Source organism: Taurulus bubalis (assembly GCF_910589615.1).
Source record: "Taurulus bubalis genome assembly, chromosome: 21".
In the NCBI taxonomy this organism is placed as follows: Eukaryota; Metazoa; Chordata; class Actinopteri; order Perciformes; family Cottidae; genus Taurulus; species Taurulus bubalis.
The window spans coordinates 191,519-310,000 of NC_136609.1; the positions used below are offsets into that span (position 1 = coordinate 191,519).

A 118,482-nucleotide genomic window follows, 5' to 3' on the forward strand; every position below is an offset into this window, starting at 1 on the left:
ACCCCTCACCCACTGGGTGTGGTTCTTGGCCCACATTCCTCTGCTTTAGCCATGTGCGAAGCACTGCCTCTGGCGGTCAGGAAGGATTCATAGAACGAAAGTTACGAATGTAACTACGGATCTATGAATCCTGGATGACCGCCAGAGTTCTTGGTCACTCGGAATCTCATGATCTCGCGAGAAGATTCCGCAGGACTGATCTCAATTTATACCCGGCTGGGGGTCATCCGAGGTCACACGTGACTTTGTTGTTATAAATACTCAACCTGCGCATGCGTGAGACGGAAGATATCCAGTGTTAAGCACTGCCTCTGGCGGTCAGGAAGGATTCATAGAACCGTAGTTACCTTCGTAACTTTTGTTTGTTGTTGTTTGTTGTTGGACTACGTTTGTAAACATAGAGCTGGTTATAGTTCTCGTCTGTTAGAGTACCTCATTAGTCTTTAAACATGTTTCCGTTTGTTTATGTAGCTCAACGTCTCATTACTGAACACAATAAAAGCAGATGGTGACATCATGAGGGATGTGTTTCCTGTGCGGGGTGCAAGCGGGGCGGGTGGAGACAGTGTGGAGTCTGGAGCAGATTACACCTCAGAGCTGACTGGAAGCAGATGGTAGGGGGTTTCCTCCCTGTGTGTGTGCGTGTGTGTGTGTGAAAGAGTGTGTGTGTGTGTGTGTGTGTGTGTGTGTGCGTGTATGTGTGTATGTGTGTGTGTATGTGTGTGAGAGTGTGTGTGTGTGTGTGTTTGTGTGTGTGGTGTGTGTGTGAGGGTGTGTGTACAGGTTTCACTGGTGAACAAAGTGTGTTTGTTGGTTTGTGGAAATCTTCTCCACGTTTCTTTTAACCCGACTCTGAACCGGCAGTCGATTATCTCTGAGAGCTGCCAGGACCAATCAGCTGCAGCTCTGAGCTGCCAGGACCAATCAGGAGCAGCGTTTGCCAGGCCGCCCGCGGTGGTGGTTTATATATATATTCAGATCCTTTACTGTAGAAGTACTTGCTACATTCCTCATGTCCTCGTTACATAACCAGAACCCTTCAAGGGGTTTTGCTGATAACTGGAACCAGACCAGAACCTGCAGCAGCTCTTATTAAAACACACAGCGAGCTCACAGGGGCCCCGTCCAGCTGCAGGCCCCCGGGGGCCCTTGTCCGGATGCAGGCCCCCGGGGGTTCCAGGGACGAACCATTATATTTAAAGACTCTTTTTGAACTAATTCCTCTGCTGTTGCAGGAGGAGCTGAGATGTTTACTGCGGCATGTCTTCAGATCTTTACCGGCCAGAGGCCACAACAGTCCATGAGTCCACACGAGTCCACACAAGTCCACATGGAGAGACAGTGAGACCTGCAGAGCCAAACCCTCACATTCAGATCCTCCTCCTGGGGCCTCCAGTCTCTGCTCAAACCATCAGGTTCGCTTTGGGACCTGGTGCTGGTCTGCTTTAGTAATCAGGGTCCTGGACCCGGCGTGCCCGGTTTGGACAGCGCTGATTAAGTGATGTCTTTTGGAAGAGACGTTCAGGTTCAAACTTGTGTTTCAAACTCTGAAGAAAGAATCTACGAGAGGACGAACACACGACTTTGAGGGAAAACAAACAAACAAACAACTGACTTCACTGTGAGGAAAACAAACAAACAAACAACTTACTTCACTGTGAGGAAAACAAACAAACAACTGACTTCACTGTGAGGAAAACAAACAAACAACTTACTTCACTGTGAGGAAAACAAACAAACAACTGACTTCACTGTGAGGAAAACAAACAAACAACTGACTTCACTGTGAGGAAAACAAACAAACAACTGACTTCACTGTGAGGAAAACAAACAAACAATTTACTTCACTGTGAGGAAAACAAACAAACAACTGACTTCACTGTGAGGAAAACAAACAAACAACTTACTTCACTGTGAGGAAAACAAACAAACAACTGACTTCACTGTGAGGAAAACAAACAACTGACTTCACTGTGAGGAAAACAAACAAACAACTGACTTCACTGTGAGGAAAACAAACAACTGACTTCACTGTGAGAAAAACAAACAAACAAGCAAACAAACAACTGACTTCACTGTGAGAAAAACAAACAAACAAGCAAACAAACAACTGACTTCACTGTGAGGAAAACAAACAAACAAACAAACAAACAACTTACTTCACTGTGAGGAAAACAAACAAGCAAGCAAACAAACAACTGACTTCACTGTGAGGAAAACAAACAAACACACAACCTACTTCACTGTGAGGAAAACAAACAAACAACTGACTTCACTATGAGGAAAACAAACAAACAAACACACAACTTACTTCACTGTGAGGAAAACAAACAAACACACAACCTACTTCACTGTGAAACAAACGGAAGCCATGTACAAATACACAGATGATGTACTTGTATGTTGTATCCTAACATGTTGTGTGTCCATGAAGCATCAAGTGAAGCTCTTCTGGTTTTATTCTGAAGGACCGGTACGTGAGCTGTGATTTGTCGACACATCTCTTGTCTTTAATGATGGAGGTCATCAGCGTCCACAAAAGACCACTCGTCTGGTTTCTCTCCGGGCAGATTGACATTAAAACCACCAACAACAGCCGGACGAGATTACTGTTATTATCCCGATTATTATGTTATTATTACTACTGTTGTTGTTTTTATGATGTTATTATTACTGTTATCATGATTATCAAGTTATTATTAGTACTGTTGTTATTGTTATTATTACTGTTATATCACGACTAGTAGGTTATATTACTACTGTTGTTATTATTATGTTATTATTACTGTTATCACGATTATTACGTTATTATTACTACTGTTGTTGTTATTATTATGTTATTATTACTGTTATTATCACGATTAATATGTTATTATTACTACTGTTGTTGTGATTATTATGTTATTATTACTGCGCCCTAATGCCCCACGCTTGTTTTAGCTCCTGAACGCCCCACACTTGTTTTTTGCTCCTGAACGCCCCACGCTTGTTTTAGCTCCTGAACGCCCCACGCTTGTTTTAGCTCCTGAATGCCCCACGCTTGTTTTAGCTCCTGAACGTTCCACGCTTGTTTTAGCTCCTGAACACCCCACGCTTGTGTTAGCTCCTGAACGCTCCACGCTTGTGTTAGCTCCTGAACGCTCCACACTTGTGTTAGCTCGTGAACGCTCCACACTTGTTTTAGCTCCTGAACACCCCACGCTTGTTTTAGCTCCTGAACGCTCCATGCTTGTTTTAGCTCCTGAACACCCCACGCTTGTGTTTGCTCCTGAACGCTCTACGCTTGTGTTAGCTCCTGAACGCCCCATGCTTGTTTTAGCTCCTGAACGCCCCACACTTGTTTTAGCTCTTGAACTCCCCTCACTTGTTTTAGCTCCCGAACGCTCCACACTTGTTTTAGCTCCTGAACGCTCCACACTTGTGTTAGCTCCTGAACGCCCCACACTTGTTTTAGCTACTGAACTCCCCACGCTTGTTTTAAGTCTTGAACGCTCTTCATTTTAGTTGGGCTGTTGTTACGGGGTAATCATTATTGGATGCCTGGTGTAGCCTCCGGAAGAACTTAGTCAACTAGCAAAGCAGCTGCAGTCTTGATAGCAATGAGTCGTCAGTCAACACGCAGGTTGACCGTCCAAAAACACCCCGAACAGCTGTCCTCATTTTTTCTCACAAGGCTGGAACGTGCAACGACCAGTCTGCTTCTCTAATGTCAATACACTGATAAACAGGTGTGAGTGTTGTAGTGCAGAGCGTGGAACCTTGAGGAACCGTGAGGAACGTTTCTCACAGACCGTATCTGAATTCTAATAGACAGAAGAATAATGAAATGAAGAATATCTACAGAATATAACAATTTATATTATCACTGTGACCTTTGAGGTCACAGAGGGTTTGGCATTTCAGGTCTTATCTTACTTCTCCTATTTGCGACACCAAGTGTTTGCTTACCCTCTAAGAGTCTTACACACAACAAAGGGGACATGAATAGGGGTCTTGCAGAGAAGCAACACAAGGGGGTTGCTCTCGCAGAACTTGGGGGTGAAGAAGAGGACACATTATTCCAAGGCTGGGGGAGAGAGGAGCCCCAACACAGAGGGACAATCAGGATCAAGGTGGACATAAGGTGAGGGTCTTGGTCAAGACCTGCCTCCTGTCATGGTGTTGTCACTGGGTATGGGGGACAAGCAGAGACAGGGCCTCCTGGATGGTGTTGTCACCGGGTATGAAGGACAGAAGCAGAGACAAGACATCCTGTCATGGTGGTGTCACCGGGTATAAAGGACAAGCAGAGACAAGGCCTTCGAGTAGCAACTTGGAAATATGACTTATGCATGATTTCAACTCTGCTCCTTCTTGCAAGAATAAATTACCTGATGAATGATTTTACACTTGGTGTTGAGTAGAATTTGTTTTAGGTGCGTTTGTTCTTCTACAATCATTTAAGCTGTGAAACCAGAAAACTGAACCAAGATCGTCTCTGTGAAAAACATCAAGACAACAAACGGAAGTTATCAATCTGTGAGTGAGGGTTCCCCGAACTCACGCAGTCCTTCATCCTGTTCTCTCCCTGTCCTCCCTGTTCTCTCCACTAAGCCGGCTAAATCCGGATTTTCCTATAACAAGGGAATCCCAGTCCAGATGAGTCCAGATGGGTTCGGAGGGGGAAGCGGGGATTTTCCTCTGCATCGTAAGTCCAACAACAAGGAAAACATTTGGGTCTCTGGAGGACCCGAGGAGGACTACGAGCTCCACGATGATCAAACATTACAACAACAAACAGAGAAAACCAGAGAAACAACACAAGTAAACAGGACGTTTAGTGTTCACAGGTCAAGCTTTATGGACTAAAGACCAGTGGTGGCCGTCAGGGCCTGTAAGCCTTCTCTGCTGGCTTAAACAGATTTATATTATAAATTATATATATATTTATATTCGACAGATATTTTAAAATGTAATTGTTTTTCTTAAATACACTACATGTATTATAATTATTTTTCCCTATCAGCTTATTTTCTCATTGCACAGCTCCTGTCTCCCTCTGTTGCTCTGCCTGCAGCGCTGCTTTCAGTGCAGCTGGTTTTAAGGAGAGTTTTCATCCAATCAGATTTCACCTCTGTGGATCTATGGAAGAAGAGTGGCCCCAGGCCTTCAAGCAGGCCTTTGTAGATTAAAGAACACAGGGACGTTGTCGTGATGTCATAGTCTTCAACCAATCAGATCTTTAGTTTGACATGCTGGGCGGCCTGGACGTACGTGAGCATTAACATGCGTTGTGATTGGTCAGCGGGCCAGCGTCAGTATTAACATGCGCTGTGATTGGTCAGTGGACCAGCGAGACTTTAGTCAACAGAAAGCTAGCTAGCTGCAAGCAGAACTCAGTAGGAGTAAGAAGAGTTCAGGCTGAAACATAAGAGAAGTGACATGTTTAGTGTTTAGCTTGTTGTAGTTTTGTAACACTCAATGGCTGAAGGAGGAGAAGAAATGGACTTGCTGGTGGATTTACTGACAACGCCTTTCTCACAGAGGGTTATGGGCATGTTTGGTGGTGACGATGCTAATGTCGACTGCCACTGTCGAGCGGACATCTTCAGCCTAAAACGGGCGGCTAGACTGTCCTCACCGGCGTGCATGGCCATTGAGAAGGAGCTGGTACTGGAACTGAAGCGCACGATAAACTGTACAACCGCGTCACTGAACTGTTTAACAAAGAGAGGAGGATGGACTTTGTCTTTAAAGGGTTAAGTGAACAGCATGTGGTGAGTGAATCTCTGTTTGTGCAGTCGTATTTAATCATAAACAAGCCACGGCGCTGTTGCTGCTGCCTGCGCCGGGCGTCGAGCCGGGGCTGGTCCAGCTACCGTGGTTGTCGGGGAGCTAGCTGCTGCAGCTAGCGCTGACAACACTTTTTTATTTTTGTGCTGAATTTTCAGTGTTGTTTACAAACAGTGCCGGAGACGCTATCGCCAGAGAGGCTAGCGTCAGAGCAGCTAGCGAGTGGAGGTGGGGAAGCAGGGTTCCCTCGCCGTCAGCCTGTTCTCATCACGCCTCCTCAGGTGACCGTGGTGGCGAATTTTACGGGAGTTAATATTGTTCCTTCTGATCGTGGCTCGTGCTCTTGACTGTGTGGTGTTTTAGTGCCGCAGTTTTGTTGGATTGTTTTGTCATGTTTTCAGGGCTCTCAAGTGTCACGCATTGAGCGTGACTGTCACGCATTTCGGTCTTAAGTCACGCCCTCCCGCCACACATCGTATTTCTCACGCTGAAAAAAAACTCTCGGCTATTTAATGTGCCGCAGTGCACAAACATGACCTGGTCGCGCTGCTCTCACCATGGAGGAATCAAGCACGTCTCCCCCGAATCCCCAGCCAATCAATAAAAAGAGATGGGCGACACAAATAGCCAATCAGAAAAACGTATCTGTTGTATCTGGGTGAAATGTAATCTTCCTCCTGGTCTATAATAGACCACCAGGTCTATTATAGACCAACAGGTCTCTCTTATAGAGCAACAGGTCTCTCTAATATACCAACATATCTCTCTTATAGACCAACATATCTCGCTTATAGACCAACAGGTCTCTCTTATAGACCAACAGGTCTCTCTAATAAACCAACAGTTCTCTCTTATAGACCAACATATCTCTCTTATAGACCAACAGGTCTCTCTAATAGACCAACAGTTCTCTCTTATAGACCAACAGGTCTCTCTTATAGACCAACAGGTTTCTCTTATAGATCAATATATCTCTCTAATAGACCAACATATCTCTCTTATAGACCAACAGGTCTCTCTAATAGAACAACATATCTCTCGTATAGACCAACAGGTCTCTCTTATAGACCAACAGGTCTCTCTAATAGACCAAAATATCTCTCGTATAGACCAACAGGTCTCTCTAATATACCAACATATCTCTCTTATAGACCAACAGGTCTCTCTAATAGACCAACAGTTCTCTCTTATAGACCAACAGGTCTCTCTTATAGACCAACAGGTTTTTTTCTTATAGATCAACATATCTCTCTAATAGACCAACATATCTCTCTTATAGACCAACAGGTCTCTCTAATAGACCAACAGGTCTCTCTTATAGAGCAACAGGTCTCTCTAATATACCAACATATCTCTCTTATAGACCAACATATCTCGCTTATAGACCAACAGGTCTCTCTTATAGACCAACAGGTCTCTCTAATAAACCAACAGTTCTCTCTTATAGACCAACATATCTCTCTTATAGACCAACAGGTCTCTCTAATAGACCAACAGTTCTCTCTTATAGACCAACAGGTCTCTCTTATAGACCAACAGGTTTCTCTTATAGATCAATATATCTCTCTAATAGACCAACATATCTCTCTTATAGACCAACAGGTCTCTCTAATAGAACAACATATCTCTCGTATAGACCAACAGGTCTCTCTTATAGACCAACAGGTCTCTCTAATAGACCAAAATATCTCTCGTATAGACCAACAGGTCTCTCTAATATACCAACATATCTCTCTTATAGACCAACAGGTCTCTCTAATAGACCAACAGTTCTCTCTTATAGACCAACAGGTCTCTCTTATAGACCAACAGGTTTTTTTCTTATAGATCAACATATCTCTCTAATAGACCAACATATCTCTCTTATAGACCAACAGGTCTCTCTAATAGACCAACAGGTCTCTCTTATAGACCACAGGTCTCTCTTATAGACCAACATATCTCTCTAATAGACCAACATATCTCTCGTATAGACCAACAGGTATCTCTTATAGACCAACAGGTCTCTCTTATAGACCAAAAGGTCTCTCTAATAGAACAACAGGTCTCTCTTATAGACCAACATATCTCTCTAATAGACCAACATATCTCTCTAATAGACCAACATATCTCTCTTATACACCAACAGGTCTCTCTAATAGACCAACATATCTCTCGAATAGACCAACAGGTCTCTCTTATAGACCAACAGGTCTCTCTTATAGACCAACATATCTTTCTTATAGACCAACAGGTCTCTCTAATAGACCAACATATCTCTCGTATAGACCAACATATCTCTCTTATAGACCAACAGGTCTCTCTTATAGACCACAGGTCTCTCTTATAGACCAACATATCTCTCTAATAGACCAACATATCTCTCGTATAGACCAACATATCTCTCTTATAGACCAACAGGTCTCTCTTATAGACCACAGGTCTCTCTTATAGACCAACATATCTCTCTAATAGACCAACATATCTCTCTTATAGACCAATAGGTCTCTCTTATAGACCAACATATCTCTCTAATAGACCAACAGGTCTCTCTAATTGAACAACAGGTCTCTCTTATAGAGCAACAGGTCTCGTATAGACCAACAGGTCTATCTTATAGACCAACATGTCTCTAATAGACCAACAGGTCTCTCTTATAGACCAACAGGTTTCTCTTATAGATCAACATATCTCTCTAATAGACCAACATATCTCTCTTATAGACCAACAGGTCTCTCTAATAGAACGACATATCTCTCGTATAGACCAACAGGTCTCTCTAATAGACCAACAGTTCTCTCTTATAGACCAACAGGTCTCTCTTACAGACCAACAGGTTTTTTTCTTATAGATCAACATATCTCTCTAATAGACCAACATATCTCTCTTATAGACCAACATATCTCTCTTATAGACCAACAGGTCTCTCTAATAGACCAACAGGTCTCTCGTATAGACCACAGGTCTCTCTTATAGACCAACATATCTCTCTAATAGACCAACATATCTCTCGTATAGACCAACAGGTATCTCTTATAGACCAACAGGTCTCTCTTATAGACCAAAAGGTCTCTCTAATAGACCAACAGGTCTCTCTTATAGACCAACATATCTCTCTAATAGACCAACATATCTCTCTAATAGACCAACATATCTCTCTTATACACCAACAGGTCTCTCTAATAGACCAACATATCTCTCGAATAGACCAACAGGTCTCTCTTATAGACCAACAGGTCTCTCTTATAGACCAACAGGTCTCTCTAATAGACCAACATATCTCTCGTATAGACCAATAAGTATCTCTTATAGACCAACATATCTCTCTAATAGACCAACAGGTCTCTCTAATAGACCAACAGGTCTCTCTTATAGAGCAACAGGTCTCGTATAGACCAACAGGTCTATCTTATAGACCAACATGTCTCTAATAGACCAACAGGTCTCTCTTATAGACCAACAGGTTTCTCTTATAGATCAACATATCTCTCTAATAGACCAACAGGTCTCTCTAATAGAACGACATATCTCTCGTATAGACCAACAGGTCTCTCTTATAGACCAACAGGTCTCTCTAATAGACCAACATATCTCTCGTATAGACCAACAGGTCTCTCTAATAGACCAACAGTTCTCTCTTATAGACCAACAGGTCTCTCTTACAGACCAACAGGTTTTTTTCTTATAGATCAACATATCTCTCTAATAGACCAACATATCTCTCTTATAGACCAACAGGTCTCTCTAATAGACCAACAGGTCTCTCTTATAGACCACAGGTCTCTCTTATAGACCAACATATCTCTCTAATAGACCAACATATCTCTCGTATAGACCAACAGGTCTCTCTTATAGACCAACAGGTCTCTCTTATAGACCAAAAGGTCTCTCTAATAGACCAACAGGTCTCTCTTATAGACCAACATATCTCTCTAATAGACCAACATATCTCTCTAATAGACCAACATATCTCTCTTATACACCAACAGGTCTCTCTAATAGACCAACATATCTCTCGAATAGACCAACAGGTCTCTCTTATAGACCAACAGGTCTCTCTTATAGACCAACATATCTCTCTTATAGACCAACAGGTCTCTCTAATAGACCAACATATCTCTCGTATAGACCAACATATCTCTCTTATAGACCAACAGGTCTCTCTTATAGACCACAGGTCTCTCTTATAGACCAACATATCTCTCTAATAGACCAACATATCTCTCGTATAGACCAACAGGTCTCTCTAATAGACCAACAGGTCTCTCTTATAGACCAACATATCTCTCTTTTAGACCAATAGGTCTCTCTTATAGACCAACATATCTCTCTAATAGACCAACAGGTCTCTCTAATAGACCAACAGGTCTCTCTTATAGAGCAACAGGTCTCGTATAGACCAACAGGTCTATCTTATAGACCAACATGTCTCTAATAGACCAACAGGTCTCTCTTATAGACCAACAGGTTTCTCTTATAGATCAACATATCTCTCTAATAGACCAACAGGTCTCTCTAATAGAACGACATATCTCTCGTATAGACCAACAGGTCTCTCTTATAGACCAACAGGTCTCTCTAATAGACCAACATATCTCTCGTATAGACCAACAGGTCTCTCTAATAGACCAACAGTTCTCTCTTATAGACCAACAGGTCTCTCTTACAGACCAACAGGTTTTTTTCTTATAGATCAACATATCTCTCTAATAGACCAACATATCTCTCTTATAGACCAACATATCTCTCTTATAGACCAACAGGTCTCTCTTATAGACCACAGGTCTCTCTTATAGACCAACATATCTCTCTAATAGACCAACATATCTCTCGTATAGACCAACAGGTCTCTCTTATAGACCAACAGGTCTCTCTTATAGACCAAAAGGTCTCTCTAATAGACCAACAGGTCTCTCTTATAGACCAACATATCTCTCTAATAGACCAACATATCTCTCTAATAGACCAACATATCTCTCTTATACACCAACAGGTCTCTCTAATAGACCAACATATCTCTCGAATAGACCAACAGGTCTCTCTTTTAGACCAACAGGTCTCTCTTATAGACCAACATATCTCTCTTATAGACCAACAGGTCTCTCTAATAGACCAACATATCTCTCGTATAGACCAACATATCTCTCTTATAGACCAACAGGTCTCTCTTATAGACCACAGGTCTCTCTTATAGACCAACATATCTCTCTTTTAGACCAACAGGTCTCTCTAATAGACCAACATATCTCTCGTATAGACCAACAGGTCTATCTTATAGACCAACATATCTCTCTAATAGACCAACACATCTCTCGTATAGACCAACAGGTCTCTCTAATAGACCAACAGGTCTCTCTTATAGACCAACATATCTCTCTTTTAGACCAACAGGTCTCTCTAATAGACCAACATATCTCTCGTATAGACCAACAGGTCTATCTTATCAAGCAACAGGTCTCTTATAGACCAACAGGTCTCTCTAATAGACCAACATATCTCTCTTATAGACCAATAGGTCTCTCTTATAGACCAACATATCTCTGTAATAGACTAACAGGTCTCTCTAATAGACCAACAGGTCTCTCTTATAGAGCAACAGGTCTCGTATAGACCAACAGGTCTATCTTATAGACCAACATGTCTCTAATAGACCAACAGGTCTCTCTAATAGACCAACATATCTCTCGTATAGACCAACAGGTCTCTCTAATAGACCAACAGGTCTCTCTTATAGACCAACATATCTCTCTTATAGACCAACAGGTCTCTCTTATAGACCAACATATCTCTCTTATAGACCAACAGGTCTCTCTTATAGACCAACAGGTCTCTCTAATAGACCAACAGGTCTCTCTTATAGACCAACAGGTCTCTCTAATAGACCAACAGGTCTCTCTTATAGACCAACATATCTCTCTTGTAGACCAACAGGTCTCGCTTATATGTATTTCACCCTAAATATAAAATACATTTGATTTATTATTAATAATTATGTTGAGTTGAAACCAGTTCACCAGTCAGCAGCATGACCTCACCACCAGTGCTCCCAGTTATTTCCCTTTTGTTCTTCTTTGGTGAATAAAATGTCACTGAACTGGAATTATTCACTGGTTACTGCGGCGATGGGACTATAAAACCCACTGCAGTTGGAAAAGTGATGACATCATCAGAGAGAAGGGGGTTGTGGGTAATATGGTAATATATGAGGTTCCTTAATCTCTTTTACACTTCTGTGTATTAGTACATGAAGTACATGTTTGGATTCAAGGGACGCAGTACAAGGACTGTTTGTAAATGTGTATATATATATACATATATATATATATATATATATATATATATATATATATATATATGTATATATATATATATGTATACATACATATATATATATATATATATATATATATATATATATATATATATATATATATGTATACATATATATACACACAAATATATATATATTATGTAATATATATATATACACATATATATATTATAATATATATATATATATATATATATATATATATATATATATATATATATATATATATATTTAAATATCACTTTTATTGACAGAATTCATCTTTTACAGCGTTGTCTGAAAGTAGTATTTCTACTAGTACAACCCATAAATACTTTATTGAATTTCTACTAGTTCATCCCATAAATACTTTATAGTTGTTCTACTAGTTCATCCCATAAATACTTTATAGTATTTCTACTAGTAGAAATAGTAGTAACAAACATCACCTTGTTTGTTACAACTATATATATACATATATATATATATATGTGTGTGTGTGTGTGTGTGTGTGTGTGTGTGTGTGTGTGTGTGTTGTGTATATATATGTGAGCTCCTCTCGAAGCTCCAAACACCTTAAATACATGAAAAAACTTTCCATTCTGAATTTTATTAAAAAGAAAATTCTGGCTGGTTTTAAATTTCTTTAAAAAATCTCAAAAATCACAGCTGAGTGAAATGTGAATTATTAGTATATTAGTACATATACTATAGCCCAGTATAACCCAGTATTATTATATATTTTATTTTATAATAAAAACTTCTAAACAAAACTTAAAACAAAAGTAGAAAAACATCAACAGCATCATAACAAACATTTATGATGATTTTCTTTACAAAGCACTTTGTTTCATAACATGAACGTTAAAGGATCAGGTCACTGTTTTAGGTTCAGCTGTCTCATTGTGGACAGGAAAGAGGGAATACCCCTCCAAAATAAAGCGTTACCGCTGTGGTCTGGAGAGGAAAGAGGAAATACCCCTCCAAAATAAAGCGTTATCAGTTTTAAATCAAGATTAATCTTTTCAAAAAAACATGTTAGTACCGTAGAAGAGGAAGAGACCTAAACCCTAAACCGAACCCACGTGGAGGAAAATGCATCTGCAAGGACGTATTGAAAACATACAAACATATAGCTGAAGACTCTGGACGGCTGAGGACGCTTGGTTTGTCACCAGACATCAATAAGCTGATCGTTTTGTTACATCCACACGATAAACTGCCGAGAGCAGCTCCGGCTAAAGCTAGCGTTAGCCGGGGTTTAGCGTTTGTTCTCTGAATCTGCAGATTAGATTTTGTCTTCTTGTCTTCAGAAAAAAAGTGTTTAATTTTAGGTCGTAATCTGATGCACTACTTTATCACATGTTCTACTGGTCGCCAGTAGAGAACTGGTTGAACTTGTCAGCTGCCAGTTAAGAACGTCAAGCAGGACGGTTTTAAACTGTAAATGAAGAGAAATGAGGAACAGAAGATCACTTCCTCATGAAGAAATGTAATCAAAGACCTTTTGATAAATAAGTTATGAAAATAGTTTTCCAGGGAGCCAGCTTCCCATAATTTTACACAAAATAAAATATATCTAGCAGAGAGTAAACAAACCTCAGCTTTCCCTCTTCTATTTGGTTGCTTGTTTAAAAGTAAAGACGAGACTCGTCAGCTATATTTAACAATGCTCTCTCCTTACTAATTCCCTGACGAGTATGTCCTGTACATGTTTTTACAGCTCTGGGTGACGTGGTGGACCACAAAGTCCCGAAGGTCTTGAAGGAACCCGGCTGCCGTCCCGGTCTGGGCGACGGTTCCTCTTCAGGGGTTCTCCGAAAACCACTCAGTCTGTTCACCATTTACCGGGGATAGGCGTCCCACACTCGTACCATGAGACGTAGTTGACGTGGGAGTGTCCTCCTATCTGTCCAAAGTGGACGGGCTCTTGGCGCACGGCTCTGTAGAAACCTGGACCAGGACCAACAAGACGTAAGCTGGGAGAAAGACTTTCTATGGGACTGGTTTTTACTTTTGTGAGTCTGGATGGTGTCAGTACTCTCTGAAATAAAGGTTTGACTTGGTCTGGAGACTATCGGGACTCTAAAGGTTTTACCAGGCCTGGAGGGTATCAGGACTCTATGAAATAAAGGTTTTCCTGACCTGGAGGGTATAAGGACTCTGTGAAATAAAGGTGTTACCAGGTCTGGGTGGGAGCTGGTCTGCTCGGAGCTGCCGGCCTGTTCTTCCATCCAGGAACGAATCAACGAACTGACAGTGATCCTCACCAAAACCAGTCTGATCTCCGATGTTGTGGAATTTACCTGGTGGGTAAAACAACCAGAGGCAGGTCAGAACCGGTTCCAGATAAACCCATTCCTGAGGCGAGACAGGCGGAGGCTACTCACCATTGAGGGAGTCGCTCAGGTAGATCTTGTATCGGAGAGAGTTGCACAGCTGGACGCCGACAAACTTCCGGTACCAGGTTCTTTTCACATACTGCTTCCCGTGACAGTCCGAGTAGGAGTCCGTCTTAAAGGGGAACTGGGTCCAGATGGCATCTTTGCCTGCAGAGATAAAGAATTGATCACCAGGATGGATTGATCACCAGGATGTACTGATGACACTTTGGTTATTTAATTATACCTGAGACGTTCTCGCTCACTCGAGGATCCGCTGATGAAGGAAACAAAGAAAAAGAAACTTTCAAGATCTTGAAATGTGATTTAATTTCTTTGCTTGAGTGTTTTATTTTGAAATGTAAAGCAGGTAGTCTGAGTATTGACTTTGATTTAGAAATGTAAGTGTTACCGTACCCGACTCTGTGTTGAAGGACACCGGTTCACTGGGAGGACCTGCACCCAGGTCGTTCTTTGGCTTCACCTTGAACGAATAACTATCAAGAGAGAAAACATATATTTGAAGTTATTGAAGCTGAACGTTTTGATGTGAAATATGGTCTTTAATGACTTTACAGCAGCTTTCAAGTAATAAGCGTCCATATGCCGACACTTATACTATGTCTACTAATCATTCTCTCACAGTTTCCTGTCAACAACGGGTTTAGCAGCAGAAGAAGAAACACAGTCTGCTGCTTCGATTCGTCCTTCACACCAAATACTTTCCTCATATTCCGGCTCATTAAAACTTCAGGAAGCGTAACGAGCTCATTGGCCGGGACTCTGAAATATGTTTGGACAGCTGGAGGCCTGAATCATTCGGGAGCTGATCATGACTCTAAAAACGGCTTATAGAGATCAAACTAATCTGAGTTGGTTATGGTTTAGTTTACACTTGTTTAGCTCTGGTCCTGGTCTGGTCTTGGTTTTGATTGCCTTGAGACTTCATCCAAACTCTGGAGCACCTGGTCTCGGCTTAACTAAAGCTCTGGACAAGCTTAGAGTCTCAATCGGGCATACCTGCTCTCAGGCTTCAGGTTCTCCACAGTGGTGTGGGTCTGGTTAGTGGTCAGGATGGACACCTGCTCGCCGTCGGGTCCTTTAGCGATGGAGATGACTTCATACTCTGAGGAGAGTCCAGATCCACAGAACCATCAGATACTTTTCTTACACCTCAGACTACAAACGAAAACAACTTTATTTTAGCTTCTACGTACCTGTGGTGTCGTTGTCAGTTTTCTCCCAGTCCAGGATGATGAAGGACGGGCATCCCTCTACCGTCACCACGGTGAGATTGGATGGCGGAGACTTGGGCGGTGCCGTCACGTTGGCCTCGCCGGCTTCGTCTACAGGGAAGTAGTTGAGGGAGGAGGTAATGGAGCAAGGCTCGTTCGGTTTCTTCCCCGTCTGGTAGACGACGTGAGGCGCTTTGGGAAGAGGAGGAAGAGGAGGAAGAGGAGGAAGAGGAGGAGGGTCATCGTGGTAAGATCAACCCAGTACCGGCGGGATTCAGGGCTTAGTTTCCTGTTACTTACCCACGTAGCGCTTTTTGCCTAAGGCGTCGACATCGGAGGCCGGCTGTGGTTTGAACAGGTCCGAGTCCTCCCAGCTTTCCTGTCGACTGGCTGAGGAAAGAAATGTAAACTGATTTTAGAAGCCTAACTGACAGATAAAGTAACAACAGCATGAAGGAGTCTGAGTCAACCAGACCTTGACATCTTTATCCATCTGTTGTTAACATGTTGGCACAAACAAACAGAAACACCGTCTCCAGTATTCTAACTTCAATGTGAACATCTTGCTACCGGTTGTTGTCGGCGCTCCGGTTGTCATCTGTTTCCGGGCTGGTTTGGTCGGCTTGGCGGTTGCCGACGGGGGTTTGGCTTTCAGGATCGGCAGCTTGTCTGTCTGCTTAAAGTTGTTCACCTTGTCTGATGGAGAACACAGAAATAAAAACCAATGAAGAAGGGAAATCTCCAGATACCGTTGGTTGTGCCTCAACTCAGTTTTAGCTCTCACCAGTTTCTCCTGGTTTCCCTACCAGATTTGGTTTCTTGTTAATCGGTATTGATGGGCGAGCAGGTGACCCTGGAACAAACAATATATATATATATATATATATATATATATATATATATATATATATATATATATATATATCAGATATTATTATGGTGTGATATTTGTGATCTGTTTCTCCCAAACTGTGACCTAAGAATAATAACAATGGAAAACATGAAGAGCCTTTTGGGTGGTGCATGAAATGTCTTCTGATTCATGTTTCAACACTTTCTGTCAAAATAAAACTTTTACAATGATTGTAGATTTATTTTCTCTTTCCTCCGGGCGAACAACTTGTAGAACCACATTTCTGATGAACATGAAAACATGAACCATGAGGTTGGATGTATTTTTTTCCAGAGACTGAAGTCCAGAACCTGCAGCCAATTACACCCCCTTCGTCCTCTCATTCTTCACAATCAACGAGTTGATCCGACTCCAAAACTAAATGGAATAAATGTGAAGCCAGCAACATGACAGATGATGGAGTCCTGAATGTTTGGAGCTCGTAACATGAAACAACGCATTTCTTTCAATCAGTTCATCATTTCTCTCCAACACTTAAACCAAGCGTTCCCTGTCAACAAGCATGGGGTCGGTAGACATCAACCAGTCTGGTGATTTACAGTACCAGACTAAATTAAATAAATATCAAACACAAACAGCATGAAGCAAACATTCAGATGTAACCGGCTCGATGCACGCCATGCTGTCCTGATAGCGTGAAGCAAAGCCTAAAGCAGCAGAACCCTGGACCTTCAACCAGGACCAGAAGAACTGAAGAGGTCCAGTCCAGACGGCGGGACCATCAGCGACTAATTACAAACAGCTCCTTTCTATTTCTGTGGCAAGAAAAAGTGCAAAGCTCTGCAAAAGTCCGATCAGAGAGAACACATACTTTCCGAAAAAGGAAAGGATTTTCCACAGGCTCTGCCGAAGCTTCTGGCCAAAGCTCTCAAGCTGACGGACAGCTTTTTTTTATGCTTCTGAACACTTCACACGACCGAACCATGCAGTCTTGGCGGCACGGAGCAGCTGAAGCGCCAGTCAGCACACTGCATGCCCAGAGGCCAAATTCATTAATTTACCAACCAATAAACTGCTCCGCCACGGAGGAACCCGTACGGAAGAAGACGTCAGGCAGCTCAGACTTCTTGTTCTCCAGAAACGAGTTGTTCACTGCAGCAGGAGAAGTGCTGCAATTAAAACTGGACTGTAAAACTCTTCAGCTCTATCTGAACCACCAATGGCCATTTTATCACCAAGTCCCTGAAGTTCCTGTCAGAATGTTCTGGACTCTTTGGACACGTTTACGTACTAAAGAGCCAAGCGATGCAAAATTAACGGCACCAAAAGTTCCCCGTGACATGCACAATGTGAATCATCGTCATAATCAGGATCCCGTGAATCTGAATACTTTGAGCTGGTGATCTGGATCTGAGTGGATTTTCCAGACCACATCTGAAGATGCAACATGTTTCCCAGGTTTCTGAATCCAAACACGTTAAAATTCTAGTTTTTGTGTCAGTCAACACTTCATTTGAATATGGATGTTTCAAAGACTTCTGTAAAAACGTTTATATTTTAATATAATTTATTAAACTTCTTCACGCTGCAGACCCTTTCATTTAAAAATGTCATGGATGTATGAAAGTGACATTTGTGGGGAGATCTTACGGAGTGAAAGGAAAAAAAGAAAAAAAACTGCTGCAGACAGTAAACACAAAGAATCGGTTTGATTCCCAGATTTCAGGATTATTGTCTGATGTAAAAAGAACTTGGAAATGGAACCTGAGTCAATGTGCAGTTTTATACAGTTCTATGGTAAACAAACATAAAACGTATACATGTTTATATTGTAATGTATTAAACAACAATATTTGCCCCTACCCACCACCACATGAAACACAGAGACACAACCAACTCAAATAATCAAAACCCAACATTCGTCTTGATTATTTGGACGTTTCTTTGCCAGAAGCTTAACAAACCTGCAAAGCTGAATGTCGAGACAAAAGACAACATGGATGGGCAGACCAATGGACGGACCAATGGACAGACCAATAAACGGACCAATGGACAGACCAATGGACGGACCAATGAACGGACCAATGGACGGACCAATGGACAGACCAAGGGACGGACCAATGGATGGACAGACCAATGGACAGACCAATGAATGGACCAATGGATGGACAGACTAGGGGACAGAGCAATGGACAGATGGACACTAAAGTATTAGTAATCACAATGGATGGAGCAAGAAACACCAAGATGAGCTGCAGCGTAGGTGAAGATGCTTCGAAAGCAAGTGAAGGGTTAATGAAGACGACACAAAGACAGACAAGGTCTTTTTTTACCCAGTCGAGGTCTGGACCATAAGGCCGGTCTGGGGGGGGCAAAGCCCCGATGAGGCTGTCCGTTAACTGTGGGGAGAAAACTGATGGTTACGAGGAGAAAGAGACTCTGAGACCTGAACCGACAGCAGCAGAGTCCGAGTTCTACAGTCAAGGAACATTTCAGGATGTTTTTAAGAAAGAAATACATCAGATCTGGACAGCATGGTGGTTGGCGGGTTGAAGGGCTGTGAAGGCAGTGGAGGAGAGAGAGTTCTTTGACCTAAAAGATCAAAAACAGTTGGACTCTAGAGTGAAGCTCGCAGCCCTGAGCCAGGAAGTTAGTAATGGAGGTTTGACTGTCGTGTGACGTTCAACACCACAATGATGGGATCATGACGACGGTCACAATCTAAAGAAACAAAAGGCATTGAAGCTGCTGATGATGAGGTTTGGTAAAGTTTGGTGAGGTTTGGTGAGGTTTGATGAGGTTTGGAGAGGTTTGGTGAGGCCACCGTGACTGTGAGATCGAGAGTTGCATGCAGATGTTTAAATGGTCCTGTGGACAAAAACTGGATCTGCAAACAAGACGGACAGCAGACAGGAAGAGCAAGACTGCCTCTGGTTGCAAGACACAAGTAGTGTTTGATGAGGTCATTATTACCCTAGCTGTTAGTTTTGACTCTCTCATTGGCCACAGCTGATTTCAGGAGAGAAAAGTTGTCCTGTGATTGGCCGAAAGCTGTGAGGGAAAGAGAAGCTTTAACACAGAGATGGTCCAAAACCTGCAGAGTTCACATTTAAAAAAGAGATATTACTCATTTTTATAACTGCCTGGAAGTTCCTCACGAAAAAGGTTAAAAACACAAACAGAAGATTCGTAAAGGTTTTAACTGTTTGCAGATGACGCCCATATTTTAATGCAAGCTCATTGTTTCATTGCGGTTGAACAAATGGCCACCACTATTTCACTCTGGGGTACAAACAGAAGGGATGATGGGAAATTGAGACATTCAAATTTGGAATTTTTCAAATTAAAGTTTTTTTAACTACTTACAAGTGACACATTTTGACTTGTAATGACACACAAAGACATGGATCTGAAACATTCTGCCCACAAACAAAAACAAGCCCTCATTTTTAAAAGACGGCTTTGTTTTTTAAGCATCAAATGACACCAGCAGTCTATACATCTTCTCATGTAGCTTGCTAGACTCACAGATACAAAGATTCATTCATTTTGTGTCTCAAAGCAACAACTAAATAGAAAACACTTCAGAGACAATGAGACGTTTCTCAGAGGGATAATACATGTAAAAGCAGAGTTAACTGACCTTTAACGTGACACTGTTTGCAGACGACACTCTTATTTCCAACACTCTTATTTCCACTAAGGTCATAAAGAGATAAAGCAGCATTCATTCAGACAGTATTGTGCCTCATCAGCACAATGAAAACAGCTCTTTAGGACCGTAAACTGGTCCTCAGCTGGATTCAACTCCACTTTGTGAAAATGTGGCGTTCATTGATCAATAACTTGTATATAAAATGTATTATTATTATTATTATTATTATTAATAATAAAAAGGGAAGTTGGTTGGTGTGATTACCGGCAGGGTTCTGGGGCTTCCCCGGGGCACGAGAGGCCTCAGTAGTCTTAGGTGAGGCATCACTGGAGGGTAACTTAAGGAGGGTGGTGGTGTTGGCCGGAAGGGCTTTGGTGGGCCGGAGTCGGGGGAGGACAGGAAGTGGATCCGCTCGTCGTTTGGGGTTCTCTTGGTCTGGGGCCAGAGAGGAGAGAGATACTGGGATCATGGAGGTCTCACCCTCTTTTGGGGGGGGAAGAGGAAACATAATCTGATTCTTTGATTATGGAGTACCATAATCTACATAAAGTACTTACTTATATACATCAAAAGGTAAATAATCTAAAAAAAGTACCATAATGATATAAATCTGGGGATCAACTCAATCTTTACTTTCAAAAGAACGTCCAGTCAAATGTCAGGAGGATTTGGTTTTAGTTCCATAATCTCGTACCTTATGGAAGTACAGAAAGGCCCAGAAGACATTGTGACAGAGCGACAGATGGAGAGACAGACAGAAGACAGTTTGAAGAGTTTTAAAGAACGACTCGGGTTGTTTTTCCTTGGCGGGAAAATCCAACCACGTCTGTGTCTGAACTGGTCAACATGCAGAATGAACACAGGGGACAGGAGACTAATAGCATACTGAAGTTTGAGAAAAGATAGAAAACATAAAACAACAGATGGTTTGAGGTGAAAGAAGACTACGATTGTTTCAGATGCACAAATAAAGGAACTTACTCGTACCACCTGACCTCCAGCGACATCATCGGTACGCCTCGTATCGACTTTCTAAACCGGGCTCAAGGCATGCTATCATGCATCCAATCACAACAGCTGCATGTCCCACAGACCCCGCCCACTCCCAGGTGCATCACAGGTGCAGCCGATGCGGGTAGAGACAGGATGAAGCTGGGTGGTTACCAAAATAAAAGCCTTTATTGTTACCGAATGACACAAGGGGCCGCTTTGTTTCCGTGGAGCGGAAAGGAGGGAACAGTTCCTGTTGGCTCTCAGGTGGCGCTGCAGGAAGTCAAACGTTTGGAGGAAAGGAATGTCAGAATAAAAGTGGTGAAAGTAGATAAATATATATTAGACTTCAAAGAAGCAGATTCAGAGGTTTGACTGATCTCAATGTTGAACAAACTTTATTGAAATGTCTGTTCTGAACAAACTGATAGTGAGTGAAGTATTCTGTGTTTCCTTATATATTATTATTATTATTATTATTATTATTATTATTATTATTATTATTAATATTATTATTATTATTATTATTATTATGATTAGTTAAATTACTTGAAGTATAGTTTAATCATTGCGGAAAATAATGACAAAATTAGCAACATTTTATTTTCTTTAACTTCAGATAGTTAAACTGCAGGAAAGAAAGACAACATTAGTGTTGAAATCAGATTAACCAATCAGCTTCTTCCTTTGGGACATTTCTCTTGAACCTTTCTGCGTTGATCCTGGTTTAACTAACTCGTAACATGTTTTATTGTTTGACTCGTAACATGTTTTATTGTTTGACTCGTAACATGTTGTATTGTTTGACTCGTAACATGTTGTATTGTTTGACTCGTAACATGTTTTATTTGGCTCGTTCGTTAGAGCTGCGCCTCTCCTGGAATCCAGAGAGAGCAGCGGCAGAAGCAGGAGGCGTTGTTAATAAACTGTGATCATGTCGGACAGTTTTCAGCTGCCTTCAAAGTTCCGAACTTTTGTCTACTTGTAGTTTACAGATCACATTTAGATTTAATCATATGTGTTTATAAATATATATTTATGTAGAAATGTGTGTGTAGCTGCATCCTTTATTCTTTTGGTGTCTGCCAATGAAATACATTACTACTGGTTTTGATATGTGTTATGTAAATAAGATTTTGTATTAACAATCACACAAGATATGTTTTCAGATTAAACCTGAGACTAATAGTCAACAATCCAGCATTAAGTATTACAACTACACATAAAATAAGGATTTTCTACAACACGTGGTGTTTGATGTCAGATCTAAGAGCCAATCAGCTCTCTGATGTGGTGACAGCCAGGCGTTTCCCATCATGCACTGGGTCACGCAGTCCGTGGAGAGCTACTGCGGCGCCTGACTCTGAAATCGACGGCTAGCTTGATCTCGTGGGATTATCGTTGACCACGTGTGCTTGACGTCAGAGCAAGTCGGGACCAAGTCGGACACAAATCTACCCAGCATGCATTGCGCGCCAATTGCCGCCGATCGATTCTGCGCAGAACTGACTCATCTCGAACGAGCCTAATGTTTTACTAGTAACATGTTTTATTGTTTGACTAGTCAAAGAAACAAAGTTGTTTCATTGATCGCTCACTTTCACTTGTTCATGAACAAACGTTTCATATTGAACAGCTGACCGTCCTGAGTGGGAATAAAAGGTGGAGTTTGTGTGTGAGGTGGAAACAGGAAGTGATATTCATGTTTATGAGGAGAGAACAGGAAGTGATATTCATGTTTGTGTGGAAGAAACAGGAAGTGATCATCATGTTTATGAGGAGGAAACAGGAAGTCATATTCATGTTTGTGAGGAGGAAACAGGAAGTCATATTCATGTTCATGAGGAGGAAACAGGAAGTCATATTCATGTTTGTGTGGAGGAAACAGGAAGTGATCAGCGTGTTTATGAGGAGGAAACAAGAAGTCATATTCATGTTTGTGTGGAGGAAACAGGAAGTGATATTCATGTTCATGAGGAGGAAACAGGAAGTCATATTCATGTTTGTGTGGAGAAAACAGGAAGTGATCAGCGTGTTTATGAGGAGGAAACAGGAAGTCATATTCATGTTTGTGTGGAGGAAACAGGAAGTCATATTCATGTTCATGAGGAGGAAACAGGAAGTCATATTCATGTTTGTGTGGAGGAAACAGGAAGTCATATTCATGTTCATGAGGAGGAAACAGGAAGTGATATTCATGTTCATGAGGAGGAAACAGGAAGTGATATTCATGTTTGTGTGGAGCAAACAGGAAGTGATAATCACCAAAGGAAGTGCGAGGAGCTCCGGGGAAAGCCGAGCTTTTGAGCAGCGGAGAAAGTCGAGTCCTGTTGTGAAGAGCTGCGACAGAAAGTCATCACAGGAAGTCAAACATCTTCTGTTTTTATTGTTTTCATAAAGTCTCTGGGACTTTAATATATAGTAAATTAAATATGTATTTGTCTACAGGCTGACGGCACACTGAACTTCAACTCCGAGGAAAATTTGTAATTTGTGATTTTTGGCTATATAAAATAAACTGAATTGAATTGAAAACTCCAACCAGCCTGAGCATGAAACATGTTTTCATGAATTCAACAGAGTCTTTAATAAAGTGAAGCAGAAATAATGTGTGCTCCGCCTCGTCAGGTTCAATGTTATTCATATTAATAATAATAATTCATCTTACCGGGACGAGGAGGGAAGAAAGCCTGAGGTTTCTAAAAAACACACAAACATTCACAAACTGAGATGGTTGGTGAAGATACAGAATGTCCCCACTGCTGTAAAAAACATTCAATCACAAGGCTTTGGTGCAGGACAAGTATATATATATATATATATATATATATATATATATATATATATATATATATATATATATATATATATATATGTATAGTAAAAGAGGACATACCAGCGGCTTTGCCAGAGGGTTACGCAGTTTGTACGGTTTCTGTGTCTTTTTATCTGTGGAATACAGGAAATATGGATGAAGATCAGAGAAACGGCAGAAAGCTCAGGGTGTTATCTTTTTAACCTTTTAAACACCAACAGGCCCATATATGGGTCGTTTTTCTTTCTGTACTTTTGTTCCCCGTGTTCAAGTATTCATATGAACCCCATTGAGTTTTATTACATTTGTTAAAGAAAATCACAGGAAAACGAAGCTTAGGGATGTATCTTCACATTTGCATAAGTTGTAACGGGTAGTTATGAAGAATCTTGTGAAACTGTTTTGGCCGCCGCAGAAAGCTGACGGAGGGTCGTCGGAGATTACATAAGTACTCAAATTTAACGATTACTTTAATAATTGTGTACAACAGATGTCTCACAAGGGTTGCGGTATTGTAGAACTTTAAATGAAGGTAAACAACGCTGTGGTTCAAGAGATAATTAAGGAAACATTAATACAAAATGTTGTAGATTTTCACATCTGATAAGAGGCACAGGGCGGCTTGGTTGACGTGGCTCTATGGACCAGGCTGAAATACAGGTATTAATATTTTCAACATATTTAGAAAAATACACAGAAATCATGAATCTCCTTCAGTGTCTGACTTCTATGTCATAATAAAGACTTGAGATCTCTACCTTTGTAATTACTAATAAAACTGTAAACTCTGTCAGATTAAATAACAATAACAACAACAATAATAACAATAAGATTACAAATACTAACAATATACTAATATAAGAACAATAAAGGAAGAAGACATAATAATGGCGTCCTCACTGCCGATGTTGGTATTGTGGATCATGGGCTTGCTCCAGGTCCCGGTCCGGTCCCCCTTGTTGGACCGGACCCCGAACTCGTATGGCGTGTTGGGCTTCAGGTGGTCGACCACCGTGTCGCTGGTCGGGCATGTCTGGTAGATCCACTTCCTGTTCCTCTCCCTGTAGCGGATGGTGTAGAACCTGAAGGGAACGTCACTGTGAGTTTTTACTGGAGCGGTTCCTCAGGGTTCAACGCTGGGTCCTCTACAGTTCTAATTTACATGCTTTATGTGTTGTAGTACTACTACTTGTAGGTGTAGTAGTACTAGTAGTAGTAGTAATCTCATGACCTTGATCCTGTCGTTATTATAAATGTAATTATAAAAACAAATCCCATCATTACATTTCTAGTGTTATAACAAGCTGATTAATGTAATAAAAAAATGATCTGATAAACACAGAGCTCATTATATTATTATTAATATTATATAATTAGTATGTGTATATATATGTATTAATATGATATTATTATTATACACTTATTAATATTATTATTATTATGGTATACATATTTGTCCTCTAACCCGTCCTTCAGACACTCGTTCATGACGTTCCCCTCGTACGGCGTCTTCAGGGAGTTTCCCCACGACAGAAGGACGGCCGAGGGACTGACGGAGCCGATCACCAGGTGGAGCGGCTTCTCCAGGTTCACCTTGCCTAAGGACACAGGTGAGGACAGGTGAGGACACAGGTGATGACACAGGTGAGGACAGGTGAGGACACAGGTGAGGGCAGGTGAGGACACAGGTGAGGACAGGTGAGGACACAGGTGAGGACAGGGTGAGGACAAGTGAGGACAGGGTGAGACAGGTGAGGACAGGGTGAGGACAGAGGACAGGTGAGGACAAGTGAGACAGGGTGAGGACAAGTGAGACAGGGTGAGGACAGGTGAGGACAGGGTGAGACAGGCGAGGACAGGGTGAGGACACAGGACAGGGTGGTGAGGACCCAGGTGAGACAGGTGAGGGCAGATAACAGGTGAGGACAGGATGAGGACAAGTGAGACAGGGTGAGGACAGGCGAGGACAGGGTGAGGACAGGTGAGGACAGGGTGAGGACAAGTGAGGCAGGGTGAGGACAGGATGAGGACAAGTAAGACAGGGTGAGGGCAGGCGAGGACAGGGTGAGGACAGGTGAGGACAGGGTGAGGACAAGTGAGACAGGGTGAGGACAGGCGAGGACAGGGTAAGGACACAGGTGAGGACACAGGTGATGACACAGGTGAGGACACAGGGGATGACACAGGTGAGGACACAGGTGAGGACACAGGTGACGACAGGTGAGGACACAGGTGAGGACACAGGTGATGACACAGATGAGGACACAAGTGAGACAGGGTGAGGACAGAGGACAGATGAGGACAGAGGACAGGGTGAGGACAAGGTGAGACAGGCGAGAACAGGGTGAGGACACAGGTGAGGACATGTGAGACAGGCAAGGACAGGGTGAGGACAGGTGAGGACACAGGACAGGGTGGTGAGGATCCAGGGGAGGACAGAGGACAGGTGAGACAGGTGAGGACAAGTGAGACAGGGTGAGGACACAGGACAGGGTGGTGAGGACCCAGGTGAGACAGGTGAGGACAGAGGAAGGGTGACAGGGACAGGTGAGACAGGTGAGACAGGTGAGGACACGTGAGACAGGGTGGGGACACAGGACAGGGTGGTGAGGACCCAGGTGAGACAGGTGAGGACAGAGGACAGGTGAGGAAAGAGGACAGGTGAGGACAGAGGACAGGTGAGGAAAGAGGACAGGTGGGGACAGACAACAGGTGAGGACAGGTGAGACAGGTGAGGACAGATGAGGACACAGGTGAGGACAGAGGACAGGTGAGGAAAGAGGACAGGTGAAGACAGAGGACAGGTGAGGACAGGTGAGGACAGGTGAGAACAGAGGACAGGTGAGACAGGTGAGGACAGGTGAGGTCAGGGTGAGACAGGCGAGGACAGGGTGAGGACAGGTGAGGACACAGGAAAGGGAGGTGAGGACCCAGGTGAGACAGGTGAGGACAGGTGAGACAGGTGAGACAGGTGAGGACAAGTGAGACAGGTGAGACAGGTGAGGACAGGTGAGACAGGTGAGGACAAGTGAGACAGGGTGAGGATAGAGGACAGGTGAGGACAGAGGACAGGTGAGGACAGAGGACAGGTGAGGACAGGTAAGACAGGTGATGATAGGTGAGACAGGTGAGGACAAGTGAGACAGGGTGAGGATAGAGGACAGGTGAGGAAAGAGGACAGGTGAGGACAGAGGACAGGTGGGGAAAGAGGACAGGTGAGGACAGGTGAGGACAGGTGAGGACAGAGGACAGATGAGGACACAGGTGAGGACAGAGGACAGGTGAGGACAGAGGACAGGTGAGACAGGGTGAGGACAGGTGAGGGGGGGTGAGGACAGGGTGAGACAGGCGAGGACAGGGTGAGGACAGGTGAGGACACAGGAAAGGGAGGTGAGGACCCAGGTGAGACAGGTGAGGACAGGTGAGACAGGTGAGACAGGTGAGGACAAGTGAGACAGGTGAGACAGGTGAGGACAGGTGAGACAGGTGAGGACAAGTGAGACAGGGTGAGGATAGAGGACAGGTGAGGAAAGAGGACAGGTGAGGACAGAGGACAGGTGGGGACAGAGGACAGGTGAGACAGGGTGAGGACAGGTGAGGACAGGTGAGGACAGGGTGAGACAGGCGAGGACAGGGTGAGGACAGGTGAGGACACAGGACAGGGTGGTGGTGAGACAGGTGAGGACAGGTGAGGACACAGGATAGGGTGGTGGTGAGACAGGTGAGGACAGAGGACAGGCGAGGACAGGGTGAGGACAGGTGAGGACACAGGACAGGGTGGTGGTGAGACAGGTGAGGACAGGTGAGACAGGTGAGGACAAGTGAGACAGGTGAGGACAAGTGAGACAGGTGAGACAGATGAGGACAGGTGAGACAGGTGAGGACAGGTGAGACAGGTGAGACAGGTGAGGACAAATGAGACAGGTGAGACAGGTGAGGACAGGTGAGACAGGTGAGTACAAGTGAGACAGGGTGAGGATAGAGGACAGGTGAGGACAGAGGACAGGTGAGGACAGGTAAGACAGGTGAGGACAGGTGAGACAGGTGAGGACAAGTGAGACAGGGTGAGGATAGAGGACAGGTGAGGAAAGAGGACAGGTGAGGACAGAGGACAGGTGGGGAAAGAGGACGGGTGAGGACAGAGAACAGATGAGGACACAGGTGAGGACAGAGGACAGGTGAGGACAGAGGACAGGTGAGACAGGGTGAGGACAGGTGAGGACAGGGTGAGACAGGCGAGGACAGGGTGAGGACAGGTGAGGACAGGTGAGGACACAGGACAGGGTGGTGGTGAGACAGGTGAGGACAGGTGAGACAGGTGATACAGGTGAGGACAGAGGACAGGTGAGGAAAGAGGACAGGTGAGGACAGGTGAGACAGGTGAGGACAGAGGACAGGTGAGGACACAGGTGAGGACAGGTGAGGACAGAGGACAGGTGAGGAAAGAGGACAGGTGAGGACAGAGGTGAAGACAGGTGAGGAAAGAGGACAGGTGAGGACAGAGGACAGGTGAGAACACAGGTGAGGACAGGTGAGGACAGAGGACAGGTAAGACAGGTGAGGACAGGTGAGTCAGGTGAGGACACAGGTGAGGACAGGTGAGGAAAGAGGACAGGTGAGGACAGAGGACAGGTGAGGACACAGGTGAGGACACAGGTGAGGACAGGTGAGGACACAGGACAGGTGAGACAGGTGAGGACAGGTGAGACAGGTGATACAGGTGAGGACAGAGGACAGGTGAGGAAAGAGGACAGGTGAGGACAGGTGAGGACAGGTGAGACAGGTGAGGACAGAGGACAGGTGAGGACACAGGTGAGGACAGGTGAGGACAGGTGAGGACAGGTGAGACAGGGTGAGGACACAGGTGAAGACAGGTGAGTAAAGAGGACAGGTGAGGAAAGAGGACAGGTGAGACAGGTGAGGACAGGTGAGGACAGGTGAGGACAGGTGAGACAGGTGAGAAAAGAGGACAGGTGAGGACAGCGTACCTGTGCAGTGCTTCTTGACATCGTTGGCTGGAATCGGTTGGACGGCCACCAGATATTTAGGTTTAGCATCTGGAACAAGATTCAGTGTATTAGTGTATCAGTGTATTATTTTATTATTATTATTATTACTCATATCATTATTACTATGATGATGATGATTATTATCAGCCCACACCAGACTTCAGGATTTTTAGACCAACCTGAACTGTTTTCCATGAAGACAACAAGGTTTTATTCACTTGAAATGGAAATATGCCCCGCCCCCACCTGACCCATAACGCACCTGGGCTCACCTGGACTAGCGGGTGAGTCTCTGTTTGTCTAAACTAATCCTGTTTTCTTTTTCCTTTTTTGTCCGAAGGTCAGAAAGTTCAACACGACTGGTTTCTTACTTTAAGGTTTGACTCTTTCTGGAGTTTTTAATATCTTTATGAAAACATTCTGAAACATTCAGAAGTCTTAGCAAGAGAAGGATTGAGTCTCTGAGCTGCTGACGGACGGATTCCTGCTGGGGGCTTTTAACCAGGAAGGTAAACACCAGAGCCCCGGCCACACTTACTTTGATTGACAGGTGCCCTCGGGGCAGAAAGAGCAGCGACGAGAGACGAAAATGATAATTCAAACTCTTCCAGTGAAGCTCATTTACACGCAGACAGTGATCACAGCACAGACCTCTGCTTGTCCCAGCAGGGTTAAGCTTTCCTACGTTGACGCGCTCCATTGAACGCACCACGCGTCCTCTCTTGTGGGACGGAGACTGCTGGCCGAGCTCCAGAACCGGATCAGAACCACCTGCTGCTTATCAAAGGTTCTCACGTTCTGTTTTAGAAGCTGCAGCAGAAACTGATCTGAAATCAGTCTCTCTCTCTAAAAGAGCGTTGAATACAGAAAACATCTGTTCCAACATCTGCTGTTATTATTCAACAAAACCAACTAGATTCGAAATTAAACCTTTCTTTCTGTTAGAGTCTAACAAAGACACAACCTGTAACGTACGGTTAGACTCTAACAGTACAGGTTGTGTCTTTAGATTCTAACAGTACAGGATGTTTTTAGACTCTAACAGTACGTTACAGGTTGTGTCTTTAGATTCTAACAGTACAGGATGTTTTTAGACTCTAACAGTACGTTACAGGTTGTGTCTTTAGACTCTAACAGTACAGGATGTTTTTAGACTCTAACAGTACGTTACAGGTTGTGTCTTTAGATTCTAACAGTACAGGATGTCTTTAGACTCTAACAGTACGTTACAGGATGTGTCTTTAGACTCTAACAGTACAGGATGTTTTTAGACTCTAACAGTACGTTACAGGTTGTGTCTTTAGATTCTAACAGTACAGGATGTTTTTAGACTCTAACAGTACGTTACAGGTTGTGTCTTTAGATTCTAACAGTACAGGATGTTTTTAGACTCTAACAGTACGTTACAGGATGTGTCTTTAGACTCAAACAGTACAGGGTGTGTCCTTAGACTCTAACGGTACAGGATGTGTCTTTAGACTCTAACAGTACGTTACAGGATGTGTCTTTAGACTCTAACAGTACGTTACAGGATGTGTCTTTAGACTCTAACAGTACAGGATGTCTTTAGACTTTAACAGTACGTTACAGGATGTCTTTAGATTCTAACAGTACAGGATGTTTTTAGACTCTAACAGTACGTTACAGGGTGTGTCTTTAGACTCAAACAGTACAGGGTGTGTCCTTAGACTCTAACGGTACAGGATGTGTCTTTAGACTCTAACAGTACGTTACAGGATGTGTCTTTAGACTCTAACAGTACGTTACAGGATGTCTTTAGACTCTAACAGTACGTTACAGGGTGTGTCTTTAGACTCTAACAGTACGTTACAGGATGTCTTTAGACTCTAACAGTACAGGGTGTGTCTTTAGACTCTAACAGTACAGGGTGTGTCTTTAGACTCTAACAGTACGTTACAGGATGTCTTTAGACTCTAACAGTACGTTACAGGGTGTGTCTTTAGACTCTAACAGTACGTTACAGGATGTCTTTAGATTCTAACAGTACAGGATGTGTCTTTAGACTCTAACAGTACGTTACAGGATGTGTCTTTAGATTCTAACAGTACAGGATGTGTCTTTAGACTCTAACAGTACGTTACAGGATGTGTCTTTGACTGAAATCCCGCGTTGTAAGGGTTACTTAAAAAGGTTTTAGTGAAACGTTAAAATCGCCACAGCAAGTTAGGGAGTTTACGTAAATAATTAAACCTCACAATTATAAAAAAAAACATATATAAAAAAAGATATAATTAAAACAATTATGAACAAATATTTTAGCAATTTAATTGCATTTAATGGACTTTGTGGTTGCAAGGTGCCATTTTTAAAACACACTTCTTTTGGGGCGCGTTTTCCAACGACCCCCCTCACCACCTCACCCAGCTCCGTCTCGTAGGGCGTCCCGTCCCCTGGCAGCTGGATCAGCTGTCTGGAGAACAAGCTGCTTCCGTATCCCAGGATGAAACCTTCCAGCTTCACGTCGGGACTCGGACGCACAAACCTCATCACGATGGTGTCGCCGGTGGCGTTGATCTGGACCTTCATGCTCTGACGGCGCGCTGCGGAGGAGGATGAGGAAGAGGAGGAGGAGATGATGAGGAGACGCCGTTCAGAGGAGTAGAAGAACTGTATAGTGTGTGTGTCACTTTAAATAAATTAGTTCAGTGGCTTTGATTCTGTTTATTTTCAATAAAAGTGAACATGAACTTGAAGAAGAAGATGATGAAGATAATGAAGTAGATGATGACACTGATGATGACAGTGAAGCAGTGAAACAGTGAAGTAGTGAAACATTGAAGCAGTGAAACAGTGAAAAGGTGAAGCAGTGAAACATCAAAGCAGTGAAGCAGTGAAACATTGATGCAGTGAAGCATTGACACATTGGAGCAGTGAAACAGTGAAAAAGTGAAGCAGTGAAACATTGAAGCAGTGAAACATTGAAGCAGTCAAACAGTAAAGTAGTGAAACATTGAAGCTTTGAAAAAGTGAAGTAGTGAAACATTGAAGCAGTGAAACAGTGAAGCAGTGAAACATTGAAGCAGTGAAGCAGTGAAACAGTGAAGCAGTGAAACAGTGAAGCAGTGAAGCAGTGAAATAGTGAAGCAGTGAAACAGTGAAGCAGTGAAACATTGAAGCAGTGAAGCAGTGAAACAGTGAAGCAGTGAAACATTGAAGCAGTGAAGCAGTGAAACAGTGAAGCAGTGAAACATTGAAGCAGTGAAGCAGTGAAACAGTGAAGCAGTGAAACATTGAAGCAGTGAAGCAGTGAAACATTGAAGCAGTGAAGCAGTGAAACAGTGAAGCAGTGAAACAGTGAAATAGTGAAGCAGTGAAACATTGAAACAGTGAAACAGTGAAACAGTGAAGCAGTGAAACATTGAAGCAGTGAAGCAGTGAAACAGTGAAACAGTGAAGCAGTGAAACAGTGAAGCAGTGAAACATTGAAGCAGTGAAGCAGTGAAACAGTGAAGCAGTGAAGCAGTGAAACAGTGAAGCAGTGAAACATTGAAGCAGTGAAACAGTGAAGCAGTGAAACAGTGAAACAGTGAAGCAGTGAAGCAGTGAAACAGTGAAGCAGTGAAGCAGTGAAACAGTGAAGCAGTGAAACATTGAAGCAGTGAAACAGTGAAGCAGTGAAGCAGTGAAACATTGAAGCAGTGAAACAGTGAAGCAGTGAAACATTGAAGCAGTGAAGCAGTGAAACAGTGAAACAGTGAAGCAGTGAAGCAGTGAAACAGTGAAACAGTGAAGCAGTGAAACATTGAAGCAGTGAAGCAGTGAAACAGTGAAGCAGTGAAACATTGAAGCAGTGAAGCAGTGAAACAGTGAAGCAGTGAAACATTGAAGCAGTGAAGCAGTGAAACAGTGAAGCAGTGAAGCAGTGAAACAGTGAAGCAGTGAAACAGTGAAGCAGTGAAACATTGAAGCAGTGAAACAGTGAAGCAGTGAAGCAGTGAAACATTGAAGCAGTGAAACAGTGAAGCAGTGAAACATTGAAGCAGTGAAACAGTGAAGCAGTGAAACAGTGAAGCAGTGAAGCAGTGAAACAGTGAAACAGTGAAGCAGTGAAGCAGTGAAACAGTGAAGCAGTGAAACAGTGAAGCAGTGAAACATTGAAGCAGTGAAACAGTGAAGCAGTGAAGCAGTGAAACATTGAAGCAGTGAAACAGTGAAGCAGTGAAACATTGAAGCAGTGAAGCAGTGAAACATTGAAGCAGTGAAGCAGTGAAACAGTGAAGCAGTGAAACATTGAAGCAGTGAAGCAGTGAAACAGTGAAGCAGTGAAGCAGTGAAACAGTGAAGCAGTGAAGCAGTGAAACAGTGAAGCAGTAAAGCAGTGAAACAGTGAAGCAATGAAGCTCTGAATGGACTTTGTTTGAAGGAGACTTCAGGATTTTGTACTTCTTCTTTTCCAACATTCACTAAACCCCCCCCACCCCCCACCTCCTCCCCCTGTTATTGTTGGCCGTCTCTCGCCCGCTGAGGTAATCTCCTCCCCTCAGACTCTCGGACCACCATGTCCCTCTGAAGCAGGTTTATCGTCTTACATAAGTTTTTAACTCAACGAGGCACAAAGATCACAGGTTGTATCATGAATTAGCCCCGCCCCCTCTAGGTGAGAGACACACCTGTCAATCATCACACCTCACAGAAACAAAAAAAAGAAACAGTCAAAGAGTCTCGTTTAATCCGTTCAGTGCAGCTTCAACACCTGAACGCCTCACAGCTAAACTAAATCCCCTGAAGGTATGCAGTTATGTTTCTAATATTTAATAAAGTCTTTTATATTTAATCAGTTCAAACTTTTTTTGTTCATGAGACGTTTCAAACTTTTCCAGCTCAGAAACAGAAAAGAAAAAATGTTGTGAATCTCATTTTCAGTTTTGACCTCAAATCTCATTCATAAACGTTTCGTTAAAAATGTTTATGAATCTTTGTTTGTTTTCTCGTTCCAGTTGGACTTTTTACATCTTTTTATGTTTTTCTTTCTTCTTTCAGCCAAAACATTTCCGTTAGCTCGTCTACTGTATTCATGAGTCCACCATCATACTTTCCTCTGATTTTTAATAACAAGTAATAAAGTGCCTCCACTTGCCTCTGCTCCTCTGAGCCGGGACGCCGTAGAGGACCTGGGTCCCGCTGAGCAGCAGCAGGACTCTGAGGAGAGCGGTGGCCCTCATGACCCCTCAAAGCTCCAGGAGGATGAAGAGGAGGAGGATGAAGATGCTGCACAGCTTCACTAAGCGTCTTCAGTCTGAGGACTTGTTCAGCTGTGGGACGTCCTCTCTGTGGAGAGGAGGACACAAGACGCCTCCATCTATAGGCTCTGCAGGGGGCGTGGCCTGGATGACATCATCACCTTCCTCTCCTACTGAACACACCCTCCTCTTCCTCCTCAAACATGGTGTCTTCATCATGCGTCCTGAGGAGAGAAATATGATGAGAATAATAATAACTATAATAATACTATAAACAAGGACAATATGATGAGAATAAAAATTAACATAATCAATAAACAATTCTATTATTTATTGAATTGATCTGCACATTTAGTTCTTTGTTATTGAAACAAAAGAAAAAATAACAAATCATTTTCACGTCAACATCGCCCATAAGCTGTCTGTGTGTGTGTGTGTGTGTGTGTGTGTGTGTGTGTGTGTGTGTGTGTCTCTGAGGTTTTGGTCCATGTGCTCTCAGAGAAGCTCGTGAAACCAGAGCCTCCTCGGTGGCCTCGCTGCTGCTGGAACAGAGCATGATGGGACATGCGCATGCGCACACACACACACACACACATACACACACACACACACACACACACACACACACACACACACACACACACACACAACACACATCCGCCCGCTTCACACGTGCATGCTGGGATAACCGCTGCAGGGCCAAAATCGCTGACATGTTTTCTCTGTGTTGGAAACCTGACGATGATGATGATGATGATGATGATGATGATGATGATGATGATGATGATGAAGAGGGGGACTCTGGAAGAAACTGAAGTTTGAGATCAGGCTGCTAAACAGGAAGCTGATGACAGAAGCTCATCAGGTGTCAACACTAAAGAAAACAAGAGAAGAAGAAGTCCTCCGAGGTGTTGAAATACAGCTGCAGCTCCATCCCACCTGTCAGTCACACTAATGACTCTAATCTTCAGTGTTTCTGGATGATTAACTCAAGAATGTATCAAGTTTCTCAGAAGTTTAAACACCAACAGCTCTGTGAACTCATGAAGCACCAACAAGAGATGTGAAACCATCACAAAGACACAAAGAGACACTAAACCACCATAAAGAGACAAAGAGACACTAAATCACGACAAACACATAAACTAAATCACCACAAAGACACACTAAACAACGACAAAGATACACTAAACCCACACAAAGAGACACTAACCCACCACAAAGATACCCTGAACCCCCACAAAAATACACTAAACAACCACAAAGAGACACTAAACAACCACAAAGAGACAAAGACATAAACTAAAATACCACAAAGACACACTAAACAACCACAAAGAGACACTAAACCCACACAAAGAGAGACTAAACCCCACAAAGATACACTAAACCCCACAAAGATACACTAAACCCACACAAAGAGACACTAAACCCACACAAAGAGACACTAAACCCACACAAAGAGAGACTAAACCCACAGAAAGAGACACTAAACCCACACAAAGAGACACTAAACCCACACAAAGAGAGACTAAACCCACACAAAGAGACACTAAACCCACACAAAGAGAGACTAAACCCCACAAAGAGACACTAAACCCACACAAAGAGAGACTAAACCCACACAAAGAGACACTAAACCCACACAAAGAGAGACTAAACCCCACAAAGATACACTAAACCCCACAAAGATACACTAAACCCACACAAAGAGACACTAAACCCACACAAAGAGACACTAAACCCACACAAAGAGAGACTAAACCCACACAAAGAGAGACTAAACCACCACAAAGAGACACTAAACCCACACAAAGAGAGACTAAACCCCACAAAGATACACTAAACCCACACGAAGATACACTAAACCACCACAAAGATACACTAAACCCACACAAAGAGACACTAAACCCACACAAAGAGAGACTAAACCCCACAAAGATACACTAAACCCCACAAAGATACACTAAACCACCACAAAGAGACACTAAACCCACACAAAGAGAGACTAAACCCCACAAAGATACACTAAACCCCACAAAAATACACTAAACCCACACAAAGAGACACTAAACCCACACAAAGAGACACTAAACCCACACAAAGAGAGACTAAACCCCACAAAGATACACTAAACCCCACAAAGATACACTAAACCACCACAAAGAGACACTAAACCCACACAAAGAGAGACTAAACCCCACAAAGATACACTAAACCCCACAAAGATACACTAAACCCACACAAAGAGACACTAAACCCACACAAAGAGACACTAAACCCACACAAAGAGAGACTAAACCCACACAAAGAGAGACTAAACCACCACAAAGATACACTAAACCACCACAAAGATACACTAAACCCCACAAAGATACACTAAACCACCACAAAGAGACACTAAACCCACACAAAGAGAGACTAAACCCCACAAAGATACACTAAACCCCACAAAGATACACTAAACCCACACAAAGAGACACTAAACCCACACAAAGAGACACTAAACCCACACAAAGAGACACTAAACCCACACAAAGAGAGACTAAACCACCACAAAGATACACTAAACCACCACAAAGATACACTAAACCCCACAAAGATACACTAAACCCACACAAAGAGACACTAAACCCACACAAAGAGACACTAAACCCACACAAAGAGAGACTAAACCCACACAAAGAGAGACTAAACCACCACAAAGAGACACTAAACCCACACAAAGAGAGACTAAACCACCACAAAGATACACTAAACCACCACAAAGATACACTAAACCACCACAAAGATACACTAAACCCCACAAAGATACACTAAACCCACACAAAGAGACACTAAACCCCACAAAGATACACTAAACCCACACAAAGAGACACTAAACCCACACAAAGAGACACTAAACCCACACAAAGAGAGACTAAACCCCACAAAGATACACTAAACCCCACAAAGATACACTAAACCACCACAAAGAGACACTAAACCCACACAAAGAGAGACTAAACCCCACAAAGATACACTAAACCCCACAAAGATACACTAAACCCACACAAAGAGACACTAAACCCACACAAAGAGACACTAAACCCACACAAAGAGACACTAAACCCACACAAAGAGAGACTAAACCACCACAAAGATACACTAAACCACCACAAAGATACACTAAACCCCACAAAGATACACTAAACCCACACAAAGAGACACTAAACCCACACAAAGAGACACTAAACCCACACAAAGAGAGACTAAACCCACACAAAGAGAGACTAAACCACCACAAAGAGACACTAAACCCACACAAAGAGAGACTAAACCACCACAAAGATACACTAAACCCCACAAAGATACACTAAACCCACACAAAGAGACACTAAACCCCACAAAGATACACTAAACCCACACAAAGAGACACTAAACCCACACAAAGAGACACTAAACCCACACAAAGAGAGACTAAACCCCACAAAGATACACTAAACCCCACAAAGAGACACTAAACCCCACAAAGATACACTAAACCCACACAAAGAGACACTAAACCCCACAAAGATACACTAAACCCACACAAAGAGACACTAAACCCACACAAAGAGACACTAAACCCACACAAAGAGAGACTAAACCCCACAAAGATACACTAAACCCCACAAAGATACACTAAACCACCACAAAGAGACACTAAACCCACACAAAGAGAGACTAAACCCCACAAAGATACACTAAACCCCACAAAGATACACTAAACCCACACAAAGAGACACTAAACCCACACAAAGAGACACTAAACCCACACAAAGAGACACTAAACCCACACAAAGAGAGACTAAACCACCACAAAGATACACTAAACCACCACAAAGATACACTAAACCCCACAAAGATACACTAAACCCACACAAAGAGACACTAAACCCACACAAAGAGACACTAAACCCACACAAAGAGAGACTAAACCCACACAAAGAGAGACTAAACCACCACAAAGAGACACTAAACCCACACAAAGAGAGACTAAACCACCACAAAGATACACTAAACCCCACAAAGATACACTAAACCCACACAAAGAGACACTAAACCCCACAAAGATACACTAAACCCACACAAAGAGACACTAAACCCACACAAAGAGACACTAAACCCACACAAAGAGAGACTAAACCCCACAAAGATACACTAAACCCCACAAAGATACACTAAACCACCACAAAGAGACACTAAACCCACACAAAGAGAGACTAAACCCCACAAAGATACACTAAACCCCACAAAGATACACTAAACCCACACAAAGAGACACTAAACCCACACAAAGAGACACTAAACCCACACAAAGAGACACTAAACCCACACAAAGAGACACTAAACCCACACAAAGAGAGACTAAACCCACACAAAGAGAGACTAAACCACCACAAAGAGACACTAAACCCACACAAAGATACACTAAACCACCACAAAGATACACTAAACCACCACAAAGATACACTAAACCACCACAAAGATACACTAAACCACCACAAAGAGACAAAGAGACGTAAAACCACCACAAAGATACACTAAACCACCACAAAGATACACTAAACCACCACAAAGAGACAAAGAGACGTAAAACCACCACAAAGATACACTAAACCACAACAAAGACACACTGCACCACCACAAAGAACTTGAAGTGTAACAGCTTTAAACTAAAGAGTGTTTGAAGTGTAAACTACAAGCTCTAACTCGTCAGTCAACAGTTTGTGAATGTCACTCTGCTTGTTTCATGTTCATGAGGTTTGTTTTCACGCCTCTTCCTGTGAAACCTGAACGCAGCCAAGGCTCCGGACTCATTACAGCTTCAACAGTCAACAAGTCCATCTTTCAATTAGAGCTCAACTTTAATGGTAAACAGATGCTTTACGCCTGATACTGTCTTTTAAGCTTCTTTTTTTTGTTATGGATCTTTCTGACTAAATATTGTGTAATACAATATGTAATACATACAATATGTAAAAGATGATGTTAAATTCAGAACCTTTAAACCTTAGAACCAACAGAACCAGAACCAACAGAATCAGAACCAACCGACTCAAACCAGCAGCTGTTGTTAAACAGCTGCTGGTTTGATTCCAGAGCCTGCTGTTCACTCCTCATGACAGAAACACATGGGCCTTCACAATAAAACACACTAGCCTTCACAATAAAACACATGGGCCTTCACAATAAAACACACGGGCCTTCACAATAAAACACATGTGCCTTCACAATAAAACACACGGGCCTTCACAATAAAACACACAGGCCTTCACAATAAAACACATTGGCCTTCAAAATATAACTCATTTGCCTTCACAATGAAACACCTCACTGCTAACTGAAGGTTATTTAGTCTCAGATTGAGACTAAACCACGAATCTCACAGCTCCCTGAACACTTTTAATAACGAAGCTAAAACAATCTCAAAAGACTTAATTAATAATAATAATAATAATAATAATAATAATAATAATAATAATAATAACAACATCAACAAGCATTCATCCACTCTTTTTTCCTCATGATTTTCAGGAACATCAGTTCAAATTGACACTAAATCCAGATGGAACTTGAGTTGGATGTTGATATTAAACTGACAGTTTATTTTGAAAGGGTCTGACTCGGGACCCCTCAGCTGATTGGCCCAGTGTTGAACGTGGAGCTCCTAAACCAATCGTAGGAGTACTCGTGCCACCTGCATCCCATCACGGTGATGAGTGCTGAAGCCAGCGGCGCTTACGTAACCGGCACAGAGCGGCCTTTGTCTGCCGGAGGCTGCAAGCCGACACTGGAAACATGAAGTGACCACAGCCGCGTTGTCCCGGGACGCTCTAACGTTAAAGAACATTTCAGAAACATGAAGTGACCACAGCCGCGTTGTCCCGGGACGCTCTAACGTTAAAGAACATTTCAGAAACATGAAGTGACCACAGCCGCGTTGTCCAGGGACGCTCTAACGTTAAAGAACATTTCATTAGGATGTATTTCATCACGTATTATTGTTATATTATTATGTATTATTGTTATAATAACATGTATTATTGTGATATTATTATGTATTATAATAATCAGTGGCCTTCTCTGCTAGTCTAAACAGAATCACAAAGTTTTCATTTTTATTTTTATTCTTATTTTTATTTATTCTTATTTTTGATTTTTTATAATTAAAAGTTATAGATATTTTATAATTGTGTTGTTTTTCACAAATACATGTATAATATTTTTCCCCTATTAGCTTATTTTCTCATTGCCAGCTCCTGTTGTCTGTGTGGCACGCTGCTTGTTTCATTACATTTTATTTAGCTGACGCTTTTATCCAAAGCGACTTACACGTTTGCTCTCTACGCCGTAGACACAGCAACAGGGAGCAACTAGGGGTTAAGTGTCTCAAGGACACAACGACATGGACTAGCAGCCAACCTTCTGATTGAAAGACAGGCATGCTAACCACTTAGCCACAGTCAAGGGTCTTCTCACCCAATCACATTTCACATCTGTTTCTCTATGCAATCCAGAGCTGGTTAAACTATATGGAGAGGCCTGCTAGCATTGTGAAACGTGTGTTTGGCCACAGGGCCGCGTGACCACTAACGTGCGCTGTGATTGGTCACAAGAGACTCCTCGGGGACCGCCAACATCTCATCAACACCACGAATGAATACGGCCAGGAGTGGGTCAGTCAGGGCTTTGAGGTGGGACAGGACCAGGAGTGGGTCAGTCAGGGGTTTGAGGTGGGACAGGACCAGGAGTGGGTCAGTCAGGGCTTTGAGGTGGGACAGGACCAGGAGTGGGTCAGTCAGGGGTTTGAGGTGGGACAGGACCAGGAGTGGGTCAGTCAGGGCTTTGAGGTGGGACAGGACCAGGAGTGGGTCAGTCAGGGCTTTGAGGTGGGACAGGACCAGGAGTGGGTCAGTCAGGGGTTTGAGGTGGGACAGGACCAGGAGTGGGTCAGTCAGGGGTTTGAGGTGGGACAGGACCAGGAGTGGGTCAGTCAGGGCTTTGAGGTGGGACAGGACCAGGAGTGGGTCAGTCAGGGCTTTGAGGTGGGACAGGACCAGGAGTGGGTCAGTCAGGGGTTTGAGGTGGGACAGGACCAGACGCTCAAAAGACTTCATGACCACAGAGGTCAGGGCGACGGGCCTGTAGTCATTGAGTCCTGTGATCCTGGGTTTCTTGGGGACGAGGATGATGGTGGAGGCCTTGAAGCAGGCTGGTACCATGTCTCCAGGGAGGAGATGAAGATCTCAGTGAACACCGGAGACAGCTGATCAGCACAGTGCTTCAGGGTGGAGGGGGAGACAGAGTCCGGGCCGCTGCTTTGCGGGGGTTCTGTTTTTTAAACAGACTGTTGACGTCCCTCTCCAGAATAGTGAGGCTTGTCACTGGGGAGGGGGCTGTGGGGTGAAAGATGGTACAGAGGCGTGAACCCCTGATGGGCTGGGGGAGGGAGGCTGATGGTCTGTGGGGGATGGCTTCAGCTGTCCTTCACATCTCCACCTCATTCAACCAGACTTCATGCTCTTGTTCAAGACAACACAGACTGGACATTTCTCACCGAGTAAGAACAACTGAACTGAACAAGATCAAAAGCACTGATTGCTTTTGTATGAAGTTAATCAATTGCTGGTCTTTAACATTCATCTTTAAGGTAAGCAACAAACTGAACATGACAAAAGAAGGAGTGGCTTGTCCCTCACAGGGACCCTTACTACTGAACATGACAAAAGAAGGAGGGGCTTGTCCCTCACAGGGACCCTTACTACTGAACATGACAAAAGAAGGAGGGGCTTGTCCCTCACAGGGACCCTTACTACTGAACATGACAAAAGAAGGAGGGGCTTGTCCCTCACAGGGACCCTTACTACTGAACATGACAAAAGAAGGAGGGGCTTGTCCCTCACAGGGACCCTTACTACTGAACATGACAAAAGAAGGAGTAGTTTGTCCCTCACAGGGACCCTTACTACTGAACAGACTGTTTATGTTGTTCCTGATAAAAGACAAATGTTTCTTCTTCAGCATGATATTAAGCTGTTTCACATTGGAATAAAATAGTCTATAACATCTGAAAATGTCATATAGAAGCATTAAAAAAATAAAATACATCTGTTTGTTCTTCCCTAGCATATATTTTAGATTTATATACTGTTGTTAACTTGCTGTTGCTCCAAAGTGTTCTTTTGTTCTGATAACATTACTTTAAAATAAAAGCACACAATACACTAGTTTTTACTTACCCAGACAAATCATGCTATTAACACCTCTTAACGTTCTGCCGTCCCGCGGGCGTCTTTTCCTGTACATTCTAGTGTACACTGTACCCCCTATTTATAGTTCGGTACGAGTGCCATGTTTCTACACCTACGATTCTTGTGATTACAGCTGTGTAACCCGTTTCAAAATCAGACCACCACAGCAGCTACAAACGAGACTTTTGTCAGACAACATCAAACAAACAAACGATAGCAAAATCCAGGCAACTCATCGATGACGCCTCATATTGATCCATAAATCCATCACATTCCAACAAAAACAGCGTCGTTACGTCGTAAAGGTCCAATACAAATAAATCCCATAAAAGATTTAGTCCAAAACACGTGATTACATCCATAAATATCCACCAACTGGCGTTGCATCATTTCATATCAGCTGGAAGATATGAAAGAAAAACGGAAAAAAAGCATGTTTGCATGCGAGCACAGCTACAAACTCGGCACCAAAATGACCGCCGAAATCTAAGCTTTCTATTGGACCCCCACATGAACCAATAGGAGCTTCATGTTCTGACTGACATTACCCAACCAGAAGCTACGTTGAAGTTCAGGCTCAGGCTCTATTTTCTTACGTGGCTCAAGCCTGTCACGTCGTACGGCTCAGATGACAGGCGTTTTGTACAGCCAATGAAATTGCCTAAAAAACGGGACTAAACAAGAGGAGGTGGAGATGATCCCAACAGGCTTCAGCGTCACCAGAACAGACTCCTGCTCATAGATCCTCAGCCTGTCATTGAATTAGCATAAAAATGCATTTATACTTCATTTTCTCTGTGTCAGCAATATTGGTAGTAAATATGAATAGTACCTCTATAAGTTTGCAAGACTATAAGCCTTTTTAATAGGTACATAGTATATATATCATGAATATTTTCAATCTCAAAATGAAAAAACGCCTAGACATTTCATTAGAAAAACGTGTAAAATATTAATTTTCTGTGATATTGTTATCTGCTTTTTACTTAGACTAGAAAAGGCTTCAGGCTATGGTCCCATTGAGTTTTCCAGTCTATAAGTCACATTTATAGTCATCTACAGGCATCTATGTACAAAGAAATGTTCAGGCAGAAAAAAAACCTTATACTTTACTGTGTTCAAACTCATATAACTCAGTGTCAGCAGCACTTAAAGTGATTCTGACTATTGGAGGAAAAAAGCTTCAGATTGTTATCTTTCAAAAGAGACCAAGACCATGCATTTACTCCAAATAGTTCAAGTACAGCTTCCAATTTACTTTGGGTATACCTGGATAGGCGTTTTTCGTCAAATGTTACAGGAATGTTATTAATCAGTTAAAAAAAATAGTTATGTATATATATATATATATATATATATCATATATACATATAAGTGTATATCTATATAGATATATAAATATAAGCTTATACATATCTATATATAATATCTATATATCTATATACGGTCTCTCAACGGTCCCTGGCGGGCCGGAGGAGTCCGGGTCCAAGGGAACCATCACAGAGGACAGTGTTTCCCATGAAACCCCCACATGGCCAAGACCAGAGGTCCACAGCTCAGGAGCTGGTGCCTCATGGCATTGTGGGGAATGTAGGAAAGGCCACAGAGGATCATGGGTATTGTAGTCGTCCTGGTGAGCTCTTTGTGTCGTTTAACGTCATCGTGAATTGGATCCAACATTAAATGAGACCCATGAAGAAGAAACCGGGTCTTGGGGGAAGATCAGGATCAGTGGTTGAAAGCTGTGAATCCTCCAGGATCTCTTTCCTGTCTTCTACACCCTTCACACAAAAACACTCAAACAACACACAATAAATACAAATACCACAACATTAAACCATTAGACGAACACGGAAATGTTGACAAATGTAATAATGATGCTTTTTAAATATGAAACACAATGAAGCCATAAATACATCAGAAATAACTAAATGTATTCATCATAAAATGTACGAGAAAACAAGCGAGAAAAGCAAAATGAAGACGAGCAGGACGATGAAGAGCGACCTCTGCCTCACACCTTTATTTACACACACACACACACACACACTCAGCTGTCATCAGGTCGTCATGACGAGGGCTTTGATTGACAGCTGTACCGTCTGAACTTGGTCCGTCTGTCAGTCAAGAATCAGCAGAAACATTGCAGGAATTAGAAAAACTACAAACATGGCCGACATGACAAAGCACGTCTTCGTCGGTCTGCAGACGTAAAACCAACAATTAATCCGGTCTGAAGTTTCCTTTAAATACCAGAATGGTTATTATTATTATTATTATTATTATTATTTGGTTATCATGAACTAAATAAAGTGGACTTTATTCATTTACTTTCACTGAGAATTTTCTTCTCTTCCACAAACTGGCATAAAATGTAATATTAATAATTAGTATTAAAAACAGTCCCATCACATTGTTCTTCTGACCTGCAGGTGGCAGTGACGCACCAACAAAGAAGAGTCTAAAATACAATTAAAAAACTGTTTTTTGTGTTTAGTAACTAACATCGGTCCCCAAAAGTCAGCTTTCTAATAATAATAGTAACTACTAATAAATAAAACAGTGGAACTCAGATGTTACTGTAAAAAAAATGACATTTTATTTTAGAAAAACGTGACTTCCACGTCACAGTTTCTTTTTTTAGTCTCTGTTCTAAAATCAACGGCATAGAAAACAAAGACACAGAAGACTGATTCTAACTGCTGGATGTAAGTTCATGCTAGAAAACAAACAAACAAACAAACAGCATCTAAACAACAAACATCAGCTGTCCGTCTACTGGATGGATGTTAATACAACAAACAAAGATAATTCGTATTTAATGTAAAGAGATTTTATATGGACTTATTGTTTTAACATTCCAATACTTTCATTTCATGTATTTTGTGAGGTTTTTTTTGCATTTGGTGCCACCAATTTTTATTTTTACTTAGTTCACACAAACAATAACTTAAAATCATATTGTTTGCAAACAATATTGTGTTTTGCTCAGACTGGTGGAACCTGAGAGAGTTTAAAGTGAAACAGAGGTCAGAACCTCAACATGTGACGATTCCGTCCAATCAGACTCTCAGTAATCTGGAAGCTTGTTAAGAGTTTAAACTGTGGTCCATATTTCTGTTTGTTGATGAAACATGAAGAAAAAACAATAGGCTACACAAGTCCTACACATGCGCTAACACTCAGGGTGGATTGAGAAATGTAAACATTGGTGTTGGTCCAGCAGCTGATCGGGAGTTATTATTATTATTATTGCTCCGGGTCGTCTACGCATCGAATCCCAGAGAAGCTAGCAGAGCGGTGAAGGCACTGGCGAAGAGGAGAGCTGGGAGTCTGAATGTCAGAGTCAAGCGACCTCCAACGACCTCCAGCGACCTCCAGCGAGGTGTCTGGAGCTGCAGCTGCAGGTCCAACAGAAGCCCTTTGGGACGAAGCTGAAGACGAAGCTGAAGCCTTAAGAGAGCGGAAGACAGAGCTTCTCAGCGGAAATGAGGAAGAGTAGTGTGCTCACTGCTCTTCCTTGAGACTGAAGGGTTAAAAACAAACAACACAGGATTTACAGGTGAAGGTGAGAAGGACCGGCAACCCTGCAGTTGTCAAAGTTCCGAACTGGAGAGCGTCCTTTCAAAATAAACTCCGTTTAAACGTTTCGTCACCTTCACCTCCGGGCGAGTCGATCGGCGGCAGAAGACGAAGGCAGACATCTGTGGAGACACACAGGTGAGGACGTCTGTCACTGGAGGATGTCTGTAGAGGATGTAAAGGACGTCTGTCACTGGAGGATGTCTGTAGAGGATGTAAAGGACGTCTGTCACTGGAGGATGTCTGTAGAGGATGTAAAGGACGTCTGTCACTGGAGGATGTCTGTAGAGGTTGTAAAGGACGTCTGTCACTGGAGGATGTCTGTAGAGGTTGTAAAGGACGTCTGTCACTGGAGGATGTCTGTAGAGGTTGTAAAGGACGTCTGTCACTGGAGGATGTCTGTAGAGGATGTAAAGGACGTCTGTCACTGGAGGATGTCTGTAGAGGTTGTAAAGGACGTCTGTCACTGGAGGATGTCTGTAGAGGTTGTAAAGGACGTCTGTCACTGGAGGATGTCTGTAGAGGATGTAAAGGATGTCTGTCACTGGAGGATGTCTGTAGAGGATGTAAAGGACGTCTGTCACTGGAGGATGTCTGTAGAGGTTGTAAAGGACGTCTGTCACTGGAGGATGTCTGTAGAGGATATAAAGGATGTCCGTCACTAGAGGACGTCTGTAGAGGACGTAAAGGACATCCGTCACTAGAGGACGTTCGTCACTAGAGGACGTCTGTAGAGGACGTAAAGGACATCCGTCATTAGAGGAAGTCTGTAGAGGTTGTAAAGGACGTCTGTCACTAGAGGACGTCTGTAGAGGACGTAAAGGATATTCATCACTAAAGGACGTCTGTAGAGGACGTAAAGGACATCCGTCACTAGTGAACGTCTGTAGAGGACGTAAAGGATGTTCGTCACTAGAGGACATCTGTAGAGGGCGTAAAGGACATCCGTCACTAGAGGACGTTCGTCACTAGAGTACGTCTGTAGAGGTTGTAAAGGACATCTGTCACTAGAGGACGTTCGTCACTAGAGTACGTCTGTAGAGGTTGTAAAGGACATCTGTCACTAGAGGATGTCTGTCACTAGAGGACATCTGTAGAGGACATAAAGAACGTATGTAGAGGTTGTAAAGGACATTCGTCACTAGAGGACGTTCGTCACTAGAGGACGTCTGTAGAGGACGTAAAGGACATCCGTCACTAGAGGACGTTCGTCACTAGAGGACGTCTGTAGAGGACGTAAAGGACATCCGTCATTAGAGGAAGTCTGTAGAGGTTGTAAAGGACATGCGTCACTAGAGGACGTTCGTCACTAGAGAGGATGTCCGTCACTAGAGGACGTCTGTAGAGGTTGTAAAGGACATCCATCACTAGAGGATGTCCATCCTCAAACACACAACAAACATGAAGCGCCTCAGAGACATTCGTACCTCGAGGTGTGCTTGAGCTTCCTCTCCTCTTCAGGAATCTGCTCCACAAAACAAGAGCAGACTGGATTAGTTTGGTGGTTTGTGGTTGGCCAGTGATGTGGTTTTAGAGGGCCCAGGACCAAACCACAGAGTCTCCATGTGAGAAATAGGATGAGGGGAGGACTCCTTTCTGTGGACTCCACATGTTGGAGCTTTGTTTGGTTACTTGATACAGTCAGCGGCGCGTCTGCAAAACATTCTGCTGTTTTTAAACATTTCCCTCAAACATCGGAGGGAGGAAACTCATTTATAGATCTCATCATATGCATTCAACTCAATCAAATAGAATACTTTACAAACATGAAAACACTCACACTTGGGTCTGTTGCACAAAGTCTGCAAAATGCTGATCTCTGGCACACAACTCGATGATCCTCAGACGCTCCTGGATCTCCTGCAGAGAGGTCAAAAAAACAAGTGAGAAGGAAGAAAAGGTACAAATACTGCTCTGCATTAAGAAGTCTGTAGATCTCCTGCTGCCTCCATCAGTGTTGTTATGACCCAGAGCGTCATAAGAGAACAATGAACCTTAATGCTGTTCACCTCCCTGCCTGAGTCGGTGCTGTTCTATTGTTTGCCATGCTTTGCTCTTTTTTCCATTGAAGGTGATTGGGCGGAGCCATTTAAGAGGGAACCTGTGGAGGCCGTCACTCTCTCTCTCCTGTCTCGGCAGCATCCAACCTGGACATGCTGCACGTCAGATCTTTGGGTGGTGGGCAGTGTTGGGGTAGTTACTCTGTAAAAGTAACTAGTTACAAGTTACTAGTTACTTCTGAAATTTGTAACTAGATTACTTTACTAGTTACTGCATTTGAAAAGTAGCTACACTACTAGTTACTTTACTTTCCATTTTTTTAAGCAAATGTACACATTAACCGTAAAGATACATGGACAAACATTATGGCCCTTTCATCACTTTATTTTCAATAAAGGGCATCTCTTAGCCTTTTCACATAGTGTACAAACTTGATGTACAAACATGTAAAACAAAATGGCATATAAAACTCAGCCATTAACTTGAAGGAACATTAACCCTGTTCACACTGTCTGACCAAAGAAATATGCCTCACTTTAGAATCCAAACAACAGGATCCAAGAGGCTGTGTGTGGTGGGGACATTCAGGTCAAACAGCAGAACACATTGAAAACAGGCTTTTGGAAACATGAGACCCCACTAAACCAAATGTTTAAGAACAAAACCAGCTTGTTATAGGAATCATTGTAGTGGTTTAAGAAAAATAGAAAAGTTAATGGTACTTTTGGTGACTGGACGCTGCAGCTGAGCGGACTGATCGCTGGAGTTTCATACTAGAGTGAAGACGATCACAGATTAAACTCAAGTTATATATTAAATCTGTTAAATTATTCACCATCTGGTTAAAATGTGTTCATTGTAGGTCTGAACCACAAAAGGACCTCAAACTACTGTCTTCTAAGATTGTATCTGTTGTTTCCCTCAATAACCTGTATTATGTATGTCATTAAAATCAGAGAGCTGGAGAGAGGAAACACTTTTTACACGTAATGAAGAGAAACTATATTTATATTAAGGGTTATTTTATAATGATGTCACAATCAGACTCATTCCGCCAGTAGAAATGGATCCTGCGTGTATAAGCAGGACACATCACAGTATATAAACACTCAATGCAGATTATTAAACGGTAACAGACGACAGAGAAAACATCTCCACTCTGACATCATGATAACTGTGTCTTTATTAATGTAAGTAGTAGTTTAACACCATTAAATCAACTATTTTAAGTGCATTTTTATTGGAATGTTCGCTAAAAACTCTCCAGACAAAACTCCGCCAGCTGTTAAAGCGACTAACAGCTGATTAGAAGTGATCACATGTGATCAGATGTGATCCGCTGTCAGTCGGTCAGTCATCAGAAACCGACGTCGCTTCACGTGACGCTTCAGAGGAAAGGACGTCTCATGTCTATTAAAACATGTTTCCTCGCGTCTTCTCTTGGTTGAGGGAAGCGGGATGCGGGTTAGAGACTTGGGACGTACCTGTGACAGGCTGTTCATCAGGAAGTGTCGTGTGACTCACGCGCCACTAAAAGAAAACTTTTCGGACTGGTACAAATGTCTTGAGTAACGCAGGAACGCGCGTTACTGAGGTTTAGTAAAGTAGTGTAGTTACCAATATTTTGAGTGTAATGCGTTACTTTACTTCGTTACCTATGAAAGTTATTACGTTACTGTAATCCGGTACTTTGTAACTCGTTACCCCCAACACTGGTGGTGGGGTTATTAAGGGTTTCGGTAGTGGTCGGGGTGAGAAGCCCTTTTTGTTCAACCTTGTTTTCTCCTGTTTTCTGGTAGGGAGATAGGTAAGATACCTGTTCTTTCTCCGACCCGCGGAGCCACTCCACCACTTTGAGAGAAAAAAAAAGACAGCCGACGCTCCCGTTCAGCAATGTGCTTTTACGGAGCGCCATTCTGGGCTCAGGGAGAGATCACACGGGACACGTGGACCGACCCACGAAGCTTCAACCACCAGCGGGCACCCCCGCCGAGCAACGCACAGTTACGCAGCGCAGAAACAAACGTCCAGAACCCTAGAAGGCCTTCTCATATAGTTTAATCCGCTCTCGATTCAATAGAGAAACAGAAGTTAAATGTGAGGAAATCCTTAAACAGTGGCCGCTGCGTCATGCAGCAGGCTGAAGGCTGGAAGCAGAGCAACAGAGGACACAGGAGCTGTGCAATGACAAAATAAGCTAACAGGAAAAAAAATTATAATACATGTAGTGCATTTGTGAAACACAATTAAACTATGAAATAGCTATAACTTTTAATTATAAAAAAAAGTTAACTTTGTGATTCTGTTTAGGCCAGCAGAGAAAGCTTATCAGGCCCACCACTGAAGTATATTGATGACTTCCCACAAGGAGACATTTTGGGGCCACTTTTGTTTTCTATTTATATTCAGATTAAACACGATACCAAAATAAAACTCAAAGCTGACGACACTCAGCTGTCCGTAAAACAACAACGACAACAAAGACAATAAGGTGTTCATAACTACGAAGGAGAGTTACCTCCTTGGTGAGTGTGGCGTCCTGGAAGATGTGTTGCATCTCGTCTCTGTCGAGGTCTCTGGAGCTGCTGTACTGGGGCGCATCGTCGTAGCGCCGGTAGTACTGGGCGGTGACTGGGTCGCTCTCGAACATGGGGTTCAGCTTGTTGGCTCGCTCCAGCGTCGGCACGCTGTCGCCCCGTCTGGAGGGAAACACGTGATCGTTAAATCAACAAAACAAACGTTAAATTGTAATTCAAAGAGTCCGCCGGTGTCCTCGCCCACCGGAGCGGGTCCTCCGTGTCTCCACCGTCGTATTGCTCTCGCAACGTCCTCGCCAGAAAGAAGACGATCCCGACCGCCACCAAGAGGAAGCCGGCCACCGAAGCGATGGCGATGCCAACCACCAGTGTCTCGGAGACGTACTCCTCGCAGTGCTCGCCACGGTACCACCAGTTCTCTCCCACCCGACACCTGCAGCAAAGGGCACGGGTTCAAATCCCAGAGTCACCACCGGTAACTATTAATAACTAGTGAACTAAGACCAGACTAAAGGTAAAAATAATGTAAATGTTCAAAATCTTGCACCTGATGTTTCGTATTGAAATTAACTAAAAACTAGAAAATGTAAATTTTAAATTAAACATTCACCAACTGTATGGGAGGAATATTTTGAAGGTATACTCCTTTGGAATACAAACAATATATTATATTCTGTAAAATACAGAATGTATTGTGGGCAAGTGGGGTCTTTCGTATTCGGTGGTAAGCTTTGAGTTTTATAAAATAAATAATTAACAATGAATTTGAAGGGGAAAGAAAAATATTCATCTAAAGTTTCCTTGTTGGTACATTTAAGGACTTCCAGGAATCTGATACTTGAGAGCAAACATGAAAACTTTGTCGCTCAGTTTCTGCTCAAGATCTTTAGAAGAAAATAAAGAAATGTTGAATAAATAGTGACAGAAAAGTAATCCGACCTGCAGATGGCGCCCTTGTCGGGGATGACATCACATTTGCCGTCGTTGAGGCAGAAGTCGGGCTGCACCTCGCAGATGCTCTGACACGGCAGGCCGTCGACACTCAGGTAGCCGGCGTCGCAAACACACTCGGCCTCTCCGGACCACCGGTTCACCAAACACCTGGAGAAGTCATTACACGCCTGGAACTTACAGGGGTCTGCCCGGTCACCTGAGGCGGACGCACCCAAAAAAAAGAAGAAGAAGACGCTTCAGACAACGACAGAAAATGTATCAATAACTATTCTGATGGTTGAAGTCTTGGTTCTTTGTGTAAAACCTGCAGTAAAGGATCTGGGTATTTCCTCCCCCACTGGTTTCCAGTAAGACCGTAACAAAGCACAGGCTCCTGAAATACAGACTCTGGGTCCAACCCCAGGACTAAACTTGAGACAGACCCTAGGAACAGACCCAGGGACTGACCAGAACAGACCAGAACAGACCTCAGAACTGACTTCAGTACAGACCCTGGGACCAGACCATGGAACTGACCTAAAGACAGTCCCCAGGACTAGATCCCAGGACTTACCTTGAGACAGACCCTGGGACTGACCCAGGACAGACCTTGGAACAGACCTAGGGACCAGACCCCAGGACCAGAATATGAACCTGATGGAGAAGCTGCAGGACAGAGCTCCACATCAAAGTAATTACATGTAGTGAACATCAGATGATTTTACAAGACTTATAATTCTGTCATTGCATTTTTGGCAACACCTTAAACAATCTTTCATGATGACATTGAGGTGGGCTTCATGTCAAGTCCAGATCCAGAACCCAGTGTGGTGACCATGTGCTCTTCAGACGGAAGATGAGTACAGTGATTACCAGCTGACCAGTGACTCACTGCTGTAGATTACCAGGCTGTCAGGAACTCTTCTGATTGGCTCAGACAGATTAAAGAGCTGCAGCTCAGCAGAGACGGAAGTGACGGTAAATCTTATCAAACATTACAGTGACTCACTGAATGTACAGTACACATTAAAATACTCCCAACAAAAGTACGTCAGTATCATCAGTAAATAATCAGTTTCTTGTCTTTGTGTCTAAATAAAGTTGAAAAAACATCCACCCAGACCTCTTTCTAACCGGGTCCATCTGGACCTCTTTCTAATCGGGTCCATCCAGACCTCTTTCTAACCGGGTCCACCTAGACCTCTTTCTAACCGGGTCCATCCAGCTCCTTTCTGTATTATTTATATTTCTTTAAATATATATATATATATATATATATATATATATATATATATATATAGAATATATTATAATAAAAATGTATATAATGTGTATTTATTAGGAAGATCTCAGCAAAAGAAGCAGGAAGTTTGTTGATGTGAACGTCACGATGAAACCTGTAGAGGTCTAGTCCCTTCTCTACTCTACTTTGGTCCTACCTGATTCCACGTCCAGCGAGTATTTGTCAATGGCCAGGTTCATGGTCTGGTATGCGGTGTTCGCAAAGTCCTCCAGGATGAGGTACACGACGTTGGTGACCCCTCTGGGAACCGGCTTACCGAACCTCATCCTGCTGTTCACCACGATGCTGCCGTTCCTGAAGTTGAGGATCTCCAGGTTTTTGAAGTTGTTCAGGTTGGTCTGAAGGTACGGGACCAGCTGCAAGGTGAAGACAAAGACGTGAGAAGAGCAGAACATGTGCATCTAGAAGTTTATATTTTTCAGGTCTCACCAGTTGTAGGAACTGCTGCTCCAGGGCTTTGTACTCAGGGGAGCTCTTGTTGAAGAGGTCCATGGAGAACGCCATGTTGGTCACCCTGAGGCTGAAGAACACAGTCAGGGCCTTGCCAGGGCGGGTTGGTAGAGCGAAGGCGTCCAGGTCCGACCCCTGAGCCCCGCTGGAGAATCCGCTGCTGTCACCTTCAGTCGCCATGTCGCCGTACTGGAACAAATCAAAGCTGACGTCCATGCTCGGTACGTCAGATATATCGTGATCAAATGGTTGGATCTCGGTGACAGGGGGGTCGTTGTTGACTTCCTGAAGCGAGAAAGACGTTGTTTGGAGGGTTCTGCGGCTTGATTCACTTTCTGAAGTATTTGTGGAGGTTGGTAACACATTTTCATCCTGAGCTGAAGCTCCTGGAGACATTAGATCACCTTGATTTGATGATGATGGCGTAAAATGAGAAACACCTGAAGTTGGAGTGCTCATTGGAAACTCTTCTTCATGGGTCGGATGCTCGTGGTGAACTGGTTCCTCATCCTCCGGGGCTGAATCCGACACTCGGGTGAACGGTGAGTCCTTCTCGGGCGAGAGTGCGATGCTGCCGCTGTGGTCCGAACTCACCGAGGAAGTAAGGACTGGAGCATAAGTCGTTGTCGTCACAACCATGACTTCATCCACAACCAGATCGTCGTCTTGGAGAGCAAACGCTGGCGTCGTTGTTATGGCAGGATCGGTGCCACTGATGTGTTGTTCCTCTAAAATCTCAATATCATCCTGGTCTTTGGTTTCTGGCAGCAGCAGGTTTGGTTTTTCAGTGAATATCCGAAGTTCTGCTGGCTCTTCAGTGGTTGAGTCGAAGCTGGGTTCTGATTGGAGTCTTACAAAAGTAGGTGACTCTTGGGTGGTCGATTCAAAGCTGGGTTCTGACTGGACTTCTACCAAGGTAGGAGACTCTTGGGTGATCGAGTTAAAGCTGGGTTCTGACTGGACTTGTACCAAAGTAGGTGACTCTTTGGTTGAGGTTACAGTATCTGGGACCTCCACCTCTTCCTTTTTGGGTTGATCTTTTTCGGATTCAGACCCAACTGTAGCAGCTGGAACTTCTGCTGCTGCTTCAGTAGTTACTTCCACATCTTCAGTGGTTTCAGATGACTTCAGCTTGACTGCTGAACCAGTTGGTCCTGTAAAAACAGGAGCCTCGCGAGTCAAGGGTTCAGGCTCAGGAGAATATGTGACTGGAGACACAAGCGTATGTGGTCTGGTCAAGGAGTAGTCATCATAGAAACCAGATGCCTCCACTGACAGTGTGACGGTCAAGGTTCCTTTGGGGAAGAACACCGGTGCTTCGGTGGTAGTTGAGTGCCGAGGGTCTGTGCTGATGTGGGGCGTCACCAAAACCTGATCCAAGAACGATTCCTCTATGCCTCCATCCAGCAATGATTCTTGAAAAGCAGGAGCTGTCTGCAAAGGGGGGGCTTTGGTGAAAGCAACTTCCATCGATGTTACATCCTCATTCTCAGTGGGGGGCAACTCAACACCAAACGCCTCCTCATCCTCATCTTCGTCCTCCTCCAGATCCGGCGGAGGAAGCACCTCCTGGCTGCCGTCCCTGTTCTCGTAGAGGATCCGATCAGAGGACGGCGGCGGCCAAGACGAGAGATCAGCTCCCTGTCCGTCTCCGGAGGAACCAGAACCAGATCCTTCGTCCAGTGTGACCTCAGAGTCCGTTTGCGGTTTCACGGGCGGTGGGGGTGCGACGAATCCTCCAGGACCCACTTGGTCCTCTTGGGGGACGTGGTCTCCAACGGCAGGAGCGTTACTCAGAAGGAATCCCTCATCTTCAATATTTCCCTTATCTGAAAACCAGAAAAGCACATGAAGAGTTTTAAGAGAACAAATTCTAAAGATCCAGTTAAGTTTAACATAATGTTTAACAAAAACTTGATGGTTTAACTGGGATTTAAAGACCAGCTGGTTTTTTTTTCCTGTTTTGGCTGTAACCAACCGACACAGATACCAGTGTTCAATAAATAATCATTCCTTTATCTCATTGATCGTTTCTCAATCATCGATCGTTGCTCAATCATTGATTGTTTTTCAGTCATCGATCGTTGGCTCACTCTCTCTCTGCAGGTCGAAGGTCTTCTCGGGGAACTCTGCAGCGGCCGGTGGACTCATGCTCTCGTCGAACATGAAGACGTCATTCTCGCTCACCAGCGGGCCCTGAGAGCCTTTCCACTGGTCGAAGGGGTCGAACAGGAAGTCGTCTTTGTTGAGGTCGACCTCGTGGCTCGGAGCGTCAGGAGGCTTCTCTGCAGCGAGAACGTTATCCTGACGGAAGAACGTTTTCTGATATTGAGGTGAATTATCTTCATTCCTGTGATCAGCTTTTTCTTATTGTTGTTGTTTAACTCACCATGTTGTCAAAGGTGTCGGCTGGTCCACTTGTTGGTTTCACGGCAGGGAACAAGTTCTCCACTGCAGAAAAGAGTCGTTAATAACATCCTGTATTGATCAAATTCTAAACCCAGGGTGAAACTGGAACCTTTCACATCATCATCATCATCTTTAATTTGAAATAAAAATATAAACATAATTTTCTAAGAAGACGAAGAATATTTCATCCTCTTCCTACTAGAAATAATACAAAACATTATTTTTTGTCTTTTCTGTGCACTAGAATAAATAAAATTAGATTCAGAAAAAGCTTTACACATTTTATTTAATTACTTTATTTTATAGTCAAAATAATTTCCTTATAATTTTAGATCTGCGAAATAACCGCACAGCATTGTTCATTAATGATTGGGAACTTTATTATTCATATATGTAGACAGATGTGAACTTACTAAAGACTGCTGGTCGTTTTTAGTTGTTTTTAGTTAGAAATGAAAACTTCCCAGCTTTCTCTATAATTTCTATAATCAGTTTGTAGGAATTTAGACCCTATGAAACTATGTACTATAGTACATTTATATAATTAATAAGAATGATAAGAAACAAGCGACTGGCAGGAAACAACTTAAATATACAAAATGAATAAATAAGTGCATTTGGTACCGTTCTCCTGCTGCAGGTCGTCCGGCTGCGTCTCCAGGCTACTGTTGCTCATGAAGTTGTCCTTGTGCAGAGCCTCGGTAATGTAGTTGCGGAAGTCTGTGATGGTGTAGACGACGGTGGGCTGCTCGGCGGCTCCGGGGTAATTCTTCTCCACCAGGTTGTTCTGCAGGGAGATGAAGTCCAGTGTGTCGTTGGCGACGCCACTGCTGCTGTCCACCTCCAGGGTGATGGCGTAGTGGACCAGGACCACCAGGCCCCTGAAAGGGAACAAGACCAGGACAACTAAAACCTTAAGCAAAGAGCTTTACTACAGTAGATTGTTAGCAACTGATTTCATAATCTCTTATATCACAGCGCTGCAGTGAGCAGTCGTAAACCCTTAACAGTAATCCGGCGAGCAGCGGGCGATTTATCTCACTTAAGAGGCGATTGACTGTTGTGACTATTGTTAACGGCATTAAGCTGTTACTTACTGCTGCAGCCACAGTAGGAGCAAGCTCAAATCGTGGCACCGGCACCTCGTAGGCAGCTTGCCACAAAAACTAGTGGCAACTAGAGGTGCCACTAGTTTTTGTGGCAAGCTGCCACAAAAACTAGTGGCACAACTAGTGGCATCTGAGAGGTGCCACTTGTTTTTGTGGCAGCCTGACACAACAACTAGTGGCAACTACAGGTGCCACTAGTTGTTGTGGCAGCTTGCCACAACCATGTACAATATTTTTACACTTGAATAAACAATAATCAAAAACAAGGATGTCAGTAGTCAATGTTGTACTCCCTAGAAGTAGCATTTCCATCATGTGGTTTTTGCATTCATTTGCAAGGTTTCCTTCTGAACCCAGTATTTCTGCACATATTGAAGATGAGTGTTATTGACCCATTTGGCCACAAGAGGGAGTTTACCTTTGTGTGAGCGCTTTTGTCAGGAGTAAGCACATGCAGGTATGTTTCTCTTTTAAAATGTTTTTTTTTCTGAATTTATAAATCCACTTTGCAATGTAATTCGTTAGCATAGCCGTTCATTAATTTTCTGTTTTGATATTGGTTAAATAAATTAAAGATTGGTATTCTGGCTATTGAATATCTATTGAATCAAATATCTGCCTCTTTGTCTAATTTAACTCATCATTCATATTTCTCCAACCAAATCTAATATTTATTATGTAGGACTATTCATTTTTTGGTTAGACTTAAGTATTGTAATATGAATAATGTCATACAGCCTTTATAATAATTGATATTCTTTTGTCAATTTTAATCAAGCCATTCATTTTTTTTAACTCCTTACTAAATCAGACCAAAATAATTAATTGACTGTGCTGTAATTGAGAAATAAGCCAGGTATGCATTCACAAGTTATGTACAAAGTCTTTATCGGTCATTAAATAATGCATTTATTAATTTAATCTCTCTTTTTAATTTAATCTCTCTGGATCAGAAGAAATAAACGTTTTAGGTAGGTTTTTATTCATTGGTTTAAACTCAACAGACAAAGACTTTCAAGCTTGTTTTTATTATTATAATGAATATAATCCATAATATCCTACTGTAACAGAACTAATGATAATTAGTAGTAGTAATATTAATGATATGTGCACTGCCACCCTGTAAATGATATGAAATCAAACATTATGAATTTATGTTCCACATTTGAATATGCTTATTTGTCATTGTCTTTTATGACTGTATGTAGAGATAATGACATTTGTTTACAACAACTTTTTTTTTTTAAATATTTACTGTAACAACAGTAAATATTTCTCTGATATTATTAAGTTATTTGTTAAATTGGCCTTGCTTTTGAATCTTCTTAAGCATTACTACCAATGGGCTTCTGATGGGGCTCAGTGTCTCCTCCAACAGTCCACAGCACAGCGGACAGCAGGTGTGATGGAATCACAACCTTGAGTTGCCCTGGTGAAAGAAATTGCCCGTACATAATATAACATCGCCTTGTTATGAATCATCTGATACAGTCTGTGAAAGTGTATAGAGAGCTTGAATTATATGATATGTCCATGAGCTACGTTTTATGACAAACACTATTTACATAATCAATATTTAAATTACCAGATTTGTCGTTGAACATTGACGTGTATATCTTCTGTAGCGTAGGTTTCCCTTCAAACCGGTAGAGGTAGGCGTTGGGCGCCCAGTCTCCACCCAGTCTTCAATATAAATGGTCAAATTATATTTGACCATTCCTAGATTGCCTCTTTGGCACCACCCTCTTTTCTCTGTCAGGGAGGGAAAGGGCTGTTCTGTGCTCTTAATTTTCCCTTTCTGTTACAAACTGTATTTATTTTCTTTTTATTTGTTCAAGAGGGACAATGTACAATGTACATGTATTGGATGCCTTGTTAAAAATAATGATAAAGAACCTTGCAAATGAATGCAAAATGACTGACATCCTTAAACTGTGCATCTGTGCATCTCACCAGAAGCCACAAATAGTGGCAGGCAGTTGCCAAAACATCTTCTGAATCTATTCTGCAGCGATGACAGCTGTGGCCACAAATACCTGCCACAGCGGCTTCTAGACTAAACATTCAACCAGAAAACTATTGTTGTGCCTCAATGACTGTCTATGTACCACAATATAGCCTAATTAATAGACCTGTGTTTAAGATTGGACCAAGGTAGGTTGATTGACATTTTGATTACAATGGTATTCAACTAATTCTTAACTGAAACCTAACCTGTATTGTTAATACTTGTATTCTTAAGAGCACTTAATGATTTATGTTCAGCAAAAAATGACACAAGATTAGTTAGGGAAAAATATTTTTCATTATCAAACAAAAAAGTGCAACAAATAAAGCGCATAAACAGTAGCCTTTTAACGCAAAACAATAGATCAACACATAAATAAAGTAACAAAAAATGAGGTATTAGAAGGAGATCAAAAGCTGGGTAGAACGCGTCTGGAACGAACGCGTCTGGAACGAACGCGTCTGGAACGAACGCGTCTGGAACGAACACGTCTGGAACGAACGCGTCTGGAACGAACACACCTGGAACGAACGCGTCTGGAACGAACGCGTCTGGAACGAGCTCGTGCTGGAAGGAACGCGCACTGGAATGAACCCGCCTCGGTCCAAAATCTGAATTTTTTTGCCGTGAGAAATTGGTTGTGTGGCGTGAGTGCGTGTGAAAACATGCAAAAGCATGTGTCACACGGCGAAACCGTGAGAGTTGGTAGCTCTGATAATATATACCTTCCAGGACCTTAAGTAAGTTGCGGCACCGCTCTCTCTAACACAGGCAGATGCCTCAAAAACTAGTGGCACACGAGGGGCAACTCGTAAGTGCCCCGTCACCTGAGACGTGCCACCGGAAATGCTGCCTCTAAAGTAGTGGCAGCTTCCGGAACAGCTGCACCTCCCTCCGGCACCACGGCATGTGCCTCCAGCACTGTGACAACTGAGTGGTGCCACAGGAAGTGCCTGTACAAGATGCCGGTGCCGCAATTTGAGCTTGCCCTCTCTCTGCAGCCAGGACACACACACACACACACACACACAGGTCCAATGGTTCCTGCTAACATATAGAGATAAACGTTGGTCTTACTCACCTCTCCAGGTCCTTCTGAGGCCTGAAGACGGAAACAAAACACATTAGACTCATTCTGATAACAGATTTCAGAGCTCAGACGTGAACACACGCCAGAGAGCAGGAAGTAAAACAAAACTGGACCTGAATTCAACCACAAAGACATTCTTGAAGCCCGGCAGCCTCTCGAAGACGTCTTCGATCTGAAAGAGAGGGAATAACTTTTAGCCCCTGACTCTTAGTTTCTGAAGCAACAAACCTTCTGAAATTCCATAGGTCAAAGAATTAAATAATGTGCACGTAATCTGAATCAATGGAGGACTGAAAATCTGCAGTTTGTCACATTAGTGTCTTTACGAACAAAAGTTACTGAGAACTACACTTAGATTAAAGCTTAGATGTCAACAGGAACAGTTTCCGGTTTCAATAGTTTCACAATGAAAGCATCCTATCACAAGCTGGAGTTAACTTGATCAAACCTCTTCTTCAGACTTCACAATAGAAACAAGGTTAGAGTTAGGGTAGCCTCTTCCACCATCACTTCCGTCTTCCATCCCTAGTGTCTCTACCGTCCCTACCGTCTCTACCGTCCCTACCGCCTCTACCGTCTCTACCGTCCCTACCGCCTCTACCGTCCCTACCGTCTCTACCATCCCTACCGCCTCTACCGCCTCTACCGCCTCTACCATCCCTACTGTCTCTACCATCCCTACCGTCTCTACCGTCTCTACCGTCTCTACCGTCCCTACCGCCTCTACCGTCTCTACCGTCCCTACCGCCTCTACCGCCTCTACCGTCTCTACCGCCTCTACCGCCCCGACCGCCCCTACCGTCTCTACCATCCCTACCGCCTCTACCGCCTCTACCGCCTCTACCATCCCTACTGTCTCTACCATCCCTACCGTCTCTACCGTCTCTACCGTCTCTACCATCCCTACCGCCTCTACCGTCTCTACCGTCTCTACCATCCCTACCGCCTCTACCGCCTCTACCGCCTCTACCATCCCTACCGTACCTACCGTCTCTACCGTCTCTACTATCTCTACGGTCCCCTACCGTCCCTGCCGCCTCTACTGTCTCTACCGTCCCTACCGTCTCTACCGTCTCTACCGTCTCAACCGTCCCTACCGTCTCTACCATCCCTCCGTCCCTACCATCCCTACCGTCTCTACCGTCCCTACCATCCCTACCGTCTCTACCCTCCCTACCGTCTCTACCGTCTACTGTGTCTACCACCTCTACCGCCTCTACCGTCTCTACCGCCTCTACCATCCCTACTGTCTCTACCATCCCTACCGTCTCGACCGTGTCAACCGTCCCTACCGTCTCTACCATCTCTACCGTCTCTACCGTCTACTGTGTCTACCGCCTCTACCGCCTCTACCGCCTCTACCGTCTCTAACGCCTCTACCGTCTCTACCGTCTCTACCGCCTCTACCGCCCCTACCGCCCCTACCGCCTCTACCACCTCTACCGCCTCTACCATCCCTACTGTCTCTACCGTCTACCGTCTCTACCGCCTCTACCGCCTCTACCGCCTCTACCGCCTCTACCGTCTCTAACGCCTCTACCATCTCTACCGCCTCTACCGTTTCGACTGCCACTACTCTCTGTGCTGCAGTGGAACTCCTGCTGTCTCTATCAGCCCTGTTATCCACTTCCGTAAGTTCCTCAATAATGACCATAAACCAGCTTCCCAGTGTCACAACCGCTGGAGTGGAGCCTGATAAAGTCCCAGCAGAGCGGGAATACACTGGTGAGCTCTGCTTTCCTGCCACTGCTGTTTTTTCCAAAGTGAGTCACTGCTGTTTTTGTGCATGAAGGCATCGAGTTGTGCCTCAGTGGCTCGTAGAGATCGATCGCTGGCAGGAAACTCATGCTATAAAGCTGAAGATCCTTAATGCCTGAAGAACAGGGAGGCCTTTAAACCAGAGTCTGCAGTTTTTAGAAACCACAAGCAAGTAATGAGGGTTGCATCCTGAGGAGGTCTGACCAGGAACCACAGAGAATCCGCCAAAATCACTTGAAAACAATGTGGTCATTACTGAACATATCTTCCCCAGCTGCTTGATGATGATGACGAAGACGTGTTGAAAAACATTAACATTGAAGTCCCTCTGTTTTCCAGAGATGATACAATCGTTTTATAACTCATGAGCACATTTTCCTTATTCCATAATATATTCCATATTACGCTACAGATTCATTATTATGTTTTATATGATGTATTAAGTTGTATCTCGGAGCCTCAAACTATATTTAACAATCAAAGCTTCTCTTGAGATTTTTGGATGAAGCTTCAAATGTCATATTTTATGACATAACCTTATTAAATATATTTTGTGTTATTGTGCTGATATACAATGGAGGAAATAAGTATTTGATCCCTTTGCGATTTTGTAAGTTTGCCCGCTGACAAAGAAATGAACGGTTTATCATTTTAATCGTTTATTTGGACAGTGAGAGACAGAATATCAAAAAAGCAATCCAGAAAATCACATCACATAAAAGTTATATATTTCTTTGCATTTCATTGTAGGAAGAAAAAAAATGATGAAGAAACTGTTGCTGGCAGCACAGAGGTCAGAGGTTTCTTGTAGTTGCTCACCCGGTTCTCAGGAGGGATTGTGGTCCACTCCTCTTCCAGATCCTCTCCAAATCCTGAAGGTTATGAGGCTGCCGCTTGGCAACACAGATGTTCTCTGGGATTCAGGTCTGGAGACTGGCTCGGCCACTCCAGGACCTTCATGTGCTTCTTCTGGAGCCACTCCATAACTTTCATGTGCTTCTTCTGGAGCCACTCCATAACCTTCATGTGCTTCTTCTGGAGCCACTCCATAACCTTCATGTGCTTCTTCTGGAGCCACTCCATAACCTTCATGTGCTTCTTCTGGAGCCACTCCATAACCTTCATGTGCTTCTTCTGGGGCCACTCCATAACCTTCATGTGCTTCTTCTGGAGCCACTCCATAACCTTCATGTGCTTCTTCTTGAGCCACTCCATGACCTACATGTGCTTCTTCTGGAGCCACTCCATGACCTACATGTGCTTCTTCTGGAGCCACTCCATGACCACCTCATGTGCTTCTTCTTGAGCCACTCTATAACCTGCATGTGCTTCATCTGGAGCCACTCCATGACCTACATGTGCTTCTTCTGGAGCCACTCCATGACCACCTCATGTGCTTCTTCTTGAGCCACTCCATAACCTGCATGTGCTTCATCTGGAGCCACTCCATGACCTACATGTGCTTCTTCTGGAGCCACTCCATGACCACCTCATGTGCTTCTTCTTGAGCCACTCCATAACCTGCATGTGCTTCGTCTGGAGCCACTCCATGACCTACATGTGCTTCTTCTGGAGCCACTCCATGACCTACATGTGCTTCTTCTGGAGCCACTCCATGACCTTCATGTGCTTCTTCTGGAGCCACTCCATGATCTTCCTGTGTGTCTTGCGGGTGCTGCAGCATTTGAATCCATGAGGGCGTAGTGTGTTACCAATGGTTTTCTTGGTGACTGTGGTCCCAGCGGTCTTGAGATCATTAACAAGTTCCTCCTGTGTAGTTCTGTGCTGACCTCTCACCTTTCTCATGACCCTCGATGCCCCACGAGGGGAGATCCTCAGCTGTCTCCTACTCACCGAGCTGCTTGACGATGGTCTTGTAGCCCATTCCAGTCTATTGCAGGTCTACATCTGGTCCCTGTCGTCTTTAGACAGCTCTTTGGTCTTGTTCTCCATTCCAGCCTATGCAGGTCTACATCTGGTCCCTGGAGCCCTTGGACAGCTCTTTGGTCTTGTGGTCCATTCCAGCCTATTGTAGGTCTACATTTGGTCCCTGGCATCCTTGGACAGCTCTTTGGTCTTGCACATGGTCCATAATGGAGAGGTCTGAATCTGATTGATTACTTCTGTGGACAAGCGTCTTATATACATGTACTTCTTGTGGAGCCACTCCATGACCTTTTGAGATTCAGAGCACTTTCTTAAAGCAAAATAACTAATCTAACCGGTCTGTGGGAGCCAGCATTCTTGCTGGTTGCGAGGGGATCAAATACTTATTTCACACAATAAAATGCAAAGAAATGTATAACTTACATATGATGTGATTTTCTGGATTAAATGAAAACATTCTGTCTCTCACTGTTCAAATAAACCTACCATTAAAATTATAGACCGTTCATTTCTTTGTCAGTGGGAAAACTTACAAAATCGGCAAGGGATCAAATACTTATTTCCTCCACTGTAAATGTAATTTCTGGCTGCTGCTAGTGGACATTTTGTTTTTGAAGGGTAAAACCCAACAAATTATTTCGTTACATAAAAACATGTTGTGAATTCTGGAAAATATTTCATCAATCTTTTTTTTAAATAGATAAAAAGCTCTGAAATTATTACTCAAAGAAATAATTGTATGATTGTTTTGAATTATTAGTTCCTATTTTGACCTGATACCCAGAAACTTAAAATAATTAATGTATAACCAACATTCGTCAACATCTTCTGGAGTACTTGGTGGTAAAACCGAGCGTACCCTGCGGGTGAAGTGTTTGGCCAGCTGCTGGTACTGGAAGCTGCTCGGGTCTCTCAGAGCGTCGTTGTAGGTTTCTCCTCTAAGCTTGATGCTCATCTCCACCACCTGGTCCTTCAGGAGTCTTGAGGGCCACGGCACAGTGTTGTCTATCTCGTTACCGATCTGAATGTGCAGGAACATATACCGTTGGTATACTGTCAATAAGCAGGTATTGTACAACTGCTCACTGATCTACATCTACTCACCGAGTTCTCAAAGTCATTGCTTCCGAGTGAGCTGTCGTCGACGTCACTAGGCCTCTCTGTCAGATCGGGGAAGTTGCCGTTGTTGTACTCCAATACATACTTGGTTGTCACATCCAGAGTAGAATCCACCGCAACATCTTGTGGATTTCCTGGGGCGGCGGCCTCATGAGTGACTTCTACTGGAGGCTCAGAGATACCTTTGACGTCCTCGACCTGGACTCTGTCCTCGAGGAAAGGCTCATCAGGAAGCGCATGGCTGACCTCCTTGGGCTCAGTTCCTCTTCCCCCTGTGGTAATAATCCCGGGATGGTCACGAGTCACAACTTCTGGAGACGTTTCACTCGGTGCCTCTTGGAAAGATTCAAACTCTGGACCTTCACTTGCAGGCTCAACCACCTGTGTAGTAATCTTTCTTGTGGTTTCTGGTGGTTCTTCTACCTCAGCGTCTTCTAGACGTTCCACTGTAACCTCTGGATCAGGTGTTTCCTCCACTTCAGTCATGGGCAATAAAGGCTCTGTATCTTCTGGAACAACAACAATAACTGGGGTGATCTTTTCATTGAACTCTGGGCTTGTTTCATCAAGAGCCTCGGGAACGACTCCCTCAGCAACTTCTGGTTCTGCAACACCAACTTCCTCTGGAATCTCCAACGAGGCCTCAGATGTTGCTTCTTCTGTATGCTTCAAAGGTTCCCCTCTAGCTGCTTCTTGTGTTTTAGCCTCATCAGTCACTACTTCAGGTTTTGCTTCTTGTGCAGGTTCCTTCTCATCTGCAATTTCATCCTCATGTTCCACTTTGTGTGCTGGTTCTTCTGCCGGTTCTGTAGACTCCTCTGCAATTTCTTCTATGAGTTCTGCTTCTAGTTCAGGTTCTACTTTGGTTTCTTCTGCAGGTTCTGCTTCTTTTGCAGCGTCTCCAGTAGGTTCTACTATTTGTACAGTTTCTAGAACAGGTTCTTGTACAGTCTCTGTTGGATTTGTTTTTTCTTTGTCTCCAGGTTCTATAGGTGTTTCTGCACCTTTATTTGTCTCTTTTGTCAGTTCTTCCATGATTGATGTTTCATCTGGTTCTTCTGAGACATGTACCTGAGCTTCTACTTCATCCTCTTTAGCAACTGTTGCCTCTTCTGTTGGAACATCTAGTTCTTCTTCATTTAGCTCTTTTACATACGTCTCTTTTGTTTTCACCTCAGTCGACTTGGTGGTCTCATCTTCAATAACAGCTGAGTCTTCTTCATGTTTGACTTTGTCTTCTTCTGGGGCCTCTACTATTATTCCTGTGTCCATCTCCTCCACTGTTGTATGAGGTGGAACCTCCTCTGTGACGTGGGAAGTGTCTTCATCCTGGTTATCTTGTAAAATCACGACAACAGGTTCAGAAGTGACCTCATCCATGAGTGTTGGTTTGTCGCCAACGTCTTTACTAACTTCTACTGTGATCGTGGTTAGAAGAGAAGCCTGGGAAGGAACTTTAGTTTCCAAGTCTGGAGTCATGTCTATAAATACCTCATCTTCCGGATCCGTGAACTGAAACACAGTTGGAGTTTCATCTGTGCTAATTTCATCTTGGCTAACATCTATAATTTCCTCGGAGGAGGAATGTTCTACAGGGAGTTTCGATTGGTCACTTTCAGGTTCTTCAAGAATAACCACCTCAACTACTTCAGGGGCCTCTGGTACTGTTTCATCTGTTAGCTCTGGTGAATCCTCAGTTTCCTCCTTCCAGGACAAGTCTGGCGTGGCGTCAAAATAATTATCTGGAATTTCCTCAACGACCTTGAATGTGGTCTCTGACGTTTGCTCGGTCACGACATCTGATGGAGCTGCAGGCTCTTCATGCCCTAAATTGTCCATTGTGACACCTTCTGCAGCAAGTGATGTAGTGGGCTCAGTAAAAACCACAATAGTAGCTTCTGTGAGGACCACTTCAGCCATGACATCTGAGGGTGGCTCCTCGCCTTCTGGGCTGACTTCGTGAATCACCTCAGTTGTCGCAGGTACATCCACATCTTCAGGAAAAACCTCAACTTCCTCTTCTGTTACAGTGTTATCTTCCTCAACAATCCCTTCAAAATGCTTGTGGGTAACAGAGGTAGCAACCTCCACAGTTTCCTCTGCGATGTTCTCAACATCTACTTCTTCAGACTTCAGAATTCCAGCGATGATCGAAGGTGGACTTTCTGAAGCAACGTCTCCTCCAGTCCCCTGGATGTCTTCGGGGTCCTCTGGCACGGCAAATACCGCAGACTCGGAGGTCAAATCCAATGGGATCTTGGTCCTGGATGTTGCAGGATCTTGATCCGCCCCTCCGGTTGCAGAGAGTGGAGGGGCCAAAGCGATGACCTCAAAGCCCAGGAAAAGGTCATCATTTTTTGTTGGGATTGTGTCCGATCTGGCGACGATAGCATCCTCCTCTGTAAAAAAAACAATATAGATGAAATTACATTATTAGGACGATGGAAAGTAAATTAAAGTATTTGTACATGTTTACTGCATTCCTCAAACTGAACAGAGTTGTGAGACCAGTTCCTTTCAGATAGTTTTAACTCTAGTTCTGTAGTAGCAGGGACACAACTTAAATTCTACCAAAGTAGCCTGAACCCCTAAATCCATTAGGCCTGTTACGTGAACTGGACTCGAGAACTTTTAGTCAGCTTTCGATCAAGAAAAAAACAAAAAATAAGATCTGTGGTTTGTTATTTATATCCATTTATATCTCAACTGTGAACTATGCAGCTGTATAATGTGAACAAGAAAACCCAGAAGCTCCATGCAGTGAGAAACTTTCAGGTTGTCCCCCAGTACTCATATTGTATCTGTTAAACAGTCTTAATGACTTCCTACAGAACAACCTGCAACACCAGAACGGACTCTTCAGTGAGAAACACGTGAACTTTCCGACGACGGACAATAACACCCTGGACCATGTTTACAGCAACGTGTGGCCTACAGGGCTGTGCCCCGGCCACACTTTGGACAGTCTGATCACATCTCAGCATTCCTCTACCCAGCGTACAGACAATGCCTCAAGCAAGCCCCTCCCCCCCCCCCCCCCCCCCCCCCCCCCCCCCCAGTAAGTAAAACTGTTAAAGTGTGGAATGAAGAAACTAAACTGTTGCTTCAGGACTGCTTTGGTCGTACAGCCTGGGGCATGTTTAGAACTGCTGCTCTGAGGGATGACTCTACTGTGGACTTAGAGGAATATGCGTCCAGTGTAACGGGCTACATCAGCATGAGTTCTATGCCCGCTTCGAGGCTCTCAACACCAACCCACAGGAAGGGCTCCTGACGGTGACCCCAATCAGTCAGAGTTGGCAACCGCACATCTGACACAAGAACTGTGAGCACAGGGACCCCCCAGGGCTGTGTACTGGGTCCCCTGCTGAACACCCTCTTCACATACGACTGTGTGGCCTCCCAGGAAAACACCAGCATCATCAAGTTTGCGGATGATACAACGGTCATTGGAATGATCAGCTGAGACGGCGTACAGAAGAGAGGTGGAGGAACTTGTGGCCTGGTGTCGGGATAATAATCTCTCCTTGAACGCAGACAAGACCAAGGAGATGATTATCGTTTACTCCACCAGAGTAACCAGGAGAGCAGCCCACATCATCAGGGACCCAACACACTACATCATCAGGGACACAACACACCACACCATCAGGGACACAACACACCACATCATCAGGGACACAACACACCACATCATCACACAACACACCACATCATCAGGGACCCAACACACCACATCATCACACAACACACCACATCATCAGGGACACAACACATCACACCATCAGGGACACAACACACCACATCATCAGGGACACAACACACCACATCATCACACAACACACCACATCATCAGGGACACAACACATCACACCATCAGGGACACAACACACCACATCATCAGGGACACAACACACCACATCATCACACAACACACCACATCATCAGGGACCCAACACACCACATCATCACACAACACACCACATCATCAGGGACACAACACATCACACCATCAGGGACACAACACACCACATCATCAGGGACACAACACACCACATCATCACACAACACACCACATCATCAGGGACACAACACATCACACCATCAGGGACACAACACACCACATCATCAGGGACACAACACACCACATCATCACACAACACACCACATCATCAGGGACACAACACACCACATCATCAGGGACACAACACACCCCCAGCACAGTCTCTTCTCACTCCTGCCATCAGGCAGATGCTACAGGAGTCACAGAACCACGAGACTGACAAACAGTTTCTACCCGCAGGCCATCAGGCTCACACACACACACTGAACTCACTGAACTGTGAACGGCTGATGCTGTGACTTCATGTCACGGCCATACTTTGGATATTGTATTGTAGCAATGCATAGTGCACTGTATACACTTTATACATATTTTTGTGCAATACTGTCATTATATTTTGTGCCTCATTTTTGTGCATTATTTTTATTTTTTTGCCTTAAGTTTATTTTATTTTAGTCTTTAAAGTTTATTGTAATTCTGTGTGAGGAGGACCCCGCAAAATAAGCTTTTCATGTATGGAATAACTGCCTGTTATCTGTGCATATGACAATAAAAATATATTGAATCTTGAATCTTCTTTTAAGGTTGTGAATATTCAAATCATTTGTCACCTGGTTTTTGATGCACTGGACGCTTTGAACACTCTGAAGAGGTCAAAATTTGGAGAACAACGTAAACGCTGGACCAAAATGCTTCGTGGCTGATTTCCTTTCTCTGCTAACCTTTGAAGGAGGGGAAGTTGTGACCTTAAATTAAACCATAAAGCCGTTTCAGCTTCCAGCTCCATGTTGGCTCAAATACAGACTCGGCGTCTCCACGTTTCTTTGTGATCTCACTAACCCTGATACCTGTCCTGCGGTAACTCAGTCACGTCTTCACCCTGCATTGACCAGACTGCTGCCCGTAAATAGGCTTACAGGTCTATTCTGAGCGGCCAGTCCTCCCTCACATGAGGTGAGAGGGGGGTAAGCCGGCAGCAGACATTTAAACCTGGACGCACATTTAGTGTTGAACAAACATGATGGTCTGGTTCTCCACTTATCATTGGGTCATAACGACTTTCAATGGGTCACCAGTTAGACACTATCAAGCTCCTGTGCCTCCAGTATTTTAATAGTCCTCTGTAAAAGATGATGTTAAAAACATTTGGTGAACCCTTTATAAGCATTTCATAATTAAACTAAATACACATCTAAAACCTCTGACTCTTAGTCCTGTGGTGGCTGAATGAACGTAATGAACGTCACTTTTGATAAAAGCTTCTGCTAAATGAAAGTGATCAAAATTATAAGATTAAGATTCAAAAGACCTGAAACAGAGAAAAAGCAGAATGTGCTGATTTGTCAATATCTTAATCTTAAAGTGACAGTTGAGAGGTTTAGATGTTTAAAGGTTCAGTGGTTCAGATGTTTAGAGGTTTAGAGGTTCAGAGGTTCAGATGTTTAGAGTTTTAGAGGTTCAGAGGTTCATATGTTTAGAGGTTCAGATGTTTAGAGGTTCAGAGGTTCAGAGGTTCAGATGTTTAGAGGTTCAGAGGTTCAGATGTTTAGAGGTTTAGAGGTTCAGAGGTTCATATGTTTAGAGGTTCAGATGTTTAGAGGTTCAGAGGTTTAGAGGTTCAGAGGTTCATATGTTTAGAGGTTCAGAGGTTTAGAGGTTCAGAGGTTCAGATGTTTAGAGGTTCAAAGGTTCAGATGTTTAGAGGTTTAGAGGTTCAGAGGTTCAGAGGTTCAGATGTTTAGAGGTTTAGAGGTTCAGAGGTTCAGATGTTTAGAGGTTCAGAGGTTTAGAGGTTCAGAGGTTCAGAGGTTCAGATGTTTAGAGGTTTAGAGGTTCAGAGGTTCATATGTTTAGAGGTTCAGATGTTTAGAGGTTTAGAGGTTCAGAGGTTCAGATGTTCAGAGGTTCAGAGGTTCAGATGTTTAGAGGTTTAGAGGTTCAGATGTTTAGAGGTTTAGAGGTTCAGAGGTTCAGATGTTTAGAGGTTCAAAGGTTCAGATGTTTAGAGGTTTGCAACACACTACATCATCAGGGACACAACACACCACACCATCAGGGACACAACACACCACATCATCAGGGACACAACACACCACATCATCACACAACACACCACATCATCAGGGACCCAACACACCACATCATCACACAACACACCACATCATCAGGGACACAACACACCACACCATCAGGGACACAACACACCACATCATCAGGGACACAACACACCACATCATCACACAACACACCACATCATCAGGGACACAACACATCACACCATCAGGGACACAACACACCACATCATCAGGGACACAACACACCACATCATCACACAACACACCACATCATCAGGGACCCAACACACCACATCATCACACAACACACCACATCATCAGGGACACAACACATCACACCATCAGGGACACAACACACCACATCATCAGGGACACAACACACCACATCATCACACAACACACCACATCATCAGGGACACAACACATCACACCATCAGGGACACAACACACCACATCATCAGGGACACAACACACCACATCATCACACAACACACCACATCATCAGGGACACAACACACCACATCATCAGGGACACAACACACCCCCAGCACAGTCTCTTCTCACTCCTGCCATCAGGCAGATGCTACAGGAGTCACAGAACCACGAGACTGACAAACAGTTTCTACCCGCAGGCCATCAGGCTCACACACACACACTGAACTCACTGAACTGTGAACGGCTGATGCTGTGACTTCATGTCACGGCCATACTTTGGATATTGTATTGTAGCAATGCATAGTGCACTGTATACACTTTATACATATTTTTGTGCAATACTGTCATTATATTTTGTGCCTCATTTTTGTGCATTATTTTTATTTTTTTGCCTTAAGTTTATTTTATTTTAGTCTTTAAAGTTTATTGTAATTCTGTGTGAGGAGGACCCCGCAAAATAAGCTTCTTTAGAGGTTCAGAGGTTCATATGTTTAGAGGTTCAGATGTTTAGAGGTTCAGAGGTTTAGAGGTTCAGAGGTTCATATGTTTAGAGGTTCAGAGGTTTAGAGGTTCAGAGGTTCAGATGTTTAGAGGTTCAAAGGTTCAGATGTTTAGAGGTTTAGAGGTTCAGAGGTTCAGATGTTTAGAGGTTTAGAGGTTCAGAGGTTCAGATGTTTAGAGGTTCAGAGGTTTAGAGGTTCAGAGGTTCAGAGGTTCAGATGTTTAGAGGTTTAGAGGTTCAGAGGTTCATATGTTTAGAGGTTCAGATGTTTAGAGGTTTAGAGGTTCAGAGGTTCAGATGTTTAGAGGTTTAGAGGTTCAGAGGTTCAGATGTTTAGAGGTTCAGAGGTTTAGAGGTTCAGAGGTTCAGAGGTTCAGATGTTTAGAGGTTTAGAGGTTCAGAGGTTCATATGTTTAGAGGTTCAGATGTTTAGAGGTTCAGATGTTCAGAGGTTCAGATGTTCAGATGTTTAAAGGTTCAGAGGTTCAGATGTTTAGAGGTTCAGATGTTTAGAGGTTTAGGGGTTCAGAGTTCCAGGGGTTTAGGGGTTCACAGGTTTGGTGAGAGTTTACCTGGTGGACTCGTCTCAGAGCTGAAGGACAAAGAAACAGAAAAGCTTTTAGAAAACAACCTCAAACAGAATCAAACTGACAGAAATATTCTGAATAAGTGACAGAAACAATAAAAGGTCGGTTATTGAGGAGGTATATAAAGTTATGATTAGATATAATTCATAACTGTGTTCAAACGTAATGACGACGACTGATCAGTTCATCAATACAAAGAAGATTAAATGCTGCTTTTCTTTGTGACAGTAAACTGGATATATTTACATTTTAGACCAAACAGTGCTCAACAAAAATGTGACGACTGTAAAGACTAAATAATTGATTAATCAAGGACATATAATTAAAATAATCATTAATAACATCCGTGAACAAAGTGTTCCTTTAATTCTTCTATTGTTTAAGATAAACCTCATGACATAAAAATGTTTTTATGAAATACTGAATGTTTTAAAGATAGTTTAGTTAATAATATTATTGTGTATAAAATGACTTGAAAGGGGAGTTTTCATCTCATTTCTCATGTTTTTTGTGTTTCTGTGAAGACGATCTGCTTCACATGTAGATATGAAAACACGAGTCTTAGTTTCAGATGATTACACACTGAATATAATATTTAGCTTCTCATAAAACTCTAAATGCTACATTCTGGTCCATTAATGTTTCTAGAACTTCATTAAAATCAGAGAAAACAAACCAAACATCTGTGAACCCTTAAAATACTTTTAAAATCGTTAAAGTGCAGCCGTGAGACGCAGCTGGGCCGAAGCGGCTTCACAGTGAGAGTTAACTGAAACCACCTGACAACAACAAACAAACAAACAAACATCTGGCCGAGCGATAAACCACTTCCTGTTTCTGGGTCTTTGAAAGGCTCCATTGTGAATACATCTGTACATTACACACATACAGCCTCATGTTGTCTGGCTGACTCCAGGCCAGCTCTAGTCTGTGTCTGGTGTTTGCAGGCCTACCTGCATGGAGGAGGGCCTGAGGGGAGGGCCACACTGCAGCAGGTGATGAAGCACACACAGGTGTCAGTAACACAACCGGACTACAACGACTCCTACCAACGGGTTCAACTCTTTATTTCACTTTGATCAAGAAAATATGATTCCAAGGATTCAAATGGACAGACATCTTGTTTTCATGCCGCCGTCTAAATACGATTCAGAGACTCAAATCTCCGGTTTTCTTCACAGGTTCATGAAGTAAAAACACAAACTCACCTGTTTATCTCTGAAGCCGTGGCGACTCTCTGAAAGACGGAAACACATTGTCAGCAAAGAAAAGCATCTTTAGAACTTCATAACTCAGATTTACATCTTTAGTGACAGATCTCTGCTTTTATTTTGGTAAACTTTATTTACCAATGCATTGTTCCTCTGTGTCTCTGAATATTTCTTAATGTGCATAGAGCATATATATATATATATATATATATACACTTAATATATATATATATATATATATATATATATATATATATATATATATATATATATATAGTATATCTATATATATAGTATCTATATATACTCCTTAATGTATATAGAGTGTATATATATACACACTTCTTTATGTATATATAGTATATATATATACTTCTTATAGAGTATATATATACTTCTTTATGTATATAGAGTATATATATACTTCTTATAGAGTATATATATACTTCTTAATGTATATAGAGTATATATATATACACTTTATATATATATACATATATATATATAGTATATCTATATATACTCCTTAATGTATATAGAGTATATATATATATACTTCTTAATATATATATATGTATATATATATATATATATATATATATATATATATATATATATATATATATATATATATATATATATATACACACACTCACGTTCCTGATGAGGCTGTAGTGTTCCTCTGATTGGCTGAAGAAGCGTCCGATGTCCTGGACGCTGACAGACTCGTCCATGCAACGGTGGACCCAGTCCTGGTACTGGTCCCGCTCTGGGAGCCGGTCCCAGAAGATCTTAAAGGCCTCCCACACCGTCTCCTGGCACACTGAAACCAACAGTAGCAGATCTCTATTAATTAAAGGGTGTTTTCATGGAGAAACAAGTCCAGTTTCCATCATTCATGCTTTTTTTCGGAGTTCTGATGAAACGGATCCGTCCAGAAAGCCGTGCTTCTAAAAGTCGCTTGTCTCTGACCTTTGACCTCTGAGATTGCTTTAGTGGTGGCAGACATCAAGTTTAAGCTTGTAAGTCGGTTTGGATCAGAGCTTCAGGGAAACACCTCCAGTGCTAAAGGGTCATGGGGGAAAAGGACCAGGATCAGGACCAGTAACAGAAGCCCGAAGGAGTCAAGGACCAGGACCAGGACAAGGCACAGGACAAAGACCAGGAACCAGACAAGGACCAGAAGGCTGAATGAGTCCAGGACCAGGACAAGTTACAGGACAAGGAACAGGACAAGGACAAGGAACAGGAACAGGACAAGGACCAGAAGGCTGAAGGAGTCCAGGACCAGGACAAGTTACAGGACAAGGAACAGGAACAGGACAAGGAACAGAAGGCTGAAGGAGTCCAGGACCAGGACCAAAAGGCTCAAGGAGTCCAGGACCCAGACCAGGACCCGGAACAGGACCAGGACCAGAAGGAGTCCAGGACCAGGACAAGGAAGAGGACAAGGACAAGGAACAGGACAAGGAACAGGGCCAGGACAAAGAAGATGACCAGGACATGGACAAGGACAAGGAACAGGAAAAGGAACAGGACCAGGACAAGGTCAAGGAACAGGACCCGAAGGCTGAAGGATTCCAGGACCAGGACCCGGACCAGGACCCGCTGACGTACCTCTGAGGTGAAAGTACTTTAGGTGGTTATGGACGGCCTGGTCCAGCGTCTCCTGGCTACAGAGTTTGACTCCGCTGGGAAACAAGACGTTCCTTCTTCTCCGAGTGAAAGCGGCGTGTCGTCTGTGAAGAAGCTGATTGGACACCAGCGGCCGATCCGCCAGATGTGGACCAGGTTCCTCTGAGTCGGCTTCTGGAGGAAGAACAGAGATGGACATTCAGCTAAAGTAGAGGGGAAAGTACTCCTGTACTCTTACTGCTAGAAGTACTTATGTACTCCTACTGCTAGAAGTACTCCTGTTCTTTTACTGCTAATCATACTCCAGTACTGTCTTGTCTCCATGCATAAGAATCGTTTAACAGTAGTTATACCTGTCACTATGAAAAGTGTTCCTGTCTCCAGGTATAAGTATCTGTTAGTAGTAGTAGTAGCAGTAGTAGTAGTAGTAGTAGTAGTAGTAGTAGTAGTAGTAGTAGTAGTAGTAGTACCTGTCTCCATGAAGATGTGTTCTGTCTCGTGTATAAGTATCTGTTAGTAGTAGTAGTAGTAGTAGTAGTAGTACCTGTCTCCATGAAGATGTGTTCTGTCTCGTGCATAAGTATCTGTTAGTAGTAGTAGTAGTAGTAGTAGTAGTACCTGTCTCCATGGAGATGTGTCCTGACAGCAGCAGCGTCCACAGCAACAACCTTTCAAATCGTCCCATTTCTCAGAAGACGTGAGCGTCCAGCCGGACTCTTCTTGGTCTGTCCTCGTCCTCAGCTCATCGGCTCCGGCTCTCAGCCGTCCGTCCAATGAGACTCCAGGTGAGACGGGAGCTGGAGGTGAGACGGGAGCTGGAGGTGAGACGGGAGCTGGAGGTGAGACAGGAGCTGGAGGTGAGACGGGAAGCCTCAGGACGGTCCGGCGTCTCCGAGCCGCTCGCCATTCTCTGAGCAGATGGACTTCTCTCTTCGCTCTAATCCCATTTGTTAATCTGCTGGACTGGATGATTGTCGGAGTCTCAGCGTGCCTGTTGCTTTAAGGGAATCAAACAAATGGGACGATTATGTCCAGCTTCATACCACATGCAGCTCAGAGATGGTTAATACAAGGCACAAGGATAATTACCCAGGATCCACCTGTGTAAGTGCCAAACTGATGCAACTGGTCCAGATTTAATCTTTAAAGTAAAACAGAATTACTGCTAAAAAACATGTAATATGAGGTTGATAACCTAATAAGTGTGTATTAATGTATTTAACAATAGTAATATGAACAGATAACGAGTGACAATGTGATAAAACAGAAGTAATGAAACAACATGTTTGTTTGTTGGCCGTGAGCTTCAGCTCCGCCAGCCAGGTGGTCGTTAAGCAGAGTGAGCTGGATTACCTGAACACCCTGCAAGGTCACATTCAGCCTTAAAGGTCAAAGGTCACCATGGAGCCCAACGCTTTCCAGCACCTGTTTTCTCTAAACCAGTTTACACTTTGAAAAGAATCCACAGGGAACACTTCAGGTGAGTAAATAAACTATGTTTGTCTTGTTTCAACTAATATTCAATGTCTTTGGAATATATAACTAGTAATAAACTGTCTTTGTTAAAACCCCTGAAGAAGACATGAAAAGTCTCAAACTGGTCATGGTCCAGACTGGGCCAGTCAACAATGGCACTGGTTAGTGGTTAATGGGATTCACTGGAGATCAACAAAAACGTAAATAAACTTATTTTTAATCTGCTGGGCTCAGATTATTTTTGGGATGGAGGATGGAGGATTCATGGAGGACTAATCTGGACCCCCGTCGCTCAGATTAACCTTCTCCACGACTGCTGTCGCCAAACGTGAACAATCACAACCTAGTGCCAGACCAGGGGCTAGAGAGGGGTCTGAACGGGCTAGAGAGGGACCTGAACGGGCTAGAGAGGGTTCAGAACGGGCTAGAGAGGGACCTGAACGGGCTAGAGAGGGTTCAGAACGGGCTAGAGAGGGACCTGAACGGGCTGGAGAGGGACCTGAACGGGCTAGAGAGGGACCTGAACGGGCTAGAGAGGGTTCAGAACGGGCTAGAGAGGGACCTGAACGGGCTGGAGAGGGACCTGAACGGGCTAGAGAGGGGTCTGAACGGGCTAGAGGGGGACCTGAACGGGCTAGAGGGGGACCTGAACGGGCTAGAGAGGGACCTGAACGGGCTAGAGAGGGGTCTGAACGGGCTAGAGAGGGACCTGAACGGGCTAGAGGGGGACCTGAACGGGCTAGAGAGGGGTCTGAACGGGCTAGAGAGGGACCTGAACGGGCTAGAGGGGGACCTGAACGGGCTAGAGAGGGGTCTGAACGGGCTAGAGAGGGACCTGAACGGGCTAGAGGGGGACCTGAACGGGCTAGAGGGGGACCTGAACGGGCTAGAGAGGGACCTGAACGGGCTAGAGAGGGGTCTGAACGGGCTAGAGAGGGACCTGAACGGGCTAGAGAGGGACCTGAACGGGCTAGAGAGGGGTCTGAACGGGCTAGAGAGGGACCTGAACGGGCTAGAGAGGGACCTGAACGGGCTAGAGAGGGGTCTGAACGGGCTAGAGAGGGACCTGAACGGGCTAGAGAGGGTTCAGAACGCTCGTTCAGGCCCTCTGGCCCGCCAGCACCAGAACATGAGCTCGTTCAGGCCCTCTGGCCCGCCAGCACCAGAACATGAGCTGCTCCTGTCCTCATCTGTCCTGTTGTACTTTCCTCTGTCTGTCTGCCAGCTGTCTGTCTGCCAGTGACCATCATTTGCCTGCATGTCTTTTATTGTTTATCTGTCTGACTGGTTTATATATTTCATACTCTGCATGCTTTATGGTCTGTGACTCTGACGTGGATGGTTTTTAGTGTCTAACTGGTCTCCATCTTGTTTCTAGTCCATATTCTATTTGGACATGGTTATGCATGTAATTTGCTCTGTGTTGTCTTGTTAGTACTCGAGTCTCCTGAATGAGGATACCATGTATTTTAATATTCTCACTCATTCATTGTTTTAAAAGAGTCAATGTTTTAAAACCTCTGTAACATAATCCTATTTCTGTTTTTAGGTTGTTGTTATTTTTTTATCTGCCTCTCAGGATTACAGATGAAAAATAACCTTTTGGGTTTACTGAAATGTTTTTATTAATGTGCACTGTCAAATAAACCATTTCATAAGAGCGGGGCCTGAAAGGGCTAGAGAGGGACCAGACCAGGACCGGACCAGAGAGGGGTCTGAACGGGGCCGAGTTACAGTTGACATCCGTCTGATGTTTTGTCTGTAAAACCTCCTTCAGCCTCGGAACCCCCGTCAGTCTGATCCAGTTAACGAGTTGTAAGCTGATTGGTCCTCAGCAGGGGGGATTAAAACACACTCAAACACACACAAACAATAGGGTTTGTTGTATAAAACAGAGTTCTGATTGATGAGGGAGAGTTATTTACATTTAATTCACACTGACTGGGGGAATTTAAAATCTGTATCTGGATTCAAATCCCGTTTGAAATTTCAAAATAAGAGCCTCATTGTTATAATTATCAAGGTTTATTTGCAGTATAAAGTTATTTACATACACAAAACAAAAACTAGACGAATAAATATTTATTAAAGTAAAAACATTTGAAAATATAAATTATTTATTGCACAGGTGAATTAACGGCTCGATGTGGTTCAGATCTTCAGGTCCCCTTCTGACTCCGGTGCATCTTCATGATCAGAGTTCGGATCTCCTCGCGCTTCTGCCGAACCCGTTGACGTGGAAACCAGTTGTCCAACCGCACCGGGAGCTCAAAGTGCACCACGGGGTTCTGGGGAGCCAATCAGAGAGCTGGATTTAGTACCAAGATTCAGAAACTACCACCAGGTACGGACACCAGGTGTGTCCGTGCCGGGTTCTTCTCCAAGAGAACCACCAGGTGTGTCCGTGCCGGGTTCTTCTCCAAGAGAACCACCAGGTGTGTTTGTGCCTGGTTCTTCTCCAAGAGAACCACCAGTACCTACCTGCAGGAAGCTCTCGGCGTACTGCAGCAGGTAAAGTCCACAGTCGCTGCTGTTGTCCTGCTGAGGGACTCTGCAGCTGGAGCTCCTCACGCTGTCCGCCGTGAAGAGCCGAGGAGTTCCCCTCCGGACCTCCCACTCCACCTGCAGGTAGCTGAGACCAGGAGGGACAGTGAGACAGTCAGACAGTCAGTGAGACAAACAGCCCAGATTGATTTTAAAGAAGAGGAACTGACTCTCTGAGGAGCCGGCAGACGTTCTCGTGGTACGACAGCTTCAGGGAGTCCATGACGAGGACGCACGACCTGCAGAGGACACAAAGACCAGAACCTCACCAGGAAGGACATGGACCTCAACAAGAAGGACATGGACCTCAACAGGAAGGACAGAACCTCAACAGGAAGGACAGAACCTCAACAGGAAGACAGAACCTCAACAGGAAGGACAGAACCTCAACAGGAAGGACAGAACCTCAACAGGAAGACAGAACCTCAACAGGAAGGACAGAACCTCAACAGGAAGACAGAACCTCAACAGGAAGGACAGAACCTCAACAGGAAGGACAGAACCTCAACAGGAAGACAGAACCTCAACAGGAAGGACAGAACCTCAACAGGAAGGACAGAACCTCAACAGGAAGACAGAACCTCAACAGGAAGGACAGAACCTCAACAGGAAGGACAGAACCTCAACAGGAAGGACAGAACCTCAACAGGAAGGACAGAACCTCACCAGGAAGGACATGAACCTCACCAGGAAGGACATGAACCTCACCAGGAAGGACATGAACCTCACCAGGAAGACAGAACCTCACCAGGAAGGACATGGACCTCACCAGGAAGGACATGGACCTCAACAGGAAGACAGAACCTCAACAGGAGGACATGAACGTCAACAGGAAGACAGAACCTCACCAGGAAGGACAGAACCTCACCAGGAAGGACATGGACCTCACCAGGAAGGACATGGACCTCACCAGGAAGGACATGAACCTCACCAGGAAGGACATGGACCTCACCAGGAAGGACATGGACCTCAACAGGAAGGACATGGACCTCAACAGGAAGACAGAACCTCAACAGGAAGACAGAACCTCAACAGGAAGGACATGGACCTCAACAGGAAGACAGAACCTCAACAGGAAGACAGAACCTCAACAGGAAGGACATGGACCTCAACGGGAAGACAGAACCTCAACAGGAAGACAGAACCTCAACAGGAAGGACATGGACCTCAACAGGAAGACAGAAGCTCACCAGGAAGGACATGGACCTCAACAGGAAGACAGAACCTCAACAGGAAGACAGAACCTCAACAGGAAGACAGAACCTCAACAGGAAGACAGAACCTCAACAGGAAGGACATGGACCTCAACAGGAAGACAGAACCTCAACAGGAAGACAGAACCTCAACAGGAAGGACATGGACCTCAACAGGAAGACACAACCTCAACAGGAAGTCTCTGGATTGTCTGAGGGTCATGTCCTTCCTGTTTTAACATTTAGACCTCTAGGAAACAAAGAGGACTCACCTCTTCATCACTGTGTCACTCTGCCAGCTCTGCTGAGTGCACTCCTACAAAGTAAGAGACGTTTCAATTCTGGTTTGATCTTCATTCACAGAACTCTGTCGTCCCTAAACATCCGTCACTTCATTCCGTGCACTTTATCTTCATTTTTATATTCAGTCCCAATTGTAAATATTCATGCTCCCTTTTTATTGCACTCTGTTTTATGTTTGTTAAATGTTGTGCACCTCCCACCAGAACAAATTCCTTGTATGTGTAAACTTACTTGGCAATAAATGGTTCTGATTCTGATAATAAAAAAACTAAACTAACAAACTTGTTTGCCTTCTCAAACATCAGTTTAATAATAACGTCATATTTTTATCAATAAACAAAGGAAGCCAAACTTTTCGTGGAAATGCCACAAAAAAATTATCAAAAAGTCAGAATAACAAAACATAAACAGAACAGATGTTGCAAAGAAATTATGCAAATAATGTTTTTATATATATATATATATATATATATATATATATATATATATATATATATATATATATATATATATATATATATTAAAATGATTAATATTATAATAACAACAGAATATTTACCGGCTGCTGCTGTGACCTCAGACTCCAGGATGAAGGTTTACCTGCAGGCCGCGTTGATCCACCTGAGACGCAAACAACAACCTGGAAGCTGTTTCCTGTGCCGGTAGTTACTTCACAATAAAAGCCCTGAAATGCCTCACTGATGAAACGCTTTTAATTTGAAAGACGGATTCTCTTTGTGAAACAAAGTAAGACGTCTCTTAGTGTCTTTAGAGGTGAACATTTATACCTTTACATTTCTGCTGCCACTTTATTCTACTGGGGTAAAACAGGAAGTAGAAAGCGGCTCACCTGTTGAGCTCTGAAACTCCTGGTACTGAACCTCCTCCAGACCCGGGAAGCAAACCACCACCAGGAACCAGTGAGCTCTGTGGACACAGCACCAAGAACCATCATGACCCCTCTAGTCACTGATTCTTACTGCAGAGGACTCTTATTGTGAAACATCTGCAGGAAGTGGACAGTAAACAGCCGACCACAACGTCTCCTCCTGTGTGTCATTTAAATGTTTCAGTACCGAGACAGGACCCGACTTTTCCACTCAACAAACATGCACAAAGGTTCAATGTTGTTCACAATGTGATGTATAGTCAAAACCATAAACAGAAACGACCCAGAATGTCATGAAGATGTGACATAAATATGACAAAAATCGCATTAATGAATGTGATGAAAATCATCAAATAGAGAAATGCCCAAAACAATGTCATTAAGCGGTGGAACGATCTCAAAAGGTCACGAGGGTCAAGACTCAGCTCCACGGTCCTCAAAGCCAGAAAGAAATGTTCTTACTCTTGATTGACAGGCACAAACAGGAAGTCTTTGGTGAAAATGTCGACGTGGCGAGTCCAGGTCTTCACCCTCTGATGCCGCGCGTGACGGTCGCTGAGAAGAGACACAAAGCAGAGACTCTGGGTCTGAGGCTGGACTCAGGAACGTTCTGAGCATCGGCAGGAGGAGATCTAAGAGCCGATAGGAAGAAGTGCTCACGGACCTTTTTCTGGATTTTCTAAAAGGCTTGATTATGAAAAGTAAAAGTGGACAATTGAGATTTTAGATGAGAAACTTCTGGAGGAACCAGCTGGTAAACTTGTTTTAGTCACGAACAAAGACAGACCATCAAAGTCTGATTGTTTCTGGAGCTAAAATAGTGCAAATGTTTAAATGAACCACAAGAAACGCAGAAAAATTACTAAAATGTGAATAAATACACAGACAGATGGTCACATTTAATCAGAAGCAAAGCTCCAATGATTAAATGTTTATCATCATGCTGGTTCCACGTGATCATACTCTCGGTGTAGTACTCTTACGGGACAGAGGGGGCGCCGTCGTCTCTTCGTCTGCTCAGCTGTTTGTAGAAGAAGCTGCTGAAGACGTGGCTCCGCTCGGCCACCGAGCCGCTGGCGCCCTCCAGGAGGAGGAACCTGCAGGAGGGGCACACGTGAGGACTGACCCCTACTGGTGACGGACAGGAACTACGTCTAACCAACAGGTTCTGGACTTCAGGACAAGTCCAGAAGGTTGAAATCTTCTGACTTGATAGATTTCCTTCCGACAGACTGACTTGAGGTAGAAGTCGATGATGACGTCGTTGAGGAACTCGCTGCCGCTCAGACAGGCCAGGTCCTCCTTTGTCACCGTGATCCGGCCTTTGCAGGGCGGCGCCGGGTACTGGATCAACCTGAAGACCACATAAGAGGGTTCAATCCTGTCCTTGTTACTTTAGCTTCTGGTTGTTTACAGACTGACCCGGTCCCGGTTCAACAGACTGACCCGGTTCAACAGACTGACCCGGTTCAACAGACTGACCCGGTCCTGGTTCAACAGCAGACCGCTATATCTGCGTTTGAAACGCTCCCAGGGTGAAGATGCAACAGCAGCTCTCCTGCTGTGACTCTGTGGTCTGGTTGGTAAACCTGCTCCCGGGCAGGCTTACTGAAATTCACTGGATAAGCTGGCCAGCTGACTTCCTATACGCGGCGATATAGATTTTGCCGGCAAGAAATAATTTATTTAGAGAGCTTCTCGAGCCGCGGACATTGATCACCACAGGCGCAGCTGATCGCCTCAGACACAGACTGTCAGCCGCTGCATGCCGCTGTTCTTAAGTTTATTTAGCTCTTAAGAAACTTATGGATGTGTTGAAAGCATCATAATTATATGACAGTGCTATTAGTACACCATGCATATCATTATTGTAGAACATGATGAAGGTGGACTCATGATAAGAATAAATAGAATCACATACACATTTTTTCACTGCTTCAATTGATTGAATTTCTGATTATGAATAATACATATATACTGATCCGTCCATACACATATTCAAACTCATAGTTATATGGTAATCTACACATACATGTATATACACATAGTACATGATTCATACGTGCATACAGTACATATATCCTCATAAGGATATATTTATTTGTAAATATAATCTGATTGATTTGGGTGATGAAGGACTTCAAATTTGCCGATACATTTTCTCAACACTGACGCATTTAACTTGTCTGATATATTTGGACATTTAAGAGGAGCGGCGCATTTATCAGATGACTGACGTCTGGCTAGAATGAACGAGACGTTTCAGCGCGGATCAGCCGTGAAGAAACCCAGACAGCCTGATGTCAATCATCTCGCTAATTTAAGCTGAAATTAGGACATTTGCTTGACTTTGTTTAGCCGGGTACGAGAAACAGGGCCCTGTTCCAGGTGAAAGAGCCAAAGTGCTCGTGACTTGTACACAACAAACAAAGGGCTGCTGGCTTCACATATTACAAAGTACACAGACATAAAACTAAGTCATAATAAATACATGGAGAAACGCCTGTACTTTGGGGTAAATGTTTACGTTACGCCGTTAACAGGTTACGCTGTGCGACTCGCCGATTTTTGGCGTTTTGCCAGAAGTCTCCGTGACGTCTTTCTGCTGCTGCGTCTCAAAACAGAAAGCAGATCTCAGCTCAACGTTGAGCATGAATTGTATCAAATCGACAACCCGTTTATAAAGATGTGTCGAGGAAAGCAGCTCACTGCTCCACTAATACTGATGCAACCTGATGCTCACACATCTCACTCATTCTGTTTTGTTTGACAAAAAAGAAATAGCTCATTGTTTTCCACAATGAGCTATTTAGTAGTAATTAAATATTAGTTGTTTTTTGCACAGATAGAACTTTATTTTCATTGTTCCAAGTGATTGCAAAAAAAAAAATGTCTGATGGATCTGATTTACTTGAAAGTGATTGCAATTTTCTTTATTCTGTTATTTATAAAAGCACAGATGGAGTCACAAAATGAAGTTATTTACAGAAAAAGTTTGAGAACCACTGCTTTAAGTGTTTGTGTCGGTGTCTTCGCCCGCCCCTTAAGCTGTAAACCTAGGGGAAACACTGGACCTGGTCCAGGTTCAACAGACTGACCCGGGTTACAGACTGACCCGGTCCAGATTCAACAGACTGACCCGGGTTACAGACTGACCCGGTCCAGATTCAACAGACTGACCCGGTCCAGGTTCAACAGACTGACCCGGTCCAGGTTCAACAGACTGACCCGGTCCAGGTTCAACTGTCTGACCCGGTCCAGGTTCAACAGACTGACCCGGTCCAGGTTCAACTGTCTGACCCGGTCCAGGTTCAACAGATGTGGGTGCAGGTTGTGTTACCTGGTGGGAAGCTGCTGCAGACCTGAAGGGTTCGGGTGTGACTTCTTATTCTTCTGGTTGTTTCTCACCTGAAAAAGATGAATTAGTTTTAATGGTTCAGCGTTTGAAAAGAGAAGAGAAAGGAGGACCTTAAGGAGTCTCACAGAAGAGTGACCCAGCAGTCCGAGGAGGTGCTGGTCCAGAGGAGGTGGACAGCTATGTAGCAGCAGGAGCCCGTCGGTCCACTCTAGAGGGGAAGTGGGCCCGCCGGAGGAGGAGCAGCCCTTCCTGTACTCCTCCATGTCCATGATGGAGGCCAGCAGGCCGGCCTGGAGCTCCTGCAGCTGCTCCTTCAACACCAGCAGCAGGAAGGAGCATGCGGGCCCTGAAGGACCAGGAGCACACATTAACACCTGGACCTAGAACCTCCAGACCAGTCCGGTTCTACCAGCCTGCTCCCTACTTATCTACCTACTGGCCCACTTGGCTCAGTTTCTGGTCGTATTGGCCATTAATAATTATATATTAGTCCAGTTTACCAAGTGGTTCTTCAGCTGTTTGTCCAGTGTTTGCCTAGTGGTGGCCCAGTGGTTTATCAATGGTTGCCTAGTGGTGGCCCAGTGGTATACCAATGGTTGCCTAGTGGTGGCCCAGTGGTTTACCAATGGTTGCCTAGTGGTGGCCCAGTGGTATACCAATGGTTGCCTAGTGGTGGCCCAGTGGTATACCAATGGTTGCCTAGTGGTGGCCCAGTGGTTTACCAATGGTTGCCTAGTGGTGGCCCAGTGGTATACCAATGGTTGCCCAGTGCTTTGCCCAGTGGTTTACCAATGGTTGCCCAGTGCTTTGCCCAGTGGTTTACTAGTGGTGGCCCAGTGGTTTACTAGTGGTGGCCCAGTGGTTAACTGGTTCTCTTCTACTACAAGTTTCCACCGCCATTACATGATGAGAAAACAGAGCAGGTTCTAGGTTGTGGTCTCTGGGTGAAGCTTACTCTGATATATCTGCTGCTTGAGTGCTGATGTATGTGTTTATTATAGGATTTATTTAAGTGTAAATCCGTCTTTCCTTCATTGTGGTGTTGGAAGATATTTATGGTTCAGAGTGAGCGCTCAGAGTGTGGAAACTGAACCAAAGACTACATGAAGGAACCAGAAGACTACATGAAGGAACCAAAGACTACATGAAGGAACCAAAGACTACATGAAGGAACCAGAAGACTACATGAAGGAACCAGAAGACTACATGAAGGAACCAAAGACTACATGAAGGAACCAAAGACTACATGAAGGAACCAGAAGACTACATGAAGGAACCAAAGACTACATGAAGGAACCAAAGACTACATGAAGGAACCAGAAGACTACATGAAGGAACCAGAAGACTACATGAAGGAACCAAAGACTACATGAAGGAACCAGAAGACTACATGAAGGAACCAAAGACTACATGTAGGAACCAGAAGACTACATGAAGGAACCAGAAGACTACATGGAGGAACCAGAAGACTACATGAAGGAACCAGAAGACTACATGAAGGAACCAAAGACTACATGTAGGAACCAGAAGACTACATGAAGGAACCAGAAGACTACATGAAGGAACCAGAAGACTACATGAAGGAACCAGAAGACTACATGAAGGAACCAAAGACTACATGTAGGAACCAGAAGATATGCTGAGTTCTTTCTTTTAATATCTCTTTGTATGACAGGGAGCTGAATACATTAAAGAAGAGGAATTTAAGTTAAAGGGTCAGCAGTGAATGAAGCTAAAGTACCTGGTTCCCCAGCATACCTGATGTGGGGGTCTGGTTGGTGGTCTGGTTGGGGGTCTGGTTGGGGGTCTGGTTGGGGGTCTGGTTGGGGGTCTGGTTGGGGGTCTGGATGGGGGTCTGGATGGGGGACAGCTCCCTCTGCAGTAGGTTGGCCTGAGCGTCCGTCACCCACAGGAAGAGCAGTGAGGGGGCGGGGCCTTCCCAGCCAGCCAATAAGGCCCCGCCCTGAGCCCCGCCCCCGTCACAGACGCCGTAGCCCCGGACCTGAGACGCCACCAGGGCCACCTCCCCGTCCTGGACTCCTGAGAGGGGGAACCGTCACAACCTGTTCTTGTTTACGCGTCTTCTGAAGATGTAAATATAATATTTACCTTTCAGGGGAATGATGAAGCCGTTCTTGTTGATCTGAAAACAAACAAACAAACGTGAAACATCCTTTTCTTATCTTTTCAATTGTCGTCTTAGAAGTAAAAAAAGAGGTTGAGCTCGTTGACCTTTGACCTCCTGGTTTCTAGCGACGCTCTAATTGAACTTCATGCTGCGTCTTAATTGATCGTAAACCCTTCAGGGTCTTAGGCCTTTTTCTTGATTTTACATCATTTCACCTTTTAAAAAAGGCACTTTCATATGAGATACATACAACATGTGTTACATTCACAAGTGCAGTAGAAGAGTCTGTCAGTACTTTCATCAACATGAGAGGGACTGAGATACAATGGACTGAGGAATGACTTCATACTACAGACCTTCATGGTGCACATGAAACATTAACATTACAGTTTTTGTTTTCAAACTAAATATTTACTATATATTTGAGCCAAAATATGTTCTATAGAAAAACGATTTACTATGTTTATACAATGTGCATGTTTCAGTTTCATTTACTCTGTATGTGTGTGTGTACTATGCAGTCTATATGTATGTACCGTAAAAGTCGCTCCTACCTGCGGTCAGTGTCCCTGCTGTAGCAAGCTAGGAGCAGCGCTGCTGCTAGCGCTGCTGCTAGCGCTGCTGCTAGCTCCCCGCTGCTGCTGCCGCCACTGCCCGCGTGTACTCTGCCCAAGTCGGGTGTCGAGCCGGGGCTGGTCCCACTAGCTTCGGTGGTTGTCGGGGAGCTAGCGGATCGCTAGTGGAAGTTAGCGGAATTTAGCGGGGAACTAGCGGAGCGCTAGCAGGAGCGCTAGCTGGCTACAGCGGGGAGCTAAAGGGGACACTGACCGAAGGTAGTAGCGGCTTGTAACCCGACTTTTACGGTATGTACTCTGTATGTATGTGTGTACTATGTACTCTGTATGTATGTGTGTACTATGTACTCTGTATGTATGTGTATACTATGTACTCTGTATGTATGTGTATACTATGTACTCTGTATGTATGTGTGTACTATGTACTCTGTATGTATGTGTATACTATGTACTCTGTATGTATGTGTGTACTATGTACTCTTTACCAGCGCATTGTCGTGTGTCGCGTCGCGCAGAGTAAAATTGTACAGCTAAGAGCACAGCTGTCGTCTCTCCGTGGCCAGTGTTGTGTTTTAGTACATTTAGTTGTTCTCTCAGTGGGTAGTGTTGTGTTTTAGTACACCTAGTCGTTCTCTCAGTGGGTAGTGTATTGTCTATCTGAGTGAAACCAGTGTATTTTTACAGTGTAGGTGGGTGGCTAGGTCCTGAGGGATTTCCTGAGTGTTCATTGGTAGTTTCACACAAAATGTTGACAGACACCTGAATTGACAAATCACGGAGAAAGGCGAAGCTCCACACAGACTCACAGCCTGTGAGCTCCTGTTAGAGGCACCCAGGAGTAGGGTTGTGTACCAAGAACCGGTGCCAATAAGGCACCGGTTCCAACACGTCCGGTACCTACCGGACCGAAAAGCAACGCAAATTTTGGTGCTTCCTTCCGGTGCCTGAGCCGATTTAAATATAATTTTTTTTACACTACTCTGTAAAGTTGCACGGTATATAGATACTAAAAAGGTAGCGCGGTGCCCGCACGTTAAAAACGATTATTAAAATAGCGGATCAGAGCACACTGCTGCTCTGCTCTCTGTCCGCCTGCATGCAGAGCGGGGCTCGAGGGGGCGGGGCTCGAGGGGGCGGGGCTCGAGGGGGCGGGGCTCGAGGGGGCGGGGCTCGAGGGGGCGGGGCTAGAGGGGGCGGGGCTTCCAGCGCTCGCACACACAGCGCGCGCACACAGAGATCGCTGCAGACACGAGCACGAGCTTTTGAACGTCGTCCTCGGCTTGATGGAACAAATCTCTCCAGTTGATATTAATGGTGACGTGTAGTCCATAAAGCAGCAGTTTTAGGATCAACAGAGTCTGAGTTCTGTTGCACACGGTCCCATCAGGCCATGATGCTGGTGTCTGTTCTTTTTTTAAATATATATTTTTATAGTTTGAAGTTAAAAGGTTTGAAGCTGTAGTTTGAAGTCAAGTGTTTTGTATGTACTTATTTATTTATATCTATAGTATACTTTAAACAGTTAATAATATTGTTCAATTTGAAGAAAAAAAATTGCCTTTGCAATAAAAAAGTATCGGTTCAGGCACCGTTTAGCACCGGTATCGTTTTAAAAGTATCGGTTTAGCACCGGTATCGGAAAAAACCCAAACGATACCCATCCCTACCCAGGAGCCCACAGACTCACAGCCTGTGAGCTCCTGTACAGGCACCCAGGAGCCCACAGGAGGAACCAGAGTCTAATTAATATTTTAAAAACGTAAACATAGTAAAACACGCCGCGCGCTTCAAGACCCGGAAGGGTTAATGACTGATTAACTACATAAGAATAATTATAATACGGGTAGATAAAATCAAGCATTCTGATTGGTTGAGAGTCACGAGGTGTAGTTTATTCAGCCATAAAGTACTGTACAGCCTGTTTACATTTAGAGCGTTCCATATCAGTGTGCACTTAAAAACAACAGCTAGATTTAAATTGCGCGACCGTTAGTTGTCATTTCAAGCTTGACAGTTAAAACATGTTGGTGTAAACTTTGATCTTGTAACGTCCGCAGTAACGACTCAGACGTTGGTTTCCTTAACTTGCAGGTGTGTTGCTTGAGTGTTCACAGTATTGCAACGGGGCTCTTCGCTAACAGTAACGTTAGCTCAAACGGAACAGCTAACAAGCTCACTTAGCATCCCCCACACTAGCATAACGAACGACAACACAACGTCACTTCCTCCCTAACCTAAAGATGAGGAATGAAAAGGGTTTGACCACAAACTCGTGATAATTTCCAGTGAGAGATAATTACGTCGGTAATTTCCCGACGCGAGGCAAGTTCTGTAAACATCATGGAGGAGAAAAATGACGGAGAAAAGACGGACAGAAGCAGTGAGAGCACTTCTTTACATCGGTGGCTGCGTGTCATCCTCCACCTGCTTCCAACCGGCCTGGTCAGTAAATCGCAGATTACCAGGCCGTACGTGTATGGCGTGTATACGTGTATGGCGTGTATACGTGTATGGCGTGTATACGTGTATGGCGTGTATACGTGTATGGCGTGTATACGTGTATGGCGTGAATACGTGTATGGCGTGTATACGTGTATGGCGTGTATACGTGTATGGCGTGTATACGTGTATGGCGTGTATACGTGTATGGCGTGAATACGTGTATGGCGTGTATACGTGTATGGCGTGTATACGTGTATGGCGTGTATACGTGTATGGCGTGAATACGTGTATGGCGTGTATACGTGTATGGCGTGTATACGTGTATGGCGTGTATACGTGTATGGCGTGTATACGTGTATGGCGTGAATACGTGTATGGCGTGTATACGTGTATGGCGTGTATACGTGTATGGCGTGTATACGTGTATGGCGTGTATACGTGTATGGCGTGAATACGTGTATGGCGTGTATACGTGTATGGCGTGTATACGTGTATGGCGTGTATACGTGTATGGCGTGAATACGTGTATGGCGTGTATACGTGTATGGCGTGTATACGTGTATGGCGTGTATACGTGTATGGCGTGTATACGTGTATGGCGTGTATACGTGTATGGCGTGAATACGTGTATGGCGTGTATACGTGTATGGCGGTTGCATAGCAACCGCCATACACGTACGGGACATACCCGTATTATAAAAGCAATAAGGTACTTGAGGCAGTACTGTGTCTAAAATAATGTACTGTTCAAGGGTTTGCCGGCCCTCCACTGCGCGTTGGGCCTAACAACTCCCTTGAACAGTACATTATTGCACGACACAGTACTGCCTCTCGTACCTTATTGCTTAATTATAACACGTGTAATACTTTGTGTACAGAAAGTACATGCTTCTTTATTTCCTCCTTTCCTTCCTTCCTTCCATACATTCAGCTGTATAATAATGAATAAGTAAATATCATGAATAATCACCATCATCTTGCCGTTGGCGTCAGCTTGCGTCAGGCCGGCGTAGAGCGACACGAAGTCCAGCTGCAGGAAGGGAGGAGGAAGAGGGGGAGGAGGAGGAAGGCTGTTCTCCTTTTTGGAAGTCTGCAAAGCACTCAAGACGTTATGATCAGAGTTCAGCCTCTTACCAAGACCGTAGCATTATTACATCTATACTATTCATCTTAATAGCATTATCTTAATATAGATATTATTTATATTAATGATGTTATTAATAGTAATATCACTGTTATTGCTCAGCTGATGAAGAAGAGCTCTCCTACCTTCGTCTTCTCTGATTCCACCACTCGACTCGTCCGGTTTCCTCCGTGTCCTTCATCCTCCTCGTCCTCCTCTTCCTCACTGGAGAGGACAACTTAGGGAGGAAGAGGATCTGATCAATAAATGTGTGTAAACTGTTTGTTTTTTAAGCATTCAATGATATTAGTAGTATTTTATGATTCATATTAACTTTTTAAGAACAATTATTATTATTTTGTATATTCTGATGTGATTTATTATAAATATTATAGTGGTTCATTAATATGATATTAGTGTTCTGACTCACTGGGTTCCGTGGGCGTGTTCCTGGGTTTCTTCAGGTGAAGATGAAGGCTGCTCGTCTTCCTCCCTCTGAACTCCCTCCACCTCTTCCTCTCCTTCTCTCTCACTTCGTCCATCTGGCTGCTAAGCCACGCCCCCCGGTCCGGGCTCCGCCTCCTCGGTGACATCACGGAGGACGCATCGTCTTCTGACTGGTCCGACCCCGAGGAAGACGAGTTCTTCTTCTTCTGCTGCAGGTTAAAGGAACAGTTGGTGCCTTCTTCATCATCATCATCATCCTCCTCCTCCTCCTCCATTGTGAGAGGTCATTGACCTTTGACCTCTACCTTCCTCTCAGAGTCCCATCGGCCGGGCGGTGTCTCTCCCAGCAACGAGGAACTCAAACTCCCAGCATGCCCCTCACCCCTCAGCTCCGCCAGAGAGTCCAGCGAGTCCACAGAGACTCTGTGAGCCGAGGCTGCAGTCACATTATTATTCAATATTAATATGAACCCTCCAGGATGATGTCATCAATACTACTGCTACCAATGAGGTCACCTTTCTTCTTCTGTGGTGGAGGCGGACACTCGGGGGTCACATTAGGCAGCAGCAGCCGGTCTGACGCTCTCTTAGGGCGCCACCTGGTGGAGGAACGCCAACAACTCACTCACTGTCACAACTATTAACACACATGTTCACGTATTAACCATGTCACAACTATTAACACACATGTTCACATATTAACCATGTCACAACTATTAACACACATGTTCACATATTAACCATCTCACAACTATTAACACACATGTTCACATATTAACCATCTCACAACTATTAACACACATGTTCACGTATTAACCATGTCACAACTATTAACACACATGTTCACGTATTAACCATCTCACAACTATTAACACACATGTTCACGTATTAACCATGTCACAACTATTAACACACATGTTCATGTATTAACCATGTCACAACTATTAACACACATGTTCATGTATTAACCATGTCACAACTATTAACACACATGTTCATGTATTAACCATGTCACAACTATTAACACACATGTTCATGTATTAACCATGTCACAACTATTAACACACATGTTCACGTATTAACCATGTCACAAGTATCAACACACATGTTCACGTATTAACCATGTCACAACTATTAACACACATGTTCACGTATTAACCATGTCACAACTATTAACACACATGTTCACGTATTAACCATGTCACAACTATTAACACACATGTTCACGTATTAACCATGTCACAACTACATCAACACACATGTTCACGTATTAACCATGTCACAACTATTAACACACATGTTCACGTATTAACCATGTCACAACTATTAACACACATGTTCACGTATTAACCATGTCACAACTATTAACACACATGTTCACGTATTAACCATGTCACAACTATTAACACACATGTTCACGTATTAACCATCTCACAACTATTAACACACATGTTCACGTATTAACCATGTCACAACTATTAACACACATGTTCATGTATTAACCATGTCACAACTATTAACACACATGTTCATGTATTAACCATGTCACAACTATTAACACACATGTTCATGTATTAACCATGTCACAACTATTAACACACATGTTCATGTATTAACCATGTCACAACTATTAACACACATGTTCACGTATTAACCATGTCACAACTATTAACACACATGTTCACGTATTAACCATGTCACAACTATCAACACACATGTTCACGTATTAACCATGTCACAACTATTAACACACATGTTCACGTATTAACCATGTCACAACTATTAACACACATGTTCACGTATTAACCATGTCACAACTATTAACACACATGTTCACGTATTAACCATGTCACAACTACATCAACACACATGTTCACGTATTAACCATGTCACAACTATTAACACACATGTTCACGTATTAACCATGTCACAACTATTAACACACATGTTCACGTATTAACCATGTCACAACTATTAACACACATGTTCACGTATTAACCATGTCACAACTATTAACACACATGTTCACGTATTAACCATGTCACAACTACATCAACACACATGTTCATGTATTAACCATGTCACAACTATTAACACACATGTTCACGTATTAACCATGTCACAACTATTAACACACATGTTCACGTATTAACCATGTCACAACTACATCAACACACATGTTCATGTATTAACCATGTCACAACTATTAACACACATGTTCACGTATCAACCATGTCAAAACTATTAACACACATGTTCACATATTAACCATGTCACAACTACATCAACACACATGTTCACGTATTAACCATGTCACAACTATTAACATACATGTTCATGTACTAACCATCTCACAACTATTAACACACATGTTTATGTATTAACCATGTCACAACTATTAACACACATGTGTTCACATATTAACCATCTCACAACTACGTCAACACACACGTGTTCACATATTAACCATCTCACAACTACGTCAACACACACACGTTCACATATTAACCATCTCACAACTATTAACACACGTGTTCACATATTAACCATCTCACAACTATTAACACACATGTGTTCACATATTAACCATCTCACAACTATGTCAACACACATGTGTTCACATATTAACCATCTCACAACTATTAACACACATGTGTTCACATATTAACCATCTTACAACTATTAACACACGTGTTCACATATTAACCATCTTACAACTATTAACACACGTGTTCACATATTAACCATCTCACAACTATTAACACACATGTGTTCACATATTAACCATCTCACAACTATTAACACACATGTTCACGTATTAACCATGTCACAACTATTAACACACATGTTCACGTATTAACCATGTCACAACTATCAACACACATGTTCACGTATTAACCATGTCACAACTATTAACACACATGTTCATGTATTAACCATGTCACAACTATTAACACACATGTTCACGTATTGACTATGTCACAGCTATTAACACACATGTTCACGTATTAACCATGTCACAACTATCAACACACATGTTCACATATTAACCATCTCACAACTATTAACACACATGTGTTCACATATTAACCATCTCACAACTATTAACACACATGTTCACGTATTAACCATGTCACAACTATTAACACACATGTTCACGTATTAACCATGTCACAACTATCAACACACATGTTCACGTATTAACCATCTCACAACTATTAACACACATGTTCACGTATTAACCATGTCACAACTATTAACACACATGTTCACGTATTAACCATGTCACAACTATCAACACACATGTTCACATATTAACCATCTCACAACTATTAACACACATGTGTTCACATATTAACCATCTCACAACTATTAACACACATGTGTTCACATATTAACCATCTCACAACTATTAACACACATGTGTTCACATATTAACCATCTCACTGTCACAACTTAATTAAATGAAAACACTGGATTCAATAAACGTAAACAATATTGTGGACTCACCCGTTGGAGAAAGAAGCCGAGGACGACTCAGCTCCAGACTGTGATTGGTGGCTCCAGCCTCCTCTGTGATTGGCTGCTGAAGCTCCTCTGTGATTGGCTGCTGAAGCTCCTGCATTGGAGCCGTTGAGTCCCAGCAGCGTCTTGACGACGTTCCTGAAGATCGGAGCACTGGACGCAGTTTAACGCGATTAGGAGATGTTCATGGTTGTGAACGTTTAATGGGCTGTCATGAACACTGGGGCATGTAGGGGGCGCTTTACAAACCTCTGTCTGTTCACTGAAAAGCCCTGTGAGTTCCCAGCATGCATTCTGTCTGCTCTGCCTCTGCTGGACTGATCCCCATAACTCTGTGGAGACCAACCCACACCATCAAACACACATTAGATCAGTAATACCACCTTAAAGTAAACCACACATCAGTAAAACCACCTTAAAAGAACTCAGATCTGTAATACCACCTTATAAAAAGACTGCTAGTTCAACAATACCACCTTAAGATACAACAATTCGGACCAATTGTCCAGAAATACCACCTTAAATTCGGGGGCGGAGCTCTGAAGGCGGGCCAGCGGTGACGTGTGCATGGGGGTGGAGTCAGAACCCGTTGGACGTTTCTTCTTGGGGATCTTGAACTGAGACGCCATACTGAAGAAAGTACACACAAAGTACACACAAGTACTGCGTCGGTGTGTGTGTCTGCTGAACCAGATGGAGGCAGAAACACCTAGCTATCTTTATTCTAGCTGCAGACACACACACACACACACACACACGGGGGGTTAGCGGTGTGCAATGACCTCGCTATTCAACGTGTTCATGGCAGACATCGCGTGTTTTGAGCCGTGGAGTGAACCATGAGACAGTGAACGCTCCTCTGAAGCTACGCGCCGTCTGCTTGCGTCAAATAACGGGGCTTTGAGTCGTTAACGGGACGAGTTCCCGTCGTGTGGTTCCGTCTTTACGTTAAATGACGTGACGGTTCAATCGGAAACGGACGATAAATCTAGATTACCAACCGGACGTCAGCGGGAGGAGACGCAGCTTCTTCTGCTGTTAAATGCTGCGGAACTCTCGCGCGGGACTTCACGCGCACGGCCGAGATGAGGGCTGCGCAGTGACGTCACGACGTCAGCTGGCGGAGCTTTACGTGTTGACATCACCGAAAACGTAGCTTTAGTTATGTCTTTACAAATGGATTTGTATTTACACAATATAATAGCATACACGTCTATAATTATGAAAACTATATTAATATTATTGCTAATATTATTATTATCCTTTCAACCAAAGTCATGTGTGCTTTGCTCAAGGGCTAATTGAAACAAATCATTCGTGTGTGTGTGTGTGTGTGTGTGTGTGTGTGTGTGTGTGTGTGTGTCTGTGTGTGTGTGTGTGTGTGTGTGTGTGTGTGTGTGTGTGTGTGTGTGTGTGTGTGCGTGTGTGTGTGTGTGTTAATTACAGAACTGTATACAGAGTAAGGTTATGGCAGGAAAAAAACTACAAAATCAAATAAAAACTAAAAAAAATAGAATTTTTAAACATATTTAACTTCCCACACATGTTAATTACTGGCAGTGTTTTTAACGTGTATTTCGTTGTCAGAAACACGTTGTTTCCAACAGAAGTGGCATTTTAATTTCTAAGAAAAATAAACACTATAATGGCACAGGACAATAAGTCGAACTCACCAACTCACCATTTCCCCTTCATGTCCCGTTTCCATCCCTGATGACCTCATCATCCTCGTTTCTCCTCAGAGACAAAATACTGATCAATGTTGTGCAAAACTACAAGTCTGACCAGGAAACAAACAAAACTACATTTCTGAACAATGCAATAGGTTTTCCTTTTTGTTTTTAAAGAAGAAAAAAGAATTTACTACTAACTACGACAACTAAGCAACAAGATGAAGTGCACTTACTTACCCAATGGAGTCCATGCATTTAGGTTCCCCACAGATGAAACTATATCTGTAAACACGTTGGTTATTAAACTATATCTATAAACATGTTGGTTATAAAACTATATAAACGTGTTGGTTATTAAACTATATCTATACACATGTTGGTTATAAAACTATATAAACGTGTTGGTTATTAAACTATATCTATAAACATGTTGGTTATAAAACTATATCTATAAACATGTTGGTTATAAAACTATATAAACGTGTTGGTTATTAAACTATATCTATACACATGTTGGTTATTAAACTTTATTATAAACATGTTGGTTGTAAAACTATATCTATAAACATGTTGGTTATGAAACTATATCTATAAACATGTTGTTTTTGAAACTATATCTATAAACATGTTGGTTATAAAACTATATAAACATGTTGGTTATAAAACTATTTCTATAAACATGTTGGTTATGAAACTATATCAATAAACATGTTGGTTATAAAACTATATCTATAACCATGTTGGTTATGAAACTATATCTATAAACATGTTGGTTATAAAACTATATCTATAAACATGTTGGTTATAAAACTATATCTATGAACATGTTGGTTATTAAACTATATCTATAAACATGTTGGTTATAAAACTATATATATAAACATGTTGGTTATAAAACTATATCTATAAACATGTTGGTTATAAAACTATAAACATGTTGGTTATAAAAATATATAAACATGTTGGTTATTAAACTATATCTATAAACATGTTGGTTGTTAAACTATATCTATAAACATGTTGGTTATAAAACTATATAAACATGTTGGTTATAAAACTATATCTATAAACATGTTGGTTATTAAACTATATCTATAAACATGTTGGTTATAAAACTATATAAACATGTTGGTTATAAAACTATATCTATATACACGTCGGTTATAAAACTATATCTATAAACATGTTGGTTATAAAACTATATAAACATGTTGGTTATAAAACTATATCTATATACACGTCGGTTATAAAACTATATCTATAAACATGTTGGTTATAAAACTATATAAACATGTTGGTTATAAAACTATATCTATAAACATGTTGGTTATAAAACTATATCTATAAACATATTGGTTATAAAACTATATCTATAAACATGTTGGTTATAAAACTATATAAACATGTTGGTTATAAAACTATATCTATAAACATGTTGGTTTTGAAACTATATCTATTAACATGTTGGTTATAAAACTATATAAACATGTTGGTTATAAAACTATATCTATAAACATGTTGGTTATAAAACTATATAAACATGTTGGTTATGAAACTATATCTATAAACATGTTGGTTATGAAACTATATAAACATGTTGGTTATAAAACTATATCTATGAACATGTTGGTTTTGAAACTATATCTATAAACATGTTGGTTATTAAACTATATCTATAAACATGTTGGTTATAAAACTAAATCTATAAACATGTTGGTTATAAAACTATATAAACATGTTGGTCATTAAACTATATCTATAAACATGTTGTTTATTAAACTATATCTATAAACATGTTGGTTATGAAACTATATAAACATGTTGGTTATAAAACTATATCTATAAACATGTTGGTTTTGAAACTATATGTATAAACATGTTGGTTATAAAACTATATCTATAAACATGTTGGTTATGAAACTATATCTATAAACATGTTGGTTATGAAACTATATTATAAACATGTTGGTTATGAAACTACATCTATAAACATGTTGGTTATAAAACTATATCTATAAACATGTTGGTTATTAAACTATATCTATAAACATGTTGGTTATAAAACTATATATATAAACATGTTGGTTATAAAACTATATCTATAAACATGTTGGTTATGAAACTATATCTATAAACATGTTGGTTTTTAAACTATATTATAAACATGTTGGTTGTAAAACTATATCTATAAACATGTTGGTTATGAAACTATATCTATAAACATGTTGGTTTTGAAACTATATCTATAAACATGTTGGTTATAAAACTATATATATAAACATGTTGGTTATAAAACTATATCTATAAACATGTTGGTTATAAAACTATATAAACATGTTGGTTATAAAACTATATAAACATGTTGGTTATTCAACTATATATATAAACATGTTGGTTATGAAACTATATAAACATGTTGGTTATGAAACTATATCTATGAACATGTTGGTTTTGAAACTATATCTATAAACATGTTGGTTATTAAACTATATCTATAAACATGTTGGTTATAAAACTAAATCTATAAACATGTTGGTTATAAAACTATATAAACATGTTGGTTATTAAACTATATCTATAAACATGTTGTTTATTAAACTATATCTATAAACATGTTGGTTATGAAACTATATAAAAATGTTAGTTATGAAACTATATCTATAAACATGTTGGTTATGAAACTATATCTATAAACATGTTGGTTATGAAACTATATCTATAAACATGTTGGTTTTGAAACTATATGTATAAACATGTTGGTTATGAAACTATATAAACATGTTGGTTATAAAACTATATCTATAAACATGTTGGTTTATGAAACTATATCTATAAACATGTTGGTTTTGAAACTATATCTATAAACATGTTGGTTATAAAACTATATCTATAAACATGTTGGTTATAAAACTATATAAACATGTTGGTTATAAAACTATATGTATAAACATGTTGGTTTTGAAACTATATGTATAAACATGTTGGTTATAAAACTATATCTAAAACATGTTGGTTATGAAATTATATCTATAAACATGTTGGTTATAAAACTATATCTATAAACATGTTGGTTATTAAACTATATCTATAAACATGTTGGTTATAAAACTATATATATAAACATGGTGGTTATAAAACTATATCTATAAACATGTTGGTTATGAAACTATATCTATAAACATGTTGGTTATTAAACTATATTATAAACATGTTGGTTATTAAACTATATCTATACACATGCTGGTTATTAAACTTTATTATAAACATGTTGGTTGTAAAACTATATCTATAAACATGTTGGTTATGACACTATATCTATAAACATGTTGGTTTTGAAACTATATCTATAAACATGTTGGTTATAAAACTATATCTATAAACATGTTGGTTATGAAACTATATAAACATGTTGGTTATGAAACTATATATATAAACATGTTGGTTATAAAACTATATATATAAACATGTTGGTTATAAAACTATATCTATAAACATGTTGGTTATTAAACTATATATATAAACATGTTGGTTATTAAACTATATCTATGAACATGTTGGTTATAAAACTATATCTATAAACATGTTGGTTATAAAACTATAAACATGTTGGTTATAAAAATATATAAACATGTTGGTTATTAAACTATATCTATAAACATGTTGGTTATTAAACTATATCTATAAACATGTTGGTTATAAAACTATATAAACATGTTGGTTATGAAACTATATCTATAAACATGTTGTTTATAAAACTATATCTATAAAAATGTTGGTTATGAAACTATATAAACATGTTGGTTATAAAACTATATCTATAAACATGTTGGTTTTGAAACTATATCTATAAACATGTTGGTTATAAAACTATATCTATAAACATGTTGGTTATAAAACTATATAAACATGTTGGTCATTAAACTATATCTATAAACATGTTGTTTATTAAACTATATCTATAAACATGTTGGTTATGAAACTATATAAACATGTTGGTTATAAAACTATATCTATAAACATGTTGGTTTTGAAACTATATGTATAAACATGTTGGTTATAAAACTATATCTAAAACATGTTTGTTATGAAACTATATCTATAAACATGTTGGTTACAAAACTATATCTATAAACATGTTGGTTATTAAACTATATCTATAAACATGTTGGTTATAAAACTATATATATAAACATGTTGGTTATAAAACTATATCTATAAACATGTTGGTTATGAAACTATATCTATAAACATGTTAGTTATTAAACTATATTATAAACATGTTGGTTATTAAACTATATCTATACACATGCTGGTTATTAAACTTTATTATAAACATGTTGGTTGTAAAACTATATCTATAAACATGTTGGTTATGAAACTATATCTATAAACATGTTGGTTATAAAACTATATAAACATGTTGGTTATAAAACTATATAAACATGTTGGTTATTCAACTATATATATAAACATGTTGGTTATTAAACTATATCTATAAACATGTTGGTTATAAAACTATATAAACATGTTGGTTATAAAACTATATCTATAAACATGTTGGTTATTAAACTATATCTATAAACATGTTGGTTATAAAACTATATAAACATGTTGGTTATAAAACTATATCTATGAACATGTTGGTTATAAAACTATATCTGTAAACATGTTGGTTGTAAAACTATATCTATGAACATGTTGGTTATTAAACTATATCAATAAATATGTTGGTTATGAAACTATATAAACATGTTGGTTATTAAACTATATCTGTAAACATGTTGGTTGTAAAACTATATCTATAAACATGTTGGTTATGAAACTATATAAACATGTTGGTTATAAAACTATATCTATAAACATGTTGGTTATAAAACTATATCTATAAACATGTTGGTTATTAAACTATACATATAAACATGTTGGTTATTAAACTATATCTATAAACATGTTGGTTATAAAACTATATCTGTAAACATGTTGGTTGTAAAACTATATCTATAAACATGTTGGTTATAAAACTATATCTATAAACATGTTGGTTATGAAACTATATCTATAAACATGTTGGTTATAAAACTATATCTATAAAAATGTTGGTTATGAAACTATATCTATAAACATGTTGGTTATTAAACTATATCTATAAACATGTTGGTTATTAAACTATATCTATAAACATGTTGGTTATAAAACTATATAAACATGTTGGTAATAAAACTATATCTATATACACGTCGGTTATAAAACTACATCTATAAACATGTTGGTTATAAAACTATATAAACATGTTGGTTATAAAACTATATCTATATACACGTCGGTTATGAAACTATATCTATAAACATGTTGGTTATAAAACTATATAAACATGTTGGTTATAAAACTATATCTATAAACATGTTGGTTATAAAACTATATCTATAAACATGTTGGTTATAAAACTATATAAACATGTTGGTTATAAAACTATATCTATAAACATGTTGGTTTTGAAACTATATCTATAAACATGTTGGTTATGAAACTATATCTATAAACATGTTAGTTATTAAACTATATTATAAACATGTTGGTTATTAAACTATATCTATACACATGCTGGTTATTAAACTTCATTATAAACATGTTGGTTGTAAAACTATATCTATAAACATGTTGGTTATGAAACTATATCTATAAACATGTTGGTTATAAAACTATATAAACATGTTGGTTATAAAACTATATAAACATGTTGGTTATTCAACTATATATATAAACATGTTGGTTATTAAACTATATCTATAAACATGTTGGTTATAAAACTATATAAACATGTTGGTTATAAAACTATATCTATAAACATGTTGGTTATTAAACTATATCTATAAACATGTTGGTTATAAAACTATATAAACATGTTGGTTATAAAACTATATCTATGAACATGTTGGTTATAAAACTATATCTGTAAACATGTTGGTTGTAAAACTATATCTATGAACATGTTGGTTATTAAACTATATCAATAAATATGTTGGTTATGAAACTATATAAACATGTTGGTTATTAAACTATATCTGTAAACATGTTGGTTGTAAAACTATATCTATAAACATGTTGGTTATGAAACTATATAAACATGTTGGTTATGAAACTATATATATAAACATGTTGGTTATAAAACTATATCTGTAAACATGTTGGTTGTAAAACTATATCTATAAACATGTTGGTTATAAAACTATATCTATAAACATGTTGGTTATGAAACTATATCTATGAACATGTTGGTTATAAAACTATATCTATCAAAATGTTGGTTATGAAACTATATCTATAAACATGTTGGTTATTAAACTATATCTATAAACATGTTGGTTATTAAACTATATCTATAAACATGTTGGTTATAAAACTATATAAACATGTTGGTAATAAAACTATATCTATATACACGTCGGTTATAAAACTACATCTATAAACATGTTGGTTATAAAACTATATAAACATGTTGGTTATAAAACTATATCTATATACACGTCGGTTATAAAACTATATCTATAAACATGTTGGTTATAAAACTATATAAACATGTTCGTTATAAAACTATATCTATAAACATGTTGGTTATAAAACTATATCTATAAACATGTTGGTTATAAAACTATATAAACATGTTGGTTATAAAACTATATCTATAAACATGTTGGTTTTGAAACTATATCTATAAACATGTTGGTTATAAAACTATATAAACATGTTGGTTATAAAACTATATCTATAAACATGTTGGTTATAAAACTATATAAACATGTTGGTTATAAAACTATATCTGTGAACATGTTGGTTTTGAAACTATATCTATAAACATGTTGGTTATTAAACTATATCTATAAACATGTTGGTTATAAAACTATATAAACATGTTGGTTATTAAACTATATCTATAAACATGTTGTTTGTTAAACTATATCTATAAACATGTTGGTTATGAAACTATATCTATAAACATGTTGGTTATAAAACTATATAAACATGTTGGTTATAAAACTATATCTATATACACGTCGGTTATAAAACTATATCTATAAACATGTTGGTTATAAAACTATATAAAGATGTTGGTTATAAAACTATATCTATATACACGTCGGTTATAAAACTATATCTATAAACATGTGGGTTATAAAACTATGTAAACATGTTGGTTATAAAACTATATCTATAAACATGTTGGTTATAAAACTATATCTATAAACATGTTGGTTATAAAACTATATAAACATGTTGGTTATAAAACTATATCTATAAACATGTTGGTTATAAAACTATATCTATAAACATGTTGGTTATGAAACTATATAAACATGTTGGTTATAAAACTATATCTATGAACATGTTGGTTTTGAAACTATATCTATAAACATGTTGGTTATTAAACTATATCTATAAACATGTTGGTTATAAAACTATATCTATAAACATGTTGGTTATAAAACTATATAAACATGTTGGTTATTAAACTATATCTATAAACATGTTGGTTATTAAACTATATCTATAAACATGTTGGTTATGAAACTATACAAACATGTTAGTTATAAAACTATATCTATAAACATGTTGGTTATGAAACTATATCTATAAACATGTTGGTTTTGAAACTATATGTATAAACATGTTGGTTACAAAACTATATAAACATGTTGGTTATAAAACTATATAAACATGTTGGTTATAAAACTATATCTATAAACATGTTGGTTATAAAACTATATAAACATGTTGGTTATAAAACTATATCTATAAACATGTTGGTTATAAAACTATATCTGTAAACATGTTGGTTGTAAAACTATATCTATGAACATGTTGGTTATGAAACTATATAAACATGTTGGTTATTAAACTATATCTGTAAACATGTTGGTTGTAAAACTATATCTATAAACATGTTGGTTATGAAACTATATAAACATGTTGGTTATGAAACTATATATATAAACATGTTGGTTATAAAACTATATCTATAAACATGTTGGTTATAAAACTATATAAACATGTTGGTTATAAAACTATATCTATAAACATGTTGGTTATAAAACTATATCTATAAACATGTTGGTTATGAAACTATATAAACATGTTGGTTATAAAACTATATCTATAAACATGTTGGTTTTGAAACTATATCTATAAACATGTTGGTTATAAAACTATATAAACATGTTGGTTATAAAACTATATCTATAAACATGTTGGTTATAAAACTATATAAACATGTTGGTTATAAAACTATATCTGTGAACATGTTGGTTTTGAAACTATATCTATAAACATGTTGGTTATTAAACTATCTATAAACATGTTGGTTATAAAACTATATGAACATGTTGGTTATTAAACTATATCTATAAACATGTTGTTTATTAAACTATATCTATAAACATGTTGGTTATGAAACTATATCTATAAACATGTTGGTTATAAAACTATATAAACATGTTGGTTATAAAACTATATCTATATACACGTCGGTTATAAAACTATATCTATAAAGATGTTGGTTATAAAACTATATAAAGATGTTGGTTATAAAACTATATCTATATACACGTCGGTTATAAAACTATATCTATAAACATGTTGGTTATAAATCTATACAAACATGTTGGTTATAAAACTATATCTATAAACATGTTGGTTATAAAACTATATCTATAAACATGTTGGTTATGAAACTATATAAACATGTTGGTTATAAAACTATATCTATGAACATGTTGGTTTTGAAACTATATCTATAAACATGTTGGTTATTAAACTATATCTATAAACATGTTGGTTATAAAACTATATCTATAAACATGTTGGTTATAAAACTATATAAACATGTTGGTTATTAAACTATATCTATAAACATGTTGTTTATTAAACTATATCTATAAACATGTTGGTTATGAAACTATATAAACATGTTAGTTATAAAACTATATCTATAAACATGTTGGTTATGAAACTATATCTATAAACATGTTGGTTTTGAAACTATATGTATAAACATGTTGGTTATAAAACTATATAAACATGTTGGTTATAAAACTATATAAACATGTTGGTTATAAAACTATATCTATAAACATGTTGGTTATAAAACTATATAAACATGTTGGTTATAAAACTATATAAACATGTTGGTTATAAAACTATATAAACATGTTGGTTATAAAACTATATCTATAAACATGTTGGTTATAAAACTATATCTGTAAACATGTTGGTTGTAAAACTATATCTATGAACATGTTGGTTATGAAACTATATAAACATGTTGGTTATTAAACTATATCTGTAAACATGTTGGTTGTAAAACTATATCTATAAACATGTTGGTTATGAAACTATATAAACATGTTGGTTATGAAACTATATATATAAACATGTTGGTTATAAAACTATATCTATAAACATGTTGGTTATTAAACTATATCTATAAACATGTTGGCTATAAAACTATATCTGTAAACATGTTGGTTGTAAAACTATATCTATAAACATGTTGGTTGTGAAACTATATCTATAAACATGTTGGTTATAAAACTATATGAACATGTTGGTTATAAAACTATATCTATAAACATGTTGGTTATGAAACTATATCTATAAACATGTTGGTTATAAAACTATATCTGTAAACATGTTCGTTATGAAACTATATCTATAAACATGTTGGTTATAAAACTATATATATAAACATGTTGGTTATAAAACTATATCTATAAACATGTTGGTTATGAAACTATATCTATAAACATGTTGGTTATTAAACTATATTATAAACATGTTGGTTATAAAACTATATCTATAAACATGTTGGTTATGAAACTATTTTATAAACATGTTGGTTATTAAACTATATTATAAACATGTTGGTTATGAAACTATATTATAAACATGTTGGTTATAAAACTATATCTATAAACATGTTGGTTATAAAACTATATCTATTAACATGTTGGTTATAAAACATGTTGGTTATTAAACTATATCTATAAACATGTTGGTTATTAAACTATACTATAAACATGTTGGTTATGAAACTATTTTATAAACATGTTGGTTATGAAACTATATATATAAACATGTTGGTTATAAAACTATATCTATAAACATGTTGGTTATTAAACTATATCTATAAACATGTTGGCTATAAAACTATATCTGTAAACATGTTGGTTGTAAAACTATATCTATAAACATGTTGGTTATGAAACTATATCTATAAACATGTTGGTTATAAAACTATATGAACATGTTGGTTATAAAACTATATCTATAAACATGTTGGTTATGAAACTATATCTATAAACATGTTGGTTATAAAACTATATCTGTAAACATGTTCGTTATGAAACTATATCTATAAACATGTTGGTTATAAAACTATATATATAAACATGTTGGTTATAAAACTATATCTATAAACATGTTGGTTATGAAACTATATCTATAAACATGTTGGTTATTAAACTATATTATAAACATGTTGGTTATAAAACTATATCTATAAACATGTTGGTTATGAAACTATTTTATAAACATGTTGGTTATTAAACTATATCTATGAACATGTTGGTTATTAAACTATATCAATAAATATGTTGGTTATGAAACTATATAAACATGTTGGTTATTAAACTATATCTGTAAACATGTTGGTTGTAAAACTATATCTATAAACATGTTGGTTATGAAACTATATAAACATGTTGGTTATGAAACTATATATATAAACATGTTGGTTATAAAACTATATCTGTAAACATGTTGGTTGTAAAACTATATCTATAAACATGTTGGTTATAAAACTATATCTATAAACATGTTGGTTATGAAACTATATCTATGAACATGTTGGTTATAAAACTATATCTATCAAAATGTTGGTTATGAAACTATATCTATAAACATGTTGGTTATTAAACTATATCTATAAACATGTTGGTTATTAAACTATATCTATAAACATGTTGGTTATAAAACTATATAAACATGTTGGTAATAAAACTATATCTATATACACGTCGGTTATAAAACTACATCTATAAACATGTTGGTTATAAAACTATATAAACATGTTGGTTATAAAACTATATCTATATACACGTCGGTTATAAAACTATATCTATAAACATGTTGGTTATAAAACTATATAAACATGTTCGTTATAAAACTATATCTATAAACATGTTGGTTATAAAACTATATCTATAAACATGTTGGTTATAAAACTATATAAACATGTTGGTTATAAAACTATATCTATAAACATGTTGGTTTTGAAACTATATCTATAAACATGTTGGTTATAAAACTATATAAACATGTTGGTTATAAAACTATATCTATAAACATGTTGGTTATAAAACTATATAAACATGTTGGTTATAAAACTATATCTGTGAACATGTTGGTTTTGAAACTATATCTATAAACATGTTGGTTATTAAACTATATCTATAAACATGTTGGTTATAAAACTATATAAACATGTTGGTTATTAAACTATATCTATAAACATGTTGTTTGTTAAACTATATCTATAAACATGTTGGTTATGAAACTATATCTATAAACATGTTGGTTATAAAACTATATAAACATGTTGGTTATAAAACTATATCTATATACACGTCGGTTATAAAACTATATCTATAAACATGTTGGTTATAAAACTATATAAAGATGTTGGTTATAAAACTATATCTATATACACGTCGGTTATAAAACTATATCTATAAACATGTGGGTTATAAAACTATGTAAACATGTTGGTTATAAAACTATATCTATAAACATGTTGGTTATAAAACTATATCTATAAACATGTTGGTTATAAAACTATATAAACATGTTGGTTATAAAACTATATCTATAAACATGTTGGTTATAAAACTATATCTATAAACATGTTGGTTATGAAACTATATAAACATGTTGGTTATAAAACTATATCTATGAACATGTTGGTTTTGAAACTATATCTATAAACATGTTGGTTATTAAACTATATCTATAAACATGTTGGTTATAAAACTATATCTATAAACATGTTGGTTATAAAACTATATAAACATGTTGGTTATTAAACTATATCTATAAACATGTTGGTTATTAAACTATATCTATAAACATGTTGGTTATGAAACTATACAAACATGTTAGTTATAAAACTATATCTATAAACATGTTGGTTATGAAACTATATCTATAAACATGTTGGTTTTGAAACTATATGTATAAACATGTTGGTTACAAAACTATATAAACATGTTGGTTATAAAACTATATAAACATGTTGGTTATAAAACTATATCTATAAACATGTTGGTTATAAAACTATATAAACATGTTGGTTATAAAACTATATCTATAAACATGTTGGTTATAAAACTATATCTGTAAACATGTTGGTTGTAAAACTATATCTATGAACATGTTGGTTATGAAACTATATAAACATGTTGGTTATTAAACTATATCTGTAAACATGTTGGTTGTAAAACTATATCTATAAACATGTTGGTTATGAAACTATATAAACATGTTGGTTATGAAACTATATATATAAACATGTTGGTTATAAAACTATATCTATAAACATGTTGGTTATTAAACTATATCTATAAACATGTTGGTTATAAAACTATATAAACATGTTGGTAACAAAACTATATCTATATACACGTCGGTTATAAAACTATATCTATAAACATGTTGGTTATAAAACTATATAAACATGTTGGTTTCTAAAACTATATCTATATACACGTCGGTTATAAAACTATATCTATAAACATGTTGGTTATAAAACTATATAAACATGTTGGTTATAAAACTATATCTATAAACATGTTGGTTATAAAACTATATCTATAAACATGTTGGTTATGAAACTATATAAACATGTTGGTTATAAAACTATATCTATAAACATGTTGGTTTTGAAACTATATCTATAAACATGTTGGTTATAAAACTATATAAACATGTTGGTTATAAAACTATATCTATAAACATGTTGGTTATAAAACTATATAAACATGTTGGTTATAAAACTATATCTGTGAACATGTTGGTTTTGAAACTATATCTATAAACATGTTGGTTATTAAACTATCTATAAACATGTTGGTTATAAAACTATATGAACATGTTGGTTATTAAACTATATCTATAAACATGTTGTTTATTAAACTATATCTATAAACATGTTGGTTATGAAACTATATCTATAAACATGTTGGTTATAAAACTATATAAACATGTTGGTTATAAAACTATATCTATATACACGTCGGTTATAAAACTATATCTATAAAGATGTTGGTTATAAAACTATATAAAGATGTTGGTTATAAAACTATATCTATATACACGTCGGTTATAAAACTATATCTATAAACATGTTGGTTATAAATCTATACAAACATGTTGGTTATAAAACTATATCTATAAACATGTTGGTTATAAAACTATATCTATAAACATGTTGGTTATGAAACTATATAAACATGTTGGTTATAAAACTATATCTATGAACATGTTGGTTTTGAAACTATATCTATAAACATGTTGGTTATTAAACTATATCTATAAACATGTTGGTTATAAAACTATATCTATAAACATGTTGGTTATAAAACTATATAAACATGTTGGTTATTAAACTATATCTATAAACATGTTGTTTATTAAACTATATCTATAAACATGTTGGTTATGAAACTATATAAACATGTTAGTTATAAAACTATATCTATAAACATGTTGGTTATGAAACTATATCTATAAACATGTTGGTTTTGAAACTATATGTATAAACATGTTGGTTATAAAACTATATAAACATGTTGGTTATAAAACTATATAAACATGTTGGTTATAAAACTATATCTATAAACATGTTGGTTATAAAACTATATGAACATGTTGGTTATAAAACTATATAAACATGTTGGTTATAAAACTATATAAACATGTTGGTTATAAAACTATATCTATAAACATGTTGGTTATAAAACTATATCTGTAAACATGTTGGTTGTAAAACTATATCTATGAACATGTTGGTTATGAAACTATATAAACATGTTGGTTATTAAACTATATCTGTAAACATGTTGGTTGTAAAACTATATCTATAAACATGTTGGTTATGAAACTATATAAACATGTTGGTTATGAAACTATATATATAAACATGTTGGTTATAAAACTATATCTATAAACATGTTGGTTATTAAACTATATCTATAAACATGTTGGCTATAAAACTATATCTGTAAACATGTTGGTTGTAAAACTATATCTATAAACATGTTGGTTGTGAAACTATATCTATAAACATGTTGGTTATAAAACTATATGAACATGTTGGTTATAAAACTATATCTATAAACATGTTGGTTATGAAACTATATCTATAAACATGTTGGTTATAAAACTATATCTGTAAACATGTTCGTTATGAAACTATATCTATAAACATGTTGGTTATAAAACTATATATATAAACATGTTGGTTATAAAACTATATCTATAAACATGTTGGTTATGAAACTATATCTATAAACATGTTGGTTATTAAACTATATTATAAACATGTTGGTTATAAAACTATATCTATAAACATGTTGGTTATGAAACTATTTTATAAACATGTTGGTTATTAAACTATATTATAAACATGTTGGTTATGAAACTATATTATAAACATGTTGGTTATAAAACTATATCTATAAACATGTTGGTTATAAAACTATATCTATTAACATGTTGGTTATAAAACATGTTGGTTATTAAACTATATCTATAAACATGTTGGTTATTAAACTATACTATAAACATGTTGGTTATGAAACTATTTTATAAACATGTTGGTTATGAAACTATATATATAAACATGTTGGTTATAAAACTATATCTATAAACATGTTGGTTATTAAACTATATCTATAAACATGTTGGCTATAAAACTATATCTGTAAACATGTTGGTTGTAAAACTATATCTATAAACATGTTGGTTATGAAACTATATCTATAAACATGTTGGTTATAAAACTATATGAACATGTTGGTTATAAAACTATATCTATAAACATGTTGGTTATGAAACTATATCTATAAACATGTTGGTTATAAAACTATATCTGTAAACATGTTCGTTATGAAACTATATCTATAAACATGTTGGTTATAAAACTATATATATAAACATGTTGGTTATAAAACTATATCTATAAACATGTTGGTTATGAAACTATATCTATAAACATGTTGGTTATTAAACTATATTATAAACATGTTGGTTATAAAACTATATCTATAAACATGTTGGTTATGAAACTATTTTATAAACATGTTGGTTATTAAACTATATTATAAACATGTTGGTTATGAAACTATATTATAAACATGTTGGTTATAAAACTATATCTATAAACATGTTGGTTATAAAACATGTTGGTTATTAAACTATATCTATAAACATGTTGGTTATTAAACTATACTATAAACATGTTGGTTATGAAACTATTTTATAAACATGTTGGTTATGAAACTATATTATAAACATGTTGGTTATAAAACTATATCTATAAACATGTTGGTTATAAAACTATATCTATAAACATGTTGGTTATAAAACTATATCTATAAACATGTTGGTTATTAAACTATATCTATAAACATGTTGGTTATTAAACTATATCTATACACATGTTGGTGATTAAACTATAGTATAAACATGTTGGTTATGAAACTATATTATAAACATGTTGGTTATAAAACTATATCTATAAACATGTTGGTTATAAAACTATATCTATAAACATGTTGGTTATTAAACTATATCTATAAACATGTTGGTTATTAAACTATATCTATTAACATGTTGGTTTTGAAACTATATCTATAAACATGTTGGTTATAAAACTATATAAACATGTTGGTTATTAAACTATATCTATAAACATGTTGGTTATTAAACTATATCTATAAACATGTTGGTTATTAAACTATATAAACATGTATATTATACTATATCATATAATATAGTATAATATATAATTATATTATACTATATTATATCATATTATATTATATTGTACTATATTATAATATAATATATAAATATATATATACATTAAGATGGCCCTTTGGGAGGCACTGGTACATTAAGATGCTGGATGTGTACCGGACCCCATTGTCTGACTTCACCTCCGCAAATTCCATAACTGTAACACTGGCACCGCCCTCGTGGGTAGGGCAGAGGGGAGCTGCACTCATGTGATTGGTTGAAAATGAGGGCGACATCTGATTGGCTACGGATGAAAAAAATGCATTTGCAAATCCAAAGCACAGGAGTCTCAAAAAAGCCTCACGTAAATGTGAAGCTATTCACAAACAAATGCAGTGGGATCCACAAATAAATCTACAAAGAAATAGAACAATCAATGCACAAATACAAAGAAATGCAGAAATATATTTGTGATTTTTGTTTACATTCATATAAATCATTGGAATGTATTTGTAAACTTTTCTGTGTGCATTTGTAATTAATGAGACTGAACTAACCCCATATTTATTATCTGTATAAACATTATTATCTGTATGAACAGTATTAGTTTTTATACAGATAATAAAGTTCTTACACTTCATTATTATCTGGATGAACATGATTATTAACGACATTAAAGAATACAAACATGTTTTTATTCATTAATTATTCATGAACATTGAGGTTCTTTACTCATTAATTATTCATGAGCATCGAGGGATTCTAACTCAGAAATCGTGAATAAATCATCACGACAATAATCTCAGGATTCAGCTGGAAGTCCATGAAGGCAACGTTTTAGATTTGAATCAATCTGTAAACCAACCGTAGCACTTAGTTTAGCTGTAGCATTTAGCTTAAGCACTTAGTTTAGCTTTATCTATAGCTTAGCTTTAGCACTTAGCTTAGTCTCAGCACATAGCACATACCTTAGCTTCAGCTATAGCATAATGCTACTAAGTTACATTCCATATTTGAGTATAGAAGTATATTTTAATGTAGTGGGTTTCTTCACCCCTCCGGTCGTCTCCTCAGGTTGATTCAAGAGGGTTTCTTCACCCCTCTAGTTTGTCTCCTCAGGTTGACGGTGGTTAGTTTGCGTTTGTTCTGAGTTTGTTCGACAGCAGCGATAGTCTGACCTTCCGTCCGGGGTTGAAGATGTCTCTGACCTCCGTCTCCAGTTGGACACCCGGCACTTTGAAAATGGACACCGCTGAAAAATGTTTTTCATTTATTTTACTACATATTCAAACTTACTTAACATGTAACTCTGTTAGCGTGCAGCTCCGTTAGCTTGTAACTCTGTTAGCATGCAGCTCTGTTAGCATGTAGCAGATTAAGTTCTTACTGTCCCTGAGGTGCATGATGGGAGGAGGCAGCGTGCTGAAGTACGGCTGCTGCATTGAGTCCTGCGCTGAGATCCGGTCTGTAGGAACCAGCTTCAACATCCTCTGGACCAGATCCTCGGTCTTATAGGGCAGCTGGTCCAACCTGATCCACCAACACAAACAGACTGATGGAGGACTATAGGAAGACCTGGTGCAACATGAGCCACAGCAGGCTCCATGCTAACAAGCTAGCATGCTAACAAGCTAACAAGCCTGCATAGTTTCCCGACATTAGCATAGTTAACAGTTGGCTCCATGTTAGCACGTTAGCATACACTACAATACACTTTAAACGTTTAATTTGGTACCTTTTCCAAACGTTTCTAAACCGCCTCGGCTCAGAGAGAAGAAATCGTTCTGGAGAGAAAAACAATGAGAATAATAATAGTATTACCATTATTGTTATTATTATATGATTCACATATTAATATTGATGGAGGAGGAACATTCAGCTTAATATTACAAACCTATAAGAGAACAAAAACAACATTATTTTGAGGTTTTTCATTAAAAATAATAAATAATATTTTGCTTTCAGAATACATTTTGTTAAATGGGCAAAATAAGAAGTCAGACTTTATCTTCATGAAACACAAATTCAACACAGTTCAGTTTAATATGTATAATGTGACGTCGCCTCTTTGAGCCGATCAATCAATCAATCAATAATCTGTGGAAAAGCATCAGGAATATTACATTAATAAAATTAAATGAGACAGAAACTCTACTGTTCATTCAAACTTAATGAATTATTCAATCAATATAAACAAAGTAAAATAAATATAAATGTATAAATATAGAAAACAAACTAATACTGACCGGGTGCATAGTTGGGCAGCTGGCTGACTCCAGGCCAGCTGGCCTCAGAGGGGACGCCCAGGACCTTTATTTATTAGTATTATTATTAAAACACAAGTTAGAGAAATGTAATCTCACAAATTAAAAATAAACATTAATAAGAAGTATTGACACAAATGAAGAGAACATACTGAGTTATACTTATTATATTATATTATATAAATAAACTATTATATACTACAATGTAACATAATAAACTATTTTACAATACAAATATAACTAGTGCTGGGCACGTTAACACGTTAAAAACACGTTAAAAACACGTAAACACGGCAAACTATTAACGGCGTTAATTATTTGATCATGCGTAAACTCGTTTTTTGTTTTTTTGCATTGGAGGGGCTTAATGCTGCCGCTCACAGGTGCTGCACTTTAAATCTCTCCCAGACGGCGTAGTTCAGACCTGGGCATCTTACGGCTCTCTCAGTCCGGCCCGCATGAGGTCAATCAAAAAAGAGAAATAAATAAGATGCACGCCATGAATGCAATACAACAGCACTGCTTTTACTTTGAATGTGATTTATGTATGCGCGCGCACTTCCGCAGCCTCACAGACCGGCTTGTTGCCAACAGACTAAAGCACGTTTTGTTCTGTAGTTTCTGTCCTCAGCGAGCAGCGGGTGCTGCCGCGAGCCGCTCCGCCTCACAGAGCGCTGCAGATGAACATTAATCCAGATGAACATTAATCCAGATGAACATTAATCCAGATGAACATTAATCGTGCAAAGCCGCTGAGATACCTGTCAGCTGTCCTTCACATCTCCACCTCATTCAACCAGACTTCATGCTCTTGTTCAAGACAACACAGACTGGACATTTCTCACTGAGTAAGAACAACTGAACTGAACAAGATCAAAAGCACTGATTGCTTTTGTATAAAGTTAATCAATTGCTGGTCTTTAACATTCATCTTTAAGGTAAGCAACAAACTGAACATGACAAAAGGTGGAGGGGCTTGTCCCTCACAGGGACCCTTACTACTGGACATGACAAAAGAAGGAGTGGCTTGTCCCTCACAGGGACCCTTACTACTGAACATGACAAAAGAAGGAGTGGCTTGTCCCTCACAGGGACCCTTACTACTGAACATGACAAAAGAAGGAGGGGCTTGTCCCTCACAGGGACCCTTACTACTGAACAGACTGTTTATGTTGTTCGTGATAAAAGACAAATGTTTCTTCTTCAGCATGATATTAAGCTGTTTCACAATAGAATAAAATAGTCTATAACATCTGAAAATAAATACAATATTTAATTGAATGACCAGTCATATAGAAGCATTAAAATAAAATACATATTTTTTTTCTTCCCTAGCATATATTTTAGATGTATATTCTGTTGTTAACTTGCTGTTGCTCCAGAGTGTTATATTGTTCTGATAACATTACTTTAAAATAAAAGCACACAATACACTAGTTTTTACTTCATTATTGAATTTGGCGCATAATGCGATTAATCTCAGAAAAATCATGCGATTAATCAGTTAAATTTTTTCAACTTTGCCCAGCCCTAATATAATACAATAATGATGATACATATAATAATACAGATATTAATATAAGGAACCTATAATAATAAAACATATAATAATAATAATAATAATAATAATAATAATAATAATAATAATAATAATAATAATAATAATAATAATAACACTCTTCCTCACCGCCCAGATCTTCTGTAGTTGTTCTAACTCCTCGGTGACTCCGGGGAACGCCGGCGCCCCCTGGAGCATCTCCACGAAGATGCAGCCAGCACCCCTATTCAAACACAGGAAACTTTATTTAAACACATTAACCCCCTATTCAAACACAGGAAACTTTATTTAAAGACATTATGAATGTATGAATTATCTTTACCAAATTTTATATTCACAAATATATATTTACAAACCAAAAACCTATTTTTGAATATAGAATATAAGTCATTTGAATACTATATAAAAACTGTTCCAGGCTGTTCCAAAACACTGCAGCGGCATGCGTTGCCAGTAACGTGTTTGTAATTACACAATCTGTTGTATTTGACTTTAAGCTTTCTTTCTTTTGTTGGTCTTTTCTTCCTCTCTGCGGTCGCCCCGCACTTGTTGGATTCTGCCGCTTGCTAAAGTTGTTGATATTTTGAATGTGACCGTCTGTGAATAGTATGACCAGTATGACTAGTATTGCTAGTATTACTAGTAATACTAGTATGACAAGTATGACTAGTATTACTAGTATTACTAGTATGACCAGTATGACTAGTATTACTAGTATTGCTAGTATCACTAGTATATATAGGAATACTGCTGCTGCATAGTGTGTCAGGACTGACCAGATGTCCAGAGCGGTGGAGTAATCCGTGGATCCCAGCAGGACGTCGGGGGGGCGGTACCACAGCGTCACCACCTCAGAGGAGAAGGTCTGACTGGGGACGGACTTGGACCGAGCCAGACCTGAACCCAGAACCACAACCAGGGTCCAGTCAAGACCACCAGAGAGAAGAGCAAAACCTCAGACCACCAAGAAAAACACTTTGCAGCAGAGGAACATCAGAGATAACGTTGTTTGAATGCATCTTAAAGAGACAGCGTTGTTTTAATGCATCTTAAAGAGACAGCGTTGTTTTAATGCATCTTAAAGAGACAGCGTTGTTTGAATGCATCTTATAGTGACTGCGTTGTTTTAATGCATCTTAAAGAGACAGCGTTGTTTGAATGCATCTTAAAGAGACAGTGTTGTTTGAATGCATCTTAAAGAGACAGTGTTGTTTTAATGCATCTTAAAGAGACAGCGTTGTTTTAATGCATCTTAAAGTGACTGCGTTGTTTTAATGCATCTTAAAGAGACAGTGTTGTTTGAATGCATCTTATAGTGACTGCGTTGTTTTAATGCATCTTAAAGAGACAGCGTTGTTTGAATGCATCTTATAGTGACTGCGTTGTTTTAATGCATCTTAAAGAGACAGCGTTGTTTGAATGCATCTTAAAGAGACAGTGTTGTTTGAATGCATCTTAAAGAGACAGTGTTGTTTTAATGCATCTTAAAGAGACAGCGTTGTTTTAATGCATCTTAAAGTGACTGCGTTGTTTTAATGCATCTTAAAGAGACAGTGTTGTTTGAATGCATCTTATAGTGACTGCGTTGTTTTAATGCATCTTAAAGAGACAGCGTTGTTTGAATGCATCTTAAAGAGACAGTGTTGTTTTAATGCATCTTAAAGAGACAGTGTTGTTTCAATGCATCTTATAGTGACTGCGTTGTTTGAATGCATCTTAAAGAGACAGTGTTGTTTTAATGCATCT

At 40.4% G+C, this 118,482-nt stretch overlaps 4 protein-coding genes across 5 annotated transcripts in view; all 4 read right to left on the reverse strand.

Moving 5' to 3' along the window:
* Positions 1 to 12,652: 12,652 nt before the first annotated feature.
* Positions 12,653 to 34,182, reverse strand: LOC306752923 (target of Nesh-SH3-like; the record flags this gene model as incomplete). Its single annotated transcript, XM_079236757.1, has 22 exons — positions 12,653 to 14,014; positions 14,245 to 14,367; positions 14,452 to 14,610; positions 14,690 to 14,719; positions 14,860 to 14,939; positions 15,463 to 15,568; positions 15,660 to 15,869; positions 15,978 to 16,067; positions 16,248 to 16,373; positions 16,462 to 16,530; positions 17,596 to 17,682; positions 18,864 to 18,929; positions 20,450 to 20,620; positions 21,374 to 21,448; positions 23,441 to 23,515; positions 23,844 to 23,874; positions 24,072 to 24,124; positions 24,891 to 25,072; positions 25,456 to 25,588; positions 28,979 to 29,047; positions 31,381 to 31,560; positions 34,098 to 34,182. The coding sequence occupies 22 exons, from the start codon at positions 34,180 to 34,182 to the stop codon at positions 13,899 to 13,901; spliced, it is 2,316 nt and encodes a 771-aa protein (XP_079092883.1). The 3' UTR covers positions 12,653 to 13,898.
* An 11,560-nt stretch (positions 34,183 to 45,742) lies between these two features.
* On the reverse strand, positions 45,743 to 75,855 carry LOC306752925 (uncharacterized protein; the record flags this gene model as incomplete). The annotated part of the gene is made up of 21 exons (XM_079236759.1): positions 45,743 to 45,910; positions 46,133 to 46,786; positions 47,460 to 47,523; positions 47,839 to 47,918; positions 50,578 to 50,758; positions 50,841 to 51,029; positions 51,536 to 51,746; positions 52,969 to 53,188; positions 53,262 to 55,111; positions 55,376 to 55,586; positions 55,672 to 55,733; positions 56,316 to 56,572; positions 59,890 to 59,910; positions 60,012 to 60,070; positions 64,403 to 64,564; positions 64,648 to 67,061; positions 72,310 to 72,329; positions 73,533 to 73,561; positions 74,192 to 74,358; positions 75,153 to 75,344; positions 75,789 to 75,855. The coding sequence occupies 21 exons, from the start codon at positions 75,853 to 75,855 to the stop codon at positions 45,743 to 45,745; spliced, it is 7,278 nt and encodes a 2,425-aa protein (XP_079092885.1).
* Positions 75,856 to 78,658: 2,803 nt separating this feature from the next.
* Positions 78,659 to 96,962, reverse strand: LOC306753111 (uncharacterized protein). Of its 2 annotated transcripts, none has more exons than XM_079236949.1 (22): positions 96,847 to 96,962; positions 95,692 to 95,803; positions 95,423 to 95,505; positions 95,159 to 95,326; positions 92,165 to 92,247; positions 91,954 to 92,084; positions 91,632 to 91,857; positions 91,348 to 91,439; positions 91,049 to 91,168; positions 87,043 to 87,076; positions 86,692 to 86,973; positions 85,059 to 85,279; positions 84,916 to 84,983; positions 82,813 to 82,929; positions 82,559 to 82,672; positions 82,038 to 82,130; positions 81,537 to 81,613; positions 81,246 to 81,307; positions 80,656 to 80,699; positions 79,361 to 79,429; positions 79,128 to 79,278; positions 78,659 to 78,934 (listed from the first exon to the last, which is right to left on the reverse strand). In XM_079236949.1, exons 1-22 carry the CDS (start codon positions 96,897 to 96,899, stop codon positions 78,806 to 78,808), a joined length of 2,529 nt encoding a protein of 842 aa, XP_079093075.1. In that variant the 5' UTR covers positions 96,900 to 96,962; the 3' UTR covers positions 78,659 to 78,805. The 2 variants fall into 2 exon arrangements, with proteins under 2 accessions (XP_079093075.1, XP_079093076.1); XM_079236950.1 differs by having other exon boundaries at positions 96,855 to 96,952.
* A 16,603-nt stretch (positions 96,963 to 113,565) lies between these two features.
* Positions 113,566 to 118,482, reverse strand: part of cdk15 (cyclin-dependent kinase 15) — a gene marked incomplete at its 5' end in the record, with an annotated part of 14,439 nt that continues 9,522 nt past the window's right edge. The window contains 6 exons of the mRNA XM_079236760.1: positions 113,566 to 114,166; positions 114,302 to 114,444; positions 114,650 to 114,698; positions 115,161 to 115,224; positions 116,866 to 116,959; positions 117,513 to 117,633. Coding sequence (XP_079092886.1) covers positions 114,045 to 114,166; positions 114,302 to 114,444; positions 114,650 to 114,698; positions 115,161 to 115,224; positions 116,866 to 116,959; positions 117,513 to 117,633 — 593 coding nt within the window. The 3' untranslated portion in view covers positions 113,566 to 114,044. The remainder of the gene's footprint in view (positions 114,167 to 114,301; positions 114,445 to 114,649; positions 114,699 to 115,160; positions 115,225 to 116,865; positions 116,960 to 117,512; positions 117,634 to 118,482) is intronic.

Bases quoted from the DNA above. Each gene is read 5' to 3' on its own strand.
- LOC306753111 (XM_079236949.1), bottom strand. From the start codon at position 96,899: ATGATGAGGTCATCAGGGATGGAAACGGGACATGAAGGGGAAATGGTG. The intron at 87,077-91,048 runs GTGATTATTCAT...GTTTGTTTTCAG, and splicing joins ACGCCAACGGCAAGATGATG to ATCAACAAGAACGGCTTCAT. The intron at 81,614-82,037 runs GTAAGAACATTT...CTGTGTCCACAG, and splicing joins TTTGTGCCTGTCAATCAAGA to AGCTCACTGGTTCCTGGTGG.